This window comes from Plodia interpunctella, chromosome 5, assembly GCF_027563975.2.
Source record: "Plodia interpunctella isolate USDA-ARS_2022_Savannah chromosome 5, ilPloInte3.2, whole genome shotgun sequence".
In the NCBI taxonomy this organism is placed as follows: Eukaryota; Metazoa; Arthropoda; class Insecta; order Lepidoptera; family Pyralidae; genus Plodia; species Plodia interpunctella.
In genome coordinates this window covers 224758-368936 of record NC_071298.1, presented here as the reverse complement: position 1 = coordinate 368936, position 144179 = coordinate 224758, and the positions used below count along the sequence as shown (strand labels likewise).

The window sequence follows — 144179 nt, the reverse complement described above, 5'->3', positions numbered from 1 at the left end:
GATTTGTGACATATTTCAATCTATAAACCTGTAATTGAATGAGACAAAATATGTTTTTCTTTGACTCACGCTAATTTGCTTACACATTAATAATGAGATGAGTCACGAGACAACACATTTTTTTAAATTGTGGATTAGAAATATAATTGATCTGATCAAATTTATGGTAACAAAATTTACTTTTGATCTTATATTTTCTGTAATCCATCCTTCAAGTTATAGTTGCAAATACTATCGGGAATTTTGGTGTTACACATTGCACTATTATATATTATGTAATTATGTATTCTGCACCGACATATATATTTGGAATAATTATGCATCCATCAAAATCCATCCGTCCGTCCAAAAAAACTAATTCGTCATTAACCCAAAAACGAATGCATTATTTAAAGTTTATTAACGGAACCGTAGCTGAGTTTTGCAATTTTTGATTAGTTATTTTGCAACAAATTGGATGCAGAGGGAAAAAGGTTAACCATTATGAGTTCTACCTATCCGAATTTGCACCAATAAATATTGCAATTGCAGGTACTATATATACTTTGGAAATTGGAAAATCATATTACATTAAAATTGTATCAACTGTCAATCAATTAAAACACAAGAATAATATTTTTTGATCATTGTCATAGCTATTTTAATGTCACCTCTGCTATGGTAAAATAATAATAAAATATAATAAATACCTCTGCTATGGTAATATAATAAAAAATAATAAAATATGGAATAGAGCTGGAAATTTTCAAGGGAACCGTAAACAGAGCATTTCTCTATGGCACATATTTAGCCATACTAGCCACGCTTGCCCTTAGGAGATCGGTGGGCTTTTACGACTAAATATCACAGAAGTTGTAATATTTTACGAATAAACTTAATAAATATTATATTTAAATACAATAGAAACTATCGAATGTATTTAACTTTAACCTTTTTTTAAACCATTTATTTAATCTTTTTTCTAAATCCGAAAGCACCAGCGTAACAGTAACAGTAACCTATATTTGAATACTTACGACAAATCTGCGCACCATACGTTACCCATGTGCGCGCCACACGCGTACTTCACACGATTTTCCGCCCGCGCGCGTTTTCTCTCGCAGGGCTTGCAAAAAGGTAATATGGTGCATTATGTCAATTTTCACATCCGACTTTCATCGAAGCCCGGGACTGGTGTGTTCACACCTTTGTTTGCTCTGACCTGCTTTTGTATTTTTAGAAACCAATGTCAAGTTTCTTATGTGAGTATTGTTTGTAATTGATGCCTTGAATTGAGTTGTATATCGTTATGTGGAGATTATACTTTGATTAAATGCTATTGTTTTCTAGATCTTATTATGGAAAGAAGCTTTTACATATATATAAGTGCTTTTTATGCTAATAATCAAAATAATAGAGCTAGTATTAAAATATTAAATTGGTACAAGAATTTAACGACTTCAATAATTTTAAAATCTGAAACTATTATGATTAAAAACCTGTATAGGCAAAGAAAATCCTTAAGAATATTATTTTATTCCTAAAATATTTTTTTATAACTTCTGCAAATAGATTCGAAGTAAGAAGAAATAAAATGATCTGACCAGAACAGGAAAAATGCAACAAAAAGTATCGTTAACAAAAATCTCCATTTATTTTACATTAATTTACAATTTACTTATAATGGAAAACCTCTTGAAAATATAACACTTTCTTACCTAAAACATAAAATGCGCAGGGGGCCCGCGTGGAAGGATTTACAGTACAATAATTACAATATTACATTTATCAATAAATACTTAAGACTAATATCGAATATCTAGCAAAAGGTACTTTATTAGGGTATAACTACACACGAAGTGGGAAACGCTGTGAGTGAAACACAAAGCGTCTTCATTAAAACCGTTGATTATACACACATATGATGAGCAAATGATGTACGTGCATATTGTGCATACATTGAAGTAATTATGAATTGATTTTCTGCAATTTGATTCAAATAATTGTGAAGCTATCAATTTTTTAAGTTGTCTATTTATGCATGAATTTTCAGAACTTAATTTAAGACAATCTCTAATAATATTTAGCGATGAGATAGCATGATAGTTCAGGCCAACTCTTACTACATGTCCTGTAGACCTGTGGCATATCCACCATATTTTACATAAACGTCACTATTTTAAAATATATCCAGCGTTTCACAGACGAGCGTTTATCCCACGCGTGTAACCGCCGCGTTCAGCTTTTGAACGCTCTCATCTCATAATTAAAAATTTGTGTCTATCCTAAATGAACTCAACAGATTGAAAGATATTTGTGAATATTGAATTTTTATTGAAATATGCATTGTTAAATTCATTTATTATAGACAATCGAACGACTAACTAATAAATGGAATGTATTAACGATGAATGAATATTATAACTACTTTGAGAAAATGCACATTTATCAGTGATAAGAACGTATCGTATTGAATAAATATTTAATATTATTACAACAGAAAATTCTTCTTTATATCAGATACGTGAAGGATTTATAAATTGGTTATTTATAAGGAATAAAAATATTTGGTAAAGCAAGGAAAGTAAATTGATATTAGTTCCCTTTACAACAGTTAATTGGTTTGTATATAATGTGAGTACAGAAAACATAGTAAGATTAGCATAGAAGGGTTTTTATTTTATTATTATGTTTTTGATTTATGCTATGAAAATTAGTCAGCAAATAATCCTTGTTTTATTTATAATGTTTTTCTGATAACAAAACTACTAATTCAGTATTTTGAATGTATAACCTGTAAGTTATTGTTTTTTGAAGTGAAAACATCTTTAGCATCGTTGTGCACTTTTAGTGATGTTGATCGAAAATTCGTAAGACGTCAAAAGTGCACAAAGTTAATATTCAAGATTGCATTTCTGCCGGCACTCCCGGAGTGCAACACGTTTTTTTTGTAACAATTTCAAGTTGCACTCATGAAAGATAATGACTAATAAATCTAATCAATAAATATGATAGATCTGCACTACTCGCGTGTTGTGCCGTCCTTCGCATATACCCAGTTTTTTCGCGCCAATTATCGGGCGCGCAAGCCGGCGGTTGCGCAAGAGAGGATCTACGATTATGTCGGATTTTTTCGGTTTCCGTCCGCTTCCCGGACGCGAATCCGCTCGCGTGCTCGAACGTAGGGCGTTCGCGATCTGGGTTACTAAGGTAATAATTTAAAATAGAATTTGTTTTTTTTTTTCAGCCAGTGTTGTATATAGTATTCTAAATATAAATAGATTTTTAAAACATTTTTGGAAATAGGTTTTTGTGTTTCTTGAGAGTTTAAATAAGTTGAAATTAGGTGCGGATTTGATGAAATGACAATTGTTTCCTGTGATTTGTATACATATTTCCGACGGGTTATACAAACATATCCTTTAGTTGTAATAACAGCTTACATTATACTTTGCGTGTATAGAATTTCGGAATCGGCACTTTATCTGTTTTAAGTCACTCATATTGCATAGACAATTTCAATATTTAATTTAAGCCTAATTGTAAAGAGTTACATTATAATTCGGACTTGTTATATAATTTAATTCAAATTTAAGTATAGTTTAAACTTCAACAGTATGTGATGTGAAAAGGAGCAAGTTAAATAGAACCTACAAAAGAAAAGTTTAAAAACTATGTCAACAATATAGAACATAGTTCTTTTCATGTTAGCCTCTTCTGCTTTGTCATTTCTGTTTCAAAGAACAAGAACTTAAATCATACAAGTAAAACTAATTTGACTATAAGTAGGTAATCGGAGTAATCTTCATAAATATCCGAGAAAATATACATTTTGTTTATGTTTTGTTCAGTCGAACTTCGACCACTGTACTTATGAGGAGCAAGATGAATTTAACATTCGATGAATTTTTTTAATTTGTGCGCATTATAGCTGGAAAATTTTGCATTATACAGCAAAGATGCGCAATGTATGCTAAATGGGTAGATATCTACAAAATTCTTATAAACCTGTGTCCGAAGCGAATCAAAGACATACCCGAAATAACTATAATTATGAGACGGATTAATCTACACTGTAAAAACAAGTGAAATGATTTCCTTAGATCATACAACAACGTATAAACAATTTATCTACATAATAAATCTGAAGGCTCTTAAAACTAGTCAACATTGCACTTGTCCTTAGGAATGTTACTCTAAGGGAATATACTTGAACGTTCAGCTCATGTACAGATAGCCTAAATGAGATTCAATACTCGCGCACATACACAGACACTCACACAACTAAATTACGAAATGCTTCATTTGAGCTAGTGTAGTACAAAGTCTTTGCTAGTCCCTGCCGATCCTCTTGTGTATCTGCTGGTGCTTGATCAGGTGGGCCTTCTGTCTGAACGCCTTTGCGCACACGTCGCACCTGAACGGCTTTTCCCCAGTATGCGTGCGAAGGTGCACCTTTATATTTGATTTGTTTAAAAACCCTCGATTGCAGATCCCACAGCGGTGTACCGGCTTCTCTTTCCCCAAAAGCCCACTCAATTCTGCCGCCGTCGCTGAAGGAAAAGGCAGTGAGTTCCCATGCAAGCTGCTTTGCTTCGGTTTACTTCTATTTCTTTTACTTTTACTAACTGGCGTGACTGTCGTCGTGTGCGCGTGAGGGTAGCCCAGCAGTCTCTCTGGACTACACAACCCGTCTGGTTTCAGGCTGAGTGCGTAGTGAGAAGCGTATCGACCATTGAGGATACTTCCGACACCGTCAGTTGTAGACACAGCATTCCCTGGCGGTGAAGATGTTGATATCACTTCCATCCCGTAGCTGGTCGAACTCGGTGCCTCCTGTTTTACTGGAGGACCGTTTTGAAGCCGATTCTGAAGTAGGGGCATGTAGCCATGTGTTAATAGCGACTGAAGTGTGGAGCCCGCTTGTAAGTTCTTCTGGAGAAATTCCTGACTTTTAACGAAATCTTGTCCAGGTTTAGAGAATTCGAGACTGGGATGATGGTTTTGTGACGGTGGGGAACCTGGAAGACCGAATTCTGTCAGGTCTTGTTGAACAATTTTATCGCCATGTTGTCCGCAAGCGCTTGCAATCCACGCATCGATGTCCATCCAACTGTCTCTGGAATCATTTCGGTCATCGGGTTCAGGTTGTGATGGGACTGTAGTGTCAGCGATAGCCGAGCCAATGATAGCAGCTATATCCTCTATAGAGCTGATGTCGTACATATCTTGTTTGTGGTTCTCGTCAAACAATTTCGCCGGAGGGGAACAAGATGCGGCGCAAGAGTCCGCTGCGCCGGAAGCTGTTGTTTCGGCAAACGGTTTTGTATCTGGGGCTTCTAAGAATGGTTTGACGTCTTCGAGATCTGGGGGTTCAGCGTCAGCGGCGCACGTCGAAGAAGATACAACATCGTTGTCGCCCCCGTAGCCGCTTTGCGTTGGGTAGTTATTGTTTTCTTCAGGGAGCCGTTGCGCTATAGCATGGAAGTGATGTCCAGAGATGCCGTTGATGGAGAGATGGCCGGTGTAGCCGGTGAAGGGAGGGAGCGGTTTGAGTTCCGCGAGGGGCGGGGGGGCAAGGAGCGAGTCGATGAGCTCGTGGCAGGTGGAAGGGGGGGAGCTGGGCTCGAGCTTGGAGTCGAGCCAGCAGGAGCCGAGCAGCAGCTCGTCGCCGCCGCCGGCCACGCCCGCGCACTTCATGCCGCGCCTCACCGCGACCCCGGAGCCCAGCGACAGCCCGCCACCGCCATACTTGGACGCCGCCACCCTGCCGCGCTATCTGGAACAAAGACAGACATTACATTAATATTTTATATAGATGTCGCTTGATTTAAAAGACAGAGGCCCTTGGCTTAATGTAACAATCTTCTCTAAGTACAGAAAATGTTAATTATAGGAAAAATTAAGAAGAAACGTGAATTTGACAAAACACTATAGTGATTACTGACATGAGTAGAATCCAGGGAATTTTACCTCTTTCCGCAAAATATTGTAATAAATTTATGGCCTACCTATAATACCTACATATCTACATTTTTATGAAAAAATTTTTTAAACAGTTTTATAGCCAATGAACAATTTAACTACATCAGTACCGAACTACGTTCAATCCTTATTGCATGTATATTTAGACATATTTCTAGTACTGGTTACTTGTTAGCAACATAGTTTAGCCACTTGCTCTTAAATCGTAGGGCGTTCGCGGTCTGATACGTACAGTCGGTCGTAACAAACAAACCGACACAATGAGCATAGTTAGCCGTTTAATATTTCCGTTCATTACTAGGTTGAGCGTTTGTTTTGTCGCAGTGAAGTGTACTTTCTTGGCGTTAGTTATGAATAGACAAAGGCTTTCTTCTCCTTCCTGCTTAGTATTAAAGATTTTGGCCTAAAGATGTATTTAGACCGTAAATAAGTTGAATAGTGTCATCATGATTATCGTTAATTTCTATCCCATTTAATTAATTATTTATTACAAAGACAAATAATATAATATATGTAACATTAGTAGTACTCTAAAGTTATTACAATTTCATTTAAAGAAAATTTAAAAGCGTCGTACCAGAACGCAGCTATATATATATATAGCTGCGTATATTCTTTTTTGCATACCTCTCCCCTATTGCTCACGGCTAAGGATGATAATATTGTGTTTTTGTAAGTGCCTATTTTTTCTTACTAAATACTTTAAAAGGATACATATTGTGTACCGTTGTGTTTAGCTAAATAAATAAATAATTCCGTGCAGTGAAACACGCTTAATTACTTTCTTTGCGATATGTTTTTGCCTTCTCATTTCCCACAGCTGACAAATCATCAACTAGGTTACATTTTTCCCCGCGAAGTTTTCTTTCACATTTCTTTGCAGACCATGTCATTTTTATAAAATATGAACAAAACATACATTTAATTCTAGCGCGCAATCTATAGATTCAAATTATAATGTTCTGCGCACGCCGCCTCGCTTCACTAACCATCGGGGCTGCCGATACAACACCATTTATTTCACGTTTTAACAAGGCCTATTTTTCTTGCAAAATACTCCTTTCGAAATTCTATAGCCTAATATTCGACTCAGTGATTTAATGGACGCCATCTGGCGACATATTTAGCACGAGTTTTGTTACTAAGTTTAAATTTTTGAATGTTTATTGTCTTTTGTGTGGAATTTTCCGAGGTATTTGGTCCGCAACATAGCCTAGTTGCCTAATATTGTTTGATTTGCAATTCGACACGTCAATTTTTATCTTTTTACACGGGTTGGAAATGAATCATATGGAAATAATATGAAGACATATGGAAATAATAACATTAAAAAAAATTTACTGGTCGATTCACACTCGTTCAGATCTATTGTAGAAAATAATACTTGTTTTTAATGATCAATAAAAATATTGATTTTGTACAAACAAAAATTATAGAATTTATAACGTTTTTCGATTTTCGATATACTTATTTATTACTTGTAAACCTGTTTCCTCAAACAAAGACATTTTGATATATATATATGAAATACATTTTATTATTATAACAGAATATCTTTTTATAAGTTTTTTATCTAGTGCAAAAACGTTATGATTACTTAAATACAGGTTATATGATGAACTACAAAGTGCGATGTTCTGATAGCGTGTATGTGATCTACTTGAGTATACACTGTAACCGTTTGTCAAGTTCTGCTTCCTAATGTGACGGCAATAGCGGCGAATTTGCAATGACTTTGTTAAACTTGATGTGCTGTAGACTGTTCAATATAACATGCACAATTAGCCGACTTAGCGGGTTGCTGACCGTTTTGCCGACAATCTGGATGCAGACAATGCCCGCATACAAACGCGAAATTCGGCAATTAACAGTCAGTTACTGTATTTTTAGCCTAGTTAGTCCAGGTTTTGTAGTGTACAGAACTATGGCTTATATGGTTGTTCTTTGTTCGGCATAGTATAGAATACACGACTTGTTTAAATGAGTATTTATTAGAAGAGTCTATTATTAGTTTCGACTAAGAACTTAAAATTCACGTGGGATTCATATACGTTATTTTATTGTCCCATTCCACATTTTCTCTGGGAGTGCAAATAATTTACTATACGTCTTCTTGTGTTTAATTTGGAAAACATGATTACTAGAGATCGATATTAACAGAAGTATGTTTAAAGTCATTAAATTGATATGTAATTACATTAGTATATAGAGTAAAACGTGAATTTTGATTAATTTTCATTCGTATATTTATTGTAAATGATCTTCAATAAATATTTTATTTTATCCACGTTTTAATAAGCGATTCTGTCGGTTCCTAACACCTTAGGAGCTCGTTTACATTTACTGTCTCATTATTTTCCCAATATAAATCCACCCACATAATAATAGTGTGGTAACTATGGCCAAACAAGATTGATATTTGAACTCGAGCCTTTGCACAAAAAGCACGCACGTTGGCCAACGCGGTTGCAACCGATCGAAAAAAAAATCTATTAAAATATAGATTTGCTTCGGCCCAGAAGTGGCCTTGAATGGTTTTTCGCAAATCTAAGGTTGCGCGGGCGTCGAACTCCTTCGCAATATAAGAAAAAAACACTGTAAAGTATAATACAAATTGCAGTTTTAAACGTGACCGGTGCAGAAAAAATGTTTTTGTTGCACTGTGCAATAATAATTATTGACTTTATGACCAACTGGGCCATTTTAGGTTGTCTGGGGAAATTGCGTGACAATGTTAATTGGGAAATTTTAATAATAGTTGTTTTGAAGGTTTCATTTCGGTCATAAAACTGCTTTAAATATCTTTTTAGTAGCTAGGATTTTTAGTTTAGGCACACGTTAAAGGTATGGCGTTTTTATATATATTGTGTAATTAGGAACAATATTTCATTAAGTATAGCAAAACCTATACATTAGTTCGTTCCACCAATATCACTGCAACGTCCAAATTCGCGGGCTGTCACTGCGGTTACCCGCTCCAGTGGCCAAGAGAAAGTTATGATAAATAGCTGTGGAGTTTCTACCAAGTATCGGCTGTGAGATGTCGTGTGTCGTAGGTCTTTATACAATGAAGTCTTCACGTTGAAGGGGATAATACTAAAGCAGCACACTAAATATCATAGAGGCTGCGCCCCGGGGCTTCGCTGCTGTGAGAATTTCCGCATGATGTGTTATTTATATAGGTATATACTACCCGTGCACAAAATGTTTATCGAAATCCATCCGGTAGGGAGGTACAATTTTACACTTCCAACACTAAACAGTGACGAAACAGTTTTAAAATCCCATTGTACCACTAGGGATACCCGGTAGAGATACGGCGTGTCTGAAGATCAAAAAAACAAATGCTATCGATGGATCACTGAGATCAGATATCGTTTTCTCTTTCTATGTCCGAAAGACTGGTGTAAATTCCTCTGAAGTGTGTTATTTTTGTTGCTTGCAAGATTTACTCAATGGCCCGTTCGCACGGCCTTCCCATGGGTAGACAATAGTGATGTGGTCGCGAGTTCAATCCCAGTCACTGCCAAGGTGATACAGCCGTTAATTACAACCGATTGTATGTCTGACTGTTATAGTGTTACGTCAGAATTTTTTGGTGATTCTTTGCAAATTCTTATTGCAGGCATAACATATAATTTTCCTTGTTATGTATGCTTTTAATTATATAGAAAAAATATAGCAAATCTGTTTTTCTTTCAAAAAGTTATGATTAGATTTCGACATGTAAAAATATGTAATTGACCCATCTATAAGTGGCAATGTGAATAGAGACCTTTATATGTATAGTGTTAAATAAACTTATGAGAAAAAAATATTATTTAGTTAAAAAAAAAAAGATTTTTCATTTTCAAATTCAGGAGTCGTTCTCAATACTCTCATGCTATGTAGTGTAGAGACCCAGCCCCACACATACCATAAAAGTTAAAAACACAAACAAAGACCTAGCCTTGAGGTAGGTTCCGAACTAGACTAACAATTTACCAAACACACTATAGAAGCGGACGCTATTCTACTGAATCAACACCGTGAAAATCGAAAACCCGCTCCGTTACAAGCTATTTCCGACCGTAACAACACGGGTCAAGGTTGCTATTCTACTGCGTGGAATCAAGCAGTTACAACCTACTGCTGTTGCATATAATTTACGCCACTGACACACTTCCGTGCGAGTACCGTTATCCGTCCCTGTTTCCAAGTCGGCCGTCTCTTTCACTCTCAATGGAATATTGTTTGCGTCTCGCTCTACGCGCGACATTTTTTTCGATGCGGGTGCATGTGGGTTGGCCTAAAATAATTCGTGATTTTTTTGGTGGGGGTTGCGGTTTAGGCCATATTTAGAATCGGCATTAGGATAACTATATAAAAATAGTACATAAGTACAATTTTATTTGGCTATCACAATACAATGCACACGAAAGAAAAATATTTTGCCATGAGTCTTATAATTTTTTCTAGTATGCAGATTTTTCTTGAGCTTAAGCACTGAGAAACATAACATATTTTTGTTCATATTCTATTTTGAGCATGCACACAACATTGTCGATTTGATATATTATTATCATCGTACACACATTTGCCACATTTACCCATTTATAACTTTTAATAAATATTAAGACATATTTCAAATGTTACTAACATTTTTTGGTTATAGTTTTTAATATAATAATATGTATTTAAATAAAAATATATTCCCAAATAAAATACCATGCACAAGCCTAACCCCACGCAACAAACAATAAAAAAAACAACAAAACAGTACCTCACATATTCAAACAATAGGTTCTAGGAAACAGGAGAGCGGTGTCTTTGAACGTCGTCCTAATTGCCTAATATAAAAGTTAAAACTGTTTGTCCGTCGTACCGTTAGAGATTCTGGTTTGTTCGGTGCGCCAGTGCTGTGGGAACTGCCAAAATATGTCAATAGTGATTCGCTCAAATGGACGTTCTAGTGCAGGTCCACATCAAGTTGTGTGATTTGTCCTATCCATACTTAGATACGAAAGTCTTTCTGTCACGCTTCTACGACTAAACCGTTGGGCCGATTTTGATTAAATCTAGATAGGATATGGAATGACCCGAGGTCGGACATTGGCTACTGCGGACAAAATCTAGTATTCAAATATATATGTTTTCTCAAGAAATGCTCAAAAATTCGTCCGGGTGGTCATTACAACGCATTTTAAGATAAGGATAATGCAATTTCCACAAATCGATGGAAAAAATTAAAAAATCAACAACTTATGTTTGAAGAAATGAAAGAAATGGAACTAAGGCACTTCAATAAATTCAATAAATTATTTTTTATAAATCAAATTAATTGTTTTTTTTTAAATTAGGTATCGTAACTTTTATCCCAGTATTTAAAGAGACCAACTCATAATAATAGATAAATAACTCTTCATTATTTTATGAATTCGTATAAAACAGAACAAAGTATATAGGTATACCTTTTCGCGTGTTGTTTTAGTGTTAATTATACGTACATAAACTGTATACAAAAAGTTTCAAACCAAGTTTTACATATACTATGATACTTCTCGTCACGCAATTGAGTCGATTAATTCTAAAATCAATATAAAATATGTATACCTAATTGCGAAATATTTAGTACAGTTACAGACTTGTCCTACTGAAAAATAGCCTTTATGAGTGGTTGCTAAATTATTATATTGCGACAAATCACTGGAACGGTAAAGAAATTATAGGCCGGCCAATGTGTTTACCAGAGTTTAATAAAACGTTTAACAATTATTGGTTAATAGATTTTTTGTTGCTTAAGCTTATTGCGTTCAGTCAATCGCAAGGCAAGTTACCCTACATGGAACTCTATGGGATCGCAATAAAAGCGAATTTGCAGTGATTTTGGGCAGCTTGATGTACTGTTGGTCATCTTACCTGTATAATATTTATTTGTTTGTATTCGGTGAGAAAATTGTTAATGGTGTTTTGTAAAGTGCTTTTTGTATGCTAAAAACGATTTTGGAAAGAAAATAAAACTGAAAATATTGGCAGTCATTTTCTTTCAAGTGGCCACTGTGGTTTAATTTATACGGAATAGTATAGTCAACAGGACATCAACCTATAAATTAATTGCAAATTCGCCGCTATTACCGCGTCATAGAGATTCTTGCAGGGTAACTTGATGTGATGGTGATTGTACTAATGAAAAAGTACACTTAGATCTAAACAATGTCAAAATGTATTACTATAGTTTGCTGGCACAACATTCCGTGTGTCCATTTGTACAAGATTTTTATTGTTCTGAAAGGGGTTGTAAGATAAGAAACTAAACTTATATAATATTTGCATATTGTTGTAAAATTCTTTGACGGTATCTATTGTGGCTGAACTTGGTGGTAATAAAAATTTACATAATTTGTTATCTTAAACAATAACCGAAACTGCCTACGAAAAGTTCTTGGAACTATGTTCTTGTAACTTTTTACCGCGCAAATGCTTCACGTCATGTAATGTAATAATTTATAAATTGAATACTTAATTCTGCAGTTAATTACTCCTATATTTAATAATGTGCCACATTCATATCCATTACATTTAAAAGATGTAACATTTGAGTTACACCGTCAACTTTGACGTTGATTTTGACCGCCGCTGACGTTTAGATAAAATGGCGCAACTCGACGCAAGTTTTTCTGCTCACGTAAAAGTTGACGTCGAAGTACATGGTACAACCCACCCTTATACTTTCTAATATCTGAAACATATTGTGCTAAATCCTACATGGAATATAAGAAGAAGTCCAAAGCAACAAAACTCAAATGAATTATTCAAACCGATCGACAATCTCCTTGCTAATCCATTTAAAAATAAACGCCTACATTTCTACTCAAATGGAAAAAAATATTCAAATGACCGGGCATTACCGTAAGATGCAGAGATAATGCATCCTTCCGACCAAAAAACCTGGAGAAAAAAGGTCCAAGGGTCGATGTCCTGGTCGGGATAGCCCGTTTACAGTTAGCTCGGGCAGCCCTCGCATCACAATAAACGTTCTCAGAAGGTCAACTACATAGTTAATTATTTTGTGATAAAATATTCTGCTGTTGTGTAATTATATTCTGAATGTAAAGCATATTGCGAAAAAGATGTAATTTTTTTATTATTATTAAAAGATAAATTGTTTGATTTTTTATGTTAATCAGTTATTAGTTATATGAAAAAAAAATGTTTTCTTTCTTAAGTTATTAAATATGTGAAATATAGTTATTTTGGGAGTTTTCTTTAAGTTCGAATTAAACATTATGTTTTAAGTATCATAGCAGCTGTTATATAACATAGATTTTTAAAGCAATTCCGAGGCCTTTATTGTAGTTATAGAATTTGAAAATTACTACACTGCACTAAACATAACCTAAACCTTGTAAATATTAATCAACCGGGACAATGCTCAGATGTGAGACAAATGTTAGTAAATATACCACAGAGAGACACTCACGCAGTTATTAGACTGTAAACAGGACAATAAACCTTCTGTTGGAGATGTGTTGTGGCGGGTCGTCGCTCCCCACGTGGTGGTGTAACGACCTCACGGCCTTGGCGCTCGAGGTGAATAGGCAATCGGGAATCAGGTGCCGGTTGTTTACCAAGTGCTTAGGTCTCTAGGTGAGTCTGCTTTATGTATGGGTCAGGGACGTGAAGGCTATATTTGACGTCACGTTCTTTATTTAAGTTCTTGTGGATGTTTGTCACTTGTGTATAGATAGCCTTAGAATAGAACCACTGCAATCCCTAGGGTATGACTGAGTGAAACGATAATTTTTTTAGAGTGCGTGAATATCAAACATAGTATTACCTCAATTTGAAGAATTTTCGTTTTTAGGTTACAATATAAATAGACGAAATTTCGTTCTGTAATTAACTAAATATACACGAATACATATAAAATTGGATAAGTTATTGTAACAATGCATTTTTAGAACAAAAAAAGTCAGGAATTATGCATAATGTCTTTGCTCTTTGGAATAACTGCTAATATCGGACTGGCAATGTTATTTACGATAGTAGCTCCAGGTATGTCATAATTAATCACTTCTGGTTAACGAGTGTATTGAAGTATTTTCGCTAGCAAATTATATCTTGATACAACATAGTAACCAAGAAATAAAAATACAATTTTTTTTATTGTTTATAATTTTGTAAAGAACATTTCAGGATCTTCCACGTAGGACTTAAAAGAAAGAAGCATAAATATATATTTATTTGTCTTTGGCATATATATATATTCGTTTTTGAAATACACAGTAACATTACATATATTTTATATTACTTTACACATTAATTATTACCGTATGTTTCATTACACACTATACATATTGAACCTGGCTCTAATTTACACCGTTTAAATATTTTGGATTGGATTATGAAATTGATGAAATTAGTGTATTTTTTTGGTAAATTTATTTTAACTTAATTTACGGAGTTTTATCATCGATTATGGAATATTTTCATTCAACATGTTACAATAAAAATATGATATAAAAAACTGTTTCTGGATATTAATTTTATGTACAAACAATTTAAAATTCCTTCAGCAGTAGTGGCGACACTTTTAAGTCGTTTGTGTGGGTTGACGTGCCATGGACTGTATTTAAAAACCTTTTGATACAATTTATGAAGCCATAACCCATATAAACCGTCCATTATGGAGCAATTAGCCAAAGTATTTTGTGGTTATTTTTTGTTATGAAAAGTAAAGGTTGTAGAAGAACTTTAGAACAAGACTAAACTCTATAATACAACTGCCACCATAATTCAAACTAATCGACGCCCATTTTATCTACCATCAGAAACCTGGTAAGCACTGGACCTTTAATAATGAGTCTTGCCAATATATTATGAAGGTCTATTTTGTACAGGATCATTCCAAAACAACAATTGGATAGATGGCATTGTTTAACAAAAAAATTGATTTGGTTTGATTTTTTAGTCAGGTCAAATGAGCACGGTAAATGAGATCAATACTATAATTAATAGTATAGTGTTGTTTCTCCTTTTAGAACTCACGATACATACTCCGGCCCTTGGCTTGCGTGGGGACATGGATCCAATACGCAAAGGCCCTTTATTACTGTTAATTATTAAACTGCCACTACTCGTTCTTCACAAGCTAAAGCCAGACAGATTTACGCCCGGTCGTAAAATCTCTTTGCCCTACGTAAACCCATCTCTGGCTACAACACGATAGCCGTTCCCAAAGCCCGTGTCCTGCCCCACATCCCAACAATGGCTAACTGTACGCCCTGCGCCCGCGCTCATACTTTACGTATGCTAATTCCTATGTTGTACCACTTCATGCTGTGTTTACATTGCTATCTCTAATAGTTTACAAGGTACATTCATACCTTTTGGTGGCATTTACAATTAAGAGTTTGGTATTAGATGAATTTACCTCAATTGCAAGATCATCTTGTTTTAGAAGAGCGCGACCCGCCATACACAGGTTTTTGTAAACTTAATTGCTAAGTCCTCGCTATCTACGTGTAATTAATTGTGTTTATAAAATAAATGATCTCGAATTGAGTATTTTGCTTATATTTTATACATGTGAATATGCATATTTTTTGTTTGATTTATACAATTCACGATAGATCTACGATAAGCTCAGATATAACTTTTAAATAAGATTAATAATAAAAGAATTGGAAGACTATGTATCTCCATGTTATAGAGATAACTAGCGACTATAAGAACTGCCAAATCCTCTAGAGATCTTACGAAGGACTTGTGTATCTTGTAAAATTAGGAAAATATACATATTGTATAGCATTAAGGTTGAAGATAAAGAATGGAACACGCCGTCAAACAAAGTACCTAAATTGAAAATGTTAGAACCAACTCACAATTTTTTACCGCTTTTATTTTGATCTAAAACAAAATGCTATCTGGTACTTGAGATTCAGGCCAGATTTACCCTAGACCTGTTATACAAGCAGTTATTTTCAAATTCGCACGAAACCTAAAAAAAATTAAAACAGCATTCGTAACTGTACAATGTTCGTGATTTAAAAATAGAATTTTCTGTACGTCTCTTAGGAAATCGCGTTTCCTATCTCAATATTAACCGAGTAACGCAATTTAGGAGACACGCCCCCTGCTAGGACTATACAAAGTCGATGTTCGTGATTTTGTGGTACGATAAAAAAATATTTATTTTTGATAGTGATTATATGTCGAGTGGGGTCAAAAGCAGTTCGTTTTTATTTGTTTGGAATTGAATACAACTTTTTGAAAGAAAGCCAAAAATAAAATTAATGTGTTGGGGTCAACCACCTCATACACATTAGGAATTATTTTCTGTTTCGTTAAGGTGCGTACACACGGGTGCAGGTGTATTGTGACGTCACGTCCAAGTGACAGGCGAACAGCAAATATAATAAATATAAAATTTATTTGTTTATTCAAAAATAGATTAGCGAGTGTATTTATCTAAAAATTTTATTAAAATTAGTTTTGTTGCTATTTTCTTTAAGTTATTTCAAGTTGTAGTTATGTAAATAATATTAGCTAGAATGTGGTTAATTATCTAAGTAATTAATAAAATGCGCAATAGAATTAGTAGACTGAAGTATATGAAACATAACTATTGTCTTCAGTAATGTCTTATACTGACTTTCCGACCGGCAATTTGATTGAAAGAAAGAACGTCGAAAGAAACACTTCATTCACCCGCTTGCGCTCTTCACTCATGTCGCACCGAAGTGTCTAATAACTGACATTAATTGGCCCGACAAATGAGTTAAACTTTGGATTAAGCACGCCACAGTTTGGAGCACTTGTCCTGCGCCTGCGCCGGTCAATTTTCTTTGTTTCGAAACATTAAGTAGTCCGCCTTTGCACGCTATCGTTGATGTCTTTTGTGTGACATAATGGACGTGTTAAGTTGGTATTAAGCTACGTGTGTATGATGTATAGCAGAAATATATAGTTATATATTAAGATGTTAAGGCGAAGATTTGAAATACAAACTATATCTTAATTTGTACTAAATGGCAAAGTGTGTGGATGTAATTGTGTTTATGAGAAGATTTTTTAGATCTAGAAAAATCTCAAGTTTATAGCCCATTCCCTTGATTGACTTTAACAATCTGCGCGGGAGGAAAAGCTCCTGGCATATTATATGACCCAGACGTATTAAATAATAATAAAGAATAGAAATTTGTTACACAATTTAGAGTAGAATTGCTGATCACAAAAAATTTGGTTAACTCAACTAGTTAAAAAAAGAAAACTTCTGCTTCATAAGATAACGTCGTGAATAACATTATGTATTCGGAGAAAATAATGGTTATTGGCTTACAACTTGTCCGTTAAGAAAGTCGCTCGCAACATTGTGTGCTTTAAAATATCGCTTAACTTTTTCTTAATACTGATTGAAGCATCGCTAATGCAGTTAGTGGAACTCTCGTTCATTGGTGCTATAATCTCATTCTATCTCTGTGACAGTGTGTATCATCAGATGGCAAACAACTATTAATCTATATAATTAACTGCATTTTCTTTAAATATAAAATTTTTTTCTGACTGTACATTTGTTATCCAAATTCTTTTACTACTAGGATTTTTATAAATAATACATTCTTAAGTGACAGAGTTATTTTTATTCTAGTATTCCAATGAGAGTGAAGTCACGGGATGCAAAGGGGTTCTCAATTTTTATGCATAAAATTTTGTGTCATAATTTAACACGGCATACTTTTACAAAAGCAGCATAGTAGAAATATTTTACTATGGTAAATATCCGATATACATATATGTATGTACGTATGTCCTGTCCAAAATTATACCTACGACCACGTAGATAAAAACTTTAGGGAGATTTTATCCTGAAATATCTGATTCCTGTGACTTTATAATTTATATTTGTGATGTATGAAGAAGAATGGAAGCTGTTGGTAGAAGTCTTTGCCAAAGAGAGACATACAGATGTATTATAGTGAACAAAATACTTTCGTATCTAATGAAATCCTTGAACCATACGATATCTGAAATAAAGACTATTTTTATTAATGTACCATGTCACCTTTTTTACAGTTAATACAAAATTCGCTTCAATTTACTGAGATTTATAACTAATACCACTGCCCATATAAGGGTACCTTTACATGAAATTGACAGTACCTACTACGGAATTATTTGATGGTCAGCATTGTACAGCCAACAATCAAGTTACCCAGCCTCTTTGAACCTTTTTGGCGTGGTAATAGCGGCGAGTTTGCAATGAATTTGGGTAGGTTGATGTGCTGTTGACTGTTGCTGTTTTCACATTCTATTGCGGACAATTGAAAGGTCCGCCACCCACAGCTGTTTGCACTACAGATGTGCAAATCACATTTGGTAAAGCGGACATTTCAAGTGTAACACAACTTTTACTTGGCAAATAGAAAATAAAACCGGTCGCCCTTATTTCAATGGGCGTAGAGTTTAAAATAAGTCAGTGATATTATTGACTGCTTTTACATTTCGCGCATCATCGCTAACTCGCCTCACTTTTCTTGTATTTCCATAAGTTTTAAAATAATTTATTTACTTTTTGAGATATATAGTAAAAGTAGTAGAATCTCTGAAATGTTATGTAATTGTATTGTAATTCAAATGATAAACATGGCGCGCTTCAAAAATATGCTAATAAGTAGTAAGTATGAAATTATATCTATAATTTTTGGGCATAAATAAAAGATTTATGTTTAAAAATTATACAGACCCTCGTCGTAAATATTAATTAATAACTATAATTGGGTTATAGTTAGAAATTATTTATATAGTATACAATTTGGGTGACAAATGCTGAAGCAATTTCATAATAATACGATTAATATCATGCGGTTAATCGCAAAGTGCAAAGGTTTGTATATTAAAAAAAATATACACTTTTGAAGTCCTTTTTTTATGAGATTATAAGTATATTTCATAAAAAATGTATTTAAAGAGTCTTGACGTCTCACCATTTTTTTGTACCTACCAATTTTCTAACACTCATCTCAAATAAATATTGTTGGAAATAGCAACATTTTAAGATTGTCTATGACGTTTGTCTTTGGATATATCTCCCGCGTGCTCTCTCTCTCTCTCTCGCTCTGTCTTCCCCTCTTTTTCTGGACGAATACACGCGTTTCATTACCTCCGCTTTTATCACATCAGCCCTATTAAATTACAGTCCTATTAATATTTTCATCCATTAAAACATATGTCCTAACATATTACAGTGTATACGATATTGTTACTGGTAATAAAAATAAAGAAATTCTATCAATACACGTAAGTGACAAGCATTTATGGAAGCAACATTTTTCTACTGATTAAAATGTGAACTACAAAATGTACACAAAGCATAACATACAGTAAGCGTCACTTGTTCACCTGGCTAACCTTTACTTAGCTTGATCATTAATATGATAGCGATCGACAATGTTATATGATATAGTTTTCAAAATTAATGTGCTATCTCATTAAAATGTTAAATTACATGCGCGACTTTTGTTTACCAAGCCGTTATGTGTCTGGTACAGATACTATAAGTACTTTTGTTATTTATGCTGCAAGTGTTATGGGTACTTTTGCGACGGATACAATTCGGGATGGACTCTTCGACTAAATTGTTCGGATGGCCAGTATTTTTGTTAATGACGTGTATTAATAGTATAAGTTTTTGTTGACATTACCATTGCAATATGTTTAAAATAATATATAATTTACAAAATAAAAAAATCAGAAACAATAATAAAAAAATATGACCAGTATTAATCAATACTTATAATACAATAATTATAATTTACTAAGCAAAATCTCTCATGTCATCGTAACCACCAATTTTAGCATCGTAAGAATTTAGAGAGAGACAAAAATAGGCACTAAAATGTAGTACTATCTCTACTATGAACCCAATGTGAACGCGATGCAGGGCGTAGACATACTACACGAAATAAATTTGTTTCAAATATATCATATAATAAGTAAGCATATTATTTTTCCCTGAGTAAGAAGTTTCCTTGTAAGAAACAATAATGGTAAGCCCTTCTGGCATGATAGGGACCAAATGAGTTCAAATGAGTTCATCTGTTAAAATGAGATTCTTTCGGCATTTCTTTTTTCTCAGCAGTGGTCGTTCCGAAATGCCAGTAGTTTTTAGCTTGTGAGAAATAACTATTTAATATAAAAATTGACGTGAAAAAGTGCCTGTGAAGGGCTAATTTCTGAATAAATGTTTTGAATTTGAATAGGCCTCTCTTAATTTGCTACAAATATAGAATTCTAATTTGAAATCCAGTTGATCGGTTTTTGTAACCATCTTGCTCATTTCAAATCATCACTCAATTTACCATTGCTAGAATCGATTATCATTGGCAACAAGAATCAACGTTGATTCATATCGATTATAATAGCAATAGTGTTGGCATAGATACAACATATTTGAAGTTAGTTTTGTCAACTGATTGTATGTATCAACTGAAATTAGAACTGCCATGGTATATTATGTTGTATGAAGCACTGAAGTACAAATTAATCAGTGAAATTTTATTTTATTTTTACGATGTATTAGAATTAGCAGCACTCTAGATTAAATATGATACCTATTAAACAAGGAAAGAAAATATAGTTAGATCTCCAAATCTTTCTTGTTTGAACTTTGTAATTCTATGTTTTTGTTCGTTCTTACTTACATTGTTGTGAAAGAGTAATTATTTTTTACTGTAATGTATAATTTACTGTAATATAAACTTCCTCAAATACATCTAACATATTTTCAAAGTAAAATATGAGAAAAATATCGACGCCGTTTCTTTGAATTGCCAAATTTCATTAAAAATTCAAAGAGCAATCGACACAATCAATATTTAAACCTCATTAAATATCATAAATACCAGCGACGACCTACACTAACACCGTGTGAACAGACGGACACTACGAATGATAACGGTGGCGTGCCGAACTTTAATTATTTTATCAAGGCGCCCGTTACGCGGCTCTTCACTAATTGAGAATCTTGATACGAATCGTGTTGTACTGTAATATATACGCCTGTGTTTAATTAGTACGTTTTCAAATAAGATTTTTGATATTTTTTTGCAGATTTTTGATATAATAGTTTGATTAACCTTGACTTTTCTTTATCCTTTAATCGTCGTGGATCAAAGTAGAATGAAGGGACTCTTTAATTAATTAATATATATTAATGGGATGTTTAGGTTACTATACCCAATTCCTTTTTTAGCAACTAATAGTGGTTTTCCCATGCATTCTCAATTTTACATATTAATGATAAATGACCGACTAGAAAGCATGTTTCCTCACAGAGAAAATCAACCCCAAAAACTAACTTAAGACATGTTAATTTACTAAGTTTTTGTCGCGGTTGCAGCCGTGGATCACAGATTTATATATGTTAAAGTTTTCATCGATTTTCAAATAAAAGAAACGCGTATCGTTATCACGCTAACTGTTATCGCGTTGCTCGTTAAAATACCGGCACAGGCCACCGTTGGATCACTTGAAGTTCGGAACACACCCACCGAATAATAATCGACGGTAACGGAGCGCACTCTCAATCTCTTGTAATTGGTCGTTGGCGACGCGTGTGCGTAACGGAACGCGACATCAAGCAAGATACGTTGCAATTTTTGTAATTAGGAAGTTGGTCTGTAAGGACTTACCTAAAGTCCTTCCTATCAGGTGTACCTACACCTGATAGGAATCGGCTACACTTCAGCCAGAGGACGTTTGCAATACTAATATATAATTGAGGATACGTAAAAACTTTTTCTATAGTTACCTGTAATTACACCGCCTCTCATTTTTCGAACTGAAGCAACAATGCATGCTGTTTGGTCAAAGAAGACGTGTCGAGTGAAATGGTAATTGGTCTACCAATCTTCACAGTGGCTGTACCAAAACGACAGGCGTTTGTAGTGGATGGATTAGATGCTAAGTGCAATGAGATGAAGAAATATATAAAAATAATTTAGAATGATTCAAAAGACGTCCTAACTAATAATAAGGTTCTATGTACAATTTAAATTTTAATAATAAAAACACCTTATTAAAGATTAACCTGGAACAATTCTGGAAAAGTTGTTAAGTTTGTGGAATCATTTGTTTATAAAATATAAGGCTTAAATGAATAACATATATGTAAATGCTACAACATCCGAGCACCCAAAGATGATGATTCATCAGCATTTTATCGTTTTTTTTTTCTAGGACCTAGCAAGCGATCATCAAAAAGCTGTCACGTCACGTGACAATCCACTTGATATCGGCAACAATATCCACAATTAGCTTGTTCGGCACAATCACAACTATTGATAGCTATACGATAAACACAAGTTACGGACGGACACCGTTAGCGCGGACCCCACGTAGCTCGAGATATGAACTTAAGGCGACGATCTGATGAGACATTATAGAATTTTTATTGGACACGTTATGTCTTTTGATTTGTTTTTATTTGCAATTTAATGATATTAAAATACTACCGTTACTCAGTTCATTAAGAGTTTATGCGGTCATATTGTTACAGATTGTTAATGAATCGATTATTAGAAAATAAAATAGGACCAGTAGGTGGAGAAGGGGGAAAAGGATGATAAAAAAGAAACCGGGAAAATGTTCAATCAAGAGAGAGAGAGAGAGCTATAATATTAGCAGAAAATTTCATCATTAATTAGTTTAATCTGTGTAGTATTGTATTTTCATTTTATTTATTATTGTCATCGATGTTCGATTTTACCTCCCTGTACGACACGATCTGTCTCATCTTTTATTTTATCTATCAGTTTTCTTCACCTACTGCCGGTTTAGACTTTTTCTATGAATTTGGGAATTTAGGACATAAACCAAGAATTCCGAAAACAGTTCATAGAATGTATCTTTCAAGACTATATAAGCATTCGAGATAACTTTTATAAATGAGGATGAATACAAATGAATATATTGCATCAGAAGTCGAGAAATAAAGGAAAATCAAACATGACAAAGCTTTTTACAGCAGTCATATAAAATGAGGTTTTTAAATCATACATTAATTAAAAGACCATAAAACAGACCAGCTTTTCTTCGCGGGTGAACGTTCATTAACGGTCAACCTGCAAGTTTTAATCTAACTTCTATTCAATGCTAACTATTATCTTGAACTCTCTCAAGTCTTAGATGAATTCGAATAGTATAAATAAGTACATTATATTTCTCTCAGAAATTATCGCATGTTTAACGTCAATGTGCATAGTTATTGTTGCAGTCACAATACTACAATTCTGTTGAATAGGTACAATGAACAAACGTAAAGGGCAACGATTTTGTTGAAAGTGAAAGCACGCATTTGTAAATATCATTATTTTGAATAAAAAAAATGAAGTATATTATTAGATTTCGTGTCAAAAAACCTCATGAGTAAGCAGTTAGCACTCGTAATTTCTACAACATAGGTAATAGAGGCGTTTGTTGAAATCCTTATATTAAATCGTTTTCGTTTCTGGGTTTTAGTGGGTATGTTTTTAATGAAAACAAAACGCCAATTATTAAATGATGACGTTACAATTTGTTTTACACAAATAAAAATTCGATTGTTTTGTTCTCAACAAAATTCTTCCAAAACCAATTTGAACTTTCAAATTTTAATTTTCTTTAGTGGTTTCAAAAATACATAGAAATCATAAAAAGGTGCAAACATAAATACGCATTCGTCCAACGACAAGCGTCGTCATCTTAACACTATCATTATGTCGCGGCGGTGTAGATAATGAGCGGGTTAGTTTCGCATGTCACTCGGTATCCGAGTTCGATTCCGTGCGACGTGCTGTGAAGGTTGTAGGTCGAACGGGAACGCTGATTGGGTGACAAACTGTCTGTTTGATACATTGCCTGCAGTAACATTGTGTTTAACTAGCTTTATGTAGTTTTCTATGTTACAGATAGCGGCACCTGTTTATACGTTTGTTATCAAATATTGCCATATTTTGAGACTTGTTACCCTTTTTTTTTTGTATAAAATTCTTGTCTCTAATTTCATTTTGCCGTACATTTTCAGTCTAAACTTGACATACAAAAATATTGTCTGACTATTTTGTGACTATACATACCTACCACGTGTAGTGGCAAGTAGTCGCATACACACTAGTGAACTTATATTGTCAACTAGCGTGCAGGTTTCCTCACGATGTTTTCCTTCATCGGAATCAAGTGATGGTCAGTGAAAACCACTATAGAAATATTATCATGTCACAAAACAAAAGGCTACATTTTGACTTCTCCCCATAAGCTTATTAAAGAATATTATTAAGTTCTCATTGTATTTTGTAAGCAGTTAACAAAATAACCGTTTAAAAATATTGCGTGACTGCAAAGTTTAAAATACCAATGTGATTGGTAAACAATTAAGTTTGGTACTTGCGTTCAGGAGCGAGTGACCTTATTGTCTTTTTAAAAATGGAGGAGCGACCTTTTTGTAACTAGCCAGTAATAGCAATTTGGTCTCAAAGTCTCAAAAACTGAAATTAGAGAGAAAAATTATATGTAACATATTATTTTCAGTTCGTGAGTTAGTTTCTATCCCAGGAAAATAGCGCTTTTTAAAAGTTATATTGATAAAACACCAAATTTTAAGATACTTTTTGTTTGAATCCTTTTAAATTTGTATAATCATGATAGTAAAAATTAACATTATTGCCGAACTAAAAATTGGACAATAAGTTTCTGACAGAAGAGAAAATATTGCCAAGGAGATTTACAGATAATCAAAGTTATTTTTTTTTATTTCGTTGACTGCCTAAAACGAGTTAATATCATGTTCTATGCTTTCTAGTTTTATACTCTTTGGGCTTGTTCTGGGACATACCTTACAAACCTATTTAATCATTTACAGTCTCAAACCACCAAGTATAAGATCATCCTCTCATAGAGCTTTATGACACTAAACCTGATTCCACCCTGAAGCTCGCCGGCCACACGGAGATTTTTCCAAAAAGCTGCGGTTGAGGTCAGAGGTACCGTTATTGGGAGCGAACCTGTTCGATGCGACGCTCCGGACCTCAATACGAACGTTTGGACACATGTCTCATATTTTGTAATAATTTTAATAAACATGATACTAGTTTTTTTTTTTACTAATTATATAAAATGTTTTGAATAACGTAAAACGAAGGTTTGTTGAAACACTTTAAGCATTAAATCCGCTTTCTAGTACCTAAATCAAATAAATAAACAAACGTCATTTAGTAATTTATGTATATCGAAGAGCCTCATTTAAGTATATATAAGTAAGTTCGAGTTATGTGTTTTTGGAAAATTTTTGATTATTCCCTACTCTCTGTTTATATACAACACATTAATTCATGTTTGCATATGATTACTAAATAACATTTACGATTTGATAGGATTTATGTACAAATATTCAGTCAAGTTTTAAAGTTAATGGTCAAGAAATATTTGAATAGAAGTGATGTATTGGAGGATGGTTGCAGTTGAATGTATAAATAGTTTAAAGGCAACAACACGATTAGAAAAAAGAAAGGAGTAGATTTTTTATATTGAATTTTACTCACCTTCTAATTTTCATCTATATGATTTTTGTTTTTTGTGTTTTATCCTGGTTGTATACCTGAAACAGACACATAAAATATTAACACATGAAGAAGTTGGTATTAATAAAAAAATAAAAATAGAAAATATATCTTCACAATTTATTCTGACAAACATTAAAAAAAAATTGTAACAATTATTTTAGACATCATATATTTTTAGAAGTTTTAGAATATAATTGTCTTTAATATAATTAAGATCTATGTCCTGAGAAGCTACATTATTTATCGAAGCCGCGACTGGGTCGCAATGCCTTCATTATACGTCAATAAGAAAGAAAGTGAGATATTCGTCACATCGAGAAAATTCCCAAAATTCAATCAATCTTATCCTCAAAGGAAAGTTCCGGGAGGCGAAGCCTGCACCAGCGCAGGCGCAGTGCTGACGTCACGAGAGAAAGTACCCACCCGGATCTCCTGATACCTTATGACCACCTCTTGTTTTGCTCATATTTGAAATCATATTGAAATGATAACATATTATTTCGTCGAAGTCTGCAAAGTATTATATTAAAAAACTAAAGATCCACAATTTTTTGTTGCATTATATAGCTTTTTGTTATTTATGCAATAAAAAAGTTTTTTTTTTTTTGCTAAGAGTAAATAATTTTCACGCATTCATTTAATTTTTGATCTCAGTCTATTCCACATTTCATCAAAATCAGCCGTGCAGTTTGACCATCAAGGTGTGTGACAGACAAGCTGACAAGGAGACTTTCGAATTAATTATATTAATATGTATAACAATATAAGACAGGTAAAAACTAGTAAAGTTTTAATTATAATTTTATTCCATTTTTTTTTACATTTTATTCGTTCATTATAAACAAAATCGTACACATTTATCATACGTAAATACTACCATAAATTTTGGAATCGAACAGTAACAGTATGTTGATTAGTTAAGTGTACCTGCTACTCTCTAATAAAAATACTGTACGTCGGCGTGAGACGTAAAGACATGAATTAATTCAGCCGAACTGTCATACAATCATAAAGTTATTTAGTATTAAAAACAGCAAAAAAAAAGACCCGCTCATTGGACTGAGTTAAAAAATGCGCAATCTCATTTTCCTCATTACCACCAAACCGTAACCTAAATCCAGCAATCTAGGCCAACGATAATCCAAGCAGTTGCACTGTCATGCATCGCAAATCCGATTCTGATTCACTTCTATACGGTTACCATTTCACTTTTTGAGACGACGCCATCCCCCCCCCCCTTGCCCCCCCCCCCCCCCCTCCTGCGCCGCCGCTGACCGCGAAACCTTATTTCAAAGTCAAGTACATGGCTCTAAGATAAACGTAGGCGGCGCTTGTTTAGATATTGCCATTCAAGTTCTGTAATTATACTGTGTTAGCTCTTGTCGGCTCTCGTCTGAGTGGGACTGGTCTCCCGCGGAAAGGATGATTTATAGATTATCTTTATATATCTTTAAATTACTTGAAAATATGGCCAATATGAGCCCAATTGGTCAAAAATATAATAGCGTTTGCTCGTGACTCAGTCTCGTGTGATTTTTCCACCTACTTTACATAAAGTAAATGTCATTTACATCACATCCTTACTCCGAACGCGAAATTTCAAGAAGACCCGATGTGTATTAAAGCGTGAAGCTGAAGCGTATTTATGACATTAGCAGACCACTTCGTGTGTTATTATGATTATTATAATATCAGTTTTGATCATCTTTACGTTTATGTATTTCATATTTTAATTTCGGTAAGACTTTTATTAATATTGTGAATGTTTGCGTGTTTGTTTTTAAAGGAAAATTTTCTTTTCTTTAGTGGGTCAAGTGAAAGTTCATTAATCTTGGCCGATATGGCTTCAATACGGAATTTCAAAGTTATCAGTTCTCTTATTATCGTAATAAACGTTTAATAAAATTCTGCGATAAAAATATATACATTTTTTTTAGAATCTGTTAATTTAACTAAATTTCTTTTGGCATTATTGACCGTGGTAACAAATGGTTTTTATGAAGGTTGGAAAAACGTGGTGTTATTTCTAGTATTTTAATTACTTTCTGGTTTTTTTACATCATGTCATTTACAAAGTATTGTTACAAGATCTACCAAAAGGAAAATATCTCCAAGTATAGGTTAACACATCGCACCACTTATTTCCAACAAAAACTACACCCAGTCTAGTTAGTGGTCGCAAAAAGAGCTATTTACCAAACTATCCACTGTGACAGTAGTACAGCTATTTAACAATACAACAGTACACGAGATTCACCCGCTTTTTATGTTAATACCGTAAATAGCTCCTATAAGTTTCCCAGATAAGGCGATCGCGCGCGCTTCTGATAGTCGTTTTGCATTACAACATGCAAAACGACTATAGTCTATTGGATTTTTTACATTGAAATATAATTATGATTCTGTGCTTTGTTTTGTAGCGATACTCCGATAACTTTTTCGTTTTAGTAACATAAAAAGAAGTAACATCAAAAATGAAATAATAAGTGTTCCATGAAACAAATATGTTTAACAAGTTTATTTGTTAGACAATTTAAAAAAAAACAACTTTCAATATTCATTTCGCTACAACTTTTGAACGGCTGAACCGATTTTGATCAAACATATCTAAAAACCACCGCATAAAATTAGGTATCAGATAAAAAACCGCATCCAATTCGGTTCACCTGTTGATGAGTTACGGTGCCACGTACACAAACAGACAGACTTAGCGGTCAAAATTATTGGGAAGAATAACGCTCTTTTTGCGTCAGGTGTTAAAAATCTGAAGGAGAATCGGGGGTTAAAAAACTGATGGAGAATTATTTGTTCGAATAAAATATCTTTTTTGTTATATAATATTAACTCAAAAATGTTATACAATTTACTGTAATATTTTTGTCATCAAAATAATGACAAAATCATACCCGCAGTCTAAATATCTATTTTGATTATTAATTAGTTTTGTTACCAAGCAAGATACTTGGAATCTGGTACAGTCGCCTGCAAGTGGGCGCTGTCCTTGTTACCACCGGACCGTGGTCGCAGTTACGTGACGTCATTATCTGACTAACTGTACCCAGAATGCTTCTAAAATAAATTAAACTAGACGCGTCCTGCGGCTTCGTTTTTCTTGAAATTTTGGCATCAAAGGCCATTTGTAATTATTATAACAATAGTAATATATCATATTAATTAATTTATTAATTATATGTTACGTTCAATTTTTTCAATTTAAAGGATTCTAGGTCTGTTCTTCTAGATACGTTTGGCCAGTTGCTCCCAGCAATTTAGGATTGAGTATCTTTTGAATAGTCATTGGGATTTTCGTAACCGTATCAGCGTTCGCTTAGAGTAAAAAAACTATTAAATAGGGACGTATGTAGACGTATACTACACATACGTCCTTTATGCTTTTGGGAAGTGACAACAGCGGTAAGGCAGCGCGACGAGGGCCATTGCGCAAACCAACATAAAAAATGTCAATATACTCCTGGTCTATGTTGTTGTCGTAATCATAAACGCACAGCGTCGCTCGTGCATAGCTTCGTTCACTTAGGACCGTAGTACTGGTCCTTAAGTATCAAAACTGGCCTGCGTTGACAGGTTGATAAGTGCGCGAGTTCAGTAGGTCCTGCGTGTAACGGTGCTTCGTTTCGGACTCTTGCGCATGCCCGGCACTCGGTTCCTTTACCCCATTTTACCTGTCTCCTCGGATGGTGATAGCGCACCTGTTTATACGTTTATACTATTTGAAGGATACGTTTTGGGTTTTAGAGTTGCATATTTTAAGTTCTCGGATGGTATATAAAGAAGTTTAATTATCAGATATAATTTAGCCATTTCGATAATATTCCAGATAGTCAGATATTAATTATTCATCTAGTCATTACAATGTATCTAAAATAACTAACTGGATGTTTTTTAGCCATATGTTTTCCTAAAAGAAATATTAATTGTTAAGAATACGATGTATAGTACCCACCAAAAAGTAGCTTTGGTGGATAATCTCAATTCTCAATTCTGTCCACCCCAAAATGTACAGTAAACAGCACTTCAATCTATTCAAATTAATTGCAAAATCGCATCTATTCCCGAGTCATAGATGGCAAATATGGCCATGCAAACTTGCGATTGGCTGTATAGATGATACACTATCTGTATCATTTGTTTATATTAGTCGATCAGTAACCTCGTGTCGTCACGGTGCGGACGGCGGTACAGTTAGTGACGTCGGCTAACTGGCACCACGCTCCGGCGGCAACAAGGACGGCGGGCACGTGGGCTGACCACAGATGTAACATGAACGTGAGTTCCAGCTAAGATTATTGGGTTTTAGCACTATATCATCTTCATATCGGGTGTGTTATCGCTAACACTGGTGTCAGATTTTATTCAAGTCTCCTAAACGCATTTGACATGACTTTTACGACTACCTACCGCCATCTAGTGGCAGGCAGTCGCATACACATTAGGGAAGTAGACTGTCGGAAGAAGCGAGGTAAACGCTCAGATGAGTGTAGTTTGAGAGCTACAGGCAAATTAAATATACAACATATGTCTTGCTGTGCCGACTTGTGTAGGAGTTGCAAACTCAAAATGCGTTGGCTTGGCTAAGGATAAAATATCTTTATTATTTTTTAATAACAAAACATCTTTATTCACTCCACAAGTTAAGCAGTAATATAACGTATGACAATAACAAACTGAGAGCTAATAAAATCTGACTTGTGGGAGCACCGGAGACACCGAACTAGGCCGAAACCTGTAACGAATTTGATGTAAGGATGTAACGAATTTGCTCAGATGATGAAAAGTAATATGGCTAAGCACCCAAATCTGTTGCAAAAATTATTATTTTTTGTACAAAAATGGTACCTAACCCATGTTTATCCTCACATATTACATAGAATAAATTCCTATGGCGCTACAAACGACTTCACGGATCGCTTTTCATAAGGTTTACTACCACCAATAAATAGTATGAATCCTGAGGAAGCTTTAGGCATATTATTACGTTTATATCCGAGCGAAGCCGGGACGCGCCGCCAGTATAAAACATCCAACGTTGAGGGACAAGGGAGCGCGGTCGCTGCCCGAGGGCGAAGCCAGAATCGAGGACCGTTATTCGAGGATCTGGTAAGGCCGCGGTCACGGGGAACTTTGTATCAGATAACTAATAGGGTATAAAGTTTAACTTGAGAAAAATTACAGTGGAAATCTTTATTAATTATCCAAAGTCATAATAGTAAAAATAGTAAGGAATTTCGTTCAAATAATTCGTAATACATTGGATTGAGGTCATCGTCACTGTCAACAGCGACATTTTAGAAACCCGTCAACTGTTATATAAAAAGTTGAGTGGTGATACCTGAAGTATTTATCAGATTGTACAAATTAACAAAAAGAGAAAAAAATAATTGCTCTTGTTTTACTATCTTTTAACAAATGAATAATACAAATTATTATAAAATAAATTACTTATTGTTTTACATATTCTACAAGTTAAAGTAGAAGGTACTTTTCTGGTCAAATGAATAAATAAATCTTGATTGATTAGTCGTTCCCTTGTGACCGCGGCCTTATGAAGATTCCTGCGAGGCTCGATCTCAATGAAATGTGGGTCAAGTTTATTGACAAATCAGGACGTTGCCCGCGCGCCGTCCTTGTCGCGCGTATGGCGACCTCTCGCTCACATTCGATGTCCGAGCTTCGAGCACAAGGCTCTGTATGCGTCATTTGGATTATGTAAGAATTGTTTCGACTTCCGAATTAAAATATATATATTAAATATAAAAATAATAAATCCTATTAATGTTATAAATGCGACATTTTGTCAAGTTGTGTGTCCATAAGCTCTTGCGTTTTAAAGGACTTAATAGTACTATATATAAAAAATAGCTATGTGATGCAATAAAATACATTTATATTTGATTTTGATTTAATTGTGACCTAAAAAAGGTCAATAGAGCCTTTTCATTGATAAAATTTTGAATACGCGTAAAAAATCTAATGACATCCTAAATACCTGTTGCGATAGCTTTGAAAGCTTTTATCTCGAAAGCTCCATTGATCCAACATCCTTAAATATCCGGAGGCACCGGAAATCGTTTTGATAGACGGATGTTCAGGTGCAGGGTAATGGGTTCGATTCTATGCGCTCCCGGGGTTGGGTAAACAGAGGAAAAAAAATTAAAAAAATTGTGTCGAGGGTAAATTGATATTGGTTCAATGGGGTTGTGCTATGCTTGTTATCTAAATATGGTGTTAAGTATTTTAAAAAGGGATTTTTAATATCGTACTAACTGTGATTATATACAACATCAGAATTATGTTTAAATGTATATATATGCAAGTTTGTATTACTGTTTATTTGTAATAATATTTATTTTTAGATAACTTGGATCCATTTTTTTTATAAAAGACCTTAAATAACTAGAATTTATTACTTTTAATTTTAATTTAATTTATTACTTTATTATAGTATAATTTATTTATAAATAAAGAGGAGCATGCTATCCGCGAGAAATAACAAAAAAAGTACCGTAAGTAAAGTTTTTTGTATTTATATTTGCATACATTTGTATATTTGTACTCATGTTTTTGGCAAATAACTTTTTTCTTTATTTCTTTCTATGTTAATATTGGTATAAATCCTTATAAAATGTATAAAGTTATCCCAGCATGTTGTGCTGTATCATGGAATGTGACGCCTCGAATCCTAGGGTCCACGTAAAAAATAACATTAATATATTGAAGACTGCTTCGATTTTACAACCGGCCGCCTGCCTCACGTCAACCTCCTTGGGAGTATTATTGTTGCCTATCAGCTGCCTAAACAATGTGTTCCGTAATCGCCTCGCACGACATCCACGGGAGGAAATGGAGCGGTCATATTCCAGGGCGGAACCACACAACACTATCCACATCCAAGTCGTGGTATTAAAATATTAGGATAATTGCACTAGGTCTTTGCTTACAAGCGACCAACCAGTTTTTACTTATTTTACTGTGAAAAAACGTGTACAACACACAAAAAGTTTATTTGGGCCATAGGCAACAAGTTTTTGTTACAATAACAGCCGTGGCAGACCACCGGACTAATAGTTTCGGCGTGATGTCGCAACATGTCTGCAGACATTGAAACTTGCGCTCGTTAACATATTGTCTTGTGATTTTCGACAGCCGACTGAAATAGTTTTACACAAAATCACCATCCTTTTTAAGGAGTGATCCCTCCCCACGCGCCACCACACATTTTCATTAATTTATTTTATTTCTCAGCTAAAATTAAATAGCCACTTCAATTTTCTACATTGAAAGACTAAAATCTTCAATTTTTTTACAATTGCCTCAATGAAACTAAACAATACGATTCAAAAGTTGTTTTCATCTCAAATCATAGAACGACGAGACGTTGATGTCTTTTGTATGGATGAAAAATTTATCATTTATTTTAACAGATTTTCGATCTGAAACATACGATTGAACATACAATGGGACAACGTTACTGCTTTAAATTGTATCGTATAAAAAATCTGGCCACATTTAAACTTCACAAAAAGCAACAAAAGAGAAAAGTTCCGACGCTAGAGGCAGCAACAAGTAGACAATGAAAATAATAACACCTCACGAATTTCGGCGTTCATATGCACATGTGTAGTAACAATACAGATCGACACATGTTCCCGAAAATATGAGACTTTCTTTTTTTTTTTTTTCTTTTCTTCCTTCGACGCAGACGACAGATGCCAACCCTTCAATCAGTCAATATTTGAATTCGAATTTGGAACGCCAGGTAGCATTAAAAAAAGAACATGTGCGATGTATGGGAACTTGTTTGTTATGAAAATAAATAGGTTGATGATGGTCCGATAAATGCTGTCTTAAATGGAAGCCCTTTAAAAATATTGTAATAGATAACAATTTAATTCAAAGTATTTTAAAATAGAATAATTAGAAAAAAATATATCTTAATATTCAACTAAAAATATTGCAACTCAATGCCTTTATTTATTAGATATATGGGATATCAAAAACATATGTAATTTACAACATAGTACAATCTTACTCATATTATAAATGCGCAAGTATGTGACGATGTGGTGTTGTGCGTATGTTTGTTAGTCTTTCACGCAAAATCTACTGGACGGATTGTTATGCCTTATAACCTATATTATCATATATGATACTCGATATCTGGAAATTCCCACGGGAGCGAAACCTCGGGGCGCAGGATTTAATTAACTTACTATATAAACGACCGACAGTGTTCTACAACAATTAAGTTTTATATAGAAATTCTAATTCTAACAAAAAGTCATATTATAGGTCACGTGTCTAGTGAAGTGGGTCTAGGCTCCCCCCTCTCCCCCCTCTACCCCACTCTCCCCCCGCCGCCAGCTTACGATGACAGATCAGCTTTCTCCGCGCCGCGCCGGACGTAACGTGCGATTCTAGACACGTTCCGATTTAGAACACAAGATGCGAGGCGATTAAAAGGAAAACATGTTGTTTTTCTTCTTTTTTTTATTACTTCGGCCAGTATTTTATAACACTGCTACTTTTTTTTTATAATTTTGTATTAGGCAGTATTGATGTGTTAATATTAAGCTCAATTCTTTGTGACCAAGACATTATGATAAGAATGTATCGTAACCATTAAAAAATATTTTTTAGATCTAGCTTAAGAATTTATAGCTACAAAACTGGATTCTTTTGAAATAGGATTTAATTAACTTACAATATAAAATAATAATTGCACGATATCCTACAACCAACATCCTACACCCATTGATAGGCGATATCGAATCAAGGATATTAGTGTACCGCGCATGACGACACAAACGTCTGCTAAAGTACCAAAGTCATTGCACATTCGCCGATATTATAACGACATATATTAACTTCGCGTCCTGTGGCTTCGCTCTCGTGGGAATATCGGAATAAAACGTACCTATATTAAAAATCCTTTAATGTTAAACGTCGCCTATATCATTCCGGTAAAATGTTTTTTTCTATTCTACACACAAACTTGCCCATCCTCTTTATAAAGATAACTAGCTTATTGCTCGCGGCTTCGACTATGTAAATTTCCCACGGAAACAGTTTTTTTTTCCGGTATGAAAAGTATTTCCCTTTGCACACTTTTTCAAAGTACAGCAAAATTTCAAGAAGATTGGTTAATTAGATTGAGCGTGAAGAGGTAACAAACAAACAAATTTACTATCGTATTTATAATATTAGGATATGGTATAGATATAGGTTTGATTGCGGCTTCACCAGTACAGTACCGTGTCCTTCTCCATACTTCAATTTACATGAGTGCAAAATTTCAAGAAAATTAGCGTGATAAGATGCAAAAATTCCACGAGAGCTGGCAACACACAGCTAGTCAAGGATATAATATATTTCGCGTGCAACCTCAGGTAGTCGCACCCACCAGAATACCAGCTGATCCTGATTTCACCACGTTCAGTGTCTGGCGACCGCGTGCGCAGTTCAAATGAGGTACGCGTATGCCGTTTGTTCGTGCGTATGCACTCGGAAAGCGAGGGACTTGCGTGTTGTAGCTAACGTGATTGATAAATTTATGTATACGATCAGATAATGTTCATGCCACGCTGGTAATTCGGTTTGGTTGGTTAAGAATTGAAATTGATCTCAAAATCAATCTTTACATATAATGAAGTTTTGTATATTGCAATAGTTATATACCAAAATTTAATATGCTTTCTTCTATTCAATCTTATAACCCGCTTATGTAAAAGGGTACATTTTAAAAATAAATATGCCGAAAGAAAAGAAATAAACCAATAATTTATATAATAAAAATGTCCTCAATTTACGGATTTAAATGCCGATTATATAGATTTGTAAACAATTATTCTGTTATATTCACAAAGTCTGAATAGGTTACGAATTGGCCCGCGGTCGTGATGTTAGCCGCACCAGATAATACCTAACTTAAATTTGTAAATAGTTTGAAGACTAAATGTTAGGGGTACATTTAGTCTTAAAACACAAATTACTAATTCACAAATTATGTGGAATAAATGAATATAAATATAAGTTAATTGATAATTTATATAATAATTGCAGATGGTTTTACCAGACACATGTCTAAAGTGAATAAACTATATATTATATGAAAAATAAAAATCCATACAGGCAGGCTAATAATATATGCACGTAAAAAGTAAATTGCCCGTATGTCATTACGAGTTTAATGTTGAGAAATAATTGTCTAAGCGTAGTGGCGGGTCATAGAACTTCATTCAATATTCCATGCGATACGTTGTATGGATTTATGTTTGCAAACAGAAAAATCTTGCGGGGTAGACAGAGCCAAGAATTGCCTCACTCGAAGTGGACTGATTGGTGGAATTTAGATTATATAGGAACCCATAGCCTATGTGTAGAACCTCAAGTTTATATAGCCCTTTATCTTTATTGACTTTTGCAATCGGCGTGAGAGCAGGAGTTTTAATGCAGTAGAACACCCACTAAACGCCATTTAATCTTCAATATACGTTGCTAATGCCACTTGTGAGTTGGTTTTTAGCAAGGTCTCATTATTAATAGGATCTTCAAACTAAGACCAAAAATTGCGAGGATTTCAATGACTTGTACCATGCAATAGGTCTTCCCAGCTAGTAACTGGTAGACAAGGTTCACTGGTCACCGCTTTCGACACGGTGAATCACCTTTACGTAACTTCTGTTCATTGATTCATGTGCTGCGTGATAACTAATGGACGGACTATCTGTGTTTCTTGTGGTTGTTAATGATGTGCGGATCAAAAATCTATTGGACTGTTTAAATGTGGCACCTTTCATTTACCACAGAAGAAGTCCCGAATACATTATTATTATTCTTCTTTTCTAGTGTGAATTGCTGGTGTCAGATTCTATTAAAGTTCGCATTTTTACAAGAGCTTAGTTAACAAAATACTTCTTTTAAAATTAATATTTTCCCAGGCCCAGGAAAGCAATACAGTAAGAAATGTAACTAGAAAAAAGTTTTAAAATAAGAAAGTGGTTTATAAGCAAGTACTGACACCCAAGTTGATATGATGTACATTCATATCGACACTGATATACGATCGTTAATTATCGATTTGACAAGTGAATCCCACCGACCGCCGTTAGAGAGAATCATCAACGTGTAGTATTGTCTAGCTCGCATCACAAAACCACATGTCAATACACATCACAATTTGCAAAAAGAAAGTTCTTCGCTGAAGGTCTATCTGTGACACATATACCGCTTGGGGGGGGCTGAGGCGCGCGGGGGGTGTACCGCGGGGCGTGCAGTACGGGCAGGGGGGGGCTAACTTTCACTGCGCGCGGCGGAGATGGCCCACACGCTAGAGTGCGGCAATGACCAACAAGAAGTTTAATGTCAAGTGCACGCGATTTCTAATTCACTGCGCACTCCGATTCCGACTTTTTCCTAACATAGAATTTACTACTTCAAGTTTTTAATATATAATGACGTTCATATATCTAACGGGATAGACAGAGCTGACAGTTGCAAATTGTTTTCTACCTGATGCGAATAAATTAATCAAAAATACAAGAAAATATTCTTTAATGAGCAATTTACTGTAAGAAGTTATTAAGTTTAGACAAGCTCCTGCTAGGATCAAAGTAAAAAAGTTTAATTTACCAGCATACGCACAAACATTATAAATACATACAAATATTATATTTGTATATATTTAAACGTACCGTGTAACTTGTAAAATCTGCAGCATTATAAACAACATCAACGACTGTTTTTTTTTATGACTTTAAACAATTTTGTAAGTTGATTCCGTTGTCCGTCTTATTTGTTTATTAGTTTTTTCTATGATGTAAATGTCAAAAACCAGCCTCGTAAAAGGCATGCCAAACAAACCAGCCTAGTATAAGTTTAGTTTGTATCGAATACCTATGTTTTTAGTAGTGTTTTTCTTGTTTGTAAAGTATTTTCTATTTCCCATCAGCCATCGTTTGAAGTTATGAACCGCGACCTTGTCCACGACACTGGGTATCCTAGTTCAGAACCTATTGTTGATTTGATTATTATAATAAATTAAATGAACAAGTCAAGTGTTAATACAATGTATAAGGATTTTTTTATAAATTGCCAATTAGAAATTGAGATTCTTCGGTAGGGTCTTGTCTGAGTATATATTTATAAATAATTATACTCGGTATTTGACAAAGATTATTTATTTAGGGCTGGTAAATCACGAGCAATACATTTAAAAAACCAACAGCCAAGAATCGTCCATGACAGCATTTGTTTTTTAAAGAAAAGAAACATCGCGCAGGCGCGAGCTCGTCGTCACAGCGCATGCGCGTAGACACTTCATATAAAGACATGAAATCGTTAAGTGACTTCCTAAATCTTAGGTCTTCGATTGATGGGTCCGATGTCAGATTTAGGTTTATACGCAGCACTTTTCCAGTTAAGCCCCAAAAAGTCCTGCCAACTAGGAGATGGGTTTGCTCCGGACTGCTTGGGAAGGTACTGGCAAATACCAGGCGTTATTGCCCGAAAGACCCACTCTCTGTTATTGCCCGAAACATGATAATAAAGCAGAGATTGTTACCGGAATGTTTTCGCACTCTGGCTATAACACCGCCACATATTTTGCGTGCCCCACTTGTTTCAGTCGGGTAACAGTATCCTGAGGAGGGGCGTTTTAGGGGCCATTAGCACTGTGCTAAATAATTGCTTTTCGTCTAGTTCTATTGGAGTTACAAGGCAACATTATTTTTTGTTTTACGATCTTTATTTGAACTAACATGGAAAATAACGAAACCACTCAAATAAAAAACGGGAAACAAGTAACAGAGGATATCATATGTTTTGATGAATGAAATAGTTCAAGTTGTAGGTGACGTAGCTTTCAATTAGGAAAACATTCGAATCATTAATAAAAACCATTTACCAAATATAATAAAAAATACAACAAAGACTGAAGAATTTTAAAAATATCTAAAGAATTTGTTTTTCTGGTGATTAAATGATGCTCTTTCACAGTTTAAAGGTCGATGGACAATTCCATAAGAAAAACGCTCGCGCATGCGCGTTACGATGTCGGTATAGATTTACCAAAATATACATTTATTTCTTTTCTATAAAGATCCTTCGTTCAACAATTTCGTGGCATTTTTTGAAATGTATTCAAATGAACCCGTAACATTCAGTTCTAAGAAACATTAGCTATTGTCGCGAGTTAATTATGACCCGAATATTTAAATACCCGACCCTCGAAGGCTGCGCAAGTGGGCCAGCTGATTCGGAGATGTGTCACCAATCAGAAGGTTGCAGCGCAAGCCGGGTGACTCACTAGTGAAGCAATCTCTAGTGAGGAACTAGATTATGTTTTGATTTCAATTTCAATGTTAAGTCATGTAAGCTTATGTCAGCCGAGTTGCAAACTTGTGCGCTTGGAGAAGCTATTCGTACTATCTCCAATTTAGGAAAATCTTTATAGAATCGAAAAATATCGATTCCGAAAAGAAAATTATTTTACTTTTTAAACTTTCACGCAACGAATGCTGAACTTTTTTGTTTATTGTCCGCCAAAAGATTTAAAAAATAATTTGAGCGCGTTCCCATTGCCCAGTTACGCTGCGACGTCCACCACCATGTTGACATCCGTCGTTAGATCAACGCAGAAGAAATTATATGAAGTTGCGACGTACGTCAACGTGTGTCAGCGTCAACCCAACAACGACGGAGCACGACGGAGCAATGGGAACACGCTCTTAATGTATATTTTGTTTATTCCTTTTATGGTCAAAGCCAAGGAGAGCAATGTGGTGTTGCACTTTACACATGCAACGTCATGCATTCTTTTTTTTATTGGTCAGAAATAAGTGCGGAAATTACTAAAATATAAATATTGAAATAGGAACTGACGTAACAATGATTTTGAGTTCTTGCAAAAAGTGTAAATTTTGTGACGTCAGATTGTCACTATCGATTACGACAATCGAATGGTTGACTGTGCGATATGAACGTTACGAATAATTTATTTGTACCAATAGCTCATTTACCATATAGTTCGGACAAAAAGATGATAAATTTATGTGTGTTGACAAAAAGTTGTTTTGTTATCAATACCTGATACAAATGTCAATTATTCACTTGCGATTTTTCTCGCACATGACATATTTTCATAATTTGTAATAATTTATTAATAATATAATTAAAAAACAAATATGTCAAAAGTAAATAATTGATTTTATTAATTTATAGATATATATTGTTTTCAGAGCCGACCTTACATAAATAGGCGTAAGGTTAGATGAAAAATGATAATATAATTTAGAACTCAAGATTGAGTGTATTCATTTGTATATATTATGCTTCATACATATGCTAGATCTAAGTGATATGGACTTATTACAATGGGTTATAATCACATAATTAAAATAGATATATTATGTTTAAGTTCAACAACTAATACAATCAAGCCATATTGATATAGGGCTGTTAGCATAATTGAAAAATAGAATTGTAAGAACAAAATAGAATTTAAAAAAAAAACAATAAAGGACCCAACGAATTTTAAATTGAGAAATACTACATTATTTAGGAAAATTATATAATCATCAAGAAAGATTTTACCATGTTATGTTACACTGCGTTGTTTCCTTACCTGATAAATTGAAGTCAAGATCGGAAGCAGCGATGGTCGTTGTCAAATCCAGAATAACATTATAGTCCTTGCGCCTGCCAACACAGGGTACCGGGGCGATTCAAGGGGGGGACTAGAAAAGAGATATAGACCTTGCTAGATAGACCTACTGCGGAATAGGATGAGTTAAACTAATTCGTGCGTTTTGTTTTGTGAATTATTATTTACGCAATCAAAACAATTTCTTTTTTAAAAGCACATGCACCGAAAACGTCTAACAAGTATTTTTTTATAAGTTAATTTGCTTCTAATTGTGACTTTTTGGTGCTTAATTCTAATTGACGTGTTCCCATAATCCAATTTACATCCGTAATTATATTTAATCGATATTATTAATTTATCAAAGAATAAAAGGCTAATGCGAACAATTCCTATAAAATTAATGACTTAAAATTGTGCCTCCAGCATTATCGTACGTAATTATTGATGCGTTGGCATATTAATTAGTTTGTACCAAATTGTTTCAAGTAACGCAGTTGTAATTATAATTAAGGCAAGTTACTTAATTTTGCAATTGTATGAAAAAAAAAACTATTCAATAATTTCAACTCAAAGACATGTTTAATGCCTTGAAAATCTTGACGAAGTTTGCAATAGTTATTTCGCAACGCGATGTAATAATTAAAAATTGTCAAAAATCAACTAATTAATTGGTAATTTATCTGAACGGCGTGAAATTTTATGAGTTATTGCGTGAAAACAAAGAGATCTGAATAAATCGGTGTCGCCGAACGGAACGCCGTTAAAACTGTAAAAAAAAAACAAGTCGCGCGACCGCAGCGCCGAAAAACGAGCGATACCGTCCACTTTTCCGATCACATTCCTCCTAGTTGTCTATAATTATGTTTTTTTTTTAAATAATACAGCATCCTACTTGATAAAACATGCGGTTAGTAAATAAAAAACACGTTAATAATAAAAAGAAAAGAAAAAGAAAAAAAGGGACAAGTGTGATTGGCATAAATAAAAGATTTAAAAACAAATATTCTCTCGAATATTTACAAGGGGATAGAGAAAAAAAATTATAAAAAATAATAATAATAATAAAAAACTGAACAACTGGCTGGTCCAAAAATCCACTGGTCCACAATCCGGCACTGTCACGTCACTTTATAAATGCCAATTACATTCCCAAAACACAGTTTGCTCGGATTTTGAAAATGGAGCAAAGTAGTGTTTTTTTTTTCTTTTTTTACAACGTACACTTAATTTTTTTTTATCGTCACTGTGGGGTTGTCTCGCCGGTCAGTCGCAACCGGTACAAGTTTCACTTCACTCACTGGCCCGATGCGGACGCGATCCGCGCGTGTCGAAGACTGACTGCGGCGCGGGCGCACCCCACTCACTTCCCACCAAAAATTTTCTACCACCGGGTAGGGCGGGCGAACCGCGGCCCGCTGGGTTCTACGGAGCTACGAGATAATATGCGCGTGAGTTGAATGCGCGTGCGCCTACGCTCGTACTGTACTATGCAAACTTCGAAAAAAATACTACGATATGGAGTAGTATATCCATATTGTTATTACTATTAATTTTATTGAAACGGAACGTTCATTGTCTTTAATATTATACATTTCTTTTTTCCTATACGTACATAAATAGTTTATATTTTGCGATACATTACAGTATAATATTTCCCTATTACTATTTTAAACCTACGAAAATCCTAATTATAATAAAACAATTTATTTAGTAAAAACAAAATCGAAATATATCTTTAAAATACATATTTCTAATATTTACATTTAGTTTTTGCTTTTTTATAAACACCTGATAATTTTGAAATTGGAATAGCTAATAAAAAATATTTTTTATAAAAATTGTTGCGGCGCATTTCACTTATAGTTGAGCGGCCCTGGCGGCTGCTATCTCCATGCGTGTACGCACACTCTCTCACCCGCAATACGCACACTTACAAACCAGGCCTACAGACCTAGAATACAACTTTCTCCGACAATCATTTCTATCACTATCACATTAAAAGTCAAATTTGCGCATCAAGGGGATTCCTTCGCTGCGTCAGTCAGGTGGTAAGTGGGTCATCCTATGGTTTTCTTCGCGGCCCTACAAGGTCTCCGTTTAGGTTATATCGTTAAGGTCATTGTGGACTAAACCGGACTATTCCCATTGTCACCTAGCATTTAAGGACATTAAGAAAAACAGAGAAACATACATAAATAACAGAGCCATTAGGTTTATCGCATGTCCCATATTTTTACAATTGGAGCACCAAGAAAATCCTTGTAGCGTTGTATTTTTTCTTCAGAAATGGAAAACGTAAAAAAAAATATTTAACGACTGTGTAGCTGGCACTCAGAGTTGACAGGAAAAAAATTGTTTAGTTACTTCTCATATATTTTCCATTTGCTGCACAATTGACCATTATCGCCACAGTAAAAATAAGTAGGCAATCGGAAAATTCTATTAATTTCGACCGAGACGACACTTCTCTGAACACAGGGAGTACAGAGTCTGGGAACAGCGAGAAATACTCGTAGACACCTTAAATCAAGCTTGAATGCAATGCTAAGTGCTATACTCATTTGTTTAGGCGCGGTGAGACCTTGGCAATGGTATAGTGTATTTTATGCCGGCTCCACACTATCGCCGAACTCGAACAGATGCCGATGCGACGCAAACGCACACGCATTGCTTAGTTTGTATCAGAGCTTTTATTTACCGCAAGGAAAAACCAGCAATGTATGCCGTTTCCGCAAAAGTTTGGCGAACTGTACCGCGATAATGTATAGCCGACATTATGAGGTCACGGCAATAAGTGGTTTTGGATATATGGGCCCTTGTCTTGATAATGTTGTGGAAATTAGTCAGCGGTAATAAGTTGGTAGTAAAATAGATTTGTCACACTCGTTATTGACAATGTGTGCTTAATCACTAATGTGTAACGTTGAGCTGCCAAGGTGTGGGCTATTCAATTTGAATGTGATGCTGACTTTTTATGAAGTTAATCGATCACAAAAATACTTATTAATTTTAACGCATTTTACGAAGAATGATATTATAATTTTTATTTCCTTTGAATTACTCAGCCGAATGCAAACCGTTTTCTGTATTGCCAGTTTTAATGTTTTAATAGATTGCGGTCTTGTTTTTAACGAATTATGTACAGACGTGATAAATCATGAAATTTTGGCTAAGCTGTGCTCCTGCTTCACGTGAGTCCTTAATGAGGACAATGACAAGACCATTTTAAAAGCCAAACTGTGGATCTAAATTAATATTACTTGTCTGAAATTTAGCTTGAATGTGAGAATACCTACTCTCACCTCTCATACCATGAGAATACCTAAATACGAAAAATTTTAATCGACTTTTTCAAAATTGAAATGGGGCTGAACACTATTTTAATTTAGAACGACTCTCAATAAAAATGACAGTTTTAGTATTATAATTTAAGAAAATCCAACCATTTTTTAGTCATTACTATACATTCGTTGAATATTTCATTTTCTAAAACATTGTACAGCACGATCGTCGAAGTCAGGTAAAGTTACACGTATATTAAACATGTAACAATAGCACCCTGGTGAGGCCACCTCGTGTTGCGCGAGTAAACATTTCAATTTGGGTTTGTTTACCGTATTTCAACTAATAAGATCGTATGAAATAAATCTACTTTAGTTTTGGTGACCAGTCCAATTTTCTTTAGTTAAACATGATTATTGAGATAACAAAAGATTTTTCTTTGCTTACGATAAAATAATAGTAAAGAATTTTCAAATATTTTACTTAAATATACGAATTAAGTAAGTACCCTTAAAATTTATTTGTTTTTTGTTTCGAGAACCAATCGAAGCATTCAAATTGCATTTCAAAATTACATATTCAATTTTTTCCACCAATTTAAGCATCTATATCATTATATACCTAAACCACTTAGATTGAATTGATTTTTTATTTAAACAAAGGTATATGAAAAGTGATTTGTTTACCACAATCCATTCTCTCAATTATCCATTCTCATTGTCAATTCTCACTGCCTTTGACACGCAAAAGAAGGTAGTTTAAAAAATCAACACCAGTTCTGGCCACTAAGACAACCAAGAAAAAGAAAAAATATCCTAGTGGCCTACATCAAAGCGCAATTATCTCCAAACGAACATCCATTTTATTTGTATCATTACTATCCATATCAGATCTATGACCGATCAGTGGACGGAAGTGCCAGTAGACCAGTAGTTAGCTGTTAGTTACTTAGTTCTAGTTAACGCCCTGAGGGCTCACGGGCCGATAAATGTCAGTAATGTCTTATCTCTTTGGTTGTTTCTCTGGGTTTGTGATAGAATGGTTTGTGATACCGTTACCCACGCAAATATGGTAATATGTATATAAAGCATCTTTAAATTATGTCACTGGTTAAATTAAAAGTTTTAAATTAGTTTTAAAATTTTAAATAGATTGCCTGATGACAATTATTTTCATTATTGTGTATCCCATTAGACTGAAACCAGTAAATTGGTATACTTGTAAGTAAACCGTTCCTATTTGACAAATTATTTAGCCTATTAGCTACTAGAAAAGCCTTGTATGATAAGTGAAAATAATAAGTGTCTAACAAATATTTATTGAATGACAATTTTTATATATCAAAAAAGCAGTCTCCTAGCTACGAGACATTTCCTTCCGAATGCACACGAAAGGAAACGATTCTACGCATTACATATATTAATTTAGAGTAGGACCGCTACACATATCCCACTACATATCCCCACAGCCGAATCCGTCAAAATGTAAGATATATATTTTATGCGGTAACTATCATAGCCATCACATGCAAGAGTGATCAGAATCTCGATATAGAACATGTATTACTGTTGTCTTAATTTTTAATTTATGTACTTATTTTCGTGCAATAAAGTTATTACTAACGAACAAATATAGTGCCCCTGATCTTCAAAGTTGTGCGAGAAATAAGCGCGCTAATTAAGCATAATTTAAATGTTAATTCACCCGTAAACTAATAGGTACAGACTACATCCGATGATTGATTACGATGTAATCGGCGGACATGACAAAGTGGTAATATAATTAATATTTCGGCGTGAGGTTGATGCGAGCGGATCGACAGCTTTCTTGTTCAGGGTGAGGTCACGGTGGAGAACGGAGCGGGAGAATAGAACAGATTTCCATCGAGAATTTGAAGTTTTGTTTTACCGCTTGCGATTGTATTTCTCGCATTTCGTTGCTTTTTATTTTAAGTTAAATTGTGCTTTTTATTTTAAGGTAAATGTTAAGTAAATTTATGAAATGCTTAAATCAATTTTTTTCACGACACAAGCAAGCACAAGCATGTAAACAGACATGCGGCCTAACCGGAGGTAGTTCATTCTCTGACTTAGAGAAAGAAAGAAAAGAAAGAAAGAAAACATTTATTTGCCAAAAACATGAGTACAAATAGTCAAAATGAATTAGACCTACACGTTTTACCGAATATAGGTATGCAAATATAATTAAATAAAGAGGAGCATGCTATCCACTACAAATCCAAAACAAACTATAATGAACTATAATGTACTATACTAGCCCTAAATTCTATCCGAGTCTATCATTAAAGAAATCATTTAAAGTATAATAACATTTATCAGTTAATAAAGACTTGAGGTGCTTTTTAAATAGATTTAAATTTAAGCTTTTATATTGATTTGGAATTTTGTTGTAAATTTTCGGTGCCATACATGCTATGCTATTACCGAGTAAAGCAGTTTTTGATGGGTGCATGCATAATCGATAGATATCTCGATGATTCCTCAATACAACATCAGCTAGACGAGGGAATAAATGAGCATTGGTTTTCACAAATGTTGCTACCTCAAGTATGTAAAGTGACGGAAGTGTAAGAATTTTGTGTTCTTTAAAAAACGGCTGACAACTATCAGTGCTTTGGAGTCTAAACATTGCGCGAATACAGCGTTTTTGCATTTTAAAAGCTATATCCTTATCCGTCGAATTGCCCCAAAAATTATTCCATATCTAAGTATTGATTCCACTAAACCATGATAAGCTGTAAGAAGCGCTTTTATGTTTAATTCATTTGAGAGTTTAAATAGTACAAACGCCGAGCTACTAAGTCTTTTACTAAGACCATCTATATGGGGTTTCCAGTTTAATTTAGAATCTATAATTTACAAGATTGATTGAACAGTAAACAAAACTATAGTTACTAATATTTAATTTTCGTTTCATTAAACATATTAGTTAAATGAAAATAAATCGTTATTAATTTTCTGTTTCGTTAATTACCAGATATGCTTTTTATATTCGGGACGATGTTCTAATACATGTTAATATTGTTGTGACTTAGAATAATAATTTTAAATTAAATTAAGAAGTTACCCAATTGTTCTGATTATCTTAGTTTGATTTCACACATATATATACTCGCCCTAGATATAAACGCTTCATCCCGTCACCTAGCTCTCGTACTATAAGCCAGTTACAATTCGGCACTACTAGACTAACGACTGGCCCACTGACACGGTTCCGCTATCGCCGTCACTGTCGTATTGTTTTAATTTTGATTTATTTCAAAGTCTGTCTCTCTCTCTCGCGATTTTGGATCGGAGCAAGTTTTTAAATCTTCTATTGATTGTTCGACATTTACTTTGATATAATTTAATTGACATACGTCAAAGCGACTTGAAATTTGTTAAATGAATGAAGAACGAAGAATCATTTGATTATTAAACATATTAAGAATTTTTGAGGAATATAAACAGAACATATTAGTACTGGCTTCAAATTTATGAGATTGCTGTTTTCTTACACCAATGTCATATTTATTATTAATATAACAAATTTACTATCGTTGTCACTTGTACACTTACTGTCGTCGAAAAATCACGTCGTCTCACTCCCATATTCTTCCTATTCTGTCTCCAACTCTGCAACCATCTTGAGATCCCGACGCTCAAAGACTGAGAGAGAGAGAGAGAGAGAGAGATCTCTGCAGCTCTAGCCATCCAAGACACGAAAGGCAAAATGGTATTGTTAAAAAATATACGTTCCGTGAATAGCCCGCGTCAGTAACACCTCGCTCAACAACAGTCGTCCGATGGGAGATATCCGTACAATAGGAAGCGATGGTGCTAATATGATTTTTGGCGATTGCATTGTTTCCTCGTTAAAACGTCAGCCGCCGATGCTATCTGGGAATTCGTTTATTTTGACAGTTATTTTGGCGCGAACTGGACCCGTTATTTTTGTGATTAATATGTTTTATTAGTTCTAGAAACAGCTTGAGCAATTATTTTTAAATTTGCTATAATGTATTGCCGTTATTTTTTCTTGAATTCTTTTCTCATATTCAGGGTAGGCACAGTAGGTATTCCAGTTCTTTGTTTCGTTTTGTCACATGTAATTTAAATCCATACTCCCTTCTTATTCATATACCATTCTTGGCTCACTCTATGGTTCTCTTCTACGGACTGTGGTCGCTTGTTGACTTAATTTCTGAAAGAACTCAATGTTCGACAATGTTTTGATCAAACTTTTTTACTTTCACGTTCAAAATGTAACGCAGTAATGGGAGCAAGTTTATTTCTGAAAAACAAATGGAAAATTAACTGGTAAAGGAGCCGATGAAAATATTGGCATAATAGCTACCCCAAAAGTCCCGCTCAAGTACCTAGTATAGAGGAAAGCAAAGAAATGAATAACACTCTACAGAAGTTCTTATAATTATGACGTTGTAAAGTTTTAAGTCACATCACAATATCATATCACCGTCAATATAGACCTAAGTTATTACGCACAATTGTCTTTACATTTCAATTAACACTGGAACGCGAGCATCACGCCGACCGCCCGAAACCGTAAAGGGGTCAAACACGCTCCTTTCATTTTCTTTGTGCCCGTGCTCGAAAAACGGACCTAATGGTGCTCGAAATGATAACTGTTGTTGAGGCCCTTGTGGTAGTGTTATTTCGCAATGTTTCATCATATTCTTTTATTTCATCGTGCAAATAAATTTCGTAGGTTTGGCCTAGACTATCTTTATCGCTTTTTTACATTGGAGGTCCCGGGTTTGATCCCCAGTTAAGAAGACGGAAAATGACCTTTTTCAGATTGACAAAATTACTAATATGTAATGTTTGATTTGGTATTTTCTTGATAATTTTAAATCTAGGATAATTTATGTATTTTAAAAACTCAGGACGATACGCATTGATCAATGTTATTATAATTTAAACTACTTATTAAACTCGAGAAAGTTATAAAAAATTGTCGTGCAAATGTTGGATTTAATGCCATGAGGCATTGTCTACCCATTCAACCATGATCGATATCGACACTAACAATAATTTTTTTAATAAAAAATACTGTTAACCATTTTATATTGCACAGCATCTTACATCATATTTACCCAATTTCGGCGTCTAAAAGCGGTCCTTCGCCTCCTACCACCTGCAACTCATGTCTCGGAGGTAACTGTACTTCGATACAAGAACGGACGTGATCATCACCATGTCGTCATCGAGTGGGAACATGACGAGAGTAAAATAACAATACTCAATAATTACAGTTATAGGTGTAACAAGTCGTATTGTGCCATTTTTGAAGTTGGATAAATAGTTTTGTTAATTTGCATTGAGGTCACAATGTTAATGTTAACTGTGATGACATGTTTTATCGATGAGTTTGACAGGATCTCGGGATGTACTATTCTTATTTATAGACAAAACGACTGACAAGAGAAATATTACACTCACAAAGAGTGAACGACTGACAAGATAAATATTAATTTCTCTTGTCAGTCGTTCACTCTTGACAATGTGTTCGTGATTATTGGTCGGTATTTTTGGGCTTGTTCTTCAAATATATGATAGTATATATAAATATAGTAGGTAGGTAGTATATAATAAATATGCATTAGTATACTAATGAATATTTATCATATATATATATTATATATACGGACCGTCCCGGCTTCACTCGGGTAAAAACATAATAAATTACACACTTAAATTATACCCACCTTCCCCAGGAATACCCAGGAATACATACTACATTCTATTCGTGAAAACCGCATAAAAATTCGTGCAGTAGTTTTTGAGTTTATCGCGAACAGACAGACAAACGCGGCAGAGGACTTTGTTTTATAATATGTAAGGATATGTATCTCATATTATTTCTTTATAATTATAATATATATTTCATTAAGTTTTTTCTCTCTTTCTGTCTCCAGAATTATCTTCAGGCCTTCTTCCAATTGCAAAAATTATTTGAGGGAAATAATTTTTGCAATTGGAAGAAGGCCTGAAGAAAATTTTGGAGACAGAAAGAGAGAAAAAACTAAATTAAATATATAATGAAGTGATAATAGAATAACAAACACCAAAATTTTAGTTTTTAGTAACAATGCCTATTTAAATTTTTGAGCAATATTACCTAAAAATGCATTCATCATACAAATTCTGTCCCCATCGCTGGCAAGAACCCACGTGAGTCTAAAATTCAAGTTTACGTTGTGGTGGGGGCCGGAGGGGGGATGGCCCGGTTCCGATAACGGTGTGAGCTTTTTGCGAATGCCAAATTTACGCGACGTTCGCCTCCTTTTGGTTCTGCTTGATTCGTCCCTGGCGTCATAAATTTTAATGTAAATCAAAACTTGTAAGCGTGAGAAATTTTAATGTAAATCAAACTAGTGATTTATTGCAGCTTTAGTAATTATTACAATGATTGGATTAGATGTTCACTGGGTATATTAAGAAATAAATGAACAATTTTAGCCAACAATGCGATAGGATGAAAACAATATAATTGCACTGCAGACCCGGCAAAAGCCTTCATAATGGTCCCACGTAAATATCTTAAACGACTCTGGGGTATTAGCATAAAAAAAATATGCTTCTTTGTATAACACACACTATCCTTGCTAATACTTATTTGAAACCAGCCTTAGATAGTTTAACTATCCATACAAATACTTGCTGAACTATTATGTTAATGAAGCATTAGTAAGGATAGTTATTGATAACTCATAGCTTATGCCATAGCTAGTCGTAGTGGTCTTTAGAGAAAAGGTTGCAGTGAAGTTTGTTGAGCCGCTTATTCTTCACTTGTGTTTTGGAATTCAGTTGTAGACTTAGTTTTAAGTAAATCTTTGACGTCAACAAGTAATGTATCCTAAATCGAATGAATATTTTTTAATTTTGAATTTGCCTATTATAGGGGAAAATTGATCGGTTCCAACGGGCGTACACCTCTTCCGACGCTCCAAGAATCCGGCAAACATGGTTTATTATTAACCCACTTGCTTCAGTCTCCGACTACATTATAATTGTGCTGGGTTAATTGTGTTACGGCCGCCAATACATGTAATTTGGATCTAACAAGCGTTTTCTGTGTAATTTGAATGTTAAGCCGTTTTTTGTTTGTTTTGTTTTTGTTCTTTAACGTTTGTAATATTTTTATGTAAAAGTTAATACGTTAATGAATAAATCATGTTATGAATTAATGAACGTTAAAGCTTTAATTTTGATGTCAAATGTTTGGATTTTAATGACCTGAAAGAAATATTTTTGATGATGATCTATGAATGTGTTATCGGGGTATAACTCCTAAAAGGTAAATTTAAAAAATAGGTAAACAATAACTATACAGTATAACGTCTTTACCCATTACGGGTAGACAGAGCCAAGAGTTGCGAAGCTATAAGTGCAAGCAGCTAGCACGTTCTGTATATTTACTTCCTTCCCAGACCAACATGGAAGATAATTCAAATGAGTCGATGATTTTCCAAGAAATGTAATCGATCAAAATTATTCATCACAGTCTCATAACCAGGTTAGACGCAGCTTGTAGACCTCAGAATAGGCCCCTCTATAACCTTCCGTGGATTCCCAAAACTGATTAAACTAGCCCTTCGTCCACTAAAATCAATTCTTAATATACTAATTGTACTCTGAAATTGCTTGAATAACTTAATCGTACCAAAATAAATTCATAGATTAAATTTAATACGAGAAAGATACGTGTACAAAAGCGGACTTATCCCGTATAGGGATCTCTTACAGTTAGATGTATTAACATCTGTATATATTGTTTGTGGGTAGAGAGGTCGTAATAAAGAGTTCAAGGCGTCGGACATTGGTATTTGCTGTCATTTATTCGGTAACTTTATCTCTCTCCCTCTCATCTGAATGCTTCTGGTTGTATGTTCGATTACGATGCTTCGAAGCTTGAAGGGTCTGCTGCATATGAAACCTTTAATTGAAAGATTTTAAAATTTAAGGATCATTTATGGTCTGCCCGACGTCAACGTTCTTTGGAAACGCGTTAGTTTCCCATTACGTTTATAATCATCGAGTTAATATAATTTCCAACACACCAAGACACTAAGACATTTCTGAGTGACACCAAGTTTACGAGTTCCATCTTTCCGGCAGATAATACCTTAATATTGACCTGGTTATGAGACTATACCGATTATTTTTGATTTGTTGGAGATTATTATCGATTAATGTAAATATAACAGTTATTTTTTATATAATTCTTTATCGTCGTTACAGATGTTAAGTTATAGCTTTATATCTTACGAGGTAGACAGAGCCCAGATTTGCGAAACTCAAGGATCACGTTTAGCTATGGTGGACTTATTGGGTAGTGACAGGTTCCTGGCGCCTCGCCTGTGGAGGAATCTTCAGTTTATAGCGCTTTCCCTTTATTGACTTTTATAATCTACGTGGAAGAAAAAGCAGCTGGTACATTGTATATTTTTATTTTCATTCCATATCAGTATGGAAAACGTCTTTGTTTAAATTATAATCACATTTAAAATTATGCATTACCTATGTATTATGCACAAGAAACCTTTGCTTGTTATTATATTGGCCAAATTGGCATGTTTTGAACTCTGAATTACAATCATTGTAAATTAAAAAGTCCTTAAAAATTATAAAAGTTATAATTTAGTAAAATTTTGATAAAAGTTAAGAAATATATTTTTACCGTTCCATTTGATACAATTCCCACGGATCAACATTTATTAACCCATAAAACACCAGTTGATACCAGTTTCATTCATTCTATTGATTGTTGACAGTTATTTGCAAAAAAATATTTATCGATCGGTTCTATTAACCAAATTTTTAAGATGCCTTATTTTATAACACTACTAGCTTTTGCCCGCGGCTCCGCCCACGGCTCACGCCCAAAATTAAAGGTACCCTTAGTTCTTCTCCGTACTTCAACTCTCTCTCTAATCTGAGCATTTTCCTAGTTTCTTTCGCAGCCATAAAGTGTTGGAGTCCACGGACAGCCTTTTAAATTTTTTTTTCTTCAAATTAACGTGGTATTTACTGAAAATGTTGTTCACTTAAACTACATATTTTCTTACCATACCCTGCTTTGCTACTTATCTAGATAGTTAGATTGTTAGGGTAGTTTGTCTGTGGTCATTTTATAGATGTACGTAACGGTAAATTAATACCTTGTTCCGAAATTACCATTTTGTAAATCTTTATTGATCCTTCGCCGTCATCGCCGAAACTTCAAAGTTAACCGACAGTTAATAAGACGGTATGCAACTAACAGAGGCTTACCGTAACGAACTGTATAACGCAATAAAATTTACAACTTTCTTTGATGAAAGGCTGCAGGTATGTTTGTTTGTTTTGGTGCGCACACCGTTTAAATTGCGGTAGGTTGCAAAAAATGCACTTCCTTTTTTGTGTCTGGCACCGCGTTATATTTTTTTATCGTGGTTTTAAAGTTAGAAATTCATGTCGCCGGCTTGCTTACTTACTTTCTAGATGAGCCAAAAGTGGACAAATAGGCATCGCAGTTTTTGCAATATGTATTTTTCAACATTGATTTCCACAATGGACATTGTAAATGTGTCTAAAAATAAACAAAGCGAGAGAATTTCGAGCGTAAAGGGTAAATATTGAGTTTGAGAGAAATATTGAGTTACACAAATATTTTAATTAACATTTTGAGCATGAGCTGATGCGCAATAGAAAATAATGCGAAATTTTATCCTTTTTCAGATCGAAATTAGTATTGGACACGCTCTTTCTATATTGCACATATTTTATTGATATGTGACGATTTCTACCTATCTTGTCTCCTTCCGCAAACAAGATATTTCCAACATCCAAGAAATATTCTTGTTTTTATTAAAAATACCTAGATAAATAAGATTTCTACTGCTTGTGAATCGTATTTAATATTATTTAGAGGCATTCGCACATTCCCGCGATATTCGGTCGGCGGCGTCCGTGGTATGTTGTCGCCTGTCATGGCTCCTACACACTGTCGGTGAGCTCGGGCAGCGGCACGCGAGTGACCGTACATTGCGTAGTTTATATGTAAGAATTGTTTTACCGCAAGAAAAAAAACAGCAATATACGTCGAAACCGCCAAAGTTCGACAAATAATGTATAGCCAGCATTACGACTTGTTTCGTGTCGGAAATCACTGCATATACATGCACCTCGCACTTGTTTACGTCCGCGACACGCTCAGCAATGGATTTAACAGGTGCGCTAATTCTTAACCAAGTTAATTCTAAGGAGCGCTATCAAGTTTTAATCCAAGTTAGAAAAAACCCTAGATCCGGACACTTTGTTGTGTTGTTTTTTTATTGTAGTAAAAAATATTTAAAACGCTATATTATTTGTCAAATAAACGACACATTTCTGTGCTGCATTGTTCACATGAAAAATACTAACGTTAAAACTATAAATGTTGTCTATGAAACTATGGCTACGTAGAATAACCATCGCTGTTCAGAGATGGAACGCAACACCAAGTCAGAGCACCCACCGGGTACTGACGGCCCCATGTCAATTTCAGGACTACATGGATCTCCCTTCACGCTGCGGTAATAGGGAAAAATTTGCTATGAATTTGTATAGGTCGATGTGACTGTACTGTGCCAGAACTGCATTAACCACTTAACTCGCTGTTTGTGGAAATTTTTAATAAATAAGGCGCTGTTATATTAAGTATTAATGATTCGATATTATAGTAAGAAAAACCATTAGAAAAAAAATTGGTATATTTTTTATCAATGTAGCTTGTCCATCCATATGGCTAAAATTGTGAACAACATATTTTTTACAACCCATCAAGAGCTTTTTACCGCCCTTTGCTTTACAATGACAAAGCAACACATGTTAAATATTTTAAGAGAAAGACTTTTACACCAAACATAATCGTTGCATTCATACAAACAATTTGCAATTATCTGTTTTTGAACAATTCTGTTTAAATGTTTGGCCCCAAATGTGTCCACGGATTGTTAAATTTCACGGACATTTGGCACGTGGAACATTACCAACAATGTTGTCTTGTTTATCAAATAACTATCATTGTTTTATTATTTCGACTATTTTACAGAGTATTAACAAAATACAGAGTATTAACAAAATACAGAGTATTAACAAAATACAGAGTATTAACAAAATACAGAGTATTAACAAAATACAGAGTATTAACAAAACACAGAGTATTAACAAAATACAGAGTATTAACAAAATACAGAGTATTAACAAAATACAGAGTATTAACAAAATATGTACCTACATATTCAACATTCTTTTTTCATCTTAGCTTCAATATTTGACGTCATGAAGTGATTTATTTATTTAGCTAACGGTACACACGGGCTAAATACAACGGTACACAATGTGTATCCTTTTAAAGTATTTAAGAAGAAAAAATAGGCACTTACAAACATTTCTTCAATATTATCATCCTAAACACGTTGACTCACATTCGTCAATCTCACAAAACTGCAAACAATTCCTAACAAGTATCTTCCATCCATCCACGAACACATCACACTCAGGTGATGAACATCACATAAACTTATTGACGTCAAATATTTACTAAAACCATGACTGCCGCCGACATCCAAAGCGCAGACGAAGAAGCGGCGGTGAAACAAACTTCACCGCAGTCTTTACTCCAAAGACGTCAATCAACAAATGTGGGTCTTATAAGTATAATATAAATCATACAATTGTACGAAATGGTTTAGTTATTAGTTTATTTAGATAGACCTAAAATTGTTGGCGTGAATTCAAATTCAAATTCAAATTCAAAATTCTTTATTCAATTTAGGATGATACACATCACTTATTGACGTCAAAACGTGATGTCGTTAAGTCCTAACTTAATGACATCACGCAATATGTATAGTCTCACTGCACGAGATGCCATAGACCGAAGCAAAGTAAAGTAGAAAATCGAACTCTGGACTCCGACACTCAGATAATAGAGAGAGAGAGAAAGAGGCTACAAGTAGCAGTAGTCGATAACTTTGAAGCTTTGATAAATTATTTTTCGCCTTTAATAAATTGTACAATGATACAATATATAATTTACACAGACCAAAAGCGAAAAAATGTCACAATAAATTTAGCTACAACATTATCTCCCGTAACATCAATTTAATATATACTATATATTGTGTAAATTCCACCTTGTCTACCATCCTATATGATAAACTTCAGCCGAGACTGGATCATCTATACACCTGCTAAAAATAACAGAATTCATGGACATAGTTTTAGACCACGAATAACTTATCTTTGAAAGTAGTTTAATTGATATACACATTTGCATGAATTAGTCGGCAATAACAGTAGTAAACATGTATCGTTGTCAAAATATAATTGGACCGGAAGTACACTGCCTAATCACATTGGCACGTACTTACTTTACACTGGTACGTACTTTACAGCTTTCGTACAGTAATTCTTGTCTAGTTAACACTGCTGGCCTCTATTTAATTGTAATCGAGGCGGTTTTTGTAATTTTGCTAAGTTGATGTGCTGACGTTCAATAGCATTTCCAAGCAGGGTTGACGTCAAACTGGCGGTTGTAAGATCATAGTCAATTCTTTAAAACAAATATTTGATGTTTATTTTTTATGCTGGTCGCAGATTTATTTTCAAATACATTTTTGACGTCAATATATATATATATATATATATATATATATATATATAATATCGGAAATACAGAGATCACAGTAAGTTGAAGATAGAATTTCGAATTTAAATGAGCCCCGAATATCATCGGGAACACGCGAGGATGAGATCGATACACTCTAGTACACATATCAGCATACCTGTGCAGGATTGACGATAAACCCAGCGCCTAAGACATGCGACCCAGTGATGTCGACCAGGCTCGCAGCGCAACCCAAAATGGAAGTGGAGCGCGCGACACCGTTTCCACAATTCGGAGACACCGAATTCTCGGGCACACCAGCCATTTATTTATATTATAAACCAAAATATACTCATAATACAAATTGTAATACATACATTGCCACGCCTGTTTCCCATGGGGGTGGCATGAGGGTTATACAAATATTTTACTAGTCTGGAAAAGTCGAAAAGCTTTACCTTTTATAAATAAATTCAACGCGCAACCACTGAAAAATAATTTTTCATTCCAGCTAATACATCCACAGACCCAGTATGTCCATAGATGAATTTACTCTCAGATTCTTCCCTAAAATTAGATTGGTTTGCGTGGGACTTTTTGCGAAGAAATTGAAAATACTGTAATGCGTATACCCATTACTGAGTGTGCCCCAGGCCTTAGCAATCTCGCAGAAATCGAGAGCACGACAATCGGCAGCGTCGAACCGGAGCGCGTCCATTAAGTGAGGAAAGAAAGGTCCATCCCCCCTCTGTACCCCCCATTTTTACGAATACTTCACAATAACACCTTCCACCACAGGAGTGAAGGTATGGTATATCTTTGTGCTCTTTATACGACATCGGCGAATTCTATAATATAGTATTATTGTTTATTGAATATGATAATAAATATATAAATAAATAATAAATAAGAATTCGGCTTCAGAATATTTTAAAGTTTATTTTTTTACGCAGTCACTGGGCTTCGGGATGTCACAGTCGAGAATGCAACCGGAAACAAGAGAGATGAGAAAGAGATATTAATAGAATAAAATTGTATAGATTTACCTATTCCCAGCAGTGGGCCACGGAGTACCAGTCTTTACAATGAAGATACAAATTTTGCGCAAGTTTGATTCAGACTTGTTCACTTCCACGTTGCGCGTGGGAGGTGCGATTCGCCACACCATCGGCGTCTGGGCTTGTTTGCGCAGTGTGTGTTTGTCACGTAGCCATTATCTCGGAAATCGTACAATAGTCAGTTTGAAGGCTTCGAAGTGATTTATTGCTGTTTAATATTTTGTTTGAGAGATTTAAGTCAAATGGAGAGAGACGAGACACCGGTGAACATTTAAATAGTAGTGACTTCCGTGATTGTACACAGTTGTAGGACTAATAAAAATAAATTTACCCAAAAATATCTTTATCATCAGTTATATTATAGTTTAATACAATGTAATATTATGCGTTCAAACAGAACGAGATGAGTTAATTTTGATTAGGCATAGAATACACGGATTTGCGAAACTCGAAAGCTATATTTAGCACATAATACAAGTAAAATAAACATTTAGGTACTAGATAAAGGTTTCTGGTATATAACCTTTCTGGCAGTGGCAAAACTTATAGAAAACAACGTAACTAAAACGTGCTGCGTCGTCGCAACGGAGCAATAACGGAGGAAAATGAGCTTTCAGTTTTTGATGGAGTGTTCGGTTAGTTATTGGACTGTGTTTTGTGGTGCTGGCTTAGGTTCGTCGCTGTGGAGAATTAAAATTGCAGGAAGAAGAAGGGCGATACAATACAATGTTGCCAGTAGTAAATAATAAACTTAATGTTGCTAGTCGCAACATGGAGTGCCACAGATATGGCAATTCTCAACTTTTTAAACCTTACTTTTAGAGTTAATTCTGTCAAATTCAAGACAACGTTAATAAGATTCTTGGATACTGCAAAACGAAACCTTCTAATATAAAGGCTTAAATATTTATGATACAAGAAACTAGACATAAGAGTGACAGGTATCCATCTGGCTTTGTTCTAAGCTTCACAAAAGCTCAGTTACACGGTTACCTTTAAAAGCTTCCAGGAACGCAAGGTGCTACTGGATTGTACAATCACAAAGTAGTTATAAATAAAAACAAGTGTATGGAATGACAGATAAAAGCCAACTAAAGGTTTTTTCTTAAAAGTTTTTTTTTTAAATTACGTGTAGATGCAGTAGCGAAGGTAAATATTTTGGTTGAGCATTGTTCGGTCGTATTGTGCACAGTGGGGCGTTATTGGCAAAAGTTTTTCAAACTATCGAGTCACCTGTCTTTTAATTGTGAGTCAAGCGTTACTCATTTTAGTTTAGTCGACTTCTTTGATGATCTGCTACTGTAGAATCGATTACCTGTTGACGGTGCTCAGAAATTCCACCGTTCAAGAAACAATCGAAATGGAAAAAAAAACGAATAAGTACGAGTCGGGTCGAAAGTGCGGAGCTTTAAAAAAAAGTGGCTAATTGGCACAGACATAGAAGCGTAACTTGATGTTCTAAGTACTTATAATGTCTGTGCTGATTATAGAATAATTATTACTAGGGTACTGTGCTAATTATGATAGAATGATAAATGCAATTCTATAAAATAATTATATTTCAGTTTTTATCCAAGTTGGTAGGTTGGTTGGTAACACTGGTAGATAATGCATGCCAAAATTTAGTGGATTCCGCATACATTGATGGTTCTTCCTTGCGGTTAATAAAAGCTCATTTAAAAACTACGTAATGTTCGTGGACTCGCGTGATCTGTCCGAATTCGGAGATAGTGTGAAACCTACATGTAGTGTGTAGCCGACATGAGTACATTTTTGTATGAAGGCTGCCAGCCATTCTTTTTCAAAACACCCATAGTTACTCCATCTATGTAATTGTTGTAGTACTAAAACTATGTATGTCGAAATTATGATTGACTGTGCTTTTTATAGTTTGCACATAAAACTCGAAATGGCGCTATAATTTTTGCTAAAGAGTTTGTGACTTGTCCGATAGAGGGCGTTAAAGCAAAATTTATTATTATTCCGGATAAAGAATTTATTATTCACAAATTATATTGTAATTGTGCAATAGCTAACATTTGAAAAATATAATTATATAATTACAGTTCATTAAAGCAGTAAATCATAAATTCAAAATGACAATGTGCATACTTGTACATGTATTTCTTCCATTTGAGTGCCAACGTCCATACCACGTTGAAAACACCGGTTCTCGTCCGATCACCGAAGTTAAGCAACGTCGGGCGTGGTCAGTACTTGGATGGGTGACCGCCTGGGAACACCACGTGATGTTGGCTTTTTGCTCACAATTGCAAATTTTTGCGGTTTGTCATTTAATTTTAACATGCTTAACTATAATTTTGTCCCAAGTATCCCATGGAAAACCACATTGGGGAGTTAATAAAGAGCAAAATAATGGTACAGGTACTTTTACGAAGTACGAGGACCATTATTTGTTTTTCTGTCCTTTTTTTTATGTTTCTTTATTTATGTTACAATATTTTTATATGAAAAACACAAGTACCACCAACAAAAACTTATAGGTTTATACGTGGTAAGGCGAGTCACTATTCATTACAATTTTACACAGTTAATATATACTTAGTTCTTAAGCATTAATTTACATTTGGTACTGGTTTCTAAATTAATTATTTTCTCACAAATATTGTTAGTTGATCAATAGATGGCAGAAAATACTCCCACATAATTTTACCGGGTATATCTAGGTCGGTATGTTAAGTTCCGCAAGCTCAAGCTTCTAGTTTTAACTTTTAAGAGAGTTATTTGTTTCTGGTTTTCACACACAATTTCCATTTTAATTTTATCATATATATTTATATAACTTTACAATGCCTAAATAAGTCTGTTGTTTTAAAATAATTTATTGTTACTAGAGTACAAACTTAATTTGAAAAAACTAGATAAACGTCCCGACAATACGTTTTCGAAGTGTAACTAGGCAAGTACAATACATCACCTGTCCATATTCTGGGACTAGAGATTCCCACTTTAAAGATCCTGAAAAATCTCATTCGCTTCCTCTATACTCATCACACTCTTCATGCATGCACGTAACTTAAACAATGGTAATTAAATTTAAAAGAATACAATGATTTAAAATTGTGCTAATGACCGCGGCACAAAAAATAGGAAATTAGCAAATGTACCTATCAGATAAGTCATACATTAAGCAGATATAGTCAGATTTTGTGGCTAAAATAAAGCTAATCCCCGATGCGGCGAGCGCGTTTCCTGCCACATTTTATGAAATATTTTGCACACCTTTTGTTTTTAATTTATGATTTGTAACATTATCTACACAGTTATTCTGTCTTTATTGTCTCGTCTGTACAGTATCAGCGGGACTTTTTAAAATCATCCATTTTATATTAATATTTACATACATACCTCTCACATTTTCGCTGTAGGTTTGGTTTATCTTCTTTATTTATTTATGTACACGAGATAACAGTGTAAATATAATTTACTCATTTCTATTAAAAGGCTTCTTCTTTTCGAGGCTAAAAAGAAATCGGATGAAAAAGTTTTTTTTATAATCAAACAAAGCAGCACAAAGCTGAGTACCTAGGTATGTTTTGAAAGGAATCTTATGTAATCGTGGTCGGCATTATGTATTTGTGGTCTTCCATGACCAAACCCTTCTCTTCTTTATGTACCTATTTAGAACTTGTACCTGTATTTCCTTTATACGATCGCCAACGTCCATACCACGTTGAAAACACCGGTTCTCGTCCGATCACCGAAGTTAAGCAACGTCGGGCGTGGTCAGTACTTGGATGGGTGACCGCCTGGGAACACCACGTGATGTTGGCTTTTTGCTCTACAATTGCAAAATTTTGCGGTTTATCATTTAATTTTAACATGCTGAACTATAATTTCATCCCAAGTATCCCATGGAAAACCACATTGGGAGTTAATAAAAAGTAAAATAATGCTACAGTTACTTTTACGAAGTACGAGGAGCATTATTTGTTTTTCTATTATTTTTGTTTTTTTTTTTTATATTTCTTTATTTATGTTACAATATTTTTATATGAAAAACACAAGTACCGCCAACAAAAACCCATACTTTATACGTGGTAAGGCGAGTCACTACTCATTACAATTTATATAGTTATATTTTTATCTATTTTTTAGTTGACTTGACACATGACCCAGCCCACAACCCTAGCTTCTTTAAACCACCTATAACAAAGTATAATGAAGTTGTTAAACTAATTATGATTAATGATTACTTAGGTTGACTGGAAAAATTCTATTTCTCGGATAAATCTACATTTGTACCCATTTGTTTTTTACAGCTTTACTTTGTATAATATAATATGTTATCTTCATTCAATAAAAAGTTAACAAATAAACATTTGTACTTAGGTAAATGTCAAATAAATGTTCTACCAGAATTGGGAAATTCAGTCACTCCTCTATCCAAGTCACTCTCCTGTCAAAGTCATCTTCTCAAACTGTATGCACTCCAACCGGCAAGTAAGATATATGATTCTCATACATATTTCATAGGCTCAGATGTTGTGGCTCTGTCACCGTGGAGACGACCTGGTTCGACCCCGTTTACCGGCCAAGAGAGCATTGATTCCACTGACTTATTACATTAAGAAATTGGTTTGGTGAAAAATTTGAATATATTGTATAAACTAATACAATGAATCCAATGGTGATTATTTAGATTATTTCACGCTTTTGATCAAATTTGGCTGGTTTTCTAGTATTGCATATGCGTTTGAAATACATAATCGAGATCCGTATTTTCCACATCCTCAACTCGAAGCATGATCATGTCTAAAACAATAGGTCATTTTGAAAAAAATATATAAGAGCAAAAAATTAGAAAAAATGTAAAAAGCAACAAAAAAGTGTGCGATGGCCGGGAATCGAACCCGGATCAACTGCTTGGAAGGCAACTATGCTGACCATTACACCACCATCGCTTGCGCAGTAATTTTGAAAATATCAGTCGGATGCTTTCTATCTGCCGATTGCGTCAACTAATCATTCGCTTCACGGAAAGATTGCACATAACTATTATTCAATTTTATTTACACATGTTATGTTTTATAAATTTTATTCTTTATAGGTATCAAAGCGAATAATAGGTGATATTTTAAGAACTTTTTAGGTACAAAGACAAATAGGTAAATTTAAAAATATAAAAGTTGAAAAAGAATAGTTCAAAGACTTTTAAAACACGATAATTCGAAAATAAAATGTTTATTAATTTAGCTGTTTAACATACCAGTAGGTACCTGCCAGTTATTACAGCTACACATGTCTACGTTACTGGGTACTTATTGTTATTATAACTTATTTTACAGAAAGTAGGTACACCTGCCCTCTTGAGGTACTTACATATTTTCGTGGTACAAACTCAATCTATCATATTATGTCCTTGATTTCCAAACTGGTATCATAACATAAGGTTATTAAAACAAAATTTGATTTAACATTTGAAATCTTCGTTTTTCTTCTAATAATCATCATCAAAAATTTTTTTTCCGAATTATAAACCAACCAGTGACCGGCACCCCTTCTAACACAGGTGCTCCGTCACGCGTGGCGCACCCGGGAACATACGGCAAGACCGTTTGACCATCGCTTGTCATGTTTTATTTTAACTATTAGTCCCCACTACTTTGAGCAATAGCCTCCTCAATGTTTCCAATAGGCTGATTTCAAAGTCATATTCGTCAGCTTTCTTTATATCGTTGCAAAGTTTTTATCATTTGTAAGCTAGTTACATGTAATTTGCGCATTGCCATTTAGAATTTCTTTTCATTAAATTATGTACTTGGCTCTGTAGTAGGTACCTACCTATTTTTTTTTTCAAAAACAACGCATGATCTAGACATGTTAACATAGTGTTAACCGCGAGTTCATTTTACGTACACTGGAATGATGTACCTAATTATATTCCTTTTTTTTTATCTCGAGCCTCAGAGTTGAATATCCTTGTTTACATTTAAATCTACCTATACTTTTTAATTATTCCTGTTAACACTGTTAAGTTTTTGTTTACACTATTATATTGTGTAATAAAGTAACTTAAAACATTTCAGTTTCTTACTCACCTGAAAATAAAATCCATTTTCTGTAGATTTAATTAAGCGTAAGTAATACCTACTAATGTATCTAATTATGCAGGCATGTATGTGCATGACATTTAGGTATGATATAATTTATTGTATATTTTCTTGTGAAGGGAACAAAGGAAACAAGTATGAATGATTCTACTTTTTATTGAAAAATATCTTCTACAACATTGGCGGTGGCCTGATGAAGCGACGTGGAATGTAAGTACCAGCAGACCAACTAATAAATACCAACAAAGGGGCAACAATATGGCCGTCAAAATGGTTGGTTGATAGTTAAATGATATTTATACAAAATGCTTCAATCATATTTACTAACGATTTATTTGTCAAAAAGGTTACACGTCGAGTTTACTTAAACCATGGTGTTTGTAAGTTGTACGGAGTACCTACTAATTCCATGACTTAAAGATCAGCCATTATGTTCTGTTGTCATTGGTTATGTTTTATTGGCAATGAGTTGACATTTTTCTAATCTGTTGACAAATACGTATCATTTTATTTTTATTTTTGTTTTGGACCTCACATTCAATTAGCCCAAACCAAGTTGATTTTAGAAAAATCTCATTATTTTCAACAATAAATAAATTTACACAAAATTGAAGCAGACAGCGTAGGTAGTATGTCATTAGATAAAATTAGTTAATCACCTTATCGACTTGTGCATCTCGCTCTTATTTAATACTTGGGTGCCTAAAAGGAGATAGCTAATCGTAAAATAATTAAGAATTATCTAGGATTGTGATAATTTTAAATATGTAATATTTTTCAGGCAGATTTTATATGATTGATACAACTTAAAATTTGTTACTTTAACCCATATTTTATGCAAAACTAATAGTGTTTTGTATTGATGATGATATCCATATCCATATATTTGACTAACCATTTTGACGGACACCAAATGTAGCAAACAATATATACAATAAAATCTCTTTCAAATTTCACATAGGCTTTTAAACTAGTTATTTACAAACACCTAAAATAATAATACGTCAACTGGATCAAGTACATTATGTACCCTGTTATTTACAAATTAGTATAAGTATTTCCGTAAATTTAAGCTACGAGTGTGCCTTTAATATATTAATCCAATGTATATACAGTTGCAATAGTCACGTACGTTATTGCCACACTATACCCGGATAAGTTTACGAGTGAAATATTAACATCAAAATCCGTATAAAGTACACCTGTTAATGCTCTAGGAGCTGAAAATAGAAAATCTATTGAAATCTTTCAGAAACCATAAAACCACTTTTAAAAATTCAGCAACACAAATAATGCACATCAAGGGAGTCTTTATGGTTATTTCTTATTTTCTAGAAAACGACGTGAAAAACTACACAACACTTAAGCGTCTACCCAATTTAGTGGTTACGTTCGAGTGCATAAATAAATATATTCTCTAGACCATAATAGTGTTCCCAATAATACTCTCTTTACCATTGTCAATCAGTTCAGAATACCCCGACTCGTCGCTGCAGGCGCTGTCGTTGTCGCCAGCACCTTTGAACACCTCCGTCTCCGTGCTGGAGGTCAGGCTGTCCACATCAGTCAAGTTCTCGATCATAGGTTCGAAATTGAGAATACTGGGATCGATCCCCAACGGCGGGTACGTCGACCTTCGACGAAAAGCATTCTTCTCCCCTATTGGCACATGATTCACTTCCTCAGCGGCTGAATTATGGTTTCCACTCAAACAACTTCTATTGCTGCCTCTAATAGGAGTGCGCTCAAAACTCTGCAACCTGGTAAACACAGGCGCGTCGTCTTCACTTTCGGAGGGGTCCTTCTGTTCTTCCTGAGGGAAGTTCGAGGGAAGCGAGGATGGTTCGGTATCAGAGGTGACCGTGCTGGCGGTCTCGCAGCCTGAAGAAACAGATCCATCGTCGCTGTCCGTGACGAGGAAGTTACTTTGAGACAGCAGTTGCAAGTTTTTCTCAGCCGCTTCGGTCAGTTCGTTCGATTCCGCGATAGCTTCCAATCTAGATTCCATATTCTCGTGACTAGTTTCGTTTTCGTTTTTATTCTTTTTAGTCTCCTGTACTAGGAGTTCGATCAATTTGTCCGAAACAGTTTCTGAACTGCCTTCAGAAACTGTTCGGGTCCTGCTCATGACACCTTCGGGGCAAGACAGCTTGCGCGGTGACTTCATATCCGGCCTTCGCCTGTCGAGAGCGTGGCTGTTATAAAACACATCACCCATGCTACCTTCGCTTGTTTTTCTCGTCCAAGACTCAACACTTTGCTTCGAATTCATTTCTGCTTCTTCTTCATCTTCTTCGGAGCATAGTTCTTCAATGGCACCTAATTTGGGCGCAGACTTAGACCTTTCTAGAGGCGGTCGATAGTTAGTCGACCCAACGCTTAGAAGGATTTTCCTCCTCGGCATGCTTGGATTATCGTAAACACTGTTGGCGAGGCTGAGCCTAGCGTTTTGTTTAGAGATTCTGTCCTTTTTAAATTCCACTAACGCTTGCTTCAATTTAATCTGAAGTTCCTCTGTGATTTTCTTTGATACATTTTCTTTGGTGCAGAGTACGGCATGGCATCGGAGCTCGTGCTTGAGCTTCTTGCCCTCGTGGCGGTAGACCCAGCAGAAGAGTTTCGGGTAGTGGGGGGGACTGGCGCAGTAGGTGATGCGATGGGACCAGTACTCGGTGAGGCCGTGTTCTTTGGTGAAGCCCTTGAGGCCGGAGTTGGTGACGGAGAGCTTCATCACCACGTCGGGCTTGGTGGACTGCTGGTAGTTGCGCCAGAGCGTCGCTAGTGGCTTCTCTATGCAGCTCTCACCTGGAATAGAGAAACAGACAGTTGAATGTTCATCTTTGAGCACAAAGGTGAGTAATATATTAACAAGTCTAGAAGTTGACATAAGCTAAAAGTAAAACTTATAAAAGACGGCACCTCAAAGATAGTTTAAAAATAATAAATTCAACAATGTTAAATAGGTACCTACTTCGTGCAAAAAATTACACCTATCAGGGTATTTACTGTACTGTTTAGTATATTATTTCTGACACTCTTGTTTGAGAGTGTACGAAAATGTTTCCTTTTAAATTTATTCAGCATTCTGCGTTGGCTGCATCAAGGTAAGCTACAAGATTGATATTCTCACTGTACAGTCGACTGCATGTTATGTACGCAACAATGGGCTCTTATGCGGCGTTAAAAGAGCCGAATTTGCTATGAATATGATGTCTAGTTTGTGCTGTTGGCTGTGCAATATGTTGATTGAAACAAGTCTTCTGAGGAGTTATTAAGGGAATACTGTCATAATTTCAAAGTCACGATGATTGGCGAACTCGACTAAACAGCAATAACACTGTTTCGTGTTCATGGAATTAGTCCTACTAATTCCATGGCCATTGTAAGTTTTTGTGACAAATAGTTGTTTTCATAAAGAGTAGACTGTCAAATTAATTAAAAACATATATTTTTGCATGACTGTGTGGATACCTAATTATTTTGTTACGATTATTTGGAAGGAAATCAATATTGCTCTGAGAATATATCAGGCGTCACTCTTCTACAAGGTGTTTCTTTAATGGAAAAAGTTTGTCGGTACTATGTTTTGATCCTCTTTCTGTAATACCTAGGTAGTATATAACGTAGTTATCATATTCAGTTTCAACAGAAAGGGCATAGACAGAAAAGGATACTAAATTCCATATTTATTTGAACATCTGTCACGGTAAAGTAGGACATAGGTAGGTAAATAACAAATTATTCAAATTGAATGCAAACATAAACACTTTAGGACCCATCGCGTATATACCTACATGTTTCACTCATCCATAAAGCAATTCGGCTAAGAGTGACACTTGTCAAGTAAATACGTTCGGGTTCACTGGCCTAGAACAGGGGTGCTCCAGCGGGGGCAATGACCCGAGAGAGATTCCCGGAATTCGATCATCTTTTGTTATCCCATGGCGAATGGTAGGTAATCAAGTGAAGTTGAAGGTTTTTTATTGTCGAATTTCGAGATTCGGTCGTCAGATTTTTATCATTCGTACAGTATAATTCTATGTTCACTTTGTCAACAACTAGTGACCCTTCCGGGCTTCGCTTGGTTAAAAACATAGGTAATACAATAATACACCTAAACCTTACTTTGGAATAACACTATCTATTGGTTAGACCAACAAAAATCCTTTAGGTAGCTTTGGATTTTATCGCGTTCGTACAGACAGACGCGCTAAGGGGACTGCAGCTGCTCCATGTGCTAGAAAGACATTTATCATCACACTTTTTCAACAAGGACAAGTCATCACATTTGTTACACATACAATATTTGTTGTTATTGTTATGTCTATATTATTAGATGATGCAAAACCATATAGTCCATTACGTATCTGTGCTATTGAAATTGAACCAGATCCTTACGTGACCATATAATGTTCCACCACAATTAGTTTTCAAGTTTACAACAATAACGAAAACGTGACAGAGTTGCGTAACTCTACAGGGTTGATTGGTTTATATGGAGTATACAACTATGGGATAATATGTATGGGTAAATGGATAAGTAGTTTCAATTTATAGACATCAACAAGATATTCCGTGGAATTTTCTCTCGAATTAAAAAAAATATATATACATAATAAGCAAAATATAATATGTTTGGACAATTCGCAGCAGAGTTTACTAGCGCGAGTGCAACTCAAATGAAGTGGGATAAGGGATGAAGAAGAAGAACAAATATAATGTCTCTGTGAAGTGAAGTAACTAAGAGAAGATTAAACTGCTAATACAAACGGAACAACTTCTCCCGATAAATATATCGAATTATGAAAACATAATTGACTTCCCACACAAACTGTTTGATCCAGTAAAATGAAAAATGGTGTTTCGATACAAGTTTTTAATGGAAAAAGTTTGCCGGTATGTTTTGATCCTCTTTCTGTAATACCTATGTACTTAATATTAAATAGTATATAACGTAGTTACCATATTCAGTTCCAACATTAAAGGCATAGGCAGAAAAGGCAGAAAAGATTATATTGGCAGCATATTGTCTGACAATACATACATATATTTTAAGTTTCTATTGCAGATAAATCATTAATTTATAATTGATTGATTGCGTTATACTTATATTTTGATCTCTGAACATCCCAGTGAATCATTATAATTAGGAGATTTTCTAAGAAGATCTTATCAAATGTACGGACTCACACCAAATAAGGATTTGCAAGGAATGTATAATGAGATATGCAAATTGGCCATTTTTGGAAGATCACAATTTCCGGAACAAACAATTACGTTTTTCATCAATAATTTGTTTATTAAGGACACAACAACAAAAGATTCCGTTATTCATTGTTCATTAAAATCAGTTCAGCAGTAGACGTGTAATTGAGAAATAGTCATATATAGCAAGGAATTTCAGATATGTTTACCTAATAAAAATGCTGGTCAGAATATGTAACTACTAACAATGTAGTGAAGGCTGGATTCGATATGGTTATTTCTGTTTTATTAAGTCTTAACATCAACAATACTCCAATAAACAGGTCTGTAACGATCATCAAAGCAATCGCCTCAATAGCAGCACGAAGCCTTGCTCCACATTCCCTGACCTGCCACCGAAATTCCCAAATGATTGTATTCGGACTACGTGTAAATATTTAGTAGATCAGACACAGGAGCATAAAATATAAAAAGGGTCCATTGTATGTTTCGTTTCTTCAGTAGTAAAATGGAAGTTCAAACGTCTTGGAGTAACAGAAGACGCCTTTTCTCAGTACTTAGATATTAATGGCTGATAAATTAAAATAACTGTTCCAAATAACTGTACCTCAATAGGATAGGATTATTTAAGAAGTCCAAATCTTTCACTTACATGAATATTTTCGGTCCAAAAGCATCTTATAGCATATTCCAAGTTCCTTCTACCCGTGAAAGGAATTCCATACATTTATGGCATTGGTTAACAATTATTACTTACCTTTAAGGTCACTGATATGACAGATAGCAAGACTTTACGAGCCGGACATTTCACGGGCAAGTTTATGGGCAATGGGCAAGTTTATTTTATGAGCAATACTTCTAACTTTGTAATGGTTCTGTTCAATGTCCGTGTTATTGTTAACGACCTCTGTTTTATTAGCTGGATTGAGCTCGTGTGGGACTTCTTTCTAGTTGTATTTCTCGTTGCTAGGTCGAGGTCTTTATGTTGAATGAAACAGAACTGTTTTATTGGCATTTGATCGGTTGCTATTTTATTATCCATTCTGTTGAATATCTCATGATTTTTTAACTAGTCTTGTTGTTTTGTATCAATATCAAATTATTTATTTTGAACTTAGAATGAAATATTTTCCCCGTTTATGATAAATTGTTAAAAAACGAAGTTATACTGCTGACTTCCAAGGCTCATCGCAGCCATTAATTACTTCACAGACGTCGATTTATATGGTGATTCTTATAAGTTGCATTTGTTGACGCCAGCAACGCATTTGTTGATACAAAATGTGAGCGAACTTTTTTATATTTAGCTAAGTTAGTGGCGACGTAAACGTTTGTTAACTAAAGTAAATATACGAGAGATGAAAAGAATTGGTGTTTATTAGACAAAAAGAAGAGGAGTTATTTTAGAACGAAAATGGGATACCAATTTTAAACATTTAGCGTTATACCTTTAATAACTTAATTTAATTTAGTGTTATATCGTAAATAGATGAACTGATAGAAGCGCAAGGTTTCACAGGGACTATTCCCGTTTTTTGATACCAGAGGGAACATCTAAAATTCAAAAATTCAAAATTCAAATCATCTATCGTTTGCTACTGCTTCTATAAATCTCGTTACTGTAGTGTGAGTTTATGTAAGTTGGTATCCAGCCGGTGATATATGTACGTTAGTGATATACGGTTATAAAGGCGCGTTCCTACGAGGCGAAGACCTTAGTTTTACTGTCAGATCTAACTCGGAATGGTTCTTCCACACGGGTGAATTTATTGCCAGTTCATCTCTACGAAATATCATTTTTGTTGAAACCAACCAGCAATATAAAAGAAAATTAGCTTTTAATTTTATTTTTCGTAATAACTAAAGAATATTAACTACAATTTTGCTCAATATTTTACGCCGAAGTTTAGTACGGAAATTAGCGTTTTTATACTTCCTGCTGCAACACGCTTTAGTAACAGACAGAGTTGTTTTTTACGTAAACCAAACAATATTTTATACGTTTAATTCTAAATTAGCTGTTTGGTCGCGTCATACTGTAGCTTATGTCTGTGTCACTCTCCGCTCCTATCGTTAAATTTCATGAATTTAATTGTTATTGTTTTTTTTTAATTGTTAAAATTTCAAATATTTTCATACAAATAAAAGATGCTAAATAATTAGATAATTATTTCTGTAAACCATTCGTATTACGAAGTTTTCTGTACACAAATTTCTAAGCACATTATATACAATATTCGACGCTATCTCGCTTCCTGTTACTTGTATCATCATACAGTCAAACCGCATCCTACTTGGCACATCCTAAACTCGAGATAACATCATAACTACCCGCTAACTGGCCGGGCGTCGATCGGATCGGATCGGATTCTGTGATAACATGATTGTCATCTTTTGAGGTATTGCTTCCGACATCAATTCGAAATATATTAATTAATTAAATTCTTACACTGTCATTACACTCCAATACTTAATTAATTTTACTAATTATGTTCTTAATTACGCTAAATAATAACATTATATCTCAATATATAACGTAACCCGTGTGAAGTCAGTCAGGAGGCAACTGAACAAATCGACTAGACTGAGACAGAACAGAACATCAACCCACCTTAGGGTAGGTTGTCATCAACCTAGTTACCTATGTTCTGAACTGGTGGTTCATTGCTAATTCACACCTATTAGCGCAAAATAATTGGTATACGGTCGACTGTAAATAAAAAAATATAGATTTTTTTATATTCGATATATATTTTTTATAGAAATTGACTGTGGTCGGTCGGTACGATCTACGACTTTTACGACGTTGGGTAAAGAAGGTTAATTTCTATTTATTAGCCAGTTAGTATGACCACACGATCAAACCTAACAATATATGCCGCACACTCAAAACCATTTCAATGTGGTTCCAAAGGTAAACAAACATCTGTCGTAAGGGTGCAGTTACATAAACCGTCCACTCATAGCGACCCAGTTGCGCGACACATTGTGTAACCTGCTTTATGTGATGCGTGGATTGGAAGATTCATTCACTTCCGAACCAATCATCGACATAAAAAACAATGTGCTTGTTTTTAGGCATGAAAGATCTATAATAAAACTAAAAGATTGATTAAACGTGCGATTTTGTAGCGCGATGTCAAATATCGCCCTTCATTCACATTCCAATAAGTTCACAGATAGAAGCCAACTTTTTGGAAAATTTACGTCATCGCACTATGCCTACAACTGCTAATCCGAAGATGAGACAGAAATACTAGGTAGTGGAGTTTGAAAAATTACCTTTTAATTCGAAATCAACAGCGGCTATGTCTGACCTCATCGAAAAATAATCCCACTAATATAGTTTACATGTGAGTTTGTAACGTTTTTCACACGCAAAATCTACTGAATCGATTGCAATAACATTTTGCACACGGGTAGAATATATCCTACAATTGTATATAGGATACATTTTAACCCAAATTTCCCACGAAACATCGCCCCAAGGCGTAAATTATAGACCTACTTACTATTACGTGCATACCAGATACACGCGAATTTCACGTTTCCTCGCTGTCGGATAAAAGATTTTGTATTATCCAATATATAAACAATCGTAAATTTTCGCCAAAAATGCATATCTCAACAATCATATCCATAATACAAAAGATGTATGATGATGCCCTTTAATGTATAAAGATGTATAATCAAAAAGTAATGAATTTCAACGAACGATCTTGACTTGGTCGATCACCTCGTAATATTGGCCTTATTTTACGAGTTAATTATTTCGATTTGCTAACGTTATAGGCTTTTGTTACTATTTAGGCACTCTTTACACGACTGCCGAAAAAATAAGTGCTTTGTTTATAGGAAGGCAAATCAAAGCCAGACGAGGGAAAGTAAAGCCATGAAGGGTATTCATAGATGAAATACAAGGCAAAGGTGGTGTCGTACAGTGAGGTAAAATCTATGGCAAGGAAATGAGTAGAATTGAAAATATTATATTAATAATAAACTTCGGACGATGATGTTTTCAGGGTTTATGTGTCCGTGTGTATTTCTTTACCCATTTTTTTCCACTCTTTCTACTTTTAACCTTATGGTCTTCTCGCTTTATGGTATCCCTAGATCTTACACTATCACGGGTAACTAATATAATTATGTACTTAATGTCTAATTAATCGATATAGTTTCCTTATAAAATACGAATCACCGTTTTAGAATTGAAGTGAAGAACAGGATTATAAAATATCACCTTGTTAGGATTTATTTTCGAAGCCATAAGACCTCAAGACGCAACGGCAATCGGATCGGCCTCGGTTGTTGACCGCATCTAAGTGAAAGTGCCATTGTTTGGGTGACTGCCCTGTCAATCACCAGTTACCTGTTGTCTATGTAACTAACTGCTACATGAGATTAATTAATATAGTGTACAAGAGGCCACAAGATGTATTTATTGGCTATGTCTATATCAAGGATGATATGCGCGCAATGGTCTGACAAATAAGGTAGCCGTATACTGTGCGAAGTGGAGGAGAAAAGTGCCTGGGCTCCGACACTCGAAAACGGTCAGATGAGAAATAGAACAGTACAAGAGGCCAACATACAGGCCCCATCATATAGCAGCTACTAGAAATAGGAAACATCGTGAGGAAACCTGTGGTAGACTGTTTGGTTCGCTAAAAGTTGAGTACATGTTGCCAGCAGATGGCAGTATTACCTAAAGACGTCGAGACCTCGATTTTAAGCAATTTATTGTGAGAAAAATCGCTTTAAATATCAATCAAGATGCAATCAATAGTGTATATTGTTACGGGCGCGGGCGCCGACGTGAACCACCGCTCTGCCAAGATTTGATCGATTTCTCTATGCATTTTTATTTTAGCTAATAGTTAAACGCTTCATAAATAAATAGTATTAAAATGGCACGTGTAAAAAAATTAGTTATTTTAACAATATTTTTGCATCTGTCTGTTTGTAATAAATATTGTTTACTTCCCAGTTACCAAAAGTGTAAATATTTAATTTATAATTTATGCTATTAATAATTCATTAAACAGCATTATGATGTAGCAGGAAAATCGACAAGAAATCAGTAAACGCCAGATTTATTAATTTTGGCATAGTTAATGTTTTCTTGACGGGCACCGCGTTTTTCCTTCTATCAGAAAACTTGTTTTAATATCTTCCAAGCAATATAGTTTTCCAAAGTTTACTCACATAAAGGAAAATTATACCAATCAATCAAATAATTCATAAGCCTTATAAATTATTCATAAAAAAGTTTGGAAATAATTTTATTCAACCCAAATAATCTTAAGTGATTAATATCTCTCACTTGTAAATATTTTTCGACTTCTTTTGGAATAAGACGCGTACGTGAGGTCGTTCGCCCCCCATAAATAGTTGTTCTCACATTATTTTAGCATTACGTGAAGAATCTGCTATTGGACGAGACTGGGGGGTCGCTGAACCAATACCTATTTCGTTTCAACGTTAGAGTTTTCCAACTTCGTTATTCGACCTTCAGTGCATTGAAGTTAGTTTATAAATAACTTTACAGTGCTTATATTATTTATTAACGACTAGCGGCCCGTCCTAGCTTCACTCAGGTAAAAAAAAAGTACACTTAAACCGTCCTTAGGAATCACACTGTCTATTCGTGAAAATCACACGAAAATCCGTGCAATAGTTTTTGAGTTTATCGCGAACAGACAGACAGATAATATGTCAGGGTAAGGATTAAGATAGTTAATCACCGCGTAGGCTTACTTTGCAAATGCTAATTCTACTGACTAACGGAGTTAGGTCGTATAATTACACATTTACCTCGTAAATATTTACCGCGAGTCGTCATCTGATAAAAAAGATATCAATCAAGAAGTGTTGTTATGTTCGGATTCACGCAAAAAATATTTACTTGGATTATCTCCTCACGTGCTGATCTGTTTGTTTCGTTAGTATATTACGTACAATGGAGTGTTTGACATGTGGCGTCATAATAATGTATAATATTGGCAATCAATGGTTTTGCAAATTTTAGTTAAATTTTAGTTCTAAAATATATTTAGCTATACTTATTTGACGACCTCGGTGGCGTAGTGGCAAAGTTCTTGTCACGGAACCGAGAGGTCCCGGGTTCGATCCCCGGTTGGGTCATGATGGAAAATGATCTTTTTCTGATTGGCCCGGATATATGTATTTGTTATAAAAATATAGTATCGTTGAGTTAGTATCGCATAACACAAGTCCCGAACTTACTTTGGGGCTAACTCAATCTGTGTGATTCGTCCTAATATATTTAGCGAATTCCCAACAGTCCTAATGAAGATCAAGGTTTCAAGCAGTTCAGGGATGCCAACGACCTCAGGGACGCAAGTTCACGTACAGTCAACACCACACATCAGTATTCATTGAAATATGCCCGTTATTACTATCACATAGAGGTCGAGTAACATGTGACATGCTGTCTGTACCAACTCTAAAAATGTCTCGAATTCTAGACAGCCAGAAATCTGCAGATTTCACTACGAAGATAGACAAAACGATATCTTTCATCGTCATATTTTTCGTTTCCCTCATACAAGAAACAGAAACGTAAAAAATACACGCAAAGAAACGGAACAGAGCGCTATAGACCGGGAAGGGAAATGTTCTATCTCATTTGGCTACGCTAGCTCATTGTCTTTATTATTCTTTGGTCTCCCCTGATTAATACAGTCAACTGCAACAGTAGCCTTACAAGGACCTTCATGCGGTAGTAGCGATTTTCAGTGATTTATTCACGTTTGGGCTGCTGACTGTACTTTGTGGCTTTTGGAGAATCCTGATTCGCACTGCAATGAATTTTTCATGTGCTTATTTTATTAATATTTTGGCAAATGTTGTTCGATATTGTTTAATTTGTAAATTTTCGCTGTCTGCTGTTGGTAAATCTAATAAGCGGATTTTAACCCCTGTCTAAGGTCACGACGACCCTTTTCGATATGATATTATATTGCAAGTCTCAAATGCCGTTTACACATGTCTGTTTTCTTGCTTAGTAGTAAATACATTATATTAAATTATTTTTTTATCAAAGAGAAAGATTGTCAATCTAACAATATAACCACAATATAATGTATATGTAGAGAAGAGTATATAAATAAATGTACCTAGTATGTACATTATACGTAAGTTAACGGAGTTGTAAACCAACCCAAAAATCCCTTTTTCTAACCGTTTTACCGATTTTATCCTCAACTTCGAAGTGTTTCAACCCAGGATCCGCTTTACTACTGTTTCTTCTCCACTTTACATCCAACTGTGTTAATTCATATGTATTGTATATAACGTTCGATTTAAAACCGAGATGAGATATCTTTCGACCGATCGATCGACCTTCTCCAAATAAAAGAAGTTTTCCAAATGTAACGAGCGTCAACGTACAGAAATGGCATTGATGAGTTCCAACAAGAAATTGCAGTTTCGACAAGGAAAGGTCTTTCGTTTCTCAGTTTAAACAAACCTGGCGACCTTAGTGCAGCCTTCTTACAGCCTCAAGTTATAAGGAAACTTTTGGTATTCGAAGCTCGTGCGCAGGAAGTTCGGTAAGGAAGTGAAAAGCCGCGCTGGATCCAGGCCAGGTTATGTTCTGATCGAGCGACGCTTAATGTTGTTCTTATGACTCTAATAAACCTAATTTTGCATACTGTTAGTGTCACTTTTTGTTCTGTATCACGTTGTTAGCTGTATACTATAAGATATAACTATACTATTAAAAGAAAAGTAATTCGTTTTGAATTGAATGGTGCATTGCGAAAGTTTTAATGATCTCAGTAATAGCTACATTGACTGTATATGATCTAAATTGACATAGTATGGTAGTATTTATTCCGATTATCTCTATTAAATCCTAAGGGCACAACTATATTTTCTATATAGAAAATATAGTTATATAATGTGCATAATAAGTAAAATATTGTCAAAATAATCGATTTGAAACTTTTAACGACCACAAAGTACTGTTTAGATTATAGATTAGAAGGATTCACTAGATGATGCCACCGGCTTCACTCTATAGGTAAACATGTGATATTGATACCGCACCTTCTTCGATAAACATGTGTTATGATCCACGCAAAAATATTCGTATAACACACACAGCATAAACTCAGATGACATCACCTTAATTGCGGCAAGATTTTGAGCGTCGCAATAAATAGTTCAAACAAGACGATCCGACTGCCCACGTTGTCGGTTTGTTAGTAAACTTAATTAATTTGGTATCCGATTACATTAACCATGTTAAAAAATATATATTTTTTTTAAATATCTTTGAGACATAATCGAACAACACGCACAAAAAGGAAGAAAGACGTAAAAATTTTCTATTTCATAGTTTCTTCGTTTTGATTTTACTAATTGTAATGGACAAAGTAAATAACGAGTGTAACACGGACCTTAATATCCTATACGCCCGTCGCTAGGCGATGGAGAGAAAAAAATTGATGATTGTGGTTTTGAATTGTAAAAATGTTTTAAACACATAAATACGTATGTACAAAATACGTTAATGTGTATAGGTATGTATAAAGATTGTACTTTGCTTGAAGACGTGGCGAAGCCGCGAAGGGCCCATTTGTCAAAGTGGGCTACTTTACACTGCACGCAGCTTTCTCTCGGTATCCGCACACTTGGCCGCGAAATACCTAATATTATTCTACATGATATTATGTATAATATCTACATGCAGTTTTTCGTAAACGAAACACTATCAAAGAGTACTCTATCAAAGCTTTGCAATAGTTTTCGATTGCTGTGAGAGATGCATGAAACTCAAGTCTGCAAACTAGTGTAAAAACCTTATGTATCCCTTTAATGGCGATTGTGAGTAATCTATTTGTTATCTCAGTGAGTTGCCGCGTCGCCGGGTGAAATCTATCGGGATTGACACAACTTAGAAACGATTTAAAAAGCACATTAAAGACTTACACAATAATTATGTACACTTAATTTAACAATAGACAGGCTCGCAATTATTATAGCAGTACTTTCATACTTCTCACGACTTGCTCCACAAATCCATTTTTATAATTTTGCTCGTCGATGCCGAGCGAGATGCACAGATATGGAATATCTGCTAGCAGAAAGAGATGGAGTACCATAATTGCAGGAAACTACGAAAATGTGGGCGAATAAATTACAGGGCGTTAAATCTAATGAGTTCGTTTTGGAACAAAGGGGTTTTAAAGATGACTAGCGATAGTAATTTTCGAAGGTTGGATAATAAAATGTTTGCAAACATGTGTATGCCAGCGAGTTCTTTCATTTTTTATATCAAACTATATAGCCGTCCGTGTCGACTTCGCTCGTTAATAATAAATTATGTATCGGAACCTTCATCACAAATCATAGTATATATTGGTGAAAACCACATGAACATCCGTGCAGTGGTTTCTGAGTTTAACGCGAACAGACACACGCGGCAGAGGACCTTGTTTTATAATTATGTTGCACTTAACATTTTTTTAACTTTAACTCTACGTGTAAAGTGAGTGAGGAGTAGGTCACATTTCAATAGCAAACCGACATGATAATAATAATGGCTGCATCGAAATCTAAGTCTACTAGACGAACATAAGCAGGATACATATAGTCGTAATCAACTTAGACCGGCTGCGCCTGGTCTAGCCGGCTAGGTCAAGTATATACAGACGCACTTCGGGGTTCTGCCGTAACACATACAAACTGTTACTAGACAAAAGCTGATTTTTTTCATTCCATGAATTTAATTTAAGAATTAATGTATTGAAAAAATCATTCTTTGTTCGAAACAATTTAAATTCCACGCGTAAATATAATTGTTTTTGTTTTTATTAGCGCCGAATACGGAAGAGCTCGACCATACGATCAATATGTGACTTTAGTTTCCTGGTAGGCTTGAATAATGTCATTCTAATGATTTGTCATGTGATTCATACAGATCGATCTAGACGATTTAGTGAAGGAAGGAGGATGCCGTGGCTAACTGTCAGATTTTATTCAAATCGTCTAAAGGCATCTGACATAACTTTTACGAGTACCTACCGACATCTAGTGACAATAGTCGCATACACACACAAGTTAATAATAATCAACCAGTGTGCAGTTTTCCTCACGATGTGTTCCTTTGCCGGAAGCAAGTCGTGGTCTATAAAAATACTATACATATACTCATGTGGCAGGAGTAAGATTTGAACCTGGGACCTTTCGATCACATGACTTTCGACGGACTAGACCACCACCGCTCGAAAATGGAAAATGAGGAGGGACTTAAACCTACAAATTACATTATTGTCATAATTTACATATCCCAGCAACACAAATAGCGATAAAATCAAATTACTTCGGAAACAATACAGCTGTAACAGAAAGAAGTTAATGACATAACACAATAATAGTCGGAAACTTGACTTGCGTAAGCGCAACGTAACACTGAGACAAATTGTATGCATTACTGGCAAATACTTAAACTCACATGCATTACTTGGATAACACTTGTGTTTGACCTGATACCTCAGGGATTTATTGCTGCAAGCCCTATCCTTCGTTTTTGGTGCGATGTTACATAATTTTTTACGGGCCCTGGGCTTCGACTTCGAAAGAAACTAGAAACTCTCAGATGAGAGAGAGAGTTAAAAAACTTTTTCTTGACAAAAAAAGTCGTGGGTTTCTGTATTTTTTTGTGAAAAAAAAAAATAGCAAAGGCAATCTTCAAATGATTATACATACTACAAATCTTGCCTTTTTTCCTCGGAATCAAAGTCTAGCCTCAGCAAAGAACATGTAAAATTTGATTGACCAAAAAATTAGAACGAAGCTGACCAATTATTATTCTTTAAATTTTGATAGGTACCTATATTGAAATATTTGTAGTCTTGTCTTTATTTGTTTTGGGAGATTTAATATCCATAGTAACATCCATGCACGGGTACTAACTAACATCAAAATTCTATAAGCGGTAGAGACACATTTAATATTTAACAATACTCTTTCTTAATATTTAACAATTACATACGTACTTTTTGTATCAATTAATTTAGATTATGGACAAGTGGTTTCCGGAACAGTATATAGATGTTATTTGTACATAATGTGGTAATTTCGTACGCAAACATTTTATTTCCTACTTCCCAGTCAAATTGACGAATTTGCAATTTGAATTTGAAAGGTTTCAATAAAGACGCGAGATCGTGATTAGGGTTTAGAACAGAGCCTTGGACATCGTGACGTCACTGTCTAACTATATTGATCGCACTCTGTCTAATTCACATCGATTTTATCAACGTCTGTGTCCAGTGTGTTTGAATGTTAATGACCTATATTTTTAGGCAGCACACGAAATAAAATATGTGTGATATTTATGAATTCATAAATTGTCTAAGTAGTTACTTATTTTCCTATTACTCTAAGTTTCTGTAGGAATTCTAGAAAATATAACTTGTATAACCAAGTAAAGCGGAGAAGAAATAGTAAGGATGCGGACCTTGGGCTCCGACTACGCACACCGCTTTTTATTTGAGTAAGCAACCGAGGAAGCGATCACATGAAAGAGAAGTGACCTGACTGTCAGACTCCATATCCATATATTACAGTCATATCTCCTTCCACATCCCCTTCTACACGTTGAGAATACTTAGATGAAGTCACTATTGAGTAAATACTTTTTATTCGAAGTAGGTCGGGCCTTTCCAACTGCCAAATACGACATCGTTTTGCTATTAATTTGAAAGCCACATACAACTAACTAGTTACGGAACGCACGTTGTTACGTCAGGAGCGGGCTAGACCACAGACTCATCATTGTTTTTATATTATTATTTAGGTTCTTCGCCCGATATTATTTCTTCGTATTCTCACGCCAAGGAAGATGATACTATACCAATTTATTGGTGCCGAGAAAGAGATAGTCTACGAACGGCAAAAAATGGTAACAACTGACAGTGACAGACATAGAAAGGGGAGGCTTTTTCCCAGCAGTGGGACCTAACAGCTACATAAAAAACCTTACATATTATAAAACAAAATCCTCTGCCGAGTCTGTATGTCTATCAGCGATATTCAGTGGTTTTTCATACGGTTTTAGCCAATATATAGTGTGATTCCTGAGGATAGCCTGTCTTGGCTTTGCTTAGGGGAGGCTTTTTCCCAGCAGTGGGACCTAACAGCTACATAAAAAACCTTACATATTATAAAACAAAATCCTCTGCCGAGTCTGTATGTCTATCAGCGATATTCAGCGGTTTTTCATACGGTTTTAGCCAATATATAGTGTGATTCCTGAGGATGGCCTGTCCTGGCTTTGCTTGGACAAAAATGTAATAGTGTTTTTACCCAAACGAAGCCGGGGCGTGCAGCAAGGCCAGTGTGAAGTAGACGACTTTACAGTAATAATACATAATGTCTGTAAATACAAAGTTTAGACATTAATCAAATATCAGTAAAACATGTTTAGCAGGAAACGATGACAAAGAATAAAATTTATTTGACAAACTTGATTCTTGTTTCTATGAACTCTTCTTCCTCAAACGTTGAACGACACTTCTAAGAACCACATTTAAATAAAAATATTGTTCATAACATATAAAATACAATTGTTTATTTATACCCCCTAAAGACTATAGTAAACTAAAAGGAGGGGTTAATAAAATTACCTAAAAATTTACCATTTCAAATGCACTTGATATTACTTATGATAATTGTATGTTTATACGGAAATGCAGTAATTTGCTCAACTACGTGTAATTGTGCTGTGTTTAGTGTAGGTAGACTCATCAGCTTATCTCTCAAATAATTATATTTTACAAGTACACACGATAACATTAATTGTTTTATTTTTAGACCGCATTATGTAGTCGACTGCAACGGACTGTTACCTGAATGCAAACGAGGCTTTATTATTCAATACCTTCGACGTAGCTCCCGCATAATATGTCTACAAGGAATTCGTCCGAGTACCCTTATTTATACACCCTATCCACGTAATATCCCACTACATTATCTACAAAAAAATAGACTTTATAGACTTATGATATAGCTGGTATTTGAATGAGAAATGAATCATTTGCATTTATATCAAAAGTAAATCTTATTCCAACAAAGATAAAGTCTAATTTTAAGGTTGAGTAATTGTTTACTAGCCTTGTTCTAATTAATATGACAAGTTTTGATATCAGAACAAACAGTTGAAATCCGATTTCGGGAAAATTAAGGTTATGGAGCCTTGAGACGTGATACTTCCTTTTTGTAAAAGGTCAAAGCTTTGACCATTAAAAATAAGCTCCGTAGGTTGTAATTTATCAAAAGATACAACAGCTTGATACTTCCAACAACATTTTTGAAGGATATTTTTTTCTAATTAATAAAAAAATAAGTGTGTGATTTGTTTGTTTTTGACATAGTTCCAACGAACTTGTTGTGTTAAATAAAATAGCCTAACGATATATATTTGCTCAGTCAATTTATTTTTAACCATACGAAACATTAAGTGTTTTTTCTGTTCTTTAAGAAATAAAAATAATGATGATTACATCCTGCTTGGTTTCCGAGCCATCGAAGCAAGTACATACCTGATCTTGAGGCATTTAAATAAATTTATAACAATACTATAAAGTATTGTGTAATTACCTGCAACAATAAGCATTACTCATTAGTATATAGTAGGCTCAAAGTGCAAAAAAATTGTTACAAAGGTTTACGATAAAACTGACATTTGAACGAAACGGAATAAAAATATCTACGAAAAAAATAATATATTTAGAAAATATCTCGGACAACCGACCCTGTAGAAATAATCTTGTTTCAATTAATTAATTAGCTAATTTATACTCTCCGCGGGATACCGTCGACGGCACATCAACCAACCAAAATTCATAGCTATTTCGCTAGTATTCTCCATCACAGAGGACAATTCGGGGTAACTTAATGTTTGGTTAACTGTACACAATTAGCAGATGAAGCGAGCACTCCGCGACATGTAATTAGCGTGATTTCAGATTTCACAAACCATCTCTTGTTCCTGAAGTTAATTAGATTAAAGAAGTTGTTTTGAAGGCATTTAGCATCTTGTGTCAAACTAAATGATTCTCTGCACGCACGGGTGAACAAGATCTAACTACAATGTAGAGTATTATTTGCATGTAACAAATAAATATTTATTTTTCTTTCTTTTCTTTCTTTTCTTTCTTTTCTTTCTTTTCTTTCTTTTCTTTCTTTTCTTTCTTTTCTTTCTTTTCTTTCTTTTCTTTCTTTTCTTTCTTTTCTTTCTTTTCTTTCTTTTCTTTCTTTTCTTTCTTTTCTTTCTTTTCTTTCTTTTCTTTCTTTTCTTTCTTTTCTTTCTTTTCTTTCTTTTCTTTCTTTTCTTTCTTTTCTTTCTTTTCTTTCTTTTCTTTCTTTTCTTTCTTTTCTTTCTTTTCTTTCTTTTCTTTCTTTTCTTTCTTTCTAAGTAGAATAGAGCTGAACAACTAAATAAATTATATTAAAGCCAATAAGAAGCGATTACCAAGCATTGCATCTTTGGTAAAAGAACCTGCTTCTTGATTGGCTTAAATGGAATCAAAGACATGTGATTTGTTTATAATAAATATTTATTTTCCCCTTCTGAACTTATAATAAATCGTACGTTACATTTATAATCATGGAATCCACTACTTGATGTAGAAAACAATTAATATCATAGTCCCACAAACTTAAATAAAGGGAAAATCTTCAATGTCGAAGTTTGCGTAACAAGTGTATACTTGGCAACAACTATGTATATGTAAGTAAATGAAAACAGGCCAGGGCAGCATCCGAGGCGAAATCAAGTTTCCTATTGCAAGTCAATGACTCGACCGTTTAGTGCATTCCCTGTTTAGCAAATTTTATAGACGTTATGCAAATAGCAATAATGTTGCGCTTATGGCGTAATGATCTTGATTCTCTTTGGCGATGGGTTTGGACTTGTAATTGACATAGTATTAGTATTATCAAATTAGGCAAGAAAAGATATTTTCTTATAAATGATTGTCCGATGTTTGACTGCTATTTATATGAACGCTGCGCCCCGGGGCTTCGCTCCCGTGGAAATTTCGGGACATAAAAGTACCAAATTTCATAACGTGATTATATATTATATATTGCATGAAAGAGAACAAACATACATACGTACGGCAATTATAATATTAGTAAGGGCATTTTGATGGTCTCAAAATAAAGCAAAATCAAATTATATGTCAAGTCAGAATTAAAGGCCAAACTTTGTTTCTCAACCTTTAATAAATATAATTGAAAAAAATACAGGTTCTTACTTCTACTTACGCTCGAATAAGTTTTATAAAAATTGGCACTGATGGACGTAACTTCGGCTAAATTTTTGACACAATTTAACTTTAGCCATTGAAAGTTATATCTTCAAATAGGTTGTAGAATGAAATTTTCACAAAATATTTTGGCTCGCCTAAACAAACTATAATTATATTCCCAACCAGATGAAATACTCGTATATGAAAGTAGAATCCTCGTTCGCCAGTTGAATAAGGCCAATAATAGCATTAAAAGTATGCGACTATATGACGAGCACAACACAATCAAAGTTGCAGATCATGTTCACGTACATGATAAGTGGCTTTCCAATGTTCTTTAAGTTCTTTCTAATCATATTTTTTTTTGAGGTGAAATCTTCTTTAGCGGCTTTGTGCATTTTTTGAGAGGGGTAAAAAATGTTAAACTCGCGTCAGGACACGTATTCGTAAGACGTCAAAAATGCACAACGTTAATATTCAAATTTTCACTTCTGTCAGTATTCCCGGTGTGCTATGAGTTATTTTATCATTCAAATCTTATTTATATATTTTAGCTAAATAAAATAAAATGAAAATTCATCTTTTATAACAGCACTGTTTAGCCGCGCATCGGCTCAAGGTTAAGCCGTGACAGACAGACTTTCTCATTTATATGGTCTAATAGGATGATTTTGTTAGCGGTCGCGGCCGGCGATGTTTACTTTTTTGGTGTACTTTGAAAATAGGTGCTCTTTGAGAAATACTGATTACGATCGACAAATTTGGCAACGTTGATCTGAGCCAAGTTCGATTTGCAGGTATATAAATAAAAAGATCCGTTGGTCATACCTCGTCTCATTACGGTGTCACATGCTCTGCTTCTCAATGAGTCAAGTTGTGTTACGAGTAGCACAGATGTGGTACATACAATGTGCAGTGCAGGCAGTGCACTTCTTAGAATAGTCATCGACATTCAGTGACGTCTGTGCTTGTCACTAGGCTGGAGTGACTATAAATTGGTTTATAAATTAGGTGTTTGTCTTTTTGTAATATGCTTAATATATTTTATTTCATACTCATACGGCGATGTAATAAGAAGAACGTGTCATCAAAATAACCTCGGCCATTCCTAATGTAAAAAAGGGCAGAGGACAATCGCCAGCGACGTGGATGACAACCATCACCATAGATTTGGAACGGGCTCGACTGGACAGTCAGACCTGACAGACAACGTACGAGAGAGGGACGAATCCAAATAAAGGTATAAGGCACCGAAGAACAAAGATATTTAATTTCAATGATTTTACACATGGATTACATTTACGGATGGCCAGTAGTTAAAATTCGTGTTATTCCATAATAAACAACGTATATTTTTAGTATGGATTTTTATTGTACAAAGTTAGTAATTGTGTGAATGTAATATTTCTATACGATTAATTTAATATACTATTACAGTTCAGTACAAGTCAAGCATTCTAGCAAACAATAAAGTAATTTTTTCTATGTTCCGCTACGATGCTTGCAATTGCAGAAGCGTATGAGTCACGTGCCAGCACACACGTGACATACCGACAGTGTTATTATTTATGTTTGTAACTATCAAGGACTAACTCGTAAGAATCATTTTACTGATAGCAATTCATTATCAAGTACAAAGTTTAGGGTATATGCTATATTTGAGTCCACTTTTGTTCCTTCAAAAAATACTCACAAAATCCTTTCAAAGATAACGTTCTACTTTTTTCTTTTCGAGTGTGTTAATTGCTAACACTGGTGTCAGATGTTGTTCATATCGCCTAAAGCCATCTGACATGACTTTTACGACTACCTGCCGCGTCTAGTGGCAAGAAATCGCAAGCATACTAGTTTTAAAATTTCCTCAGGATGTTTTCCTTCACCGGAAGCAAGTGGCGGTCTATGAAAACTTCTATACATGAGTTAGATTGGTGTACAAACTCATGTGGCACGAGTAGGATTCGAACCTGAGACCTTTCGATCATGGGCAAACGGTCTGACCACCATCGATTCAAAAAACATTTCACCTTAATCTCTCTTTTCACGTTTATCGATTCAACGGCAACTTTTTCTTTATTTTAGGATATTTAAAATTTTCTCACTCTCGTAGGACCTATCCTATCAAAAATTCATTCCACTTCAAGTGGTACATCAGAATAATTAATGTTTACTTTTCGACTCGAAACTAGGGTAGATTAGGATTAATATTAATAAAACTCGTATCACGTATCTCAGATCTAAAATAAGGTGATATTACCTCGTAATTATGAAGGTTGACTTCAAGAGCGCCCCAAACCTAGACGTCAGTTTTAATTAACTTTAGACTTTATTAGAATGTTAAGAGCTAGAAAAGGATTACAGCAAAGACGATACTAAATAAATTCTTTACACGATGCAACAAAATGTTGTGTAGTATTTTTTGAATTAATATATCTAAATTTACGATTCATTAAATCGTTTTATGTAGGATTAAAAAATATTTTCTATACATGGTGTGAAGTATTTTAAACAAAAACTCGAAAATTTTCGATAATATATCTTTCTATAAGGATATAATTTTATCCCATATCCATAAAATAATTGATTCAGTTTAATGCCGGCCATACATCAGATAACCGATGTATGACGGACTGTATGAGCAGCCGTACTGCAATTATTTATAGCGGTGAGGTGATACAAGAATGTGATACTACTGAATGATTTGAGTGCTATATCCCAGAGTTCCTGTGGCTTCTGGATGGTTCATACTCATTTTATTTGGGTATTGGTGCGAATCAATACTTCTAAACATAGATACACTGATAGGTAACAGATTTAATACTAGTTATTCACGTGTGAATCTATCATACGAGTAGAGTCACACCTGTCATACTAAATCTGCTTTTTGCTCTGTCTGTATTGTTGGCTATAGTATGAAAATAATATTGAAGTATTCAGAAGAGGCTGTATGTTACGATGTATAATAATAGGTAATAGATTCTCAAATGAGACGATTGCTAAAGTAAACCATGCATTTTACGAAACAAGCCCACTTCCGTGTGTTTGCGTGCAGTTCGAACACGCGGATCTTGGCCAACAGGATGCGCACATGTCTAGGGTACAAAGTGAAGCGAATATCTTGCGATAAGTTGACGATTCATCGATTCACTAAATGTAGTATATACATGTGGTGTGTCTGTGGTTTCTCTCCGCAAACAATAGTGCATCTGACTTATCCCGAAATCTGCATTTGGGCAGACCTGATCGAATTGATTTGTTTGATGAAGGATTCGACTTAATATTTAATTTTCTAAAAATAACATAATTTTATTATTTTCCATTGCAAGTAATTGTAAAATTGCTCATATGTTTTTTTTGAGCTATAGACAAATATCCCAAAAATCGCCTTTCGTAAAAGCGTAAAATTATTTGAATAATAGGCTTTAACAAAGTAAGTGTATTCGTAGTGGTACACCTATTTGCTACTATAGGCAAGTATCACGTAAAAAGGAAAACAAAACACTTTCGATTCACCTCGAGCGCAGTGGAAAAGTTTTGGTAATGCGTGAAAACAGCGCATAATGGGATAAACACGATAACGATTCAGCTGATTTGGCGGAATCTTTATTGCTCTACACGGTAAAGAAAACAAATTCGCGTTAGGTAAATGTAAGCTTTGGGTGGAAACTGTCCAGACATTAAAGTTATTTTTATAACATCTGTGATCATCAAACTTTAATTGAAGATTGAATGAAATAAAAATACAAAAGAAAATTTTATTAGCTTATATTTAAATGTATTTTACTACATATCAGGCCAGGAGAATCCAAAACATTTTAGTGAACTAACTCATACCCTAAATATTTTTAAAAAATACGGAAACTAATAGTTTGGATGTAAAATATTATACCATACCTAGCTAAACATAATAAAATATAATATTATTAATTACATATTCATTTAGGTACATTATAATTGTGTTAATATTGAAAAATATGGACTTCACAAATCTAGGTTAGGTACACACTCATTAATATTACTCATTAGCCCGCTGTTGGGCTAGATCCTTATAGCGTACTTGTTATAGTAGAAGTGAATGAAGAAAGGAAATATGAAACACTACTACAGCGACGAACTGATCAAGTTTAACAGTCACGACACTGGACCGAGCGCTAATAAAAAAGGTCTTTGCTCAATACTAATCCTAGTATTGAGCAAAGACCTTCTGTCTTAGCGCTCGCTTTCTTCTTTAATAGCGTTATTTAATAGCCATTTGTGGATATAAATGGCTATTAAATAACGGATTAGTTGCATGCTCTAGAGAGTTTGTCTCTCTGAATTTATTGCAACACTAGTTGTTTGAAACTTTACCTATTTTATCGCTTTGGTTTTCCCAACTGTTGATATCTGCTATGTTTTCCTTCATATTATGTGTCTACCGTGATGTCTGCATAGTACAATATTATGTAACATTAGTATAAGTTCAAGTGGACTTTCAGTAAAAATATTTTTTTTTCTCTCATTCTAAACCCCCATCAAAAAAATCGACAAAGAATGGCAAGAGAACACAAAGGATAGGAATGCGTGGAAGAAGTTAGAGGAGGCTTTTGCCCAGCTGTGGGACTCAAACAGCTAATATATTATTAAAAAAATATTCTAAATGCTGTAACTTTATTCTTGCTAATATTACGTGAAATTCCAAAATACTATACTATGTATATAATATGTCTATCTATACATTTTGTACGTACGAACAAAACCGCATATATTTTTGTGTAGTTGAACATTATGGACACAAGAAATAAATAGAAAAAGATAAAAAGTCCGAAACAAAACAACATCATGGATATGAATTTATCTTGTTAGGTATATTTTCATGGAAAATTCACGCTTCGCCGGCCCCCTACGTCACGCAAAACAAAACACGGCTTCACTCGTCACCAAAACAAAACAAACCGACCATAGTTTAAAATTACACCTTCGAGATAGCAACTCAAACGATGGTTATTTGAAGCGACCCACAGTTGGCGTCTCCTGGCCCGTGGCCAACGTAAACTACAATAGTACAGACTAAAGCACACCAGTACATACAGATTCATTGCAAATTCGCTGTTATTGTTGCGGTAGAGAGCTCAATGCTGAACAGCACCAGCAGGCCACTGTATTAGCAAAACTTGCGAAAGTTATATAACTCCTTGACGACCAGGTTCTTTTGTAATTAAAGAGTTAGTCGATGAAATCCTTCCATTTAAGTCTTTTCAATCCAATCTTTGATTTCAAAATTCTTTTATTTTTATCATGATCGGCCGTTTTCTATTTCATTGATTTGGTCTTGCTATAATTAACTACTTGGGGTGAGTTTCACCAGTCAACATTGATGTTGACTTTAACCTGCGCGCCGCCGACGTTTAGACAGAATGGCGTAATTTGCGTTTTTCTACGCAGGTTTAAGTTAACGTCAAAGTTGACTGGTGCAACCCACTGCCAGTGTTCTATAAAGTTCGTAACCAGTTACAAAGGGAGTACAACTTCAATTTTTAGACAACATGCGATATTATAAAGCTTGTTGAACATTCTGACTGATGTGGTTCCGTAATTCCTAGCGTCCCTAACGTTTAGTTCTATAATGTCTACTGACTACTATTAGCATTACCTATCTCTTATAATTATTTTATTTGTTATTAATCAAAACATGGAATAAAACAAAGTTCTTGCCGCGCCTGTCTGTTTCTAAATTAACGGATTTTGATGCAGTTTTCACTGTTGTTTAGATAGATCATGCGTAGTCGGGTCGGGTCCCTCGTCGAATTTATATTCGTTTGTCCAATCAGTGCCTAAAACTATTTGATATAAGATGCATAGTTGCAATAATTCTGTTCGCTGGATCACCCCAATAAATTTAGTATTGGGAAGTTTGCCAATTTTCTGAACACCAACGATAAATAAAAAAATATGGTTCGTAAGTGTCTAAAATCGATCAATAAATAAATCTTGATAATAATTTAAAATGGATAATATACTATATTAATATCTTACAAAGATTTTTATTGTAGCTATCAGGTCCCACGGCTGGGCATGAGTGTTTCTATTTCAACTACTTCCTCGCCAGTTGCTGCCATCGCTTATCATGGGGAAATATCGCAAGGCAAGCCAAAGATGCTATGATTCGACGAACTTACTAAGGTATAATAAGTCATTGTATTGTAGTTTGGTTAAGCTATTTCAGTTCTCTCATATTATAACGAATCGACGTAAATATAGATATCGATAACATATGTGATTGACACATTTAACTAATCGAGTCGACGATTAAGATGCCAAGTTGTGGACGTCAATCCAGGGCTTTAATGACAGGAGATATTAGTGAATAAAATGCATTTTAATGTTGAATAATCTCACAAAATGTCCATATTGATTGGAATTTGGATGTCCTATTTTTAAAAAATGACTACTCTTTTGCGCGTCAATTTGTCCTGCATAGAATTTCTTGTTGTGGAAATATTGAGAGCATTTACATTGGATTTTCGGAGTTTTTTTTTACCTGGGTTTAGATCTGGTTTGAAAAAAGGTCACGCAACAATATGTATTTCTATAAGAGATCGGCCACATTGCTGACGTTTATATCAGAGACTGCGTAGTGTCAGCTATAGATTTTTTTGGACATACGGAATCTAGTTTCGGTCTAGTGTCAATTTTTCAACGCATAAATTATGAATATAAAACGCTCTGTTTATATTCACATCACGAATGGATAAAGCTTCTGCAATATTTATTAGAGTTTTATGTAAAATAGTTATTTATTTTTAGAACATTTCATAGACGTTTTAAAATACCGTAAATTATTGCAAAGCCACGCGTGATCGTTATGAAATTGGTCGTTTCACACCATTTGACGTTCCCAGGCAAGGCAAGATTGGTACATCCGTATGATAATATTTAGTAATGAATAATGTATGTCATATCATAGTGAAATATGTAATGTTGAGAATAACATTTTCCGTGGCTTTTCGCTTGGCACTTTGTCGGACACATAAGAAATTAAATGTACCTAACCATGCCATAGCTCTTTTTACAATCCAGTGCCTTTGGTTTTTTTTTTAATATAATAATCCACAGGACTAAAATATACATTAATTGGATTCATAACTATAGCGACCCAGCCCGGCCTTGAGACGAGACATGAGGTCTTAAATTATATAAATAACAGTGAAAGCCGCATCAAAATCCGTCGGGTGAGCTTAGAAAGAGGACGCCGCGCCGAGAGCGACTATGAAAATTATGATATTTTTTTACGATTGTTTTTAATACTGATAAATAAGAATCAACATCAGGTTTTGATTTGATATTGTTTGTGGCTTAAAAATGTGTACACACATTATCAGCTGAAACGTACAAAAGTAAATAAACTAAAAGGTGAGAAAATTATAAACTAGCGAGTACTTTGATGAAACTATCAATGGAAGCGTCTATGGATCTCAAAATTAGCACCTTGAGTTGGCACTGTCGCGTATTGTTTAGTTGTAAAAAAATATATTGTTAAAAATGTTTATCATTTTATTAAACACATTAATGACACCTTGATGTGATCGTTCTAGAAGTACCGATAAACAACCAAAGTTCGGTGCTGCTTCAAAAATATAATTAACAAGAAAATTATTTTTTCTTTAATTTGATTTTTTTTTATTCTGTTATTTCTAGCCTAGTAGGATAGAGGAATTACTTGACGAAATGTTTTGTTATGTTTACGATTGTTGATATTAGTTCAAATTATGTATTAAATTGCCCTAATTGGCCCGTGGTCCTTATAATCAAATTTGTTTGTTTGTTACCTCTTCAAAGCCTTATGTACTCAACCAATCTTCTTGAAATTTTCTTTTCTAATTCTCAAGCAAATAGTTAAAATAACGGAGAATTTCGGACATGGAGTAACTTTCATACCGGGAAAAGTATTACTCCCCGTGGGAAATTCAGTTGGGCGAAGCCGCGGGTCAATGCTAGTGTATTATGTACATTCCAGCTTATGTAAAATATATAGGCATTACCACTGGACAAATAATATTATAAGCACAGACTTATAATATTACCCTCAGGATTAAGTAATAGGCTTTTCTATTTTCTATGACGCAAGTCCACGGGCCCCGCTGTTAACATAAACGCAAAAATTGTTCTGTTTGTCTATATTGGAATCCTGTCTCAGTCGCTGTTTGTCTGCAAGTTTTTTTATGTTTGACATCACTTGGCGAATTCTATGGACATAGTTCATTGGTTGTTAAAATTTGACTTTTGAGGTACTATGATTCAAACATATCATTATATTGATGCGCAAATTTGTGTGAACTCATGTTACGCAATTGCATTTAACATATTTAATATCCACACTAATATTATAGCAAATCTGTCTATCTGTTACGTTTTCACGGTAAATCCGCTAGGCTGATGTGAATAAAATTTGATATATATATAGTTGATAACGCGAGATCAAACATTAAACAACCGCGAATATATGTGATATTTTTTCAAAACTCAAACTACTTAAATGGAATACAATTAATTTTGATTTATTTATTTATCGCCCCATTCTAATTGTATCAATTTTTAGAGATTCACATTCATTGGAATAAAATAGGTTAAATACAAACATTAGTTAGATACATAAGTTGTAATGTGCAATCACCTTTATTAATTCACCCAGATAACATTTAGATCGTTTAAATTTTAACAGACTGTAAAATTCATATCCGAAAACTTTCCCTCGGAACGAAGTCCAATCCTTGTGACGCAAAACACTAACAGTCCAATTCGGTTATCATTTAAATTTATCAATAGTAATTAATGATTCAGGATGATTTTGCAATTTTATTACTGAAGCTATTTTGTTACACTTTGATCAATAACTATTATCACTTGAACAGGTTGTCCTGTTCAAACAAAAGCAATTTTGACGAAGCACATCCTCAATTATCGTTCGTCTTGCAGATATATCTTTTAATACTTTTGGCTTAAAATTATATGTACTTATAGGCCAATTTCACAATGAAAACATTTCTAAACCACTATGTACATAATTGTATTCATCTTACTTTTAAAAAAGCATGACATTGTGCGTGGCCGGAAGTCACAGCGGCCATCTTGTCTAGACGTGACTTCCGGCGCCGCACAAAATGACTGACAGTCGTTAATTGACCTGTATGGGGCAACAAGTTCACTATGTCACTTGGAGGAATGCAAATCGGGGTCAACATGTATTTATCACACATTTTTAATCTGGTGAGTGAGGGATAAAAGTATTTATCTCTAAAGTTCAGTAAATATTGTAACTAAAAACTTCTACATAAATGGGTTTATTAGAGCCGGGTTTGACGTGTATTATAGACTAATAGTGCGTTGCACCATACAACTTTGTCGTTAACTGTAACCTGCACGCCTTTAACAAAAATTGCGTACTTTGTGTTGTTGCGCGCAGGTTAAAGTTAACGTCAAAATTTACTGTAGCAACCGAGCCTACTTTATTGTTTCTTTTGATGAGGTTTAGACATATTTCTTTAAACTTTATGACTAAGCATTTGTGGACATTTAGACGATACCTGTTGCGTATGTATTTTTGTTGTGAAATAAAGTTACTTTACCTTTCATGAATCTTACGGTGATCTTACGGTACTCTATGTACCGCGATATTCAAAATAGTTTTCTTCCCTCATGATAATGATGTCAGGTTATAGCGTGGATTAAAAACCATATAAATTTAAAAATAGAATTAGAGCTGAGCTAGTACCTGATATCAATTTTTAACCTATGTACCTATCCGAGGTAATTATGTAGTTTGAGCTGTCATCGTATCAGAATGATTTACAGTAAATACAGTCAACTGTATGTTATGTTACTCAGCTTGGACTTCTATCGGGCGGTAATAGAGGCGAATTTGCAAGAAATGCTGATGTTGGTGTGCGTTTCATGATACCTTAGATTAATTCGTCGAATTGCATAATGTGTTACTACATCTAGACGGTTCATTTATAATAATAATGCTTTTGCTAATTGGTGAATCACTTTTGTAGACTGTAGCGTGACAATTAAAATGTGTTATAATTATGGCGTGTATATGTATATGATGTGTATTATGTAAATATTACATTAAAATATTAAAAATAAAAACTAAAACCAAATATGAGAAGCTAAACTAAGCTGAAAATTATTATATACTATCTGATGAACAAAAATAAAGTACCAGTCTTGTTCTTTTATCCCTGAAATTCCCTCTATGCTATAAAAAAAGAGAAAGCTCTTAATCAAGAAGGATTTGCGTACATACATATAGTCTAATAGTCTAATAAAAACAAATTACAGTTTTTTGTATAGCTGAAGAAACAACTGGGGACGCGCTCAGACGAGAGTATTACAAAATACAGTAACACTGATGTGTTAATAACCGAACGGTTATATATCATTAGGATTACGTAAGCAATGAATCAATCAATCAATCTTGCCGAAATGGCTTCATTTTGCCAGTTCCGAGTGATGTAAGATGTAGGTCTTTGTGACTTTCACACATCACATCTTAAAAAAATAATAAAATAAAAATAATTTATTCAAAACAAAATCTTTGTGATTACTTTTAATGTAAACGATTCTATATTTGTTTGTAAATATTGTAAATTACAGTTTAGATTAAATTCTTATATTTAAATAATATATGTGACGATTATTCCGGAACATTATTCCGGAATGAAGTGCAATAAAAATAGTGGCACTGCTATTCTGCAGTGTTGCTGCATAAAATACTGGTTGTTTTGGAATGTGTGCTACAGTGCTAGCACGGAGGAGAAGCATACAGAGACTAAGCTTCTACTAGGCTACTTAAAAGATATACGAAGTGAATATAAAGTTACACAAAGCAGAGGTAAATTGTTTTACAGATATAGATATATACACCAGAATCTGTATATAAATTATGAGATATCTGTTATATTTCCTTAATTTTATGTGATCTGGTTACTCTCCTGTAGGGATACGTGTTGTTAAGACAAAACTTACATTATATTTCTACTTGTAATGATCCTCAAAAACCTCTCGAAGCTAACCTGAGATCACATGAATAATTTTCTCGTTCTTAACAAATATTAGTCTATACTTCGGGGGTCGGTGTGCCTAAACAAATAAAACAAGCTTTGAGTTGAATGTGGGACTTTGAGTGTTAACCATTTAAATGAAATAAACGCTCTCTATTATCATATTTATATCTTCAAAATATAACAATTTTATTCCAGAATAATTTTGTAATCCGCTTAAGTGTGCTTTAAAACAAAACGTCACTTTTCCAGCTGAGACTCTAGAGTCTATCTAAAGTTGTATCTACTCTGTGTATCGACGCTGCACGCGATGTTTCGAGTATCGATAACTGTGCTAGTTAACTGTGCTAGGTCGACCACCGCTTTATGTATTCAACAGGCGGTTATTAATAACATTTTGAAAATTTTAGGTCGTAAGATTAACCCTAACCATTTGTAAGAAATAAATCACACAAAAGATAACCATTTTAATTCCTATGTAATAATATTTTTAAAAGGTTTCCTTTTAAATAGAGATGAATAGAAATAAAATCAATAATATATTTAAAAATTACGTTACATACAATTGGTATTACTATTCTGCCGAACCATAAAGTAATCTTTATGTAAAACTAGCTACCCGTTCTTAGCTCGGTTAAAAAGATAACAAATTAAACACCTAAAACCTTCCTCAAGAATCACAATATCAATTAATGAAAATCACATGAGAATCCGTGCATATCCGTGCATAGCTTTTGATGTGGTAGAGGTCTTCGTTTTATAATATGTAAGGATTCCAACTGGATGATAAACTAATTGTATAGTTAGTAAAATCAGGTCTTCGAAAACGCAAATTCTGCACAAGTATGTGTGTTAATGAGCATAGAAAGTAGTTTAATTGTAAGCTACAAGGATCAGCTAATTGGATGCTCCTGACCAGAATTAATGCGGGAAACCGCAATTATCTACTACTAACTACAGTCGATGGCGCTAAACGTATCAAAATTTATTGCAAATTTCGCCGCTATTACCGTCACTTTAAGGGCCATGTTGGCATTTAACACTTAGTTATTTAAATCGTACTCGTGCACCTAAGTTTCATTCTCAAAACTATTTTTATTACAAACTAGCTACGCTCCGGGACTTCGCTCCCGTGAGAATTTCGGGATAAAATCTACCCTATGTGTTATTCCAGGTTATATTCTACCCGTGTACCAAATTTCATAATAATCGGTCCTGTAGATTTTGCGTGAAAGAGTAATAAATATACATACACACACATCCTCACAAACTTTCGCTTTTATAATATTAGTAGAATGATTTGCATGAAACTTTGCTTTAATAATAATAATATAATAATAATAATAAAATTTATTTGCAGGCAAAACACGGTAAATATTGGTTACAAGTTGCGACAAGAGTTTGTCTAATATAAGTTGTACAGGCGTGTTGCGCCAACAGTTGGCATGCAAATATTCAATTTCATAAATTACAATTTATGTTAGTTACATGCAGAATTTTTAACAAATAAATAATTTAAACATATAAATTAAGAAATTATTGAAATTTTATATAATAATGTCAATTATAATTTTTGAGGGCGCTGTATGTCAAAGTCAAAATTTAAATGCAAGAAATTCATTAATATCATAAAAGCAGTTAGTGACCAACAATGTATGAAGCTGTTTTTTAAACTTTGTCAATGGCAGGGATTTCAAACTTTCTGGCAGATGGTTATAAAGTTTTATTGCCATATTGTAACTGTTCGCTTGAAACAATTTAGTGGTATGCGATAGTGTAGCCAGGCGATTCGGGTATCTAAGTGAAGAAGGATATGGTAGTTTACAAAATTTCTGTATGTTGCACTTTACAAATAAACAAATATCCATCAAGTACATGCAAATCAATGTCAAAATTTTTAGCTTTTTGAATAATGGCCTACAGCTATCAAGAGGTCTGGCACCAGATAGAGCCTTAACACATTTTTTCTGTATTACAAAAACTTCGTTTACGAACGATTGCATATTTTGTTATTATTATGCGGAATAAAACGACATTTTAATCATACTTTTTCGAATAGTAAAATAACTCATTTATCATCAGATCTACAATGCCATAGAAATCGCGATCACCTTGTAACATTTCGTATTAGAGGCTCTGTGCAAGTCTCCTGGGCCAAGTGCAAACGGGCGTAAGTACACGAGAGCGTACAATCTTATCGAGTGAGTGTGTCGCCGTAAGGGCAACACTCCACCAAAGTTGAGACACATCTTTGTCTGGTACCGCAGCGATTGACCTGAACAAATTCTAGTATTAAGTTGCGTGCGATCTGATACCATGAGTTGCGCTACCCATTTCTACTCGATACTTCTACGAATAGCAGGATCATCTAGGAGGATATTTCTTTAAATATATACTCTCTTTTGACCCCTGCAGCTGCTAATCATATTAGCTTTAAGTCTAAAGGTGGAAGCCTATATAGGTGATATTTATAATTCTATAGTTTGGTATTCCTACCAATCTATAGACTCCAGTCCAGTATCTAATGATCTTAAACTCAAAAATATCTATCCCCTCACGATTCTGCATCTATGGAGTCAAAACCTAATGTTGTGATAATGGAATATTGAAGCCGCGACGCGTGACGACAAGAGCTTGTTACAGCGTAAAAGAGTACTGAGTGAAAACAATCACCAAGGATTCACAGCGTTGTGTTCTTAGATGTGTCGTGAGAAGGTTTTAAAGGGACTCTCTTAAGAGAAATTTCATATGAATTGTTTCTAAAGGTTCGTCTAGAACAAGATGTGTTTAGGTATTACAAGCTAAATGACCGATGTCTGTGAGATTACGGGTCTGTTCACTTCTTGCTAATAAAATTTCAGGTAACTTAATTAGTCTTCGAAACTGATAGGCAACAATAACATTTCTTTGGAAGGTTAGAAAAGCCGGATCTTTATTCGCGGCGTAACAGCCCCGAATGCAACCGGGAATATTCCCGGTTATGTGTCCTGTTTCAAAATGACATGTATTTATATTATTATTAGTATTAGTATTATATACATATCATTTTGAAACAGGATACAACGGCTATAGTCGATAGTAGTTTAAGTATAAACCTCGCTAAGCCCCAGTGTGTCTCAGCCTTAGCATCGCGACGAGCACGACTTCACACACATCATTTGTTATAAAGTAGGTAAGATTTCTTTTGTATTGTAGCCACGCCACAATTGGCATATTGTAGGCTGTGACAGGTTGGGATGAACAACGGAATTATATTAATGCGAATTGTAAATAGAAGCCAAGTCACGCAATGATGTTACTGATATAGTGACGATTCCAATTTCGCCTCTATATATTTCGTACTAATTTTTAAATCTTATATCTTTTACCGAAAATGCGTCGTTTTTAGTTAATTTAATTAACTGGCATTTGTGCTAAGTTTTTTATATAATTTAAAGCTCAATTTAGGTCACTTCATATATTGTGTCCAGAAATCCTGAAGTCAGATTTCGTTTATTGGGATTGGTAATGAAAGGTAGTTTTCGATACAAAAACCTCACTGCCGATATTTTTTTTCAAATATATTAATTTTTCATTATTTAATACTATCCAATGGATAAATCTCCAAGACTGTCCGAAGGGCTCTTAAATGTCTTTCGAAATTGACCTGCGGTCAAACATTGCATTCACAAGAACATGCTAATTGGTAACTTCCTCCTACTTTCGATCTGAAACTGAACCTTCGACTTAAAATGGCCGATCTGGAATAAATAATAATTACCTTCGACTTAAAATGGCGCGGTCGAATTTTCCCCCTGACCTCTCAATTGACCTTAGGAACTTGCTTGTTCCTGTTAATCAGTTACAACTGATTCCGAGGGTCAACATGACTCATCTCAGGTCAACTAGTGGAGCAGAGCGGAAAGGGTTAAAACAATTATTGCGATTATTCGTCTTCTTTTTTTTTGTGTTTGAGAAATTTTCGAGAAAAATTTCCAAATCTTGTTCATTAAGAAACTTAGAATCTTGTGTTGCTGCGTGTCATGTATATAGAAGTATAGAGCATTTTATTAGATTATTCTCTTTTTATAATTTTTTTTGGAATGTTATCTAAAGCGTGCATATGTACCGATAGTGAGACTATCGATAGAATACCTAGGTTACTTACAAAAAACTTGCGAGTTTATGTTTACTTCCTGTTGTGTGAATACATACCTGAAACAAATGAAAATACGTACATTGTATTAAAATGTTCACCATTAATTATTTTATCATAAGTTCGGAAGTTATTATGTGTAAATTGTATAATTATGTTAAAGGAAATGACAAACAATTTTAATTACAAAAACTACCGGCACCTTTGTCATTCAGAATTACTGTTATCAACTTTGTTTTTTGATGATTGATCTCTGTAGTTGGTGGTCTGATTTATAAATAAATAAATAAGTAACAATTAACGACCCTCAGGACTAAGCTTATATCTGTATTCGTGCACAACACACAAGTATTTGAAACATTCTTGATATAGTTTACAAACAATTTTTAGTAGATGCAGTCCAAGCCGCGAGACTCAACTCACGTCAAAAACTGTCGACTGAAAAACCTCCCCAGATGTGTGCCTATGCTTTAATTTTTGCTAGTAAATAGGCAGAAGCTAAATAAATGGAACTACCACTATAAATACATAATAACGCAGAAGAGGTGAATGGATTGCATCAAAGATAGTATGAATTGTTGAGTTAAATGGAAGGAGTTAATATTTGTGCCGTCTCCACATGAGTGGGAAAAGGTCAAGAAGACTAATTATAATAATTATAGAAAGAATAAATTCAGTGAAGGGAGATTAAACATTATTTTATCTGTCCAGGATGAAAACTGATGGCGGCCACCGACGATGGAATCGACATGCCAAGAAGATCTCATTCGTAGGTAAGAAAGTATAACTTATAGGTTTTAGACATACTTTAGTACACGCTGTGAACGACTTTCTAAAAATAATTTTAGATAGCTGACGTATAAAATCGAAATTAACAATACAAGGCAGTTTCTCTGTTCCCTCTTGGTTCTAAAGTCGGCGATTAAGCGCTTAATACTGGGCGTCCTCCGTTACCTAACGGGATAGCATTCCTGTCCCTATTTATAAGTCTTCGCAACATCGTCGATTCAGACTATACACGCTTGCAGACACTCAAACCCGGCATTTAGTTCCTACGAGTTCAATAATAATTGTCTACAGCAAGTCGAAGGCATGCGATGTATCCTACAAGCATTACTATCCATCTGTTTTTTTTAAGTTAGGTTTTTTTGTTGAGGTATTTTTTTGAGAGAATGTAAATTCAAATTCAAACATGCAATTTTTTATTACTAAACTAACATGTTTGTATTTTACAACTACAGTCTTTTAGTCTACAAAACGTAGGTATTAAATATTTTGCAATTGAAATAACGCAATTTTCCTTTTATAATTCCCTTTTTTTAAATTATTATTTTGCATAAAACAATATCATAAACGTGCAAAAAATATTACAATTGTATAACGGAAAAAGTAGCTATTATCACAATGTTGTCATATAATTTATGATATTGTATCTGTTTAGACAACAGTCTACAACAATGGCCAGGCGTGACCGTTGGCTGCGGCCGGACAGTGAGTTCATGTTAGTGGTCATTGTTGAATTTTATTGTGTTTGTTTATCAGCAACAAACGAAGATGTTTTTTGCAACAATCTTACTCATCTTTGACGTCATCTGAACAGACTTACCCAATGTACTTTTATATTTGCTATCTATCTCTTTCATGTATGTAATCATCATGTGTTCTCTCTCTCTTATGTGAGCGTTTCCATGGTAGCTTTAGCCCATTGCAGCACTATATCCTTCTTGACATTATGACGTAAATTTACTGTCTATAAACTATATCTTTCTCATCGGAGCGTTGTTCCGGTTGAGCGTCGGAACCCAGGGTCCGCATTCCTATATTATTACATTCATCTCAACATCGCACCGTCGTCGACATCCCTAGTTGTCAAACCACTCAAACGCATTGTCTTCCACATAATATGCAACATGTTACATGTTATCTATAGCCAATTCATAATCCCGAAACTCTCACGAGAACTAAGCCAGGCTAGCTAAATCTCAATGTGAACTACTGAGTACACACACGAGCCACCTGTCACCACCTGTATTATCGTTGTGTCGTAACTTCAGCCGAGGCCGTCCACTGTGACGTGCAGCCACACGGCGTTGATGTGTGCATACTGCTTTAGGAGAAATGCATGTAGCGGAATGGAGACTAGAGATGTCAATGTTATTTATTTAATTTAAAATTTGACCTGAATATTTGTGAAGGTCTAATTTCTAAATTAATTATTTGACTTTAACTATACCTAAATTAAGCATAATTGCTAATAGACACAATTTTGCTTTAAATAAATCAAAAATAAAAATAATTTATTCCAGACGTTTTTTGATTAAATAAATTATAGGTAGGCTTATCTGATATGTTTTATGCATTATAATTTTAATGACACTATATAATTCTAAAACTTAAATATAAACGGATTTTCTTAAAGTTTCCCATAAACCTATTAATAAACTAATAGATTGTAACCGAAGTGTACAGTGTACTCTCCAGAGGACAAGAACACTGACTGCGAGTTTCACAGAATAATATTATGAACAGTCATTCTGTTGCGGAAATAGAGACGAGTTTACAATGCGTTCATTAAATTGATATCCAATAGACTGTAGAAGTGAAAAATATTCTAGTTTTGCTTATTAATTTACTTTGATATGCATCGGAGCGATTACAAAAGTGAATGAGATAACAAAATGGCATAGCAACAACTACTCTAATTACTGTATAATTTGCTTTTGTTACTGCCAAGTTTATTGTTATATCACCATAACGCGGCGAATAATTTAAAAAATAATACTTTTATAGCGTATTGTTCATTTTCCGCTTCACACGGACATAATAAAATAGTTGTTTAATTTTAACGTTATGTGCCTTCTAAGTGACATTACGAGGCTGTAATTACATTTTCTTCATGAAATTTATATTTTTTATATATTATACAAATCGTAAGGCAAATTAATAGAGCTAAATTCTATAAGTGCATAAAAGTTTAATTATAAAAATAATTACAACCTTTAGGATAGTCGCCGTGATGCAACTTTTGCAACGGTCTGTCACGGGATGGGTGACCAAACATTTTCTGTCACGTGCTTTTCCTTGTTTATGCTTGGGCCCTGGCTATACATATAGCATGCTCTATTTCTGGTCAATTAAAAAATAATCAATTACACTACATGTATATAAATGAAAACACCCAGTGCAAATGTCAGTATGTCAACGGCTATATGGAATAGGGGAAAGTTAGAATTCATAATATATAAAGATAAAAGTAGAATTTTCTTATTTAGATTACTATCATTAAACTTATAGTTTGTATCTAACGCTAATTAAGAACAGAGAAACATAAATATAATAGTTTTATTTGCGACAAACCCTAGCAGGAATGTTTGGTATCTGCGTCACACGACTTATTGCCAAATATAATGTTTATATTAAATATTCATGAATATATTCAACGATAAATGTTTAAAATCAACTAAAGATTATGATGCGTAGCAATACTTGTGTAATGCGTATAAATTAAATTGAATATCTTTTTTTTATAAGATACAGCCTGTTCTGTTCTGTGTATTGACGATAAAATAAATAAATTGCAGATTTCACAAATGTAAAAATATTTTATCGTCAATTGAACATATGAAACATATCACACTGACAAATATATCGTAAACTAAATGATATATTACAGTTAATATGGCAATTATACTACGTTACATAAATCACTTTATACTTTGTAGGATTCACAGCAGATCTTGTGACCTTCATAATACGAAAATAAGCATTTCAAATTAACACACCTTTTTAAAATATACTTTTTATATTATACAAAATTAGAAAGGACTTCAAAAGTTATGAATTAAAAATAGCAGGAGCAGTAGAAAATTGTTATTATAAAAAAATTACGCTTTCAAAAATGTTGTTGAAAAGATGATAAAAAAACGATTTTTTTTTAATATTTTTGTTAAAATACGACAGTGTCGCCTCTAACCTTGTTTACCTGCAGTAAAACATAAAAGCATTGTAAGCGATTGTATGTATGTTTTTGATCGGCTTAGCGCCGGTATGTGTGTCGATGACCGTGGCAAGGACGCCCTACATCCACCACCGTCGCTGCGGACTTGTCACTTTTATTATTTTATTTTTAAAACCAGTTGTTTAATACGTATTCCAATTTATTCAATGTTAGTAGAATAATATAGAAAAGACAAACGTTAAGATAGGTATAATCTTCCCTGGTGCCTTCCCTGGTTATTTAATTGTTTGAACTTCTTAGCGCTGTCTGTGATCACGATTTATTTACAGTTCTGAGTCATATTCTTAGTAAATGAGACTGACTTGAAAAAGTGAATTGAAAATTCGAAGCGCAGATTTATTTCATGAGTAAGATACAATAAAATTGCTCAAGTCGGAACAATCCGTGGTGTGATTGGTATTCAGTGCTTAGTTCCAGTTACTATTATGACACGTAGGTTTGTAGGACGTAGGCTGTTGTTCAATAACATACAAAAAAATGAATGTCGATTGCTGTCCAAATGGAGATCCATCAGCGTTGTAATTTTATTTCAAAAAAATTATCGACGTATCTCTTGAGCAAAGGGTTGGAAGCTTACACGGTATGTATTTAAATCTAGATTGACAATGCTTCCAGCGTTTGGGGCACGAAGTCACATTGCAACGCTCTTGGTCGTATATACTACTTATATATTTTTTGTTTCATTTTTTAATTCATTATGATTATGTTTTAAACTTTCTGAAGAAATATTCCTTTTTTCTATCAGTACTTAGAGAAATCCTTATTTGTATTAACTATCAGTTTCACTTGTCACCTAAAGGTGCAATTCACATAAATATTTAAAAAATATATATTTAACAGCCGCGCCTTAAATTCTTAGAAATTAAAAAGGGATGAATCTCGTGAGAATTTCAAAAATTTTCTTCATAAAACTTTCCTTGAACTTCCACGAATATTGAAATAAATACGCCAAATTGATCCCTCCGCTCTAGAGTTTAGCAACTACTCGTATACAACCATTCGATTTTTAGATTGGTTTTCGCGTTAGAATTTCGAAGTAATTTCTCTAGGGATTCTATTCTAATTAAGAGGGTTGATAGCAATATTCAATGTAATAATAATGTGATTGAAAGTGTCTTGAACCCTAAAACATTTCCTAATCAAAAACATTTTTTTTTGCGCAAGTAATATTTTATTGAATTCAAATGATTTTTTTACCATCAATCTCGACGAACGCCAAGGGTTCGGTTCTAACCGGTTGGAGCCAGATGGAAGCGGACACCGGTTTTGCTTATTGACCGCTAAACTCAACGCAAAACACCCAAATGCCATCATGATTTTAGAAATTTTGAATATTTGCTAATGTATTTGGAGATATTATTAAGAACAATATTACAAATATATAATAGCTTAAGATACAAAGAATAGATAAGTATTGCTGTGAAGTCTTTGTGATAGTATCAGGCGCGTGCGCTACATACACTATGACGACTTCGGTGGCGCAGTGGTAAAGTGCTTGCCTCTGAACCGAGAGGTCCCGGGTTCGATCCCCGGTCGGGTCATGATAGAAAATGATCTTTTTCTGATTGGCCCGGGTCTTGGATATTTATCTATATGTGTATTTGTCATAAAATATAGTATCGTTGAGTTAGTATCCCATAACACAAGTCTCGAACTTACTTTGGAGCTAGCTCAATCTGTGTGATTTATCCTAATATATTTATTTATACAAGTGTACCTCCGCAATAATAAAAGTAAGATATGTCACCGTTGTGCCACAAACATATAAAGGAAAGAGCGTAAAAGCCTACAAATAAATATTAAATATGTAGAAAGTTGAGCTAAGTGCGCATGTAAATATTGTGGGCTTCGGCCTCGGAAAATGACCTTAATTGACTTATCTAATTGACGCCGGTCGAGATTTCGAAAAATGTCTGGCTTTAAGGTAATTATTGTCAGATGGACAGCGGTTACTCAGTCGAATATTAGTCAGTGGAATATAGCTGGTTTTGCTGGTTATACTGTATATACATTTTATCGTATGTATGGGTTATACTCCATGTTTTCAATATTCAAAACATCACAACAATCGAGTCCGCCCTCTTCGGTGCTCTGTCTCTCTCAAGATTTTTTTTTTTAATTGCATAAAGAATCAAGGAAATTTAATGTCGGATTTAACTTAAATTCAGAATATTATGTTTTAAAAAAGGTAGGTCTTTTATCACATTAAATTTGCAACAAATGTGCAGTCACAGATGAACGGGAAGCATAACAAGTAGTGTGTTCAATATAATGTAACATATTTTTGTTAATTATTACGAACAAAACCTCATAATTTACGTTAATATGGTGCTTTTTCCATAATATCATTAACAACACTTTTTTGACAAGACTACATTGTTAGTCTTGACATTATATTAAAAACGTATATTAACATTAAATGAAAAAATAAAGAAAGAATATTATATGTAAAAGCGTGCAAACGTTACCAATGTATGTAAATAACTTCGTTAAATTTAAAATGAGCAAGGTCGTCGATTGGTTTGGTCGTAAAAGTTGTCTGTGCTCGAGTGGGCGAATATTGGCCATATTGATTCCATAATTGGCCATTTTTGGACCACAGTTGGGCACAGCAGGCGAAGCAGAGATGCAACATCCATAATGTCTCTTTATGGATCTGCAAACTTGCTAGCACGAGTTATATACATATAAAAAAAATCGATTGCTGGAATTTTCTGATTAGTACCTACTATATATTAAAGAAGCATAAAAGTTAAATAGCACTTAAGTATATAAAAATCAACGTTGTTAGAATATCACAAGAAATTATTTTTGGATACCTATTATTGAAATGTTTTTAATTTATATTTTTTCCATTAATACAGAGATAATTATTGAAATATTGGGCATTTCCGACAAAAAATAAAATTTTATGGGACGAAAAATCAGATCCGAATAGGAATAGGAATTCGAAGAACATACATATTATAAACAATATTTCATTGACGATAAGTTTATACGTCATTTTCAATCAAGAGTCAAGAGTAGAGAAACTCGCAAAGTGGGCTTATGAGACGTTGCTATATGACAAGTTACTGGCTGGTCCTACCCAACACTATACGAGTTTCCTTTCCTTTGATAGACTTTTATAATCTGTTGATCAATAATACAAGATTTGACGTCCTGATTTATAGATATGGTTGTACGCAAGTGCTACATTGTTTTTGTATACGATGTCAGCATGTAAATTTGTGACGTAAGCTCTTCATGATTGATAATTTGGTCACGAATCACGATGTACCACATAATTCTTGCATAATTTATATGCTAGACGTATATATGTAATATTCTTCAGATATCTATAGAATATAAGGAAGTAATTAATATTCAAATTTTGTTAACTGAAGATAGAAATACTGAATTAATAACTGAATAATTCACCTGTTTTGTTCTTAGGACTGGAAAATGAGTGTTATATAATATTTTCAAGGATCATTTTGAGAGCTGCCTTATTTATTTCCCTACTGCTATCGACCCACCGGCCGGAAGGTAAACAAGACGTAATAACACCTTACATAACCACATTAATGAATTGTAATTCTTAAAATATTGACAGTTAAATATTTAATCAGCTTTTCTGTGTTTTTGTAACGTTTCATTGGGTATTCGTGTATTGTATTCCATTAAATGTCGATGTCACAAGTCATAACGAACCTTGAACGCTTCACAGAAATTACTTCCCAGACCAATGTTTATTAATTATCATTAATTTTTACTATTACTACATCTTAATAGGCGACATTAAACTATTAGAGATATTACCGAATTATAATTGTAAGTTATTTCTAACAAGTCATCCAAATATATAAATGCGCAAGTTTGGAACTTTCACAAATTCACATTCAAAATCAATCAATAAATCAATTCATTTAGCATGCACAAAAATGTAGGTACAAAAGATTTAGATCATAATAATATGTCCCTTATACATTTTACCTCTTGCAAGAGGTATGCAAAATTACATTGAATAAAATAGTGAAAATACATAGTAATTATAGAGATATATATATAAAAAGAAAACAAAAACATAGCATAGGTACCAACCACCATATTAAAAATTCATTCAATATTATTTATGTCTAATGTTATGTTAATAATTCAGTAAGTCACAGAAAGAAAAAAATGTCAAATACTAATGATGCTGGTAGTTTAAATTTATATGTCATTTAGCAAATCTGTAGGTAACAGAGTAATATCATTTTTCATACAACCAATCGAATAATTTATTTTTAAACATATTTTTATTGAAGTTTTTTATATCTTTGGGTATCTTATTAAATATCTTAGTACTCATGCGTAAAACACTTGCACCAAACATTGCTGTCTTATGTGGTATATGACTGAGTTTGTCACTATTGCGGGCATATATAGTATCTACTGGACGTATTTCATCATTGGATAAAATTAGATATTAATACAAGTACCTAGAAAACAGCTTCGACTGGTGCCAAAACCGCACAACGAAGACAGAGCAATGAAGTCAGGTGAAGAGGACACGTCACACCAAGTCATGGTAAAAACTGTAAATGCTGTCATGAAGATGTATTGTTTCAGAAAATGATATGGTTCAGGGAAACACGTTGACAGACACATCTCAGCCGACGGTTTTGAAGATAATAGGTACTGTTTTTTTTTTACGAATCTGAAGTAGGTTTTTGTTGCTCCATTCAAAGTTTTTATAACTAGTCTTCAAACTAAAGACAAGTTGTGGGAAAAATTCGTGCTGATGATATTTTAAGCGTGATTCGCCTAACCTTACGCCGCTCGTGCAGCCGGTACAGCGTGTCAGCATCCTCCGCTTTTCCCTGGCTGTATCAACTGCGCCACTTTCTCGTAAGTCATATGAAACAGAATGTATTTTATCCCTCTTTATTTTGATCTCTTCCCATCTTTTCAAACCTTTCATTCAATTTCAAACCCAGCACCGTTGTAAAAGAGAGGAGAACAACGTAGTGTTTGCCTCTCTTTTCAATCTATCATGCTCCAATTGATGCTTAATATTAGGTACTATTATGTAATTTGCCATTTTTTCCATGTCATATAATCTTAAACATTAGAAGATAAATTTAAGTAATTAATCATATACTTTTGTATAGATATCTAAATCTGAAGATTATAACATATTGATTTATGACGATAAACCTACGTGAAAATACGTTTGTATCAGTCAGTTAATACTTAAAAAAATCTACTGAAAATTTTAATTAGCACGATAAATTATTATAACGTGACAGTTCGTAAAAAACAGGGTTGATGCTTGATTGTTGATCAATGTAAATAGTGTCGATATTATACCATAAATTACAATCTAAATGAGAATTATAAAAGCATTGATGTGATTGTCAAATTGTTAATACTACCTAACTAATAATAGTACCCGCAGGGTGAAAAGGAACCCTGTTAATTGCCTCCGCTGTCCGTGGATCCGACAGAGAGCTTTACCTTTGAAACCATAATAGACACACACATGACATTTACTCGGAATGTGTTTAATTTTATTGGAGCGATGAACTCCATGGTGGCCAGGTGGTAGCTTCACGCACCTTAAGTAGGTAAAAAGTTACAAACAAATTTATTTCCTAAATCTTCTAATCCCTCCTCACAAAGCAATAGGAGAGTTTTGATGTTTAAACTTAGTAGTGGGTATTAATTAATCGAGTATTCCGAGACAAATTAAGCCTTAACATTATCAAATATCAGTCAGTCGACCCCTTAATATAGTTTAATTAATTTCATCCCATCAGAAACAAATCATTATATAATTAGCGTTTCTCCAAGCCAAATGAGCCTGTATATTCTAGGAGATACCGGCTAAAATGGCTTGTGATAGGCCGACCTTCAGGCCACTTTCCCAGGGCAGCGGAGCGTGGCGTTGCATGTATGTATGTATGCTCGTGCGCGGCTCGGAAACCAGTGATACCCATCTTGACTTTCTTCGGTTGAGATTTCAATGTGTGCAATCGCATTAGGATGTTACTTGAAGCAATAGTCACGTTTTATTAACAGATCACTTAAAATTCGAGAAGAGAAAAGAAACAATTAGTACAGCGGACCCAGAGATTTGACGCTATGCAGCTGAGTAAGCAACTCAGGTGCTAACTCTCAGCTGCAAAAGAGGGAAACGTTTTTTTTTGTTAAAGGTTTATTACATAAGAAATACAAATTACATGATCTAAAAATCATATGAATATTTTTCATATATACGAGTACCTTAATACTTTTGTATTGTAAAGAGGAATGTTTTTTCAGAAACTACAGTTCATATCAAAAACAATCAGATTTTAGCAATATCTGTTAATTATATTATATTCCGATTAATAGTAGAATAGAAGCTATCCCGTCACATTTCGTACAAAAAAAAAAACAAGATGAATTCAAGTTTTATTCAAAGAGAAAAGGCTCCGTTTTTTAAGTTTGCTGCGCCACTTCTTGACGAAGACGTCAGTAGTGACAATATATAAAATAATTTAAATAGAAAAAATAATGAATTTTGAAGAATTTGTGTCGATAGCTATCTTAAGCTAAATTAAGTATTATTACTTATGCATAAGTGTTCAATTTAGCTCGGCATTTGTTAGAGGTCAATGCAAGTACAGAAGAGCCACGTATGAGGATAATTCGATATTCTGTGTGTAACTTATACCCGACGCACCCGAACTGATAGGGTAATGGGTTTGTTGACACTGGCCGATGCAAACTGTTACCAACTTGTACTATTTTAGATCCATCAAAATTCCTTTCACGCTTTATCGAAAACAAAACGATGTGGTTGAAATCACGGGAATTTATTGCTGTTATAATTGTAATCTTACATGGGTAAGAACATTTTTAGATAACCATAAGTAGGTATGCACTTTCATATTAATATTATAATACAAAGTCTATTACGGTTTCGCAGCTAAACCGATTTTGAAGCTAAGCTCTAATGGTAAACATATGCTGAAAGTTTGTATGAAAATCACACCAGATTGTCGAGATTTGTACCGCGGTTGGTAAGCTTTTATACATTTTATCGCTCGCTCGCTCGCTCGCTAGGGAATTACAGGAAATGTTCTTAAGCTAAGTTAGACACAAGTTAGAAGAATTAAGTCTAGTAAATTTACGTTTAAATCGTTATAACTTTGGTTGTGACTTCTATTCAAATTTCTAAAGTAGACGTAGTACAGGACCACAATTCATCATAATCAAAAAGAGTCTTAATTTACGTCAATGATTATCATCATTTTCTAACAGAGAGTGTACTATAGAACAAGTCATAAAAAAGAAAGAGATGGCTGACTAAAAATAAAATATCATATAACAATGGTCTAACAATAGTGTGATGAATAACTTACTTAACTCTTGTTTACCTATCGTTTCATGAAATCATGTAAGATGTCGACGACACGGTGTTGAACACTGCAGCCGCAAACACTCGGTTTGACGCAAAAATAGAAAAAATAACCATAACACCGCGTTTCGGATATCGCTTTCCTAATCAGAATTCCAAATGCTAACGACTACACAAAAAAAAAGCAAATAATTACTCGAATTTCAAGGCAATGCGCTCGCCTTGAGCGCCTTTGAAATGAAATGAGATAGTTTTGAAAGCGAAATTTAATTGTTGTAATAAATAGAGAGTTTCAAAATAAAGCCACGTGTGGAGTCAACGGACGTGGTGGTATGCCAAGCAATTTAGTTTCTATGTACATAACAAACAATAGAAGTTGCTAAAATTCCAAAATAATTCTGCGTTTATATTAAGCTACTTCGACTTGATTGGAAAAATACGAGGAGAACTTGCACCAATGGTGTAATTACAGAAAGTAATCTTATGAAGTCTGAAACGGAATATAACTCTTTAAATTGAAAGCATTTCGTTATCGTCCGATGAACTTTTCATTGACTGAGTAGAATTTTTATGAAAACCTAAATTAACGATAGGACATTGACCTGTAAGAAAATAAGAAAAGGAAAAAGTCATAACAGAATATTTGATAGTTCAGTATCAGTTTGTCCGGAAGCGTTAAAATATAGATGTCCCAGTGTAGAAAACATTTACGCTATTTACAATTGTTACTATAGAGTTCGAAATACACGTGATCTGTCAGTCATTAGGTAAACGAGATAAAGCACAGAGGCGCACTATTTAAAATGCATGCATTATTTATCACCAGAACGATATTTATTTCTTTCGTAAAATCATAGAATACGGAATTAAGGCACTGCAATCAGAAATTGTTTTTTTCCTGCATCTCTATAAAGTTATATAATATGTAGTCTGGCTGGAGGATATTTAATTTTTAAATTTAGCAGCTGTATATTTGGTGAATCGTTTACACGAAGCACGCGGTATCAAAAACAATACTACCGCACAATAAAGATTAAAGTTACCTTTTTAAATCTTTAATATAAGGGAGTATGTTGATACCTCAGCTATACGAGAAGAGATAAGATCACCAAATATATAGCTATAGCTAGCTAAGATGTTTGTCTAGGAAACCCAACCAATATTGTGCGTGTATAATGTTTTATCATCTATTCGAAATATTTTATTTAGTATATATTTAACGTTATTCAATTAAGAATTATTGAGACGCTTTTTTATTATATTACATTTATCATATCTTTTAGATAAGATTTATTGTTGTACAAACATTTAATTTCGCAATATATTTATCGTAACGTTTTAACAGTCAGATAAGCTCAAACTTTAATTTCGGTCCTCACTTGCTTTTATCTCCCCATTTTGAGACATATTTTTCACAAACTATATATATTATGACTGCACTAGTTACGTCAGTTACACTTCCAGATGAATTTTAGGATAAAATAGATTTCATCCTAATCCGTCATGCATATGACGTGAAATATCAACAAACATCTAAATTACAAACTTTTTTGTTTCATAATAATATTAGTAGGATGGAAACCTGTCGATATTTGTTGATACAAAAATACGCAAATCACGTCTCTTCACAAATTATATCAACAAAAAAACTTAAATCAACTTTCAGAACCAGCTCATTTGGCCAATTTCGACGGCTCCGTATAAAGTTTTGCGATCGTTTCTTTTTTCACTTTTGGGAAGTACAGTTGACACACCAAGTTACTCTACTTCAATGGTACTTCAATAGTTCGCCGAATTCGCAATGGATTTTGACTAAACTAAAATTATGTAGATCGTACAGTCGACACCGTATGTTAAATTATGCTGTATGAACTTAAACGGAGGTAGTAACGGCGAAAATTATTTGGGTAAGTTGATATGCTGACCGTACGCGGTTCCGTTTCGATGGGCACACACCTATAATTACGTTATGAAAGCTACTTTAGTTAATATTCGATCTGGAATCAATACCATGAACGATACTCCACTTGGGAGTGAAGATTTAATAGAAACGGATTTAAAAATTTTAAGTCCAAAGCAAAAGTCAGATGTTTTCAATATTTTCAACAACAAAATCTTTGCTGGGCTCCGACGCAGATAGGGACCGGGTTAACGCTAGTGAGATGGACATGTTCTCGATTTTATAAGTCAATTCAGCTATTGCAAATTTAATTTTGATATAAACTACTATATTATGCTCTTCTTTACCTTAATTTGAAAATTTTATTCACCATGCCTCAGAGTTTATTATGGAACAGTCGAGACCAAACTTGATAGAATTGTGAATTACTTTCACACAGTAAATTGAAGAACTCAAAGCTTTATTTCTCAGGAAAACAAGAAAAGAGTATTTTGCGACGCAATATACATTGGTAATGAGTATAACACAAATTGATTATATAAGAATGTTCTAGGTGGTGCTAATGGTGACGTGACATAATATAATTTTACGATCAATAAAATAACCGTCACTACCTTAATGCCAATTATAAAATAATTGTTTATAGGTAAAAAGCATTTCAAATTAATTCCACTGCATCCACTGTCTCGGAGATAAAATTTAACAACCAGCATTTAATAAAATTATTGTTTGTAATATTGTTTATTCGATCCACGTTTCCTACGCGTGCAACAATGTTATAACACGTAACATGACAAAAATGTCCGATTTTAGTTTAAAATGCTAAACAACATAGCATCGATTGAAAATAAACAGGATTACTATGTGTTTATTGGCGTTCGGAATCCGTCATGAACTATGAACGCATAGCGAATATTAATACAAAAATTCATAATGACAAATGTACAGGCCGCTTCTTCGGTTCGGTTTTTTCTAGGAAGACGGATCTGGTGAAACGGACGCCATGGACACTGGAAGAAAGATCGACAGAGTCAATATATTGGTGATCAGACAAGGGAAAATGCCCGGCTAAACTGGCCTGAAAGATCCTATCTTCAATATTATATCATTCAGTCCATCCCACTTGCGCGGAGCTGTGATAATTAAGCGGTTAAAAGGTAATCACGTAGTCATAAGCACTCAAGTTCAAGTACTGTCTACTAATTGTTATTTTTCATAAGTACTTACTACGGCTCATCGTTAGCGTTGAGATTAACGATACATTTTTATTCTCATTAAATTTACATTTCGTTTATACAATGAGAATCATCGTACACGGAACACTCTTATAATTTCATTTATTTCTTCTTTAACAATATACAATTTAGTCTGAAAACTGAGAACATTATTAATTCATCAGCTTCAAATTCACATTTCAAAACGAGAGACTCGTTGCGTGTGTTTCAAACATTGACGCTAATGGTGGGAGTGGGCTAAATCTGGACGTTTTGTAAAGGTCCAGACCTGGCACTGCCGTGGCTGTGGGGCCCGGCAGACAATGCCGGGAATGTGACCGCGAAAGAGAGGTGCGTGTGAAAGAGACGGAAGATCTTGATCAACAAGCGCGCTTCCGTCCGAGGGGATTCACACAGGTGAGGTTGAACGAAGACATGTAAAATTTTGTGTGTACTTTACTATGTTTTTTATATGTTTTACTTCGATATTTTTAGCGATTTGTTAAGATTTGTTTTAAGATTTTACGAATACCATAGTATTAAGTATATATTTTAAAAAGTATAGTACAATTATTTGCTATTGAATTTTGCATAATAATTTATTGCGATAACTACGGAATTATCATGATGATATAAATCTTCATCATGTATATGGTTACCAATTCGGTGTTTTTCATATAAGCATAATTCCATTTCCATTGATCAGTTTACTTCAATCTTTATTTATTTTACTAATTCATTAAGGCAGGTATGCATTTTTCAACAAATACTTTCGCGTAATGAGAATGTTAACGTCATGCTTAGAATTTGCAAGATTTTATGTCTTAGTTTATGACGCCAGACGAGTTTCCTTGGAATTCATTACACATTCGTCACCCATGTTCCTGACATGTGAGCAACCAAATACAGCCCAACCAATGGTTAAATTTAATGATGCCTATAAATAGGCTAGAAACTGTTTGAAGTCCTACTCATCTCGTTGTAATCCACAAAGGTTTTGCGTCAAAAGGTAGCAGAAAAATCTACTCCACAACATGTGACTACAATTTAAAGTCTCACAAGTCAGCCACTTAGTTAAACACAACAAAAAACTAAAGTAATTCATAGAAAGTATTTCAAATTGTACATGAACAACAAATGGTACCTATATTATTTTAGCAAATGAACAAATTCATAATTTATGTTTATAATATATAACCATGATCTAAATCAACAATTGATCGCAATTTTAATTCCCAAGTGTTGTAAGATTTCTGTACTTTTGATTTCTTACTTGCATTTTTGAGTTTTACACGTAAATAAATTGATTTATTGCATTCATTGTGAAAATAATTTGAACTTTTGCTGCGCTTTGCCCGCAGATTCATGTACCGCCTAAACTATGTCGATTGTGGTTAGTATATTTATGATGTGGATCATCGCTGACGCGGAGACAAAGCACACAACGCTAAGATCAAGGCTAATACAGCAAGCTGCTTGAGGATTAAAACCATTATTGTACTTAGATTGTAACGTCAATTTATTCTTAGTTTAATAATCGAGATTGCTTGCTTAATCGTTGTGCGTCAAAACCACTTGAAGGTCAACATTTTGTTTGCAAAAAAAGAATTAATCGAACGCGAAAATTTGGCTCAGTAGTGTAAAATAGTAGCGAGTCACGTATTTTTAATTTAAACTGCAGTGAATTTAGGTAAATAATCAAACTTCAAGTCATGTGGAAATAATTAGGTATTTTTTCGAAATTATGCAAAGTGTCTCAAAGTCACTTTAATGTATGTAAAGGTAATTAAATTAGAGACAACACAATCAACAGCTTGAGCTGCTTAGAGCTGTGAGTTTCGATGTAAATAACTCAATTTAATTATTGTACGCCTGACTTACTTGATAACTAGGATTAGGTTTCTCAGTTGATTCAGTTGTTTCTGTATATCTAACATCAGGTTGATTAGAACACGTGCCGCAACATCTCGATTTTGTTTACATGTTAGATCGGCAGCCCGAGGCATGAAGTAAAAGTGCTTCAGGATTCCGTCACAGCCTCACTGAGATCTGACTTTCACTCTCGGCTGACCCCGGCGTGACATCAATTCAGAATAAATTGCTTATTACATTGGAGACTCCTTGGGAATTTGCGGTTTACTCAGATGTTTACGGCTTTTTTTTTTAATTTTCTAGATAAATGTTTTTAGGTTAAGATAACGTTAAGAGTACCTTATTTAAGTATGACACGTTGATAGATTTGAATGATAAAAAAAAACGCCAAAAATGATTTTGAAAATATCACAAAAATGGTCTTCAGACCTGTCAGGAATCACCGTTTTTATTAAGGTAACTTAATTATGCGGTTGATTGTACGTAAGTAACCTTTCAACTTTTATTTACATTAACCAGGAATAGTGATTTTGATAAAAACTATAAAATGTAAACGTGTTAAACCGCACACGTTTACCTCGTCTATTCCGATCAACAAAACAGCATTGAACACTTCTTTATTAACAACGTCATTAATTGCCTGCTTTTAAACAACATAATGATTTAATGTTATGTCTGTGTTTATATTCAAATAACTGCGAACAGGTCGCAAGTTCGAAGATCACTTGAACGATAAACGCCTAGTTTTCCATAGTTAATATTCATGAGACCAAGGATCGCTCTCATTGACCTGAGACCATAAATTTTCCGCACTATCTTCTGACAGCAATTGACCTGCTAATTAAACACTAATTTTGTATTGTTAGGTATTAATTTTATTTACTATTATTAACAATCATTTTGGAATTTGCTCGGTTCAAGTTTATCAACTTAAATGAAAGTAAAAAATAAATTCACTTAGAAATAGCAATGACAATTCAAATGTTATGCTAACTTTAATTGATCATTCAGCCAAGGTTGAATCTTGAAATAAAAATTGAAATAAACATGAAGCTATAAAAACCGAAGAAAAGAAATGCAACAAGAATTTGTCTTGAAACTATTCGGAAGATAAATTGTTCTAATTTCCCCGACAATGTACGTTTGGCCATTAGTCGGGAAATTGCAGAAACAAATGAAAGTTTTGGGTGAAGGAATGTTGATTATACGTACAGCCGCATCAGATCGGACTCTTCGTAAACTGGATACTGGCACTGGACATTGTCCAGATTGTTCCGATTTTGAAATAACATTACTTCTAGTTCATCAATTACACGTGTAGATAAAGATATTGACGTGTGAAACAGGTCAAAGATAAAATAAATTACAGATTAAAATAATTTTCAATATGCACTACTGAAAATTGGAGTATGTTCACTTGAGTTAGTACTCTTTATTATACTGTGACTTGAGTACATATAACTTGATTTATTTGTCCAGTGCACGTACTGGATACTCACAAATTATATTTAATTATAGACATCGCTAAAATTGATGTCGTTATTATATAAATATCTATATAGGTAATTTTTGATAACATTATCATGATTGGGTTTAAAACGAATCACGATTGAGACCAATTATTTTAGACAATTTGCCAAACGATAAAATAACGTGGTATCAATTTTATTAGAAGATTTTTCTTACATCACTAAATACCTTAAGGCCACATAGACACAAATTGTTTTCTTTAAACATCACGCATCAGTGGCGATTTGGAAAAAACAAGAAAAAGAACGGAGTATATATATAAGATTTTGCTTATTTTCGTGAGCATTACGCACTTTTAAAGTATGTTTTCAAAAATTATCATACAGTTTTAACATTGATAGCCATGTAGTACTGTAATAAGCAGAATCACCAATCAATCTACAGTCAACACGTTGTTATCTTTACAGTTTTATGGTTGTTACTTAATATTCCAAAGTTATTTAATCGATAAGAAATGTAAACAGCAACTGTTTATATTTACGTCTGCTAAAGGTTTTGGGTGTCTCGACAGATGGAAACTTATTGAGTTTGAACAACTAAGTTTAAAACAAAAAAAGAACGTTTTACACTCAACAGAGGGCAGAAAAACGATGATAATGATGATGATCTATTTATTATATGTAATTGTAAAGCCTTTAAGCGCATAGAATGATAAACTCGACTTACAAAATATACTCGTATTTATTCTTCAAGATCTTCGTTATCTTGATACATATTAATTAATTATTAACATCTTGAATCTATAAATGATTTATGTGTAAAACGAAATACTAGTTCGTAAATAATTTATAACATTTCATAATCGAGCCGATTTCTTAATGACCGCCTCACTAATCGTCAAAGAATTTCCATCGGCCAAGTAACGATTAAGTAAGTCGAATTGCATGTTAGGACATCATTCGTTGGCGTCGATTGCTTCGTGTGCAGTGATCACTACCAATGCTTTCGAACATCTGTATTTATCGAATACAATTTTATAAATAGTTGATTTTTAGGTCACCTGATTATTATAGATGTCTTGAAAGACGCTCAAGTTACCTCATAAAACTGAATTTGAATTCACCAACAGGTTAAACTTATCCTTAAAAAGACCGGAGTTAACGCAACGGGTCTTAAACTGACACCAAAATTTGACGTACACTTAGAACTATTGGTATTAACTAACGTAGCGAAATACAAGCTAATAATAATAAGACACCTTCTTAATCGGTTTAAAAGGTATATAAGTGTAAAATGTCACGCTACAGACATATTTTCATGATAAAGATAAGAGCTTGGCTGTTAAATAAGAGCTGTCTGTTTGACTTTCAGGTCAACGTGACACGCCTATCTTTGTGACCTAAAACTAATGATAACACCGTGTTTCACACAATGTCTTATTGTATTAGAGTTATTCGATAAATAAATTAAAATAAAACAAGGAGCTAAGCAAATCCATCAATGATCATTATGATACATCATTATTCATACTATAAAGTAATTATGTACATGAGTTTTATTAAAACTCTCACTAAACCGCAATGAACCTCGAGAAATTACCTGTATTGTTTTACAATTGATGAACATTTATTTAATGACTGCACCTCATTAATCGTATTTTCAGTGTCTATTTATAAATTAATATTGATTGACCTTGAATTTTCTTTTTCAAATTATTTGAAAGCATTATATTAACAAATGTTATTACAATCAATGGTATCATATCAAGTTATCGTAAAGTTGACTCACCTCTTGCCCAACCGGTGAGCACGTTGCCAAGGTAGGCCACCTTGTAGACAGGATCTGGGTCGCTGATCCTCACGCTGTTGGTCCTCCTCAATAGCTTCCCGATTCCTCTGGACAATCGTCCAATCGCACGAGCTGTGAAGTCTTTACCACCAATCCCATCACCAAGACTCACTTCAGCGGGCAAAATAGACTTGACCTGACCATTCTCATGCATTTTATGACCGACCAATTTGGGCATCGCCAAAGGATTTGACTTCTTTCGCTCAGGCGTTAAAGTTTTTGCCTGGTTGACGCTGTACACATTGCTGTGCTTCTTGAAATGGTTTCCATCTTTGGTTTCCGTGTCGTCAGTCTTGTCAGAGCTCTTCAGAATGGACAGTCTTCCATTAAGATTCTCGCTCAATGAGTTGTTATTCAGATTGTCGGTATTTCCATCACTGAAACGTCTTTCAGAGCTGGAATGACGTTTCATTAGCGATGGATTCCTCAGTAGTATACTCGTTTCACTCGAGCTCCTGTTCTTTAAGATGTGAATCTTCTTCACGCGAGAGACAGAGTAGTCAACTTCATCTGTGCTGACGGTTCTCTCAGTTTTTCCTTCTTCGTCCAGGAAGCGAACTCGCAGGCCATTACTTTTGCAGTCACCTGTTTTTTCCGCATCTTGCAGACGCTCCGGTTGACTTTTTGCGCTCGTATCTAAGCACTGGCGCTCGTTTTCACTTAGAGTTCCGCGAGCCATGTTTCGCTGTATAGACTCCACTTTTTGTCGTCTTATTACATTCTGGCTCGCGAACTGCTTAGTGAATTTATCCGTTATCAGTTCCAAGGAGGCCGTACGTTCACGGAAACTGTTTTGAAACACCACACAGCAGTCACTTCCCTCGCTCGCTGTAGCACACACAGAGTAGTACACACCTCGTCCATTAAAGAACGACACCGGTTTGGAATGTAGCCTTCTCCACACTTACTCAATGCACTTGTCCGTCTGGAGAAAACTCTGATAAAACAATATTAAATCATCCAATTTATGCACTGATTATAAAAGAAATCACTAAATTATTTGTCAGTTTCACGACTGTATACAAGAATATTTTCGAAACGAGTTTATAAAGAGTAGAGGCGCGCGACGCGTGCGTTCATAGCGACTCGCGGCGTAGGAATGGTGGCGCGGAGAGGCGCGGCGTGCGCGGGCGCAGACCGCTTGATCCAGGCTTTGATTTAATATTTTAATGATCCAATTCAACTTGCGATGTCGTCGGCGCGGTTCGCTGGACAGCCTGGAATAATAAAACTTGACTTTAGTTACGGGCTGTAAAGGGATTAAAATAGAATATTCATGTTAGTTTAACGTCAATAAAAATATCGGTCTAATAAAGGTAGAATCCTTAAAGAAGAGAGTTGACTATAATTTTTTCCTGTATTATATACAGGAAAAAGGTACAGTAGTTTGTTTCTATGTGCTTTATATAAAAAGAGAAAAAAATATATTCTAAAATACAAATTTTAGAATATATTTTTTTCTCTTTTTATATACACAACAGGAAACATTAATTATCATATATTAGACATGATTACAAATAAAACATTTTTGTCTAGTTTAGTGTCCGCCAAAATGTTACGTTACTATCTTCCATTATACAGTCTTAAAAGAAGCTTTCCTATCAAAATCTTAACGAGGCTTTTATAACTTTTTTTTCTACTTTCTATTATAATTGCTCACAAGTTCTATTTAGCCTTCACCTACCTAATTATACCTACATACTAATAGTCAGATTTTTATGAAATTCGAAACACATATCAACACATCAACCTGGTATAGTACAAACATTACTCTTTCCGAAACTCTCAATACTTTTTCACATGCGTGAATGTTGCACAAGAAAAAATCAGGTACAAAACTCTTATTGGTTTGACATACAGACAAGCCAACCAGATATCTATAGCTATGTGATAGAATCAGACAGACACAACACAATCAGCACCACCTGTCCGCAAACAATGCTTGTCCGAAATATAACGCTCCGGCACGTAGTGCGATAGCGTATTGTTGATATGTTGCGCAATTTGTGGCGAGCGATGGTATTCCTGCGCTTTGTTTTGTGATAAAAGAATAAGATCTAGCCTTTTGATGTTATTATTCAATCACAATTTTTAGGTCACTTTCACATGCGGCCTAATGTGTTTGCCTTCAAAAATATTTTTTCTACCATAAATTTTAACCATTGTACCGATTTAAATTATTGTCTCACCAAAAGTTGTGGGAAGACTATAGTAGAAGTCATAAATATATAATTATTATATAGATTGTAATTATAATAAAAGATATATTATTAAATGTTATTGGAATTATTATTTTAATTTTAGGGGTTTTAATTGGTGTAGCTTTTTTGACTTTATTAGAGCGAAAGTTATAAAGGATATATTCAAGTTTTTTAATTTAAAGATATTTAAAAGACAATTGGCCTGTTAGATTAAAGAACTTTTGTATATTTTGACGAAGTAGTCGTAGGATACACTTCTGTAAACTTTTATTTAGTGCTTCGACAATTTTCTAGAGATAATAAAATTGAAATATTATTTTACGGTCGCTAAATATTAATATTCTCAAAACAAAAAGTATCATATAAAGATTCAATTTATCGCCTTGAAACTGAAACTGTCACAAGGATAAATATTTTTATGTTTATAAGGTATGTGATTTAAGTGGATCCTATCCCCAACCTAAATCGCTGTTTAATAATAACATCTTTAAAATAGGTCACACCAAAACTTCTAATCTAGGTATTAAATAAATACATTTGAATACGATTATCATTGCTATTACATGAAATAATTTAATTTCATCATTCCTTTTTTACCTGTAAATAATTGTTCACGGTACAGAGGTGGCGTCGCGGTTTGAAGTCCAAATGAAGTACTACTAAGCTAATATTCATGATCATGTATCATTATATGTAAATTTACACATTACAACAAAACAATTAATTGCAAATTTACATCATCTAATGTGTCAGGTTTGGGATGAGGTTGTGGACAAAATAAAAATATATTATTTTATGTGGACATCATAATTTATTCTTGTCTACAGTCTACATTTTCTTGTATTTTAGATTCATAATTGAATAATCAGTCCTTTCTTTCTCTATATGAGAGAGAGAGAGAGAGTGAGATTGTTTTTGGCCTAACATTTTCCACACACTAATCCATAGCATGGAATCTAAAAAATCCGCAATATTGAAAGTAAAATATAGATTGTGCTACTGGCACAGGCCAAAGGCTTTCAATTAAAACGGGAATATTAATTGCGAAACAAAAATTAATCTTTTAAATATTTTATCTTTTGACAAAATTGGTTGTAAAACTAAGTAGTTGTGGCGGCTGAGAGTGGGTTCAAATTCAAATTCAAAATTCTTTATTCAATTTAGGATGATATACATCACTTATTGACGTCAAATAATTACTTAAACTAAGTCTACTGCCGACTTCCAAAGCGCAGGTGAAGAAGAAGCGGCGCAACAATCTTCACCGCAGCCTTTTCTGCAAGGACGTCAATTAACAAATATAGGTCTTATAAATATATTAAAAATTAGGAGGACGAATTTACATCATTATTAAAAATGTCAAAATTTGAATGAATTAATAAAATAAAAGAATATAAATGACGATTTATTTTATGGACATATTTTTCTGTGCGAAACCCTCCTCTCACCCTTTTTAAATATTACGTGTTTGTTGATGTGTGAGTACTTACCTAACCCAGTACTAGCGACACAACCAGCTCAATACACCTGTCGCGTCACTCAATGTAATGAGCCCATAATGACTAATGCTCACGCGTGCATAGATAATTCAAATTGTTTATTTATGCTGGCAGATTGTTAGCACCTCTTAGGAATGGAATTATTTTCCATACAATATTTGAAACTTGCATATTTTTAGACTTCAATTTCATATACCTAATTTCTTGTGCTGGACGGTATTTTTTTTAGAGCTACCTGCCTAATTCCTGACCAGGAATGTTCTGCCGAGAGAAAACATAGGACTCTTCCCTTTCGTACGCTCTTGGCAAAGCAGTATTCCTGTCCTTAGTTTGCGCTATAGTTCGCCAGTTGACAATTCTTCTTTCAAGAGTCGCTCCAGCTGTTCCAAGACCACCAAAATAATATTAGAAATATACCTCTAACATAGTTCCGATCGCAATGGACGTTGGGCTTTAGCAGTGTTTATAATCTCACGCTAAATATTGTTCGAGAGTTTGTTTGGCAGGCCAATGTCAATAAGGTAGTTTATAAAGTCGTCGGAAAATTATTGTAGCATTTATAATGAGAATAAAGAATATGGAAATCTTCTCAGAGTAAGGAAGATTAAATAAATAACACAGAATAAGTAACCCGTGGATATTAATTAACATTTATGTACCTACGCATCAGTGAAACCGACGACCTAGGTGGCGCAGTGGTAATGTTCTTGGCAGTGAACCCAGAGGTCCCAGGTTCGATCCCCGGTCAGTTGGTGGAGAATGATCTTTTTCTGATTGGCCCGGGTTTTTTGTATATATATATATATATATATATATATATATATATATATATATATATATATATATATATGTATTTGTTATAAAATATAGTATCGTTGAGTTAGTATCCCATAACACAAGTCTCGAACTTACTTTGGGGCTAGCTCAATCTGTGTGATTTGTTCGAATATATTTATTTATTATTTATTTATAGTGAAAGCCGTCATGTTTGTCCCTGTCTTGTCTTGACGGCTAAATCAAGACTAGTTTATACAACCGTAAACCTCTACACGTGTATAAAAATATAAACAAACTGAGCAGAACTACTTACTCTATTATACCGTGGCGCTACTAATAGAATAGCGGCAGTGCGACTGTAAGCTTTGTGTATAATTGTTAGTATTTAATGGAGGCGATTTGTTGTATGTTCTTTCCATCCCAGAATATGACTGCTCCAACCTCTTGTGGATGTCGCATAAGAGACTGGGACAGACTATTTCTATATTTCCATCAGACCAACCACATAGGAAAATTATAAGGTGTTAAGGTTTTTTTGAGCGTCGTTTGTTTGAGCGTCGGCACGTTGTCATTCGTCTGAATGGACCCTGAGAGAGAGAGACGTTATAACACTGGAACATGGAAATTACCATAAAACAAATAGTGCTATACATAATAACATAAATACAAAATTCTTGATTTCCCTTGAGAGGAAATAGGGAAAGCTCAGCCCTAAAAAAACGTCTTATGTTGAATTTTGATCATAATTCTACGCAAATTCAAGCTTAGACATCCTCAACTCTCGAGTGATATCTTGAATTGTCTAGACATACATAATTAAGGGATGTAGGTACTCCACTTATCTCTTTCTCTCAACCTAGCATGTCACCACCGCCGTGAACATTACAACAACTTTCTTCCTGACAACTCTCTTTGGGATTCTATTGTTGTCGAACAGCTGCCACGTCTATCCCTCACACGATATCCACTTGAGGATAATAGTGGTAAAATAGGACCACTTTATAACCTACTAGCTGCGCCCTGGGGCTTCGCTCCCGTGGGAATTTCGGGATAATAAGTACTGTATGTTTTTTTTTCCATGTTTTTTTCTACCCGTGTATCAAATTTCAAAACAATCGGTCTAGTAGATAATGGTGAAGAGGTAACAAACAAACATACTTACTTTCGTATTTATTATAAGTTGGGATATTACCCTACATATCCTATATACTCACATATCTGATGGGAATCAGACACCAATTAGATATATGGAAACTGTGTAGTAATTCCAGCCATAAATCAGCGCCGACGTAATGACTAGCCTGTCATAATGCGACCAGCGAGTGAAAGTTTCTGGAGTATTTGATGTCATAATAAGCGGCTAATCGCACTTTTTGTGATAACAGGCAGGTCAGTGTCTTTGGACATTTCGCTTTTCATTCACTCCTTTCTATGTGCGTAATCGCTTTTAAATGTTTGGAAATAAGAAAAAAAAATATGAATGAAGAAAATACTATGCAATTTTAATAATTGATTTGGAGATGTGATGTTAGAAATAGAACTAGTTTTAAGGCGCTATTCATTAGTTGATATGTTGTATGATGACTACAGCTGTCTTTATTGAAGGACTGTTTGAGGAATACGATCAGAATATTTATTCGTATTTCTGAGAAAACAAATCATCGCTGTATTAAGGTAGTACATTGACATACGTTTTACCTAAGTACCTAATTATAAGGTCCTCTGAGGATATGCCATATCGTGTCAAGTCATAACAAAATTACACACACGTAGGTCAATAGTTTTTCAACTATAAGTACCCTGTATGATTGGACATTGTAAGGAATATGACAAACATAGTTTTCCTTGAAATTGAATTTTCTTTGAAGCCTTAAAAGAAACAAATAAAGTTTTCCACGTTTTTATAAACAATTATCACCGTAATAAATTTCCGAAAAAGCCTTATTGTGTTGATGGCAAAAAGCCAATTTTCTTGTTTTTGTCGCGATGTAATTAGTGTGGAGTTGAACCCGGGCAAGGCCGGGGAAATGAACTTGAGTTTCATCGTTCATTAAGGAAAATTAAGTGGAAAAACATCCGGCTAAATTTAGCAATACAGTGCTCGAAACATGTTGATTAAAGTGAATAGGAATTAATAGCTTTGTTTCTAGCGTTCGTTATATTGACAATGGCTGTAATGGTCTATGTGGAAAATGTTGGAGAGGTACAGCATTCGAGTTATACTTGCTATGATGATAATGTGACGATAAATTTGAAGTTTCTAATGAAGGATTTACGAACATTCAGTGAGAAATATAGGCTTTTGGGCTGAGGTAACTTTTATTTATTTATTTAGCAAAAAAAAGTTTCGGGCTCCATACCCACATTTATCAGCTGATTTTTACATGGGAATTTTCAGCTCAAAATTGCAGGCTTTTATTTTATTACAGATAGCAAGACGCTCGTGACTGTTGAAATTAAACAAAGTATTCGACAAAAACACTCTCTCATCTCAGCGATTTCTCGGTTTCTTCCCAGCCGTTGAGCGTCGAAGCCCACATTCGACAAAATTATTTCAGTTTATTAGGACATAGGCCCGTTGAATATTATCAGTGGATCATTTTGCTTTTATACTCAAAGGAGCAATGAGTTTGCTCAATTAATTAAAAGTCTAAAAAATCTTAAAATAAAACACAGGTTCGCACTCAGCAAACTGAATTTGCAGATTTAAAGCAAATCCTTAGAATTACAAGCTCAGTACGCGGTGTCAATATTTATACAAGTTAACCTCTTTTGCTTAAGCAGGGTAATCCAGTAACCTAATTAGACATACGTTGACTGTATGATTCTTGCTTCAATTTCTATATAACATATGTGGTATTTGTCATACAATAACTGATATCGCAAACAAAGAGAAATGCTTTGTTAATCTCTGAAACCAAATCCGTGTTCGCTATCAATCAGCAAATTTAATCTATTCAAATTAATTGCAAATTCGTAGTAATTACGAGGTAAGTTTGTGTCAATAGCGCAGAATATTCCATAAGATCCATCATTATGGAATAAACGTGATATTAACTTTTATAGATTCAGTATCACGTATTTATCCCTTACAGCGCCAGGACTTGCTAAACTCAAAGGCCCCGTTTAACAGTAAGGCATAGATTAAGTAGTGACAGGTTGTTAGCCTATCGCCTATCAGAAGAATATCCAGTTTATCGCCACCCACCCGTGAAAATATTCATATGTCATTGAAACTCTGTGATTTCATAAATTACGGAAATTTCGTGAATGGAAGTTGAAATGCGATATCATAAAATGGAGGAAAAAATCACATTTATCAAACTCCATTCAACATACAAACGCGTGTGTTATACAAAGTTGGAATTATTTTGATATAAGAAGAATTTATAACTACAAAAAAGCTTTTCTCTGAGTACCTTTTATAACATTTAGCAGATAGCTTACTTTGATGTCACTGAGTGATATTAAAGTGACACAAAAATCCTTTTAGTAGGGAAGCAAATTTTATGTTTTTAAAGGGCCATGTCTATTTTCTTTAGACCTGGAGATAAAAATAAACTTAAATGTCTGCTTAAAGATTTTTGAGATAATTATTGTGTAATGTTTAATGTTGTGAGTGGGTTGATGTGCAGTCGGCTGTACATTGGAACATGCGCAATAAGTCCGCCTGGGACGTCCACTTTGTATGCACAATTACATAACTCCTGCGACTCCATACGTGCAGGGAATTTTGATGTCAATGGCTATTTCCGTGACTGATTGCTATATTTTGTGTTCATGCAATATTACCCCCGACTAAGTCGTGTCTCTTGTCGTGGCTGTGAGGCTGTCTTGGCTGAGGGTCGTGGTCATTACGTGCAACTTTCTTGGCACTTGGAGTGGTTGGCCATTGCGTTCTTCATTTCACACATATGTCAATAATCAACCAGTGTACAGGTTTCCTCACGATGTTTTCCTTTATCGGAGGCAAGTGTTATTATCGACATAGTTTAGCTAGTCAGTCTAGTTTTATGAAAGTATACTTGGAAGCATCCAAGTAAATTTTCATGAAAATCTATTTAGTTATCAGAAATTACCTTTTTGTAGATAATGTGGGGATGATTGTAACGTGTATGTCATTGTAATATTATTTACTAGGTTCTTTATCTTATAGTTAATCAGTTTTAATTACAAAATATGATACAAATTTTCGCACGGCCGAAGTCGTCCCTCAATAATACTAAAATAGTTTTTTTCGTAAATTCCTCAAAGTCTTCAACTATTACTGTAAATAAGAAGATATAAAGTGAAGGCTAGCTTTGATATTGAGATGGAGTCATGTTTATTTAAATGTATGGGTTTGCATTACCTCGGGCACTCAGAACTCAATTCATCCTTTAAAAGGACCTGCGATTTAAAATACCAACTATAGTCGATAGGAATAGAAGAGGTGGACACCCGCCTGTGAACTGATAGGTCTCAGGTTCGAATCCTACTGGTACGACTTGATGGATGACACTCCTTCGAATAGAATTGGTATTTTAAATTTCAATAAATTTAAGTAATATCAGAAAATAACATCTAAACAAACACATTTTTTGCTATCGAAGTAATCAAATGGGGGACAAATTAGGAATAGAAGTTTCATATTTCCACAATCAGTGATCAGTGGGACAGATAAAATAGAGCACTATTTTCACAGTATATTTTAGTAGGGCAAATGAAGGAGGCAGATGGGTATGAATAATTTCTATCTGCTCCTTTACTTCGCTTCCAAAATAATGGTTAAAAGCAAACAGTGATAAAAGCAGCACTAAATGCAAGATCCACAATGACGCCGTACTCAGACACCATGCCGACGCGAATGCGTGAATATTGCGTAGTTAATATGAGTGCTTTCATTTGCCGCAATGAAAATCCAGCAATGTATACCGAATCCACCAAAGTTTGCGCCAACTGTTCGGCGACAGTGTGAAGCCGGCATAAAGTTGCTGGCGCGTATTTCGGCTCGCATTAGACCCATCCATATCGTCCTGATTTTGTGATGTTTCGAGAACCTTGTGCGGCTAAATAAACAGTGTTCTAGCTTTGCTATTTTTGTGTAATATCCTTAGGGAAGTAGGTACAAATGTTAGTCGTGAGTCTCGTAAGCGATGAATCAAAAATATAACTTGAAGATGGCGGGTGTTGTATTGAATTTGAATCGAGGCGTGACACGCGTACCAATGGATAGACAGAATGACAGCATGCACTGCGTTTTATAACTCTATTACCGGCTCAACCAATTCGCTGTTATTTTTATAGGATTGTATTACTATAGTTTTGTGTATCTTTAGATTGTGTTTACTGACAAAGCAAATAAACCACATCACAAATAAACCTGACAATGTTCATGAAATGTGGCCGCCATCACGTCCACAGGTACTGCACATAACCGCAACGTAACTATTATATAACACATAATTAATTTTATATATAATGCAAATTATCCTTGTTCGGCTGATTGCTCATTATATAATTAATGTTTGGTATTGACGGAGATACGAGTCGCGTACGTTTAATTAGTTTTAAACTGCAATTAATTAAAATCTCTGATTAATTTAATTTCACAATCAGCTCTAACGTTGTTTGTTTATTCAGAAATGTAATAAAAATGTTTAATGTATTTCCGATATTAGTAAAATTCGATATTTAAGAGTCCAACGCACAGAAAAAGAGTTACTATATATTTAACGTGAAAAATCATGCCGTACACGTACACGGATAGTCAAACAATACGGAACACGGATTGTCTATTGCAACGCATTTTCAACGCGCGTTGAAAGAACGCCCGTTCGACCGAGAGCTAAACGTAGTATATAGTTATAATTGTGTTACTAGAGGCAAACTATTATTACAGTTCTAGAAGCCTAAGATCACGGAATTATTATTATTATTTAATGCCAGTGCTAAGGTGAGATGCAAATTGATAAGGATAATCGTAGTTGTTGTATAATTACACAATAACATAAAAAATATATGCAAATCGGTTAATTATCAAAGTCACGTTGAAAGAGAAATTATGTTTTTTTTAATCGTCGAAGAATTTCTCGTTATGCCAAGAAGACTATTTCCTCGAAATACCTCCACACCTCATAGTCTCTTTATCTCATCAGATCGTGTATACACATGCATACACGGTCATTCAAGGTCACTCAGGATTGCATTTACGGTTACGACGCTTGGAAGCCCGGAATCCACTTAAAAGTAGACTTGATTTTTATCTGTCCTGAAAGATTCGATGTAGTTTTAGAACCGGCCGCCTGCCTGAGTCAACCCTCTTTGGGTATAACAAAGGTTGGGGGACTTATTTCTATATTATGTAAGGATATTATATCGAATGTTATATGCTAAGGATCCTATCACGTCTTTCTGTTTGTCTATATTTCTGTATGAGCACGATATACGCAAAAACTACCGGACCGGTTTTTGTATGGTTTTCATTATATAGATGATACCTGAGGAACTTTCCTCCTTACATAAACCATTATGTATATAATTTATTATGATTTTAACCGAGCAGAGCCAGGACAGGCCGCTAGTCTATGATAATTTTAACATAACTTAATAAATTTAAATGCGTACAGCACTAATTTCTGGAACAACCATTCGGATAATAAAATATGTATTTACTTTGGCCTAGTCAACATTACATAAATTGTTCTAATACATACATTCTTGTATCTTGTTCTTGGTGTAGTACAATATTTTAATTACTACACAAAAGAACACAAATGTTAATATCCAAAACGATCGGTATCGTTTTGGATATTAACATTTGTGTTAGTTCACGAATATTGTAATTTGCAACAAAGATACTAACAATTTTTTTTATTACAAACAATTAAATATAAATGAAATATATACTTCTCTAGAACAACCGTAAACAACAGCTGATAATAAAGATCTAAAAATAGTAACTAATGGTACAGATGAGGGAAAACAAATAAGCAACAAACAATGTATAACTGAGCATTATGACATAAATTACAGCCTTGTGTTTCTTCTTCAATCACGTGGAGATATATTCGTTTGTAATTTGATCTCTATATTACAGTGAAATAAGATTCAATTTAGTTTAAAAACGTGGTGTATTTTTCACGTGTCTGCAACAGTCTCTATGGAAAAATCTATAAAAGAAAATATTCGTTATCATTGTAATAAAATTTACAATTAATTAGTTCCTTCCACTTTGGAACTTTTCCTTATTTTTCTTGTTTTGTCGTAAATATTATAAGAGAGATTATTGTTTTTTTTATATTTAATAGTTTAGAAAAAGTTTAATACAGGTAGGTTTTGGTACAATTGGTTTCATGTGAAAACTCGCTTCGTATCGAATTTCAACCTCGATATCTACATAATATCGAGAGATCAAACCAAAATATACATTAAGATTTTTTTAGTAAACAGACAAATTAATTGTCAGTACAAAGGCATAACGGCGAAGCCTTGGATTTTATGCATATTCACATGACAAATATTTAATTTAAATGATATTTTTATAGGCCAAGGCCTAATTTACTCAAAGACAGTATAGACTAAACGAACCAATCGCTCAATATCGCTTAAGCCTATTGTGTTCTCAGCTTAAACCTAACACGACAATGTTACCGACAGTCCTGCATGTTTTGTATAGTGTTGTAATGCATTGTGCCTATTGATCTCCAAATGTAAGTATGGGACAATGGTGTGACGAACTGTGTAGTTCTACAGTTAAATCGAATCGAATGGCACAAAGCTGACTATAGGATGTTGAGTAAGCCTTTATCTAACTAACAAGGTAAATACCTTGTTAGTTAGATAAAGGCGAAATCGAAATCGAAAAGTTAACAATTTGTTAACTTTTCGATTTTCTCGGCAAATTGACATTCTTACTCACAATAATTCTAAATGTAATTACAGTAAGCCAAATTTTCATTCGAACGAGTTGCGTCGTGTTACGGTTGCAAAAACATACGGAAAGTCTTGAGTCATTTCCTTCTTTGTTTTAATTTGATAACGGGATATTTGTAAATATCTGTGAGTCAGTTAATTATTGCTGCATGAAAAAGTAGCAGAGATTATCAGCCTATACAATTCAAAGGTTGCAGGACTCCTTTCTTCTCTCTTTAAGAAGTTAATATATAAGACACATTTCCTGTTTATAGGTACATAATATAGGTACTTATTAACGTACATTTTTGTGCTTCACGTTTTTCTCGTAAAATGCGTAATTTAATGCGCTCCCAAGAATTTAATATCTGTCTTGTCCATAGACGCAAATGTATGGCCCTTCCCACGGCCACATTCTATAACTACTTACGCTACGTTATACACCATGTTGCATTATACAATATCGAGTTACTTTTACGAAACTCGGTAAAACTTACCCTCAGTAAAGCTTCTTTTGCCCTGACAAATTAGTGGTCGATAATACATAAAACCAACATGTAGTGTAATGAAATTTAACTTCAAATACCTAAACCTTTTCAACAATATAAATCGTATTTTACATGTTAATACAATCGGCGGACATGCCCTTTGCCCTTTCCTGCCGGTTGACTGGAAGATATCCCTCCATGTGTCTTTGTGTTTTCTTATGCAATAAAGTTATTATAAACAAACTAACAATTGATGTAACTATTTCTCTACTAGCGGCCCATCCCGGCTTCGCTTCGATAAAATCATGATAAAAACGTTTCGTCTGTCTTTATGCAAAATTTCATCAAAATCGTTCTAGTGGTTTTTAAGTTTATTCATTACAAGCAAAAAAAATGAAAATCTCTCTTATAATATTAGTATTGGATTTCTGCTAAATTTGGTAACTTCACATTATTTAGATTGATTAGTTGAAGCCGTTATTGTAGTAAACATAATATTTAATTACAATGTCACGACTGTAACTTGCAAACAGATGTATAAATCATATAAGTTGTTGGGAACGATCCAGAAAGAGTGATGGGAGTAAGTATTCTTAGAGAATGCAAAGAAAATAACTTATTTACAATTACTATAGAATTAAATAGGACCCTACGGGCAACGGAAGTCATCTTCCCCTTGGCCTGTCTCAAAAGCTAGCTTGGCCATAAGATATTGCGTGATATCTTAGTTTTGATGAACTATTGTTGTAAAATCTCTACTCATGTGAGTGCAGTTACGTATTTATTTTCGCGAAACCTTCCCATAACTTTCCCGAGTTCAGCTCTTAATTAGCTAATAGCTGAACTATGTGCTTGGCACCTTGTTTACGATGTCCAACGTGAAAAGACACCTAATAAAAATAAACTACTCATGCAATATAGGCATTGAAATGTCTCTCCAATTGATTGAGCTTTCAGTTAATCAACAAAGTTTTATCATAATCACAATAAATATGCTATTGGTGAATAAAAAGACAATATTTTGTAACGTTTTCTGATTCAATGGTAAATAAAGTGGTCAATTGTTTTTTTTTTAATTCTGCTCGTGAACATCTGTGTCTTAAACGATGGGAAGTCAAGCTTTTAAAAAAAAAATCGTGAATGTACAATAACTATTTTTTCATAATTTGGTGTATTACAATCTGTCTCAAAGACCTTTATGGATCAGGAGACATTCAGCAAGAATTTGGTCTTGATGTATGTTCGCGCGGCTTGCTGATGTGATATGACATATATCTTTGCGTCACTTGGTAGGAGCAAATTATTAGGGTATTTTTATTTTAAGTTCGCGAATTCTTGGAGATATTTTATTCAATACCTATGTGAATTGAAAGTTAAACCTTTTGTACGGGCTAACATGAATATACATAATTATTGTTTTATAATAATAATAAATAGTTTAAGGATCATTACACCGCTGAATAAGATGAATTATTTAGTTATTTCCTATCTCATGTGCCAATGAAATACCCAATCAACGTGTAGTCGTGTAGCCAGCCTTACATCAAGTCTAGCTCAGCCCATGCTACAGATAATAATGTTGGGAAGGGCAAGGTCGATCCGCGGCCGACCGATGTCGCCCTGGGGATATATTGTGTGTGACAGCCACGGGCTAACGGCCTGGCAGGTAATTTGTCTGTTTCAAAAGGCCTAGTTTTAGCCTTATTCGATACCTTTTAGACAGTTTAGTTTACAAAAAGTTGCTTAGTTTAAAATATTTTTGAACAAATAAATAGATAACATATTATCATCATAATATCGTTATCATTATATAATATAAAACAAAGTCGCTTCACGCTGTCTGTCTGTCATACATAGAATAAACGTCTGTTTATTCTATGTATGACAGACAGACATATATCGTCTCATATATAGTCGCTCCCCTCTGTCTAGAGGGGAGCGACTATATATGAGACGAGCTTAGTTAGATCTTTAAAACCACGCAACGGATTTTGATGCGTTTTTTTAAATAGAAAATGTGATCTATATAAGTTCTTGCAGGTCTACCATCTGGTGCTATCAATAGAGTTTATCAATTTTACGGAACGATTCAAAAGCAGCGCAGTACCATTTAGGAACCTGAAATGAATCGCATTGGTATTAAAATACAACTTGGGCGATGTAGATTAGTTTAGGTTGTAAACTGGATTGTATCAAAATATAGAGTAGGTTCCGTGTTCACCAACAGACACGGGAGACAGCCATTACAGAGACCGACCTGAAACTAGCCGTTTTTCAAAACGCCCAATATCGGTCGCGCGCCATTTCTGATTATTTCTGATCTATCGACGGTAATACGTTGTTAGTTAATGGATTATGTCTATTAGTGACGGTCTTGTTAATATCATACATCATTATGTAGTATGACTGTCCTGGGTGTCCGTGATTTTGAGACGTAACTATACCCGCTTTGTTAGTGTGACTTGCAATTAACTATTTAAATGTAGGTATACTTATGTGATAGATATAACAGCAAACCTTCTCTGTAAAAAGAAGATGCTCGGAAGAAGTACGAGGAAGCTTCTTTTGACGACCTCGGTGGCGCAGTGGTAAGGTTCTTGCCACTGAACCGAGAGGTCCCGGGTTCGATCCCCGGTCGGGTCATGATGGAAAATGATCTTTTTCTGATTGGCCCGGGTCTTGGATGTTTATCTATATATGTATTTGTTATAAAATATAGTATCGTTGAGTTAGTATCCCATAATACAAGTCTCGAACTTACTTTGGGGCTAGCTCAATCTGTGATTTGTCCTAATATATTTATTTATTATTTATTCTCCCCAAAATTTGAATATAAATTGCTTACTTAGAAGTACAAGTTCGTAGGTAATGTAATTTTGTCTATACTTATAAGCTTTCATCAAAGATCTACTACTTAGTCTATTAAATTCCAACTTATGTTACTGATTTGTATGTTAAAATATATTTTATTAACAAAAATATTTTTCTGCGCCAAGTTGTTTTGTTATATACTTATGTCTTGTTGTATTCAATTTGTGACAAAAATATCATCTCCACGCTGTAAGTTGTGAGGAGCTGATGGGAATAGACCATGGGTGGGTCCTGGTGCACCATAAGTATGTTATTACCATAAGAATGATCTTATGGTAATAATGCATTGACATGGGAACGGAAACGACGTGGAAAATCTCACCTTTGTAATACAGTTGGAATTTGACTATAAATTATTTGACTACTGAACAGGTCATGTGAAACTCAATAAAAAGTTTTAACAATTAGTTAATTGAATAATCATCAAAATAATGAAACAGACAAGTAAAACTTCCAGATCCACATGTTCTCTCGAACTCGGTGTGACTCTGTCTACCCCGTAAACATAAAGTTTTTAGTTATCTAGATATAAAGTGTATGCAACCCCTCGTTGACGCGTAATTTACCGGTCGACCTAGTTTCGGACATATTGATTAAGCCTTCCGTACAGCACAGAACGATGTTTATCCGACCAGTTAAACTTATAGCTTCAGCTTAATAAGTGCACAGAACAAAAATGTGTACAGCGACAGTATCACATTTTTATCTCTGAATTTTTCTCAGTTTTATTTTATTCCTTATGAAAACTAAAATGTTATTTCACTTACTGAGAAAACACTTCTTGCAATTGAGTTATTTACAATGAGCGTGAGGTCATCAAAAATATGTTGTTAGCTATCGTGTATGAGAAAAATCTCCTGTTTGTAATCATGTCTCTAATGACTTTTACAATCCGTTTGGGAGGAGAAGCAGCTGGCATATTGTATATTTTTCTTTTCCTTCCAGAACAGCGCGGTGGACTAAAAAGAAAATCAATTTCCAAATTAACGGAAGGATCAAAAGAAGAGACCTTTACATAAGGTTCCTGATAAGATATTTGATTTTATTAAATATTTATTACCCGAGAAGGTATCACCACCGCTGTCTCTCCGTCTGTATGCTGAGATCTTTAAAAGTTCGCGACGGATTTTGATAGGGTTTTTCAAATAGATAGAATGATTAAAGAGGAAGGTTTAGGTTTGTAGTTTATTATGGTTTTACCCAAGTAAAGCCTGGACGAGCCGCTAGTAAAAATTAAATTTTTTGTTTATTTTCTTTTGAAGCCAGTCTTATTATTATAGCAGCTGTTTCAATGTTTGTGTCGCCATTATCGTTAAAGACGTTTTCCAATAACCATTTTTCATAACTTCGATCGACAAAAAGCTAAAACGTGTCTGTTATATCAGAATATCACGTGCCAGCCAGCGGGATCAAAGGGAGATACTGAAAATTAAAAGTTTCATATTGGAAATACTTTTTTCCAGTGAGTAGACAAACAGGATTGCAGGACACATTTATGATCGAGAATATTGATATACTCGGTCGTTTTAACATTGCAATAATATACTATAACAGTCTTATTAATGTAGGCTTCAAAATATGAAAGTCGCCTCGTCGTGATATGGGGAGAATTTGCGTGATTGTGACAACAAAGATACACCGTTTAACATGAAAACGCAAAGTACGCCATTTTGTCTGACGTCAGCGGTACGCCGATTAAAATCAACTTCAAATTTGTTGATGCAACTCACCCATTAAATGACCTTTGTTTAATCATTCACTTTGAATATCAACTAAATATACCTTTATAATTTTTTGTATGCAAATTCATTCCTAACACGCTCACAGTGATTAATTCAACGCTTCACATCTCGCAGCCCAGGTCTTTGATCGCCACTTACCGACGCAGCATGCACATGCAATGAAGCGGCCATCAAAGCCCGTATAATCAGAGCCCAGTGAACCACGCGTTTCCCTGTCCCCTCCCCTCCCTTGCCTCCTCGGCTTTCCCCCGACTTTCCTAGCTTTCCTCAAGGGGCGGCGTTGTCGCTGGACCTGGTGTGTAATATAGTTTCCACTTTGATGCTTGTTATCGTGTGGTTTATTGAGCAGGTTATTGTTACGTTGAGCTGACTAAATGTAGGTTTTACAAAATGGTGTACTACGAGACATTGCACATAGCTTTTCCCGTGGATATATTGCATTGGCAAGAATGTGTGTTGAAATTTACTACAGAACATAATCTAATAAAATGATAAATTGCAAGCATTATTTTATATGTTCTATATCATACTCCGAAAGATGTAAGAGATTTATAAATATGTACTATAGATAAAGTAAATTGAATTTTATTCCTAATTTTTATTCGATAGTAACCCCAAAATGAACGTGAGATGAGGGCTTTTTAAACTGTATTAAAATTTCAGTGAAAGAGCTACCTAACCATTAAATCCTAAGTTTTTGAGATGAGCCAAGATGAACTGAAGATTAAAATTGATTGTCATCATCAATCAATATACTAACTTTTTCATAGCTGGTGGACAGACAGCCGACAGCATAAAATATTTATATTTAGCATGTTCCTTGGAAAGCGTAGCGGAGCACTAAAGGATTTCTCGGAATTCCTACAGCAACAGGAGCATACAAAGTCGCGCAAAAGCATGAAAGCAAAGCCTTCATTTTAACACCCTTCGTCTTTACACAGAATGACATGGAATACTTGAAAATTAATTTGTGAAACGACGCCGAACCAAAAAAATCTATTAATATATTTTTGTTAATATAGATTTTAAAAAATAGAAAAATGAAGTTTTATGAAAATTGCCAGTTATCGATGTTATGTTACAAATATAATATACCTGGAAGCAAAAAAATTCATAATATTGCGATGCCCTCACAAAAATAGAATGGATTCAAAAATCAGATTGAGATTTAGCCATCAGGATGTTTGTCGTTTCAAATAAAGATTGATTGTTCTATATATATTGCTTTATTATCCGGTGGGAATAGCTTAGTACGACGTGTTTCAAGACAAGAAGAAACAAAATATATATATATATATTATAAATTATTAAACTATTAGAAATTTTATAATTTTAAACTCTTTAAAAATATATGATTTTCTGTCTCTTTTTTTCTACAAATTAAAACATAACCTTGCTATGGTCTGCAACGAGGCTACATCTGACAACGATAAATGTAGTTTTTTTTAGGAGCTTGTCTTTTTACTATACTTTGAAAAAGCTTCAAGTAAACTTTTAGGCAAAGACATTAAATAACTAAGAAGCTAATGAAAAAATCTAGTATTCGTCAAAAATAAAGCAAATTGTTTTTCACGCAAAAATATCCGTCGTATTCCTGCTTTTCCAAGTATAATTCATTCTCCTGTAAATGAACGTTACCGCAGAAGGCGGTGTGTCTTCACTCGCCTTGCATTAGCTGTAATACCCGCTGCAATAATTCAATGCAGTCTGCTAGCAAATCGCATTTTCAAGCGCACATCTGAACTCGCGAATGAATTTTCTATATACGAGTATAAATTGTAGGAAAAGATGCTTCTCCCTGCTTGATATATCTACGCCACAATCGCTGAATGTAGAATATAATATCTTTGCTATTGTTTTTGAAGCATTAGTGAAGATTAATTTAAAAATATATTGGAGTTATTCAAGAACTTCGTTTTTCATCAGCGCAGTCTAGGGTTCCATGCGTCCATAGGCTGCGGTACTGGAAGTAATATATAATCTGTGGCTGTGATCACTACTTTCCATTAGACGTCCATATGCCTGTTTCATATTCATTAGTATAAAAAAATCACGACTAATGCAATTAGTGAAAAACAATATTGCCGGGAAAAAAATGCTTACAAGGATAAGGTCAGCTTTTGTACATTTTCCGTATTATAGTTTTATTACTAAGAAGGTACAGTGGTACCTACTAAATACGCGGTGACTTTTGTGCAGTAAAGGATCAAGATCCTTAATTTAATAATATAATATTTTTTGTAGTTCAACTGAGATCTATTTATAATATCAGTCACACCTCGTGAATAGAATCCAGTATAATCCCATAGTCTCGTGTATCTCAAACAGATCGGCAGAGTTCCCCACAATACCGAGAAGTGTAATATTCCCCGTCAAAGGAGCTCGAGGACCACAATATAACGGAAAGGTCGTGACATTCAGCGACTGCGCTATAAGTTGGAAAATTATAATAATAATGTACTTCTATTCTTACAAACTCACTATACCTATCCTATCTTACTAATCCTAAGATATTGTGAACGTTAAATATGTGCGAATGTTTGGTTAGATGATTGTAGAAAAACCCTATCGGAGATTACATAGATACGATTAGAATGAAATATTTTTTTGTTTTTGTGTCAGATGCCAGGAAGAGATCCCTCCATGGGATTAATCCGCGGTTGTTATCACCATTTCTGCTTTTTTATATTTATTTATATTTTCTTATAAGTACATTAAAGTTTTAGCAAACAAAACATACATCATTACATAGTATGTAGACTAGTTGCTTCCCGATGTCTATCTGCTTATATTCTTAGATCTTTAAAACTACCCAAAGGATTTTTATACGGGTTTTTTAAATAGAGTGATTCAAGAGGCGGGTTTAGGTGTATAATTCATTGTAATACTACATATTTACCACGACGTAATTATACATGTATGTAATTATACACGATGAAACATTTAGTTTCAACCACTATTTGTATCGATGTTGCCCGCAGGATGGCAACCAACTCTAAACCACTATACTAGTGTATATGTCGCAGTAAGATAGAAAAAGCCATATATTTATTTATTTATTTATTATTTATAGAAACTTTATAATATCATAACAGTAATAACACTAAAGCGATGTTATAAGTACATGAATAGGTATATATAATGGGTATTACATAAAATATATAGGTATATAAACAAGTAAGATACATTTAATATGATTCCACGTATTTCCGAACGACAACCATGATTGTTGACAGGCTATCATTAAAGACATCTGCTACAGCGTTCACAATACTTATAGCTCGTGACAAGTAGCAAACTTAAGTAAATTGGTTCTAGCGACTGGAACGTCAAACAGAGCGGGCCGGCGCCGCGCGAACACATACTCATTGGGTACAAGCGACTGCATCTTTGCAAGCATCTCCGGACTATGGACCTGTCCTCTAAATATTTTTAAAATATACTTCATGAGGGCGAAGTCTCTTCTCACCCCAAGTTTGCTGTATGCAAACATACCTAAGATGAATAAGCTTGGATACATCAAGGGATAGTAAGGGTAGACGCCACACTCTTTTAAATACAAAAAAAGGGCAAAATTATTTTGGATTTTCTCCAACATATATAGTTATGGATATATATAGTTATATCCACAGGGATATATAACTATATTACCGGAACATAGTTCACCTAATATTTGATTGACTTGTAAATTTTCTCACTCGTAAAAGTGACCAGTGAAAGGTTGGAGTAGAGGAAACTACTTATTGGAGTCAAGTTTAAACATACGAGCGTTTTTATTTGTTTCTCTGATATGTATGAGAGCGTAAGACTTCAAACTTTTACAAGTTTATTTTTAAACTGTTTGCTTCCTGAAGCTTCGATTCCGTGTAAATATCTGGATCTGGCTAAATAGCACCATTTGTCGTTCTGATGAAATTTTGTAAATCGGGTATGTAAGTAGTTCTAAAATTTGATCCCTATACACAATCTTAGGAAATTTAAAAATTTTAAGATTTGAAGTATAAAAATAATGTGCGACAACCTTTATGTGTCGGTTTTATTAGTCTGTGCACAACACAATGCAAATAAATGGAAGTTTTATAGGCATTTAATTTTATTTAAACATAGAACAATTTGAATGAAAAGAAAATATTTATCTTCGCTCTTTGCAAACAAATATTTTCAACACTGTCATTGATAATACACCAGTAATTAGCATAGCCACGTGCGCGTGCGCACCGTCACTAAACCATGACAGTGACCTTGCCTCGGCATTGTCGTGCAGCGCGAGGGGGGGGCATTGGATGTGATTTATTAATGAATTCATTCTAATTATGCTATAAGTAAATTAAGAAATATACACTCGTAATACTTCCTTAACTAAAGTATACTAGGAAATAATAAATTGCTTACAAATAGTAACATTATTGTATAACCAATGGCCCCTTCCAGCTTCCATAAACCTCGACTTTCCATACTAAGTCCGATTAGCCAACTTTTATAGGAGACCAAAAAAATTGTTATTTTTTGACGTCGATTTCTTTTGATATTAATTGACTTACATCATCCGTATCTGAACTCAAAATTTGTGCAGTGCACAAAAATTATCCTATATAGCAATCCAATGTATCGTACTACCTCAACACTGACAGGGAAAGCCGGAAAGTAAATAAAACTTGTCAAGAGAATTAAATTAGTTCTCCAATAAATGTCACTCAGTGTCGCCGCCGACGAAAACAAATGAAATGCGTGTTTGTTGATTGTGTTTGTGAGGACAAACAATTATACTATTACCTACAGAATCTCATCACACAATTTCTATTATATTTAATAGTAGTTATTAGAGTCCATAAAATAATAACTACAAAAGAAATTTCCTTATCACTTATCTTTCGAAAGGTAAAAATCGATTTTAAATCGAGTTACAATAAAGGTTTTTAAAAGTTTTTAATTTCGCATGAGGCTTTAAAATACTGCACACGTCTTTGTAAGCTTTTACTTATTGTGATAATGCAAATATGAATTAAAACAAGACTACAGAAAATAGACGAAAGCTTTCCCAATAACTCACCGTTCAATTCGAAAGTTTGCAAGTTGCTACGAGAAGCTACGAGACCGCAGCGCGGCGTAGAGGGCGGCAGGCGGTTCCGGTCGCCGCCGACTGACTGAAGCTTTCACGCCGCGAGCTTTCCGAAGCTCTGGAAGGCTGAAGTGCCATTTGTACACAAAATATTTGAACAGTGCCATTTGCGATATTAAAGAGTCATTGTGTCATTGGTTATAGAGTATTATAGTTTTAAAGTGCTTTTTAGAAATTGCTTTTTAGAATTGTTTGTTGATCTTGGTGGAAATCAGTGAGGAAATTTCTTTCGTTGGATACAATAATTAAAGAAAAAGCAACTATTAATCGAAATATAAAAAGCGAAAATCCAGTAGGCCAATAAAAATCCTAGTGATAGACCAATTAAATTTACGGATCACAGCACTGATTATGGAGCTACAATGCAACAGCTCGCACTACAGCTCAAGATTTTTTAAAAGTAAAAAGCAGTTAATAAAACCTGGGAATTGAATTATTAGTTGGATTTTCAAATGCCTATTTAACCTTGACCTTGAAAGCGAGGTCCCGGAATCTAATAAAAGAGGGGACAGAAATTAATTCGTTTGAAGATACTCGATGTCGGATTCCTCTGAAGATTAACTCATTTCAGGATCAAATTGATGTGTTTTAGGCAAATTCTGTTCTGTAGCTTTATTTTTGGAAGTCACAGTATTGAGACTTTGTGTATTAAAAAGTGACCAAGCTTTTACCTGTATAGTGTTTTTAATCAAATTTATTTCCCTGTTTCTGGTTTAACAAACAATATTTTAGTAGTAAGAGACGAGACCGGACTGGCTTACATTGCCATTACTTTCTTCTGCTTCATTTATTTAATACTAGCTGTGGTATTGTTTGTTATTATAATTTAAACTTTGTTATATTACAAAAAAAAAACAAACATTTTGTTAATCTATAATCTTATAGCTACCTGAATACCAAATTTCATAAAATTGACCGAACTGTTTGAGCGTGAAGAAGTAACAAACATACTTTCGCCTTTACAATTTAAGTGGGATGGAATATTTTCTTCATTAAGTATCTAGTTTCTATAAAAATTCAAAGTTTTGAATAAATATATAAATTTCGATTTCTCTTTTTCCTTTCAATAATGCCTGTTTGTACACATTGAAATTTAAAAAAATTCCGCAAATAAAATTCAATTCCAACTCAATCCAAACATATTCCTGATCTCTTATTATTTGTGATTTTCAAAATGTCTACTTTTGATTTTCCTTGTCGTTTGTTTTAGGAATCTGTAAAAAGCTTTCAAATGAAGCTGAAAGACATCGATCCATATAAAAAACAAAAGTTCATCATAAATGAACCAAACCCAGGCACATAGTGAGTGGTATCGTAAAATATTAATCAAATCAATACCGGAGTCAATGTAACATGAATCACGTTGGTCGGCCCATCACAATATGGCCCATCACAATATATTCGTAAAGGTAACGTACCTATATTCGTGCACGTCTGTTATGTTTACATATTAATAAACAAATAAATAAATAAATAAGATTAGTTCAAAACTGTTGTTGAATGAAATTATGTACTGTATTATCTGTATACTGTTTGTGCGCCTCATAAATAAAATAAAAAATATCTAGTCAAATGAAATAAGACGTATGCTTATTCATGACTACTATATACTGGGAATTTCAGAATTTTAAAATAGTAGACTAGAAAGTCTACTATATCACTAGAAAGTGATATGCATTTTTTTTAATCAGACTAGTAGTTTCATATATTATAGCGTTTAAACAAATCTTGTATTGAAGTCACTGTGTACTTCCGAAATGACAGTTATGAAAATGAACCAAAGAAAATTATGATATGATTACTTCTTCTGTGAGGTACAGATGTAGGAATTTTAGTTAATTCCAACAGGATTGGTTACTATCATCATATAATCAGGTCAAGAATAACTGTCGGTAGGTGTATTTCTTTCTTTGCGTGTTGACAAAATTGTTAGGACAAAAATCTGTGTAACGACTGGAAATTCAGTCCATCAGATAAGGTCTGTTCTACACAACAAAAGTAGGTGAACGTTGCGTAGTAGGCTGTAAGGCTATGAGACGCTCAGTGTTATGGCGACCTGACATTGACCCATTAATCAAATATGCTCCGTAGAGTGTTTTACTTAGATTACAATTTAGATATAATAATCCTTTTTTATCACACCTTGAAAATCAGCTCATGTTAGATCAAACTGAGACATGAATGATTGTCATTCAAATTGTTATACACTTAATTTGTTTTAGATTTGTTATTTTTAAAATTTTAAATATAGAGTTATTAAAAATATTATTATTATTTTCGTTGGCTTATCAAGTCCATGAGAACATATAGGGCATTATTGTCATCAAGCTAAATCAAATGGCTTCAAGCTAAACAATGAGAACAGGGTGACACCATACTACTTCTTGAGTAAAAAAGCTTTCCGAAACTTTAAAAGCACTAAAAAAGTATAATATTATAAGAAGCATTGATCAATTAAATCTATTTTCATTACGTAAATGCATTATAGTAGTAATTTTTTTAACTCTGTTGACTTCAACTATTTAACGGTTTGTCGTACGAGTATCATCGACTCGGATCGTATCGATTCAGATAAATATAGGTGATTGTATTGGTGGGAGAGAAGCAAAGGCTGCAGCGGCCCAACATTGACCTGTCGTACAATATTCAGAAGTCTCCTTACAAATAGCTAAGTAGTTTTAGAAGTTTATAAGAAGATAGGTATTTTGTATTGAGTTTGGAGAGCTAAACTATTTAATAATATTTAATAAAATACTCGTGGGCATCTCAATATTCGCTCGTTGTTTTATATATGTTTCAATGAAAATATGAAAAGTGACCTTGGTACCTGCATTTCAAATTTCAATGGAATCAGTCGTTTCTGAAAACGCAAGTATAAATGTAGAAATATATACAAATATTTCTCTTTTTTATAGTATCGTATTACTTACTATAAACATTAAATATTTTATTCAA

General features: G+C 34.2%; 2 protein-coding genes and 3 non-coding genes across 13 annotated transcripts; 2 read left to right on the top strand and 3 right to left on the bottom strand.

The window, feature by feature from the left end:
- Positions 1-1609: 1609 nt before the first annotated feature.
- Positions 1610-41553, bottom strand: ich (ichor). 9 transcript variants are annotated; one of them, XM_053745488.2, is made up of 4 exons: positions 41282-41549; positions 40183-40256; positions 25521-25576; positions 1610-5758 (listed from the first exon to the last, which is right to left on the bottom strand). In XM_053745488.2, the coding sequence occupies exon 4, from the start codon at positions 5677-5679 to the stop codon at positions 4312-4314; it is 1368 nt and encodes a 455-aa protein (XP_053601463.1). In that variant the 5' UTR covers positions 5680-5758; positions 25521-25576; positions 40183-40256; positions 41282-41549; the 3' UTR covers positions 1610-4311. The 9 variants fall into 9 exon arrangements, with proteins under 9 accessions (XP_053601463.1, XP_053601460.1, XP_053601458.1 ...); XM_053745485.2 differs by having other exon boundaries at positions 40183-40294; positions 41425-41548; XM_053745483.2 differs by lacking the exon at positions 40183-40256 and having other exon boundaries at positions 41425-41553.
- Positions 41554-59339: 17786 nt separating this feature from the next.
- LOC128670451 (5S ribosomal RNA) lies at positions 59340-59458 on the top strand. The gene has a single exon (XR_008404767.1). It is a non-coding gene; the product is annotated as a 5S ribosomal RNA (ribosomal RNA).
- Positions 59459-60876: 1418 nt separating this feature from the next.
- Positions 60877-60995, top strand: LOC128670447 (5S ribosomal RNA). The gene has a single exon (XR_008404764.1). It is a non-coding gene; the product is annotated as a 5S ribosomal RNA (ribosomal RNA).
- A 1058-nt stretch (positions 60996-62053) lies between these two features.
- TRNAG-UCC (transfer RNA glycine (anticodon UCC)) lies at positions 62054-62125 on the bottom strand. Its single transcript has one exon. It is a non-coding gene; the product is annotated as a tRNA-Gly (tRNA).
- Positions 62126-63414: 1289 nt separating this feature from the next.
- LOC128669759 (uncharacterized protein) lies at positions 63415-141217 on the bottom strand. Its single transcript, XM_053744840.2, has 3 exons — positions 141156-141217; positions 118575-119851; positions 63415-66079 (listed from the first exon to the last, which is right to left on the bottom strand). Exons 2-3 carry the CDS (start codon positions 119311-119313, stop codon positions 64692-64694), a joined length of 2127 nt encoding a protein of 708 aa, XP_053600815.1. The 5' UTR covers positions 119314-119851; positions 141156-141217; the 3' UTR covers positions 63415-64691.
- Between the last annotated feature and the right edge of the window lie 2962 nt (positions 141218-144179).

What these genes read in the sequence shown, in the direction of transcription:
- ich (XM_053745483.2), bottom strand. Translation starts at nt 5,679, where the DNA reads ATGAAGTGCGCGGGCGTGGCCGGCGGCGGCGACGAGCTGCTGCTCGGC.
- LOC128669759 (XM_053744840.2), bottom strand. Translation starts at nt 119,313, where the DNA reads ATGGCTCGCGGAACTCTAAGTGAAAACGAGCGCCAGTGCTTAGATACG. An exon ending in GCTCACCGGTTGGGCAAGAG is followed by an intron (nt 66,080 to 118,574) that starts GTGAGTCAACTT and finishes TCTCTATTCCAG; the next exon opens with GTGAGAGCTGCATAGAGAAG.